The sequence below is a fragment of the Aulonocara sp. 'chitande type north' Nkhata Bay genome, linkage group LG20 (assembly GCF_057382095.1).
Source record: "Aulonocara sp. 'chitande type north' Nkhata Bay isolate Kocher_YH1m ecotype deep benthic linkage group LG20, A_spYH_male_GT1.1, whole genome shotgun sequence".
In the NCBI taxonomy this organism is placed as follows: Eukaryota; Metazoa; Chordata; class Actinopteri; order Cichliformes; family Cichlidae; genus Aulonocara; species Aulonocara sp. 'chitande type north' Nkhata Bay.
Window position 1 is genome coordinate 23557849 of NC_141363.1, and position 141907 is coordinate 23699755.

Sequence of the window (141907 nt, forward strand, 5' to 3'; positions counted from 1 at the left end):
ACAGTGAGTGCCTATAGCATCGCGTGGTTTAACTGCGCAGCCACAAGTTAGAAGTGATTAATCCCAGCAACAACTAGGACACACAGAAGTGGGACTGTGCGTGATCCAGGGGTTTACATAGCAGCGTATGTTGACGTTGTTCAGGGGGAAATCTCCCATAGCAGCGAGAACATCAAAGCAACAGAGAGTGTGTGAAAGAGATGGTTGACCCGCAATTTTCGGATCCTCTGTCGTGTTAATCTTTCTTGATTGGACAAAAACGCCATATATGTGTTTATCCTATCAGCTGAGGATGAGCTATTTGACAGAGGTAGGAGCTTAATGCATTTTTCTGCTAATCTGAAATAAAGTCTCTAACCAAAGCTTTTTAATTGACAAACACATAGATGGTCAGTAAATGTAATAGCAGGACCAAATCATTAGTGTTTGTGTGTTTTCGCAATAACGTTGAACAGAAATGGGAAAGATAAAGGAAGTGTATATCTTATGTCTTCCCTGAACTTTTTCTTTCTCAGAAAAAAAACAGACTATTTGGTTTTTCTCTGGTAGTGAAGAGGGGCAGATCATGGACACAAACGGAAAGTTTGCCCAATAAGAACTCACCTCGTTATCGCTCTGAAATACAAAGGTTACTCTCACTTCCTCGCCAGATGTGAAACTTTGATTAGAAAGACTTTAGTTGGTGTCTTTTTCCTTGTAATCTTTCGCACATAATAAGTGAAAAATGTGGTCATTGTGAATGATTTGATATTACACGATTAAAGCGACCCATAAAGGGGAAGACATGAACATTGTCAGACTGAATAACATTGTTGCTAACCTGGATTTTTTCTTTTGTCTTTCTTTCATTGTATTGTATACGGCGCGGGACATCTTGGGCTCTTTAGCGTCATGGTTTAAAGCCCACAGCCTGCCGACCCGAGTATTTTTGCTAACCGTGTACCCATCTTCTGATAGCTGATGGCAGCAGCCTTATCTGAAACATGACAGTGAGTTCACTGTACTCAAATGGCCTCCACAGCCACCAGATCTAAGTCGAGATTCGGGATGATGGAGAATCACATCGTGGTTAAGCAGCCGCAACAACTATTTGATGCTATCATGCCGATATGAACCACAATCTCTGATAAATGTCACCTTCATCTTGAGGTTTGACACGAAGAATTAAGACTGTGCTTAAGGCACACAACGGAGGGCTCAACCAGGTCTTGTGCCAAAGAGTGACAGTCTGCAAATAAAAATAAAAATGACGTTGTTGTCCTATAACCTGTCAAACAAATGCCAAACACATCTCTCATGAATGATATCAAGCCATTTTTAATCAAAAAGAACATTCCTATCACCAGCCAGTTAGTTTTACATATTGTTTTTATTTATCTGGTAAAAAGTGAAATTGATGTTAAAATACTTCTTTCAAGAGAGATCCTGCCAAGAGGGCGGCAATATGGAATTCATATAAAGATATTTTATGTGCCCAAAAAGGCTTGGTTGATCATAAACCTAAAAAGTAGGTATTGTACAACAACGCAGTCACAAATAGCTAAACTTGCAAAACAGGTAACTTCTTTATTTTATATATAACATATATATTTAACATATATACATGGCATTTATTAACATGAGCAAAGATATTAGAAACAACAAAATCGCAAATCACTTTCAGCAGGCACAAGGCTGGTACGAGTGAGGCGTCCCCAGTTAAGTGACCGGTGAATGCAGTTTTCCCTTTGAGGGTAACAGCATGACTGTGCCCCGATGTGAAACTTTGATTAGAAAATGTTTAAGCGAGTTGGCCTTTTTCGCTTGTAGCCTTATCACAAACAGTAAAGCATGAAACTGTGGTGGCGCTGACTAATTTCATATGATGTGTAATTAGAGCAACTCAATAATTAAAAAAGGGAAAGACGTGGATTTTGCAAGCCGACGAATATCATTGTTATGATCGGAGTTTCGCATTCTTCCAATGAATTCGACCTGAATTACCTAATGCGTTTCCTGTCTTCCTGTTGCGTAGTTAATTGGCTCACACCTGAGAGGGAAGCCCTTGGGAAACCCTGCATTGAGTCACAAGTTAAAAGCATCCCTCGCGCTCTCATTCTCAAATCACACTCAGACGGGGCGAGTTCTTTTTAACAGACGATATTTAAGGTCCCAGCACCTCTCTCACAGAAAGGATCTCACAGCAGGAGACAACTAACTAACCATGGCGCACTCTTTTACTTTTGCTGTTCTCTCTTTAATGTTTTTTTCCACCGCGTCTGCTGCTCCAGCCGGGCATCAAGAATCCTGCGTTGACGTACAGACCAGTTCGCTGGAACTTAATAAAATTGCTAGAAATGTATCTCTGGAGGTGAGTTGTTCAATTTTTTTCCCAAGCTATTTCTTAATTTCTCCTTTTTAACCACTAGTGGAGGGGAAAACAAACTTTTTACTGCGCATTTGGAATATGTTTTGCTCACTCAAACGCATGCTTAGACGATGCCAAAGCAATAAACACATTTAAAAAGTCTAGTTTTAAAGTATGAAAGGTTTTCTCACAGGAGATACATTACATTGTACCACGATGTGCTCATACCGACTGTTTCCAAATGTTCTGCAGGCACGAAAGGGATTAGTTACGAGGGAAGAGATACAATTTAGCACCTTACTTGTGTGGATGAACTCAAAAGACATGTGTGATCCTGGGACCCTCAAACAGGAATCTCTGGTAATATCACCTATAAGAATTATAAACTGTGACATGAATTTAATTGAACTGATATTGACATAAATCTGTGACTTCAAAATACGATATGTTATCTGATTAGGTGCGATTTCTAATCCTTTTTGTCTATTCTTCGTCCTTAGCCATGCTTTGGGAAGATCATCAAAGTCCTTGACCGTTACAGAAGTCTGGTGAGGAGGATTTCTGAATTTGAAAGGTGCTCAGAGTTTGCCAGCCAGGTGGTGCCAGTGATAAATAAGCTGCACACTGACGTGACGAAGTGCGCTGATTCGAAGGGAGAATGGGGAGCAGTGGTAAGTTTGGTCATCAAAGTATTTGCTTTTGACAACAGCACTGATACAGCATGCTTGATGATCGGTCTGATTCTGCAGGATCTAGCCGTCGGAGAAGTAACAATTCCGGAGTGGGAGAAGCCGTATCTGTGTCACTACATTCTGGACAGACTCTTCTCCTTCTCCATCTTCACCGCTCGCGTCCTTTCAGTTGGAGATCCGGCTCACCACACAGACGGAACGACTCAGAAATGCATGTAGAACCTCACAGTATTTTAAATACTCAATGTATTGAGCATCTTTTAAATTGATCACAGTGATCGCAGTTTGTAGTGCAGTTTTCTGTAGTTAATAATTTATCGATTTTAATGATCTTTCCGAAAGGTTTGATATATTTATTAAAGTTTTTATTTATTGTATTTATTGTTTTTATTCATAATAATCAATGAATACTTAATGTATTCACCACTGTATTTTTCATTCAAACTGTATACAATATTTATTATAATAAAAACTGCTACGCATGATAACGTGTTTTGACCCTTAAATTTATTTAGATATATATTATTTATCCTATGGCGATTGTTCTTTTTGCCCAAACGATCACAATAAATGCTTACTCATTCAGGAAATTTATGAAGTTACCTGCGCTGAGGTATCCCTCTTCTCATCGAATAATTTCGAATAATAATGTTATGGTGCTAAAAGGAAGCTGTGCTTTCCTAAAACATTCCTGCTGCACTACTTCCTGCATATTTCCTCCCAGTCAACGCCTCTGCTCAGACCTGTTTGTTTGCATTCAGATGATGCAACGCATGTACAGCGGTAATTCAAAGAAAGGGGAAAAGAGAGAGAATGTGACACGTTTTTAAGGGGAAGAGGAAGTATTAATGAGCGTAAAGGCACTATAGGCTGCTCAACAAGGAAGTCTCTCCTACTGTGAGTGGTTTGATATCCTGAAATTATTCCGCCTCCCTCGTGTCCCACCCACCTGCACTCTTTGTGAGTTCGAAACTCCATACTCTACAGTTTCCATCCACTGCTGGAGAGCACAACTTATTTTCCTGGCTCTCGGAGCACATGAGGAAATTATTTACCTATTGAGCACATTTGCAAAAACTGAAAAATGTTCAATAAGTAATCACGTCAAATATAACACACAAAGAAAAATAACAGATGTGAACCCACATACAGCATTTAAGGTGCTACACTAATCAGCAATGGATGCTTTTGATGTCTGTGGGTAGGATCAGTTTTTTTTTTTTTGTTTTTTTTTTAAATCACCTGCATGGTTTATTGTATGAGACGTGACGTGACGTTTACTCTGCAGAGGATTTGTGATGCAATCAGGAAGTTCAGAAATGTTACGATTAGTCACTCGAGAGATTTTGTAATTACGGTTATGATAATTTAAAAAAATCCTGGGCGGTGTATTGAAGGGATTAGGTCAAAATTATTTCCTTTAAAAAAATCTTGAACCAAATACGACACAATATACTCATGGCAATCAGATGTAATCACATGATTTATATACAATAATGCAAGCTTTTCCTTTTGATAAAGCTTACAGACTGGGGAACTTCCAGTGATGCACTGAGCATTTCTTTCCTTTTCCCCTCATTCATCATGCATATTATTAACTCCTGTCTTCTCTCCCCCTAAGTCCATTGCTTTATGATAAAAATCTAAAATGTAAATGTTAAAAATTTCAGTCTGGATTGAAGAGCTGCCAATGTGACTCAAAATGTTTTGTTTTGTTTTTGTTTTTTGCTTTTGCGCACCAGTATCAAAACAGCAACTGTTTGAGTCTGTTATTTTGCAGAAACTGAAGATTTTCAGTTATTCCTTCCCACCTTTGGAAAGGACAGCTCAAGTTAATCAATAGAATTACTGCTGAAAAACAAAACAAAAACAAAACAAAAAAACTAGATGGCTGTGTAAAGATGTTTGACCATACTGGAACATATTGTACAGTCTTTTTTTATTTATTTAAACTCAAACAGCAGCTGTCAAAACAGCAGCTCATGATCCACTTTTTTTCTTTTTTTGTCCATACTGTGAGTGTGCTCTATTATGTTGCAAACACTTAAGCTGTTCAGTGTCCCTGATTCTGAAACGCTCGTCGTTTATGACAGGGGTCCCCAATCCCAGTCCACGAGGGCCGGTGTCCCTGCAGGTTTTAGATGTGTCCTTGATCCATCACAGCTGATTTAAATGGATAAATTACCTTCTCAACATGTCTTGAAGTTCTTCAGAGGCCTGGTAATGAACTAATCATGTGATTCAGGTGTGTTGACCCAGGGTGAGATCTAAAACCTGCAGGGACACCGGCCCTCGCGGACTAGGATTGGGGACCCCTGGTTTATGATTATGTCGATTGGTCAATCAGAGGATTCTTAGATTAGCCTTTATTGTCTCCCTTGGGAGAAATTCACCTTGGTCAAATGAGGCAAACATGTCATCTAAGAGATCAGACACATAGAAATCCTCATTACCACATGCAGCCACCCATTGCCATTTAATAATATGATTGATAATGGCACTATAGAAAATGTGGTTTGGTCAGTGGTTGTTGATCAGTGGTCATGAGAATTTGCATAATCATGATGAAGGAACTGACCACCCAGCCCATTGTTCCTTCAGTGGGCTGGTTTCAGTCACTATGCGAATGTACTGTTTTTAAGATTTGGGGAAACCTGCAGTCAGCTGAGACTGAAGAAGTCACTTGGATGAGTGACGAAACATTTCTGCCACTGAAAACGTTACGTCCACATGAATCAACTTTTGGAGAGTGGGGTTTCAACAATCCATTCAAATTTGGCTTACATTCACTGAGAATTTCAAGGTCAGCTTAATTTATTTATTTGTCAAAGATTTGAAAACAAAATATATTGTAAGACTTTTTTGCCAATATATACAGATATATTAAAAAAACAAAATGAATTTGTGATCAAAAACTTTATTCACCTGATATTTACTAAAAATGTAAGCAAATTTTACTAAACATTAAAATTAATGCTACACATTTACTATATCCACAAAAATAACAAATAAATATACTCAAAATTATGTCAGGTATATTAAAATAGGTTTCAACAGAGCAAATAACAAAAGCTTCTACTGTGTGCTTCTTTTTACTGCACTACAAACTCCTTAAAGTATATGTAAAAAGAACAAAGAAAACAAAATGAACATGTCCATAATACAATAATTCATTTACTACTATAAAAGTAAATACTGCCCAGAAAGGGACCTGTGTTGGCGGATATTTGTGCTCTCAGAGTGCTTCTTGTTTAATTGTGTGAAAAAAGTGTGACGCTTAAATTCATCAGAACATAGTGTACGGTAATCGTGTGGTCAATAGCAATGACATCACTTCTCTTTTTATTTATTTATTTATTTAACAACATGCACATGCTACCGGGAAACAATATCCTCAGGATCCTCCAGCACTACCCCCCCCCCCCCCCTTTTACTGTTAGAGGGACAATAACCAGGTGAACTCAGGTGTAGATACCAAGTGAGAGACACAGCATAGGTCAAAATGATTTTTGCGAAGAGTAAGGGAAAATGACTAGGGATGGCCAACTCAGACTTGGCAAGGGAAAGCCAAGTCTGAGTTGGAAGGGGGAAGTGGTTTGAGTGCAGTGATGTAGTGAGTCAGAAGGAGATAAACACTGCAGCCAAAACAGAAAATCTCCAAGTGGTAATTGTTAGCATATATGTGAACAGTTTGGCCACACATTGCAGCAGAGACCATGATGTGGCCACCTGTAAATATAAGTAGTAGTAGTTTGTTTTTGTTTGTTTGTTTCTTGGGGGGGGGGTTTCTGCCTGTCCTAAATATGGTGTTTGACTTGGACAAACTCAGACACATTGACAGTGCTGGGAGGTAGTCAGATACATATTATATTTGACTGTGTTGACCTTTCCTACTCTTTTTTACTATGTTAATACAATAAGAATAAAAGAAAACTGAGGGGTTTTTTGTGGTCTCAAATGATAAAAGTCACTGGGATTCAGTAAAGATGCATGCACAGACTGACATACCTTGGAGGAGGTATGGAGCCATATCTGACAATTTGGCCAATTATGAAACAAACATTTCCCCCCTCTGTGTGAAACTGAAAAATAATTCTAGCAGAAAATGACAAAACCTCCATTTCTCAGTATATTTCTTGGTGCTTCATTTTCCTTTCAGTGCTTTCCATCATATTCAACAAAATCTGCCAAGTTTGTGACTTTCTGTTGACTTGTAATTTTCACCGATGGGCATAGCATTAGAGAGGCTAACCTTCATTTTACTGCAATAAAAATCCTTCCCTTCACAACCATTGGGTGGAAGCCAGACTTTAGAAAAGTGCATGGTCATCCAAATATGGGACACTTAGAGAAGGACATCTGGTCACCTTAGCTCTGGCTTCAGTATTCAAGCCAGCGCCGCTGTTAGTTATTTGATCCATATTTCTTTGAGGACAATAAATGTCTTTACAAAATTTCAGTCTAGACCAAAGAAGAGGTTCCTTAGAGCTGCTTGCTTTTGGATAGAAATTCTCTTATTCTGAGCCCCTCTATGACTTCTCATTTACATCATCCCCTAAAATATACTGATAAATATACATTTTCCACTCAAAAAAGTTTGTCAGAACACCCTGAACATTCAGTCAGTGGTCATTAGGAATAACATGATTTGTGCTTTTTAATTGTTTTCACACAATGCTGGGAAGCAACCACATCAGAGTGACATAACAGGTAACAGCACTTCTGCTTTATTTCTCTTCAATCATTCTACTCATTCCCGCTCTCCAAGACGCTTCCCTTACTGCACCATCAGACTCATCAAATCAAGGTTGAATTTCCACACTTGAGTTTACAGCTCATTGTTAAGTACTAAGTGATTATAACCCATCAACTGCTGCAGATGATCAGACAAATTCTGTGTGGACAATTCAACTATTGTTTAATAAGGGCAAATAAAAGACTCAGAGGTAAATATTAAATTTCCCTAAAGAAAAATGTCTGACGCAGCAAGCTTAAGTTTTTCAGAATATCCAAGACATTCAGCCAGTTCAGTAACGACATCACTTTCTTTTTCTCCTTTTTTACACAGCTCTCGTGCTACTGAAGAGGAGTCTCCTCAGTGTGACAGAATAGCAAACAGTACTTCTGACTTTGTTCACACTGGCATAGGCTTACTTATTTCCCTCCTAAGAGGTATTCCCATTTCCATAAAATCAAGCTTGTTAAATTAAGAATGAATTGCCACACTTATACTTAAACACTTTACTGCTCTGAGCATTCTGAAATCACAATGCATCAACAGCAGCTACAAAGAGATTCTCTGTTTACTTTACTTCAGCTTTATAATAGGACTGCACTGGAGTTTACCCAATGGCTAACTCAGTTTTCACAAAGTAAAAGAGATTAATAAATCATAATATAAGCCCATTTTATGAGTTCTGCATTCAATAAATAAAATCTTAATAGGCTATATCAACTGGAATCATCAGAAGTACTCATTATGCAAAATTATGTTTTTTGAAGCTTGGTGGGATTAATAAGTCACGGGGCTCTGGCACAAAAAATACGCTCCAACTGATCGACTCACCCAACTGTTTGCTTACTGTGGAAGGGGCATGCATTGAATCACAAAGCTTGACTAAAGGAAATGAAATAAAAAATATGCATCTATTAGAGACCTGAAACTGATGTTTATGTAAAAACAAAAATAAATGATTAAATAGAGAAAAGGATGGTCAGGTGACTGGCTTACTTCCAGAGCTTTTTTTGCAGCTGTGTTGTGTAAAAATAATACTAATAATAATACTAATAATAATTATCCTTTTATGTGTCAAGATGATTATGACTGCTTGCGCCTGTGAATCAAGCTCATGGTGAATCAACTGATGATTGTAAGACCGTCACTGCAGACAGTCTTACAATCAATCATCAGTTGTACAATCAGTGTTGTCTGGGTTCAGCTGATGAGCATATTTCTCTTTCTCACTATATTTATAATATAACATAAATGCTATAAGAGTCAAAGCATTTGCCCTTTTGACTGCTCAAACCAAAAATGCAGGTTAGTGATGACTGCTTCCCCTTGCTCTCCATTTAGCAAAAAGCCATTTCTTTATTTTTAAGCTAAGGAGTCTCTTATCAAAGAGAGAATACACACTGTTTGGAAAGGGAGTTGGCCAGTAACGTTGCACATAGAGACTCATTACAGAGTTGCAGTATAAAGAAGAACAAGGGGTGTCAAACTCCAGGCCTCGAGGGACGGTGTCCTGCAGGTTTTAGATAACACCCTGGGTCAATACACGTGAATCAAATGATTAGTTTATTACCAGGTCTCTGGAGAACTACAAGACATTTTGAGGAGGTAATTTAGCCATTTAAATCAGCTGTGTTGGATCAAAGACACATCTAAAACCTGCAGGACACCGGCCACTGAGGCCTGGAGTTCGACACCTGTGACTGTTAAACAAATTCACAAACTTGATACTAAGAAAACAAATGCAACTTAACAAGATGTCAAAGTGAAATAGATATCGAGTTTAACTCTCGATTTATCAGCATAAACTTGATGGTCTTAGGGAAAAAATACCACTTCCTTTCTCAAGTGAGTGCTGTGCATTCACAGCCGGACTGAAACTGAAGTATCTGCTCAGAAGGAACAGAGAATCAAAACAGGCCATTTGCATGACTCAACTGAGCAATTGCTCTTCACAGAATAAATTCAGATCCTCCAAGCGAAGACATCCTGTTTTCAAGGATTAAAAAACAATAAGTCTGTGAACTAAGAACATCAAAGTAGCTGGGACCTTCCTGTGAATTCACAAGGTTCCTTTCAGGTAGTCCAGTCTTCCTACACAGTCCATTCATGTGAGGCTAACTGGATGTGAGGTAAATAAAGTGCATAATGTGTAGAACAAAGTACGGTATAATCAAATGAATGTATGACTACATGGTTAAATGTGGCCACTTCATACTACAGTATAAAGCATTCTGGGTAGTCAGAAAGTCTAGAAAAGACTATGAATGTCAGTTCACTCCATTTATGTATTATTTTTAATTTCATGGCAAAATTAATCAATGCCCACGATACCATAGAAGCTAACAGTATAATTCTGTAGTTCACTGGTGGCTTTGTACAAAAAAATAGACAAAGATATAGCTCAGAGTTACAAATGGAAAACATACTGAGCTGCAAGACCCGTTTGTAGAAAACATGATTATATTATTCATCTCTATAGTAGAAAAGAGGAATACAAAGGTTACCTAGTCATAGTTTTAAAGTAATTTCCAATACTAGCTTCATAATACTTTTACACTAGACTAATATTTCATCTGCTGGCAGAGTGGTTTAGTTTTACTGCATAAAACACTGTCAGCTATGAATATTTAAAATTCAGTTTCACTGTGTTCCTAAACAGCACTAAAAGTAAATATTTATGTAAACCATAAATAAGAATTTGGGGTTAATTAAGGGTGATTTGGACAGATTTTAACGTCCTGCTATTACAACACAAAACAAAAATATATAAATGTATTAAAGAGGATGACTTATTTGAAGGAAGTCAAGTGAATTTTGATGACACCTGACGATTGCATTCAGTCGATGATTTCTTGAAAGGGAAAAAAGTTGTTTGTGTACCGACTATAGTTTCCCTTAAAAAATAAATAAACTGAATTACCGAGCACTGTTGATGAAAATATTACTGATTAAAAATTATATATTGGAAATACTTTACATATTGTTAGAATTAATATTTGAAGCCTTAGTATCAGAGCTAGCCTTCTTGCCTAGTAAACAAAAATCATTGGTTATAATTTAGGTCTTTTATCTTAAAATCTGTGAATTTTAGAAATGATATAATTTGTTATAATCTTTGGCTGCCATACATGAATTGTCTATTAAATATTATTCCCACACATACTAAATTATGATTTCTACAGGCATCCAAATCTACCTTCAAAGACCAAACATCCAAATATCTTAGGGACTTCCATCAATCATGCTGCAGTAACTTTAGCTACATTCCCAAGATTCCACATTAATAAAGCCAGGAAACCTTCCATTTTTTTCCTATTTCTTTTTGTTTATTTTGTTTTACAATTCATATTAAATGTACTTTTCCCCCCCTTTTTTTCAATATTTTGACAAGCTGTGAGGAGGGAATTTTTTTATTAAACACGATGAACTGAGATGGAATTACCCTCATCTATTTGATGTGAAAAGGTCATATCATGTCCTCCTGAGAACTGAGGAAATCTTTCGGTTTAACTCTTTTGTCCACTACAGAGGACATAATGAATAGACTGGGTCTCAGAAGGACATGATCATATCATATTCTGAACGTGTAACCTAAGCCAAAAACTTTTTTGGAAACATCTGGGTGGTTTGAACAGCAGATATTTATCATTGGCTTACACTAGGTTAAGTACTTTTTTGTACAGTTCCGTTCATACTTAGTTTATAGTTTTTTGGTCATAATAGTTCATGTAATCATGTTTTTATCATTATGAATTTGAACTCAACTTTCATTTCTTTACTGTAAAAACAACGCTCTTACCAATAGATGTGTGACTAGGTATTTGTCATGTCATGGCTTCCATCCTCACTTTAGAAAGACCCACTGTTATCATATGTGTCCTGTCCAACCCAGAATGGGGGAAAGATTATTACCTTATAAAACCACCTGAGAAATGGCCAATCAACATGCTAATAACTGAAGTTGCAATGGGCATGATGCATTATTTCAAAAATAAATAAATAAAATTAAACGAATAATAAAAGAAGGCTACTTCTTACAGATTTTCTGATATGCACTAGAAATTGAATTATATTCTCGTTGTTGTTTTAGAGGTTGTTTGGTGTTCCTTTTAAGATGCAGTGGGTCACATCGACATGGTCCTTTGGCTCGTATTTTGCCTGTATATTGTTTATTTGATAAATGAGAGAAGGTACTTTTGGCTGCTTTCTTGGCCCAGAAGCTAGCTTGTGACCCCCTGGGGATTTCTAGCAAATGTGTTATTCACTACACCAGCAAGTGTTATTATTTTATTGTAACGTTGGTCCAATATGGCTGTAGTTAGCATGAATCCTGAAAAGAGGGTTAGAATATCTCATCTGACAACATTCAACCAGTTCATGAACCTTTTGTTGTTGATCTGGTGTCGGCACATATGAAGACCCACTGATATAGAGTCTGTTGAATACTTTTCTATTGCACGGGTGATAATTACTTGGTTTGGATGATCTAATATCATGTTCCTAAGATAGAGATGATGATAAGAAGAAAATTTACTGGTTTCATCATGTTCACTATAATCACTTATGTAATATATTTGATTAAAACTAGCTTGTGTCATTTTCCTCTGCTTTTCAAAGTCAACTTCCTCTTTGATCCTTAACCACTACAACATGTCATGTCACACTGATGAGAACATTATAGTGACTCTAGTGGCTTAACAAAAACATTCCACTATCAATCATCGGACAAGAAAACCAAACCTAGTATTACTGTGCTTTTCAATCTTATGTTCCCTAAATTCACCCCATTTGTTGATTGTTAGTGTGAGAGTTATTGTTAATCTGCAGAGGATATTGTGCTGAATATTTAGATTAGTGCATACAAACTCACTACATACTTTATTAGTACACCTTGCTAGTACTGAGTCAGAGCCCCTTTTGCCTTCAGAGCTGCCGTCTTTGTGACTGAGATTCAAAAAGTTCCTGGAAACATTTACAGATTTTAATCCATAGTGACAGGATAGCTTAATGTAGTTGTTGCAGATTTATTGGCCGCATATCCATGATGTGAAACCCTTTTATTTCACCACATTCCAAAGATGCTCTACTGGCCTGAGTTCTGGTGACTGTGGAGGCAATTTCCATGCAGTGAATCCTGCTGGAAGCAGCCATCAGAAGATGGGTACACTATGGTGATAAAGGGGTGAACATGGTCAGCAACACTACTGATTCAGAGTGTGTTTAAATGATGCTCATCTTGTACTAAGGAGCCCAAAGTGTAACAACAAAATATCCCCCACACCATTACATTACCACCACCCTGAACTGCTCATAGGTTTAAGTTATTTACCCTATTTTTGACCCCTCCAATCCATCTGAAAACCTTTTCCAATCTTTCATCATCCAATTTTGGCAAGCCAGTGTCCAGCAGGCAGCAGGTAACAAGATCCCTAAACAAAAAGAAAAAGAGTCACGAGGGAAACTGACAAACAGTATGACATGAGAAGAAACTGAGACAAAAGTAAACACAAGGAAATCAAGGAAAGTGGATGCTGGAGAGCAACAAGATACGGCTAAAACTAATTACACAAGACAAGAAGGTCAAACTGAACACAAGGCACAAAAAAATCATGACTATCAAAGTTAAACAGGAAAATGGATACAGGGATCTTAACTATATACAGGGAACACAAGGGAGGCAGGATAAACTACAAGAAGGAATACAACACTAACAAACTGCTACCATGGGGGAAAAAAACAAGATGGCAAATCAAACTGCACGAGTATATAATTCACAAACTCAACTTACAAAAGAGAAAACAAATGCTCTCCGATAATAGGCAATAAAAGGCATAATAATAATTCAGAATAATTATAGGAAGGCAAACTTAAGAAACCAACTGAAGATATTTAATAACAAACAGAATGTGAAAGCTCAAAAACCACAAAACTGTGTAAGATGACAAAGTGGTTATTTGAGTCACTGTTACCTTCCTCTCAGCTTAAAGGAGCCTGACCGCTATCCTATAACTTCTGGCATCAAGAAGGAATTTACCCACAGAGCTGCTGCTCACTGGATACTTTCTGTTTTTCAGACCATTCTCTATAAACCCTTGAGATGCTTGTGTGTGATAATTCCAGTAGATCAGCAGCTCTGGAAATACACAAGCCTGTTTGGCACCACATCAAAGTCTGTTACCTTACCTTTTTTCTGAATTTTGGCGCTCTGGTCGTCTTGACCATTTCTACATGCTCAAATAACGCCGTTGCTGCCGTGATTCTTAATTACATTGATGTGTTAAGAAGCAGTGGAACAGTTGTACCTAATGAAGTGCCCAGCGAGTAAGTGTATAAAGGGTTTTTTTGTTTGTTTTTTGTTTGTTTTTTTGTCCATGTGCGTTCCTGAAAGATGATCTGAAAGCTTCTGCATGCCTGCAGCCACCCTGATATCTAGGTAGTTATATGGGAATTAACAGTAGCACTAAATTGTGGCCAACACATTTACTGGGGCATCTCGGGAATTTCTTGGACAGCTGATCTTTAGTGTACCTCTCACAGTTTTCCCCTTTCACCTGTTTACCTGCCGTTGTTAAAGACAGGCTGGAGTTTTGACAGAGGAACCAGTCCAGCTCAAGCGAAGGCGGGGTTAAGAAGACAAAACAAGGAATTTCCTGGTGAGCTACGACAACACAGGAAGGTAAAGTTTTCTCCGGTGAAATGTAGCGCTTTAAATCTAGAAATACCACACGAGCTAGATTTGTTACTCACCGCACGACGGAATCGGTTTACGTCCTCAGTGCTTACGTATCGTGTGAAACGATTAATTGTAATTAAAGTACATTTAAACTGGTGTTAGCTTGTCAACCTGTAGGTAGCGGCTGTTAGCTAGCCCGCGAACGTCACGTGACTCGTATTTAGTTAAATAATATACTCGAAAAGTCTGAGCATTTTCTGAAAGGTTGTCTGTGTTGTTCTTGTGGTATATTTAACACTGTTCGAGTCTAAGGAGTCTGAAAATTGCGGTGAGACGACTGAATGTTGGCCCACTGATGTTGGGGACGGCTAAAAGAGGAAGCGTGTGTTTTGGTAACCAGAAGAACTCAGTCGGGTGGAGTCATTTTTCCCATAACCTCAACATGCTAGTTATGTTGACCACATCTAGCATGATAAGGCTTTGGTGCATGTGCTTTGTTGCATCTACTTTGAGAGGAAGCGTGTATTTTGGCAGCGAAACAAAATTCATAATAAGTCATTTTTCCCCCCCAGCACTTTTTCCCAAAGCCTCATCATGCTGCTTACGTTGACCACATCTAGCACGATAAGCCTTTGGTGCATCTACTTGAGAGGAAGCGTGTATTTTGGCCACCAAAACAAAATTCGTATTAAGTGTTTTTTTTTTTCCCCCCCAGCGCTTTTTTTCCAAACCCTCATCATGCTAGTTGAGGTTTTGGGGATTGTGTGCATTTGAAACTGTCATGCCTGCATGACTTTGAGACATCTGCACCAACAAAGTGCTGTGTTTGCAATGTGACATATACTCTGAACTTCTTTAATTTAAATTTTAAATGCCCCTGCAGAGCATGTTTAAAAAAAAAAAAAGAAAAGAAAAAGAAAAGAAAAGAAAAGAAAAAAGATTAACGCGAAAGTTGCACAAGAAAGCCCACTCTGGAAACTAACTGGAAGTTAACGAGATTATAAACAAAAGGCAAATTGATACACTTGACTGAAATGTCAAAGTAGGGTTATTCCATCTCAAATCGTCACTTTTTTTGTAATATTTCTTTGTTAAATCAGCTCCGATTTGAGATTGAGATCTAAGGCAGTGTTTGAACATGGATATATATAAAAAATAAGACAAAGGTTTGAAATGCTCACTCGCCTCTGTTACCTTGAATTAAGATCTCTGATTTGATAAAATACATTTAAATATCAAGTAGTCCTGCAAAGTCCTACATGAATCAAAAATCACTTTGCAAAAATTAACTAGTGAGAACCTCTGAATGGTATGCAGTTGAATTTCGCAATAATGCAAAATAAAACTTTTTAGCATAAAAAAGGTCACAGAAATGAAGACAATGCTACTTTCATTCAACTGTCATTGTGGATTGAGCAGTTTTATTAGAATTCTTGCAGCACTTATTCTTGTACAAAAAATTACAATCAGTAATTACATTCAGTTTGATGGTAAAAGAGGCTAGTGAACATTTTTTACTTCTATCTTTAAAATTTTTGAGAGATTCATGTTCAAACATTGCTCAGGTTTGAAAGTCTGAATATGCTAGAAGCATGTTAACGAGCCATTTAGCTGGCTTTGTAGAAGATGGAAAGTTTTGGGGGTTTGTTTTTTTCCTACCAGAAAACATTGTATAGCAGGTTATTAATAATTTGTCACATCTGAACTTGAATTTGAGCCAGACATCAGCCAGGTTGGCTGATACTACAGGTCAGTGGAGAACAGTTTGAACTGTTAGGAAGGCAACAATAACTTAAAAAACAAGTTACTACATCCAGAAAAGCACCTCTGAATCCACAACACGCAGGAAAACAGACAAAGACACGCTGTGGAAGAGAGCAGGGGATTAATAATAACGAATAATTAAACACAGAGAGGTGTTGCTGGTGTTTTGGTGTGGGGGTGTTTTCATGCCACATTTCGGTTAATTTGTGCCAACTGATATGGTGGCTCTGACAGGTCAGATGCACTGCAACCTAAAAAACACCAGTGAATAGCAAAATGCTGCAAAAGCACACAAAAACACAAAGGTTGAATAAAGCACAACAGAAATTGAAACCAAAAAAAATCCAACTTGTAAAACACAAGTGTTTTGGGGAAGACAAAATGACAGAACAATTGCGAGATTGAATTCCAGTGCTTTTTCTGTGCTTGCGTAGAATTTCTCTATTTGCTGATCTTTTATTATGTTGTGTTGCATTCGACCTCTCAGGGTCGCTGTAACAGAGCATCATTTAAATGACATAAGCAAAAGAGAATGTACCCCTCCTCTGATAGCTGCTTCCAGAAAAGCTGAAAAGAATCTCCAACTGTTTTGTTTTTTGTTTTTTTTTGAACACGACAAAGTTCAAATGGCCTCCAGAGTCACCAGATCTCAATGCAAACACCAGCTTTGGGATGTGGTAAAAATGGAGATTAACATCATGGATATGCACCTGACAAATCTGCAGCAACTGCAGGAAGCATCACGTCGGTATGAACTCAGGTCTTTGAGGAATATTTTCTAGCACCATGCTGAAATTAAGCCACAAAGAATTAAGGCAGTTCTGAAGGTGAAAGGGGTCCAACCAGTATTCGAAAGGTGTGCCTAATAAAGTGAATGGTACATGAATAAAGTGAAACCAAGTGAAGGGTTTTTGTATGTGAATAGTTCATATAATGTGAGCATTTTCAGGACTTTTTACAGCTTAAACAAAGAGGAACATTTGGATGATGATGAATGTGTAATTTGTTTGTAGTGGTCTATCTTGTTTCAGATCAGATTGGGCTGTATAGGGGCCATAAACCACTGCTTGAAATTTAGACTTCAAGAAAGAGGGACTTCCCCCAATTAAATGCCTCCCACAGGGGGGATTTCTACACTTTGGTGGGTTATAGCCAGTTCTAGATATAATACAACCTGAAAAAGACTGATTTCAGAGGTTTCAACAGATAACCGATAACCTGAAGCTTGTGGATTTGAGTCATTGTTGAGATATTGGCTTCTCTGAGATGACCGAAAAACTTTTTTTTACCAGTGCTACTGTAAGTGAGTTAGCTTACTTCCAGTAAAAGGAAATAATTAATGAGTGTCCACTAAAACAAAATAATTTCACAGAGCATCTCTTCAAAGGCAGGGAGAAAAAAAGTGTTAATAAGATAAGCAGATAAGCTTCTTTACACATTATTAGGCTGTTCTTGTTCTTCGATGCCATAAGTAACTTCTAATTGAAAAGTTTATACTTGTTACCTGTATGTGACCACAGTTAGGGCTGTGCAATATGACCAAAATCTCATATCCCGATATAAGAATTCTATCGTCCGATAACGATATAAATCACAAAAATGTAACATTTTCTGTAAATTCTGTGAATCTCGGGCAGCTCGACTTGCGTGAAGTGTTTCCAGCTGCGCGTCATGTACCTGGAGTCGAGTGTTTTAACATATGCATGAAACGATATATTTTTAGACATAAGTTGTAACGGCCGCCGTTTTCTTTGTGAGTATTTATTACACAGCGTGCTGCGGGGAAAAGCCTGTTCTAACGTTTGAGTCTAAGGTTTATTTTTTAGCACCTGTCGGCTCTTTTTTACTTCTCATCCGTAAATAATCTGCTCTTTCACGTGATTCAGTTTATTTTGAAAAGTCTCAACAGGATCTTGAGCTTTATTGTGAAAGGTTTATGTGGAACATAAACAAGCGGACACGCGATGGTGTTACTGTCGTTGTTGCTAACCACAAGGCATAAAAACAGGCGCTTGTCCGTCTGTAGTGTGGTTATATTAAATATAAGAGAAAGAGAGAACTTTAAGAAATTAATATAGCCACTACAGGGACCATCAAAACGGTGAAAAAATATTGCCGTAAACAGTTTATTTTGCAATACCACGAAACAAACGATAGCGTAAAATGAAACATAGACGTTTGTATATCATCATCCGATATATATCGTTATATCAAACAGCCCTACTTGTTACCTGTATGAAGTTGACTGGGCTTAATATTATTAGATTCAGTTAATTGTGTGGGGGATTTTCCCACATTATAAGCGCTATATTTGCAAGATTACGTCACATACAGTTTGCACAGTCCTGCACTGATGAACTAAAATTAGTTTGATAGCCCTGCTTCTTTTTATATGAATGAAATGAGTAGCTAACATGACAGAAAACATTTTCATGAAAAAATATGGACCCACTCCTTACCTCCTCAAAATCAGCAAAATATCTTTCTAAAATAATCTAAGCATATTATGAAAGCATTTAAAACAGTCACAGACCCTTGGAGGTCATAGAGGACATAGTGGGAGGGTAAACATTTTGTACTTTTTAATTGGTGTGTAATTTTATCTCTTATATTGAAGAAGTTATAAAATATACAAAAATAATTTGAATTAAAATAAGGATTTCATCTCTCTCCCTACTTAGCATACTTCATGCTGCTGTAACTTGGAAAATGTTGATAGTATGAAAGTAACATTTTGCACGAAATGTACTAAAGTGATTGTACAAAATGAAGAAAAAAAACCAGCTGATTCTGACAGGTCACATGGGATTGTTGTTGGTTTTTTTTCATGGAATGGCCCAGAATAAATTAAAAGTATTATTCACTGATTTAACGTCCTTTTAGCTGCAGAGCAGATCAAGATCTTGACGTTATTGTTGTCTATATGAAAGGTACAGCAAGCAAAACTCAGGAACAAACAATGTACTGAGCTTGCGTGCAAAGGTTGTAGTCACTGCTGTAATGTAAAGCTTTTTGAAGCTTTTGTTGCATAAACAGATACCTTTGTTGCTAATAGGCATGTTGATGTGAAGATAAGATTTACATTAGGTATCCCAAATATCTGGAAATTCCTGTGTTACACAAGCCAAACCATTAAACAAAATCTATAATAAAATAGCATAAATAGACTAGCTGAAAAAAATAAATACAATATGATGAGCTCAAAAATATAAAAATGACCTAAGAGAAAAAAGTTCTGTAAAATATAATAAAGGAGATAAATGAATGAAAATTTAAATAAAATAATAAAACGCAACGTAAAAAGATGATTCGCAATACAGCAACAAAACAAAAAGCAACTGAAATTAGCCACTGTTATAAAATTACTACTGTTTAAATTGTCCAAGTTTCTGCTTGCTTACGTCTCGAAGCTGGAACTCTGTGGGGTCAAATGTTTACATTTGAGTGCTTCTGAAGCATGTGGGTTTTTGTTTGGTTTTTTTCCATTTACATTTTCTTTCCTTTTCTAGATGAATGTGGGCGTCGCTCACAGCGAGGTAAACCCCAACACACGGGTGATGAACAGCAGAGGGATATGGCTTACCTATCTGTTGCTCACTGTCGTCTTACACATCGTCCTGCTCAGCATCCCTTTCTTCACTGTCCCGCTGGTCTGGACACTAACTAACGTCATCCACAATCTGGTCAGTAAAGCCTAAACAGCTGTGCTGTGTAGAAATGAACATTTTCATGCAGTTCATCAGTTCATTTTTCTTTTTTTCATGAGCCTAGTTTCAGTTTTTATTTCAGTTAACTAAAATCTTTTTCCACACTTAGTTTCAGTTTTTACCTTTCAGCCGTAAAAGGTTGATGGGCTTCCGGATGGGCAGGCAGCGTGGACACAAGAGCTTCAAATTGATGGTGTAGCTACTAAAAATCTCTGACAAGTTCAGATCTCAGGGACCTCAACCTACAGGTCAGAGGTCAAGTTTTCTGAGAGTCTTCTGAACATGATGGTCGTGTCCAAATTCATGGGCTGCATCCTCCTGAGGACTCGCCCTTCGCGGTCTACGTGGGCGAGGTCGTCAGAAGGTTGGGTAGGCCGGAAGTAAACGGCTGTGAAATTGGACGGTCTAGCCTTCAGATTTGTGTCGCCGCTGTCTCGGTGGAGTTTAATAAACTCAGCCGTCTGCTCCTTGCTATCTAAAATATAACAGGACACTGGTGTAAATTCTCGACTATCTCACACTTCTGTTTAATCAGTTTTTGGTTTGACGTTTATTCAGCTGTGTGAAAACCAAGGAGGAACCCACCCGGGGGATTAATAAAGTTTTATTTTATGTAACCTAATAACTTTAATCTCAGCCAAACCGATTTACTCACGAACAAATAAAACACTGAAAAAAGCCAAACAAGAAAATTTTTAGGTTATCTAAGTGACTTATATATTACGTTTAACCTGAGTAGCGAAAGACCGCGATAATCTGAAAAATGATCTGCCGGGAGTTTGCTGCTCTCGGCGGCTCTAGTGACCCTCGAGCCCCCGGCTAGCTATCGAGCTGGTGGATAACAGACGTCTCCGAAAACGTCAGAGCACTTTTGCAAATATGCGATGTCTTGATAAACTGAGCAGATATTTGAAGTTTACAGACCCACATTCTCGCCTGAAAATATGTTAAACATTTATTTTGTGACCCAGAGTAATAAGAGTAATATTAAAAACTTAGTGGCCGCCATTGTTTTATAACTGGAATTGGCTGCGCAATGAATTCTGGGATATGATGGGCCACGAAGGATACACCTGACCCATCCTTTAAATTCAGGGAAAAGGAGGACGCATTTGTCGGTTGCATTCGGAGGAGTGTACGACTTTGGACAGCCTTCGTCGCGTCGCTGTGATGTAATCGGCCTACAAATGCAGCCCATGAATTTGGACACGACTGATAACTGTGGGACAAGTCGACATAGGATTTTTAAATTGATACAATAGTTGTGTACTAGGAGTCTGAGCGTTATCACTGGCAGTTGCTAGTATTTGTAGTCTAGCAGGTGACAGGTATAGATACAGATAATATCAGAATCTAATCTGATTAATTCATAATTTAGCTTCTATATTTTGTGAGATCATAAAAACATCAAATTATTAAACAATGCTATTACACTAAACTGACAAATAGATGACAGTAAAACCTTTTGGTATATGACGTCAAAGACAGTGGACACTTGCATATTTAATCAGCTTTTCTTCAGTTTTATCATGACTTGTGCTGACATGTTTTTGTGTGGCACCCCCGCCTAACAATATTGCGTGATCCTGGGATGTTATTCCATTTTACATGCTGAAAGGTGGCATTGTCTGTTTTACTGTAGGGTGCGTATGTGTCGTAAAATATCGGTTTATCTGTTTTCAGGTGAAAAGAAACTGAAATTGTGGTCACGCTTTCATTTGCATTTAATCTGCAGATCAGCACACAGCACTACTTTCCTTAACACCTCCCTCCCCCAATATCAGTAAAGCGTGCTGGTGTCCAGAGTTAATGAGAAAAGTACAACTTTGTGAAGTACCATGATCTTGGTTGTTCATAACAGTGCTAAACAGTTTATCAGAAGTCGTCTGCTTCAGAGATAAAATTTTTTTGATTTTGATATGCTAAATTCAAATCATGTACAGTTGTTTTTTTTTTTTTTAATTTTCACCAATTTGCTGCTTAGATGAGTTTTACTTATAAATTGTAAGCTTATGTCTTCTCATCTGTTTATAGTTTTATATATTAATACAGTTATGTCCATAATTTGTTGAGTTAAGACTCAGTTTTTGTAGTTTTCTCTGTACACCATCACAGTGGATTTGAACTCAAACAGTGATTGAAGTGCAGACTTTCTGGGGTTCCAGAAAACTGCATTAACTGTTTAGGAATTGTTGCAATTTTTATACATAGTTTGTGGATGTTTCCGCAACAAAACCAAATTATTTATCGCTGTAAAGCCCGAACCATTAAGTACTTGCCAGAATATTCAATCGTTTTGAAACTGGAGTCTTTATTGATTCTTCTGAGAATTTAAAACAAAGCTGAATAAAAATGTGCATTATGAGTTTTAATTTGGATATTTTTTTACTACACCTGGCATTTTCCGATCCCTGTAGGATTATCCATCACACTGATGATGTGTGATGGATAAAGAGATACGAAAGAATTCAAATGTGATGCACTCTGCATTACAGGGTTAAGAGTGAAGGGGATCAATAAAAGAAAGTATTTACTTAGTACTAAGTTTACATGCATTTCGCTGGTACAATTTCCATTATTTACAGTACTTTATACAGCATATTGTGAAAGAAAACTAAAAAAATTACTTGTGAGATATTTTATATCTAATATTTTAATATGCTTTAAGAAAACATGTAACTTTACTGTGTGGCATTAGATTTCCTGCTACTAGAAAGGTCAAATCTAAGGTCAGAGTGGAAGTTGAAGGGTCAAATTTCAATGTCACATTTGAAATCTGTATAAGAGCCCAACTTCATCAACTTTAGATGAATAGTTTAAGAATAATAATTTGGTCTAAGAGGCAAGCTGGTAACATATCATTTAAAACTGGAGCCAACCAATGTACAGCATCATTTTCAGTTCCAGTGACTAAAAATTAGCGAACATTGGCAATTGTTTCAGAATCATTTTGGCTTTACATCAGTATGATTGAAAATCTAAAAACCAGCTGAATTGCTGCTGTTGTTGAAAGTGTATTAGTTGTTGTTTTAATATCTCAGGGAAGCGCTGTTCTTTAAAAAACAAAACCAAAAAAACCACCAGTTTTGCAGTGCACATCAGACAAAATGTATGTTGTTTTTCTTTTCCCACGGTTTATACCTTCAGTGTGGTTTGCACCTGGGGGAGGTAATTTTGCTCTCCACAATACTGCTCTTACATGTCAGAGCTGGGAAAATTTGTTGGGTCACTTCCAGGGTTAATGAAAACATCAGCTCTCCGGGCAGTGACTGAAATGTCTCCTTGATTCGTCGTTGCACTTGAACTTGCATGGAGTATTACTTCTTCTTCCCCCTGATAATGTTTGTAGATGACTGTTGTTATGTCTCCTCTGCAGGTGATGTACCTGTTTCTGCACACAGTGAAGGGCACTCCCTTTGAAACACCAGACCAAGGCAAAGCCCGTCTGCTCACACACTGGGAACAGATGGATTACGGCGTCCAGTTCACATCTTCACGCAAATTTCTTACCATCTCACCAATTGTTCTGTAAGTACATACACTGTTCACAACAGAACGTCACAGATAGCTTACAGTTTCACTTTCATTAGGATGAGTAATTTAACATGTAAAGGTTGCATAACTGCTGTATGTTATTTGACAACAATTTAGGCTTTTAACCGCTTTTTAAAGGATTTGTTAACAGTGATCAGCCGACAGAAACAGAAATATCAGCCCAAATAGCGACTGGCTACCCCAAGAATTACCCGTTGCCCTTATCAGTGGATAGAAAGTTAAACTTTGCTATGTTCTTTAGCCAACATGAGTCCTACATGTGTTTGTGTAAAGTAATTAAATTAAAAAGTAGTCTGCTTTTATAATAAATAAAAGATTTGGCAGTTTAATAGTTCTCCAAAGAGTAAAAGTAAAAAAGTACACCAGTTTCAATATAATTTTGACTGCAGCTGAGCAAATTAGTAAGCCAGCAGGGATGGTAGTGAAAGCAAGTGAAAGCAAACAAATCTGTCAACTCACTGTTAAATCCCCTGTTTTATTCTGTGACTGTTTTTTTTGTTTTTGTTTTTTTTCCTTTTGGATTTCAAAACCATAGTTAGGGACGCTCGGGAAAAGCAATTTGCATGTATTCATTCATGCTAACCACCGCTACTGAGGTTCAGTGAAACTAAGAGGAAAAGGTCTGAGGTGATAGACGTAGGCCGGTGATTCCCAAAGTGTGGGCTGTGAAGGCATGGACGATGGGGCATGAGAGGTCATTTATAATAAATGCAGTTTTTTTTAAAACATATATATTAAATATATATATATATATTATATGATTTTTATAGTAGAGGTTAAACTTGTATGATCCCCTTTTATAGGTTGAATCCAATGATAATTCTTTTGGCTTTGGTTCCAGAAGTTTGTTAGAATTTTTTTCTTTTTGTTTTTAGATTTGTAATTTTGTTTAAAATTGTTGTGATGAATATGAGTTTCTGGGATTGAGGTTGGCCAAAAACTGAAAAGCTAAGGCCAAATATTCTCAGCCTGAACTTTCTGTGTGTCATGTACTTTTGTTTTATCATGTATTTGTGTGTGTGTTATAATCCTGAAGAATTCATGTTGATGCTGATGCTTTCTTTCTCTCACTCTCTTTCTTTACAGATATATTCTTGCAAGTTTCTACACAAAATACGATCCTACGCATTTCCTCATCAACACGTGCTCGCTCCTTAGCGTCCTCCTCCCAAAGCTGCCTCAGTTTCATGGAGTACGGATATTTGGGATCAACAAGTACTGACAGAACACTGGATTTTAAACTTCAACACTGGACTGTTTCAATTTTAGAGGCTGCAAAAGAAGAAAATCTGTTTAAATGGTCTGAACATGTACACATTGTTTGGAGTATTACATGAAAGTTGCTTGCAGCCTGGTGAAAGTAAATGCACTGCTGCTGTTTAATCAAAGTAAACGATGACATTCCCGATGTAAAGGCCAGACATGTTTGCTCTTGTCTTGGAGAAAGAGCATATTTATAACTGCACTGCTTTCACGTGTAGCTTTTCTACAGATGTTGGTTGTTGTCATGAATTTAAATGAATATTTTTGATTCATGTTGCAAATGGCACTTGAAAGTTTTCTTTTTCTTAATTTACTATGAAGGATTAACATGCAGCATGCATTTACATGCCCATAATAATAATAAACATTTTGCCATGATAAACATAATCATGTAATGTTTGATTCAACAGCAGGGTTATCTTTATTTCACAGAATCTAGTGGGAAAAGTGCAAAATCCCATTGTACAGAGGTGTGCAGGAATCAAATCCTGCCAAAATCTCTATTATAAATGCTCAATTGTAGGTCAGTGTACAAGCTCCGGGGAAATCCAGACACTTTACATGAAGCAGCCATGTGGGGGCCATCACAGAGATTGCAATATACTCGTATATCCAAGGGATTCTCCCCCTTCCACATGCACCGTGGTCGCGTTTGCATTGCAGCGAGGTTTCCCTGTTTGTGACGTTCTTTGGGGAAGTTAAAAAAGAGCGACGTGTGAATGTGATTACACTGCCAAACAGTGCCTGGGAAACACATGCAAATAACGCCAGCTGTTTCAAACAAGTTGTGTAATCGAGTGTAATCATTTGCAAAAGTGGTATTTGGGTTGTTCCCTGTCTCCAAATGTTGTGAGGGCAGACGTATAATGTAAAGAAGCCAGAGATGGAATGCACAGGGCAGTCGGGTTTAAATGTCAAAATGTCCCCAATACATCAGAAATGGCTCACTGAAACTAGAGAGTGGGAGAGAAAGAATGAATACAATGTTTTAGCTCTAACGTATACTTAAAGCTGCCTGATTGAAGATAACACTGTGTGGCTTTAACAGCAAGTTAGGTCCACTGCAGTTTTTCCCTGTTCTGTTTCCACTTTCAGTTTATTGTGAACTTAGTAAAACCTTGAAGATACGTACCGTATATTTAAACGCTTGACTCAACATTGCATATGTAATGCGAGTGTTTGCCAGTCATGACTGGATTACATAGAAGGTTGTGTGGCACGATATGTCGGAAGTAATGTGAAGATATGAGAAATGTCGCACATTCTTACTTTACAGCTGAGTGGTGGTTTCTTTGAAGTTAAGGTCATATTTTAACAGATTTAAAGATGCCCCTTTAAATGCGAACACCAGCGAAAATCATTTGAAAGATGCGTGTTTCAAACTGAAAATACTGTTTTGCTTGTTTTGTTTCTAGATAAGTGAGGAACAACAGAAGATATCGTGTCTAAAGTACATTTGAATCTGCATACTGGACAAATGAATCACTCGACAGAAACAACAAAAACAGTTTCTGCAAATGCTGTTTGATTCAAATCACTCCATTGTTGTCTGCAAAGTGGGTTTGCTGCTATGACAGGAGTTACCAAAAGAAGCATCAATGATTTACAGATAGAATCTACTTATCCAATTCAGGGTGACTGAGGGGCTGGAGCCCATTCCAGCTATCCACAGAGCAAAATATGCTACAACCTGGGCAGGTCACCAGCCTGCTGCGGGGCTAACAGCAGGCAGGTTAACTAGTGTTAACCCAACACCACTACATGTCTTTGGACTGTGGGAGGAAGCTGGAGTGCGGGGACAACATGCAAACTCTACACAGAAAAGCCCTGCCAGGTGCAATCCACCACCTGATTTTATTTTCAAAAAAAATGATCCGATCTTTAGTAAATCAGTTGTTAAACCTGTTGAAATGTGACCTGGTTGTCAAAAAGAAGCAGGACAGAATTGGGCTCCGACATCAAATTGGTGGAAAAGAAGTATTTTATTAAAACAAGCAGGTCCTCTTAAAAGATTCCCATGCTAATTTCATTCACCGAAGTCATGGCATTTTGACCAGACCACCAAACAAACCTGGCACCAACACAGCACCACAAAACTGCTGTGACCAAATTCAAACCGAAATGTGGGTTGCTTCCTAAAAGGCATCAAGGTAGAACTGGCTCTGTACCAGGACGGGGATAGAGCTGGTAGAAAGGCCACCTACTAAACAAAAGTGAATAGAAGTAAACCAAGAAAGACAGTAGCACAACCTAAATAATCAAGAATTATAATCCACACTCACACCATATAACCGAATGCTTACATTATGCCTGCTTTTTTTTTTTTTTAAAAAAGGCCGCTTTATTCCCCTGCGAGTGACCCCAAATCCTTGTAACATCTAGTCACTGCTAGATGACTAAAATTCAAATTTTACATTCACAGGTATCTGGCATTAGGGAATACACAATTTTCCCTTCTAGAGGCCTGTTTGACCGGGGGCTTTACCTACATATGGTAATATGTCATTAATGATGACACGTCATGTGTTGGTGTGATGGAAGGATTGTTCAAGCGCAACACAACAAAATGTTTTATATGATAAATAAGTATTGTTATTGCATTACTCATTTTCATCCAGCCCGAACTTGGCCCCTCGAAATCTTCCTCCCACTGATGCCAGATGCTGCTAATAAGAGTTCATTGCATCCTTGAACTTGTCTCTCTGATACTACAGAGTCTTTACTTAAAATAAAGGTGCTTGAAATGACAATTGTGTCAACCGGCACTAAACAAGAAAAATAACTTCTTTTCTTTGCATCAAAGGCATATGATAAAACCATGCTGACATTTACAAAACTTATAAATGTCATATATATATATATATCTTTATTCAAATTACTTGGGGACACTTCTACTGATGGTTTTTGTTTAAAATGAATGAAATAAGTCAAATTTAAAAAATGACATCTCTTTCTCTTCCCAAGCAGGAAACTAGAGTAATAACTGGTAATAGTGATCTACAAGCATAATCTCATTACATTCCACAGCAGAAAATCCAATTAGAGCCAAAGGCTGTAAACAAAATATGTTTAGAAAACTGAAAACTTATCTGGGCCACAACTGGGCACAAGGAAACCTGCAAGTCTCAGCTTTCACTGTCTTTAAACCTCTCAACAGAAATCTTAATTCCCTGAAATAAAGAAGTATTACACATTCTTTGACAGTACTTTGTTTACTTTGCCTGTGGTGATACAAAATGGCTCTTTATCCTGGAATTCAGGGATGCCGCTAATCCCGTCTCCAAAGAAGCCATTTAAAAGTCAGTCTGGACGGCCCTGGAGAGCTGGTCTCCCATCACCTTTCTGAAAGGCAGTAATAAGTGTTTTTGTTTCCAACACTGCGCCGTCTCACTCTGGTTTCATCACAGGTACAATATCGTCGTCATCTTCGTCGTCTGTATCAAAGAGTTCATCCTCAAAGAAAGATCCTCCAAAACCGTATTCCTGAGCATGGACGGACACCTCGTTAGGCATCAAGTGTGGGGAGCCTTCGACAAAATCAGCAAACCTGTGGGTAAGCATGACGACATCGTGGACCAAAACTGAACCAAAGCATGCTGCAATACTTAGTCTTTGTTATACATGTCTCTCTCTCTCTCTCTCACACACACACACACACGCACACGCACACACACGCTAGTTATCCCTTATTAATGTCAACCTCCTGTTTCTGACCTGTTGCCAATTAACCTAATTAGTTGCCAAATCCTAAAGTACCACTTACTTTTCCAGCCTTTTTTTGCCCCATCTCAACTTTCTTGAGACATGCATTTTATTTCACGAAATACTGAAATGTCCCAGACATTAAAATGTTTAAATACTTGATTTTTTCATGCTCTGTAAATACAATAATGGTTTATAATGACTGCATTCAGATCTTTATTCATTTATTTATTTACATTTTACACAGGACAGGCTACCAATGTACCTTGTATTTAAACCCTTGACTCAAAATTGCAAATGTAGTGTGAGTGTTTGCCAGTCATGACTGGATTACATAGAAAGTTTTGTGGCACGATATATCGGAAGTAATGTTAAGATATGAGAAATGTCGCACATTCTTACTGAAGTTTAGGTCATTTAATAGATTTAGTGACGCCCCTTTAGACAGGAAAACCAATGAAGATCATTTGACAGATAGGTGTTTCAAAGTGAAAATGCTGTTTTGCTTGCTTTTCTTCTAGATAAGTGAGGAAAAACAAAAGATATCATTCATAAAGTGCATTTGAATATGCATACTGGGAAAATGAATCACTCAGCAGAAACCATGAACTAAAGCAGTTTCTGCAAATGCTGTTTGATTCAAATCATTACTTTGGTGTCTGTAAAGTGGGTTTTTCAAATGTTCTTCCCCCAGGTTTGTTGTCTAAAACATTATTGCACAAGCAGTGCAGAAAAGGCTTACTGATAAATAAGCTAGATAGAAAGTTCTTATATGATTTTAGCAATATTTGTAATGTTTCTGGCATAAAGTAGTAATTTTGATGGTTGTCATTTATCCAGACAAGAAGCCTAATATTTGTGACACTAGCTGATTTATTGCAGTCTTTGTATTGCAGATATTTTTTTCCAGATTTTAGAAATGATCTTAAAAAAAACATGGTTACAGCAATTTACTGTGTGTAATTAAGGGGTGTTTGTATTATAAACCGTGTCTAAAGCAGTCAGCTATTGGTGATCAATATTGTTTCCCATTAGTTTTGTATAGATGATTTCAGAAAGTTGCAAGGCAATAATAAAAATGAAAACTTAAAATAAATTATTTTATAAGAAACATAACTGAATCAGAAAACAATTAGTAGATATAACACTCCTCTCTTTATTTTAGGATTAGGGGGAAGTTAAGCCAAAATTGGCATTGAATCATATCTGTTATTAACCTCTGTCTCTCTTCCACAGCATGTCTTTTATCCTGTTTTCCTTCTCTCACCCCAACCGGTTGCAGCAGATGGCCCCGCCCCTCCCTGAGCCTGGTTCTGCCGGAGGTTTCTTCCTGTTAAAAGGGAGTTTTTCCTTCCCACTGTCGCCAAAGTGCTTGCTCATAGGTCATATGATTGTTGGGTTTTTCTCTGTATCTATGAAGCGCCTTGAGGCGACTTTTGTTGTGATTTGGCGCTATATAAATAAAATTGAATTGAATTGAATTAGCAAATGACAAATGTACGAGCATAAACCCACCTTTTTGGAGACTGAATTCTAGAGACTGTCTTCCACGGGCTGAACTCTGGGCTGTTACAATATTTCCGCAGCTCCTCCAGAGCCCGCCGAGTCTCTTCCTCAGCTTCCTTCTGATACTCCTCCTCAGTCAGCAGGCGTCGTGGCTGTGGCTTCCAGTAGATGTACTGCTTGATTTTTCTGCAAAAAGAGTATTTTCATGGCTTAAATAAATCCATATTATATGAACTTAATATGACTATTGTTCTTTATTCTACAACAAGCACAGTATCACTACTTTTAAGTTCAGCAGTTCACATAAAATAATTTACCGTGTTAAGAACATGCAATAGAAAAGTGTTTTTCTTCATTTATTCTGTGAAACTAAGTGTGTGTTTACCACAGAAGTCAGATTATACTGCCTGTGGAACAATTATCCACAGTACACTGTGCTCTTACGCCACCTTGTGTCAGCATTTTAAAATGCATACCTCCATGCAGCAACCAGCAGATAGACTGGGTACCCCAGGTTTTTGGTAAACAAAGCAGCTACAATAAGAGCGAAGGCAACTTGCTGAATCTGAATTCCTAAATAAACCAGGAGCAGACCAAAGAGCTGCAGGGTCCACGACAGGATGTTAATGCTCTTCTCATCAACCAGAGGGCCATAACGGTAACACACAGCAAAGCTGATGAATCCCACAATTGCTACATAACCTGCCAAAAAAAAAAAACAAGCACACAAACAAAGAGAGAGAGAGTGAGATGTTTTTACACTGCATTAAAAATAGTTAAATCACTGCAAAGTTATGTACCAAATGCCCATATGCTTTACTTTTAGAACAAAGTTTTACAATTACAGCCATTTTTATACAATTTCCCATTTTCAAATGCTATGAAGTAATTGGATTATTGAGAAAGCAAACAGTTTCATGGCCAGGTCAAACCCATTTCCTCTGGTTCAATCTGGTTAACAACAAGGAGCAAACCGCAGGTTACCGTCCAGAAAAAGAAAGCCAGATGTCAGTGTGTCACAAAACATTTAAAAGTACTTGCAGAGGCTGCCAATGGAACTGGGTCACTAGTGTTTATTGATGCTGTGATTGTTGATAGATGTAGCAAGATGATTTCTGAATGTAAAGGGTTTTCCTTTTTGCTCAGAAACTGGTAAGACAGATCTTCACAGTTAAAATGATAGTGCCCCACAGAAAAAGTTTTTCAACACAAAGAAATTAGATATTCATCAGTCACCTGATTTCAAATTAAAAGACCATGCTTTTAGTTACTGAAGAAAAAACCTGACAAACAAGCAGCAACTGGAGACTGCTGCAGTAAAGATCGAACAGAACATCTTAAGGGAAGAAACACAGCATTTGGTGCCCCCATGGGTTCATGGAACATCCAAGTATTATACAAAATTGTTATATATTTTTTATTTTTGTTAGTTTGTCCAATTCTTTCTAAGCCTCTGAAAATGGAGAAATGCAAATAAAAATTGCTGTAATTTCTAAACAGTTAAAACAATAGTTTTCTTAAACTCCATGAATTAAAGTTTAAAGTCCCTACTTCAATCACATAGTGATCATTTGCTTTAAAATCAAACCGTCACTGATTTTGCAGCTGCAAAATGACAAAATACTGGTAGCCGCCAGTGCAACCCCTCAGCCTCATAGTAGATACAAATATTTCCCAATCCTACATCATCTTGTGCTCAAATTATTAACATTCACAAGATTTTCAGAAAACTTGACCTCTGACCTTGCCCTTGAGGTTGAAGTCACTGAGATTCAAACTTATCTGAGATTTTTGGTAGATACAGCTATCATATCCATGTTTACATTCGTATGTTGCCTTGTTCTCACATTCACCTACCCCACCCGCCCAGTGGGGTGATAACAATGACAAGTGCGTCACTACCAAAAGAACATATGGACCCAAGTGAAAACTCCTCCATGACCGACGAGCTGCTTTGTTGCTTAGGTTATATTTTTAACAGTCTAAAACCCTAAATAATTCAAAAATAATGCTTGATTTTTATAAGGTTAAGCGGACATGTAGAAAGTTATGGCTGATTAATTATCTATCACTTTAAGTTTTGATTAGCGGAATAATCAGAAGCTGTAAAAATATATGTATGTGTGTATATATACGTGGCAAATCTCTGTTAACGAGATTTGCCGCGGTGACTCTGTTAATGAGTCACCGTGGATCGCCCCTTTTAACATGTTGGCGCCGTCCAGCAATCGTTAACAGAGATTTGCCGCGTTAATGCAGTTATGGCGTTAACGTCATTTTAACTAGATTAACACTGACAACACAATTTTTTTTTTTTTTAAATATTAGGATATTTGCTTTGGTCCTCAGTTATCAGCTAGTCACAACCTGTCCATGAAGAGTCTGTACCTAATGCCACATGCCAGTGCTCTCGAAGAATAATGCTGAGGTTCCTGAACACAAGCTGGATTGCGTACACAGAGAATGACCAGCCTCCAACTATCAACACATAAAAGGGGCTTTTCTGTGTGAAGGAACAAACACAAATGGTATAAATATCAAACATATTAGAGATATTCAATATTTTTAAAAAACTTGGATTTTGGATAAAAATTAAAAACTTTACCTTTGGTAAAAAGCGTGCCAGAATGAAAAAGAGGATTATGAGAGAGGCAATCATGCCAGTGCTCATACCGGCAGAATAGAAGAAAGCCTGACTCCTTCATACAGGTGGTGAAAAAAATATATCAATTACTATGATAAACCCAACAAACCTGAAAAAGAAACTTTAGTCCATGAGAAAAAATTACCTGCTGAGTGAGTCTGCAAAGAAAAACAGCAATGCTCCAGCGAGGAATAACAAGAATAGATATATATCAAACTCTGCAAGGGAATGAAGAACAGTAAAACACCCATATTTTAACTGCCAATAACCAGCAAATTTGTTTTATTCCATACCCCCATCCCACTTACTGCGAATGGGTTTGACAGTGTATTGCGCATTGCCAATAGGATCAACCTTGAAGCACGTCTTCTTGCTGAACAGGCTGACGTTAATAACAGTCTCATTGTGCTTCTCTCGCAGCAGGCTCTGGAACCAGCCCCAAAAACTGAAGCGATCAAGCTCCTGCAGCTCCTCCTCACCTTCCACAGTGTCCACCTTAAACACCTTTGAACTCCACACTTTGACCTGTCAGATATTGGTAATATTATATCACTCACAAATTTAATCCAGAGGCTCTTTTTAGCTGACTGTCAAGCTGTAAATAAAATTTGAAGTATGTTAGAGTAGATTACATTAGACCACTAAAATACCCAAACTGAGGGATGATTTTAAAGAAAGAAAGGATTTCAGTATTTTACCAGTTGTGGGCTGGCAGATTCACCTACTTGAATTCTTGTCCATGTCTGCCTCCAGGTTGGCAATACGGTGTTTCTGTAACAGAACCGGTTGGATCCTGACATGACATACTCGTCACCATCCCGCAGATTAGTTATTTCATGTTCTTCACCTGGGATGCATGCCAATAAATAGTAAGACTGCAACTGCCATTGTACCTTATAAGCAATATTGTTTGTGCAAGAATAACCTTTGACCAGAACACATTTGAACTCTCATTGTTTACAGCATTTACAGTATAATACAAACATTATAAAAAAATTGTAGTGTCTGTAAATCCCAAGAAAAGACAAAAACCTGCAACTATATCAGTTCACACTTAATGTCTCTAATATTTCACAGTGCTATGGCCCACCGGGTGTCAGGGTACCCAACATAGTTGCCCTTTAATTTTCAAAAAAGTACTCAATTACCCATGTGTGGTTGAGACTTTTTATTTTATCATTATTATTAATGATTTTGTTTGCTGGTAGGGATGTTCTATATGTTTTCACACTGTTGCATTATCCGCTAGTTATGTTACAAAATATAGCAAATGGTAGTGTAATAATGGAAACAATGCTCATTATTTAAACGACACACGGCAAAAAATACTCAGTTTTTCTCAGGAAATATTTCAGTTTTGGGACAGAGTTAATAATAATTTGCATTTACTTTAAATTATAGGCTAAGCATTCAAGTTGTTTCCGTTAAGGAAAATATACAAGTGTTAACTGCAACCTCTTTTCGGGCAAGTTCATGCAGGTTTCTAGGGTTTCGGTTCGACAAATTTAAACCTAACAAATCTGAAAGAGCTGCATAAATAATGTTTAGTCTAATTTATTATTTATACGAACACACAACCGGAGCCAGGGAATAATCAAGATGTAGGAATCTTAGAAAATAGCCACCAATGTTCACCATACAATAACCTTTCTGCGGTCTCACTGACTCAAAGACTGAACACAAGCTAACAATAATTAGCCTGAGCAAAACCAGTTCGAAATATGCCCCCGTGTAACTCGCGGTGTATGTTTCTGCTTCACAAGACCGCTTCTTACCCGTATCCTGTTGTGAGATTTGAGGTAAACACATAAGGAGCACCGCAAGAACCATGAATCTAGCGTTTGCTGAAATAAAACCGTTTATGATTTTCATGCATCCCGCCATGATAATTCCACTGTACCCCGCCTCTAACGCCTTGTCCCGCCCCTTCCGTCTCCGGAGAACTCGGTTGAGTCGCAGGCCGATCAGCCAATCACCGCGTTACACTGGATCGTTCGTCATCGTTTTTAGAGTACGTCTCTTTATTTTCCCGAAATCCACTCCTATTTGCCCTGTATGTCTACTGTACAAACTGAACTGGAATGACTAACAGTTGACTTTACAATTTCAAATAAAGTTATAAAAAAATCTTCCTTAAATCCACAAGAAAAATTGTTTTGATAGTTAGAAGATGTTTTATTTTTTAGATAAATCATTTAAGTATTATGTTCCAACCCCCCCCCCCCCCACAATACTTAAATTACTTCACTGAAGATATCATTCAAGTTCATATGCATGTGAAATCAGATGAGCAAATACACAAAAATCTGAACTCCACAATGCCCTGCACAGCTCAGGGTAAAGAAGGCTTTGATTAAAAGATAGAATTGTGTTATTCCTACCCAGTATATTCTTAAGTCTATGGGAGAATTCACATTCATTGTTTCAGTATTAATATAATCCTTGCTGTGGTCAGTTAATGATTTGTAAGAACATGTACTGCTGTTTAGCCTTTTATGTGGTCTTGTCTGTTTTGTATTATTGCACAGGACCAACTGATCTCCAGAAAGAGGAATCTCAAAGTTTATGAAAGAGGTCCAGACAAAGAATTAAACATAAAGCAATCGCCACAATTCAATATCACATTGAATACATTAAATTATCTAATAGATTACATTAGTCTGATCAGGAAGGCTGGCTCTGTGGTCAGCATGAAGCTGGACACTCTGGTGACAGTGGCAGAGAAAAGGACATTAAAAAAATTGCTGGACATTATGGACAATGCTGGGCATCCTCTGCACACGGCCATAGACAACCAGAGGAGTCTGTTCAGTGGCAGGTTGCTTCTCCCAAAGACAAGGACCAACAGACTTAAAAACTCCTTTGTCCCACATGCCATCAGACTGTTTAACCCCTCTCTGGAGGGGAGAGGGAGAGGAAACAGGAGGACAAAGTAGGGGGGAACAACTAAGCTGTAGTGCCTCTTCACTGTGCAATACTTTTTGTTAATATCCAACGGTGCAATAGACTTCAATACTCTATTCTTATTCCTATTTATTCTATTTATCCCTTTTGTATATTTTATTTATATATGTCTCTGTATTTATATATGTGTATATAATGTCTCTGTAAAGCACTTTGAATCACCTTGTTGTTGAATTGTGCTATACAAATAAACTTGCCTTGCCTTGCCTTGCCTATATATAGTACTCTGCTCACATTCTGCAACTTCTGTCAGTTCTGTGCTATTTGAAACCGAATTTCCCACCCGAGGGATTAATAAAGTTTTATCTAATCTAATCTAATCTAATCTAATCTAGTCTTGATACAGCCTGTTGCGATGATGTTGTTTATTATATTGCTCTCTCTTTTTTTGCTTGTTTTCTCTTTTATCTTTCTCAACAGGTGATCCAGGTGATTGATATATGTTTTTTCTGTCTGTTTGTTTTGTTGGTTTTTGTTTTTATGCCTTTATCACCGTTCCTCTCCCCGCTGTTTTTCTTTCCCTGCCTCTCTTTCTTTCTCCCTTCTCTTTCCCCCAGTCATGTCTGTCCCGTGTGTAGCAAGTGAAAATAAAATAAAATAAACAATAAAAGCAAAGGTGAATCAAATAGACCAATAGAGCAAGGCCGGGATGGTCCATTTGGTAAAGTAAATCCGTTGGGCATTTTTCTTTGCCTTTAGACAATAATTCTGGTTGGCAAAAGAACCAAACGGGACAGGCAGAAAGAAAAAATAAAAAAATTAAAGCTTCAATATTAAAGTTCTGACCTCTTTGCGATCCTGAATAGAGTACGCTAAAACCACTCCATCTGCTCATTTTATTTGTTAAATTGTTGATAATATGCGTTAAGAAAAAAAATCAGGCCATTTTATTACATTTTATGGTCGTGTAACCAAGGGTGATATTTTTGTTTGTTTGTTTGTTTTGGCTGCTAAAGGGGAAAACTGCTGAGAAAAACTCAGCACTAACAGCACAGTGACAACTTCCACTGAACTTCTGTGAACTTCCACTTAAGTTCAGTAATGTCAAACAAGTGTTGCCCTCTTGTGGACATGTAAGTACTTAATCATTATCAAGAGCTTGAATACAAATGAAGTTGTTCTTATCTTCACACAGTGAAATGTCTGTGTAAGTTTTCAGTCATCCAGATCATAGTAGTCTTGAGGGCTTGAATAAGGTAACTCGACGTCTTTAGGAATTTTACCTCTCAAGAAGCCAACTGCATGAGAGCTGAAAGGTCTTGGGAAACGTAAAAATGTCCAGTTGTCTTCTTTTTTTCAAGCCCTCAAGACCACACACTGACATATTTAAATGTCACAAGCTGCAAAGGACAAGTGTAATTGATCATATTAATTCATGACTCATTTTTGTGCTCACCCAGTTTTAAGATCCTGGTCTCGCCTTGAAGACCAGGAGGTAGACTGTCATGTGAAGGGTGGTGCAACTGTTTGGGTTAAGCCATCATTACTTCTTTAGTATCACCCACGCCTTTCCTGTTATGAGGAGTGAAAATGACCACCACTTCAAAAGCTTGGCATTAAAGCACAAAGGACTTTTAGCATGTAATTTTAGCAACTAATTGGTGAAGTGTTCAAAGGATGTTGAAAGATACCGCCTTACCGACAACAAAAATAATGTGGACATACACTTACGAAATGCATAAATATATTTTTATGATATGTCTCTAGTGTGATTAGCAAAATTGAAAACATGGCAAACACAACACCTAAAAATGTTTTAAATATGCTGAAGCAAGCATTCAGCTCAAAGTAGTGCTACATAAACACAGTGAGTGTAGCTCTAGGCTCCGGTTACAAACTGAACAGCTGCCCTGACCTACTGGCATACGTGTCATTTAATATTGTCAAATGGCGGAACCACATGACGCTGCATTTCACAATGTTATCACTATGTTCCCGCAGCATGCAGAGAGTGTAGCAGCTTTGAAATGTGTTCGTGGAAGGAAGCAAAGTGCTGTTTAATATTTCGCAGTTAGACACTCAGTGAAGGTTAAACTAAAAGCTGCTGCTGTGCATACATCAAATTAGCCAACTGTGACACCATCTGTCACTTGTGTCACTTATTTTATTTTATTTTAAACTAGGTCACACGTATTATTACTACTTTATGGTCTATTCAGGAATGTAGGTTACTCGGGTGGTTTTTGTGTGTGATACATTTATGAACCAACTACACATTTATTACTTTGCAGGTAACAAGGAGAGCACCTAGGATTAGTGATTTAGTTTCCGCTGGAAAACACTGTAAAACATATTTAAAAGTAAGAGAAAAATAATCATATAACTGTTTGCAAATAGAGCACCATAAAAATATAAGTGTTCAGCATTTGAACTGTTTTATGATGACCTGAGGAATACCATAAGTTGAAATGTGTTGGTTAAATAATAAAGTTGTTGTATGAACTAAAGTGTTGCTGGAGGTTTATCTTTATCTGTACTGGATTTGTTCACATCATTCAGACTTTTACCACATGATCATAAATGATAATAATACTTTCTGATGTTATAAAAGCACAGCCTTACTGTAATTTATATGTCACAGGAAGTGACAGTGACTTGAGTGATCACAGCTCATTTGAATTCTTTGTAAATTTTGGTCAGTAAGACACTTAATCACCAGGATAAGAACGTTAGTGTGTAAAATGGGGAAATATATGAGGAGTTCACCTTTCACACATTGTGTTGTAACTTGTGTATTAAACATAACTTGTGTCACACTTTACATTTGCACCCTTTTTTTTAATGGAAGTGAGATAATTTAATAACAAATGGATGGAGATAATCATGGCTTTGTGCACATAGTATACTACTCGTTTGTTGTGAAATACAAACTGGTGCAATTAATGTAGATATTTTAAATCAGTAGCCCTTTATTGATGTATGTGTAAATTTTGAACAATAGCAGCATGTTAAGAGAATGTGAACCAAATTTACAAATAACAAGAAGAGAAAATACATTTTCCCTGACAACCCAAAATTGGTTGTTAATGCCTTACAACGAATTTATATTAATTAGCAGCTTATGACGCTGGTATTTACAACTTGCAAATATTTGTATGAGTGAATGAAGAGAAAGTATTAGCTTTACTCAAAAAATAAGCTATACATAATAAACATGCGCACACAGACAAACAGCTAACATGAAGTGACACTGGGATTATATGATGCTGTGGTCCTAGAGTTACCTCTATTTATACTAATTAAAGTGATCTCTAGGTGACTGATGGAGTTATTTTTATGGATTCAAACTTCCAGACTATGTAAACAAGTCAGGTCAGTTTCTAAATAGATGGATGTATGGGGCTCATTTAAAAATGGGAAAATGAAAGTCAAACTGATTGGTATGTATAAAGTTCTGGAATTACAGCTTTGCCATATTGGTTTTGCCACACCTCAACCTGACTCCAATTCTCCAATAACACCAACTAGTTAATCAACCGATATATCTTTACATATCCTAACATTAACCGACTACGCTAGAATATTACACAGCAGTAGGAGTTTGCATTTAACGACGGGGCCCTGAAGGCAGCATTGAAGGGTAGAGTTGCGCAGGACAGTAAAAAGGAGGGAGCAGGAGGTAGCAGAGAACGTGAAAGAAAGAGGAGGGAGTATAAACGGCAGAACGCATCAGAGTCCCCTACAGCTTCAACTTTGTCTTCGCCTTTCGTGGCAAGATTTTAAAAACTTCTTCTGAAAGGTAGGTGTTAAAATAGCACTGAAAAAGTTTTCTTTTTCTCCTAACCGTTTTCCGTCCGGTGTTTTTTTTGGGTCGCTTTCTAAACTGTGCATCTAGCGGTTCCGTTGTCTTTTCTTTTAGACAAAAGAAAAATGTCGCCTAATGTAGATAAGGGTGGTTTATCGTAATTCTTTTAACTTAATTTGTAGACTTATTTGTGTGTATTTAAGAATAATTCAGTTTTCAGACTAACAGCTGTCGGTAATTTGATCTTGGCTGTTTGTGTAAAAAGTTTGACTCGTTGACAAAGCTTGTTTTGTTGCTTGCTAGCAGTGATTAACGGTCAGAGAAGTGGGGCTGTGTGTTCCTCAGACTCTTCTCAATTTACTCCAATTATTAAGTGTTATCCAGATCTGCGTGTTTCCTTAATTTTATCGTGTCTATATATAATGACATTAAAGTACAGTCCTAACATTTTTTGAGACTCCTTCGTAACTTTTAATTAGTAAATCTAAATACAAATCTTTCAGCGAAATGTGTGACGCGTTGATCTAACTTTAAAAATATAAATCACCAAGCGTTTTCATAGCAATGAGAGTTAGTATCCTACTGAAAACGAGTCAGCTCTTCCACCCTTCAGCTGCTCGTATTACAGCTGATGTAATCAGTTAAGAATTAAACTTGCAATAAACTTGCTTTCTTTTTTTAATGTAGAAAACAGATCTTCGTCATTCATCATGAGCGTAACAGGAGGAATGAAATGTGTCAAGTATCTAGTTTTCTTTTTCAACTTCATCTTCTGGGTAAGTAGCAGCAATCACATTTCTTTTATAGTAAAACTGGGCTATGAAAAAAAGAAACAAAACACAGCAGAGTGGACATGGAAACCACCTAAAACTAACTGCAGGAAGGAAGACAACACTGTTGTCTAGTATACGTTTATGTTTTCGGCTTATCTTCTTGATCTTGATCTACACAATATTTTCATTTCAGGACCTTTTTGTCACATTTCTCCTTTTACTAGCACTGTGACTCTGGCTTAAAGGTTGAGCATATAGGGTGGAATCATTTGTAAAATCAGATGATGAACACACACACACACAGAAAGTCACATTACCCATTCTTCAGTTTTGTGTTTAAATCTAATGGGATAATTAGTGAACTTTTTCCAAGATTAGTTCGTTTTACATCACCTTCATGGTGACGATAAGAGAGAGGGTATAAGAGAGGCAGGAATGTGAATCTTATGACCAGATTTCCAAAGTGTTGCAGTACCATGTGACTCCAGATCATTTTTTCCTCCTGCTTAGTCACCCCATAAATTTCGGTAAGCTGGTGTTTGCACAGTTAACTCTAAATTAACAAACTGTTATTTATGATAGGGCAAGAGGAAGTAAAAATGACAAAGCTGTTTTGACGGGACTTCCCTTTAAGTCCCATTATTTAATACTTATACTCGGTAAACAGTTCAGTCTTTACAGCAGCATTTCCTTAAGTCCAGGTGTACCCTGGGATTTTGAGTCAACTGAGCAGTATTGTTTTAAGATGTCACCATAAAACCTAACTTAATCTAAAGAAAATGAAAATGAAATTGTTTTAAGAAAATAATACACAGTTTTTGTGAAGTCAATGGCCTTTAACTCGACAATACAGTCAAAGTTGTCATTGCCTTTATTTCAGATGTTTTTTTCACATTTGAACACTAGCATGCCTTTAAGTTTGACAAGTCTTGGGTAGAGCAGGGCGATGTGACCAAAAATATTTATCACGATATACATTTGAAAATTTGCTATAACAATATAACGGACGATATAATTGACACTAGACAAAGTACTTTACAACTCCACAACTTTATTAGTGCAAAAAAACAAACAAACCATCAATGTATTTTCACTTAAACAAGCAGCTGTTTTTTGTGTGCATTAAAGTTATATAAAAATTTAACAGTGCAAATGCAAATTCCTTGCTGACAGTTTAACCAAAAGGCATTTCCAGTGGAAATTGGCCGACATATCCTCAGCATAACCATGTATAATATCCACAAAACTTAAAAAGAGGTTATACACACACAATACAGTAATATTATGTTGAAGCACAGTACGTATCACTCCGCGAGGCTCCTGCCTACGATAGTCGTAATGCTCCGACAATCCATCAAGCGGTGCAGGTTCGTAGCTAAGCAAAGTTGTACTAAAACATTTGACAGATTTTCAAGCGCAGTGTACGACATAAAATCGTTTCAAGGTCAGTAAACACAACCAGAATTCATACATAAGGCACACGGGATTATAAGCGGCACTGTCGATTTTCAGAAAAATCAAAGGATTGATTTTAAGTGTGCCGTATTTTCCAAAAACAAGGTAATAACGACGGCCCGCTAGCATGCTCTAGCAAAAATAGTGCTTTGTTGTGTATCTGACAGACGAAAGCTAAACCAGTTCCACACCACTGAAGTTGCAGCATTTTTACAAACCAATTCTGGTTCATCCGTTTCATTCAACGATCCGCTTTCGCTCTTCTCATTCTCTGTCACCGCCATGCTTTTTCCGCCATGTTTGCATGAAAACAAAGGCACTGCGCGTGCATATTTTACCCATATTCTATTGCGATATTTCATTTTCTTATCGTTGCCCAACATTATACTGGTATTACCGTGAACGGTATGATATGGCCCAGCCCTAGTCTTGGGCACATAAAGTCTACAGTCTAAGGCAGAAATAAAAACTTTTTCTGTTTATTTGTTTTAGGTGGCAATTTTCTCAACTCCTATTAAGAGCTTTTTTGTTGGTCATGAGTGAGCGGAGAATAACAATAAACAGTTATAAACAATAAACTGTTACAGATGCACTTTGGTATTGTTAATTTTTTCCACTTTTTTAGAAGTGCTGTCATTATTTTCATTATTTATTGGGACACCTTATTTCACTCTTCTGGTCAGTATTTATAAACAGTATATAATAATTTAATGTGTGTAGCACACTGATGTAAGTGGAGGCATATATAAACATTATGCTGACGAATTCCGATCAATAATAATTGACTATTACTTTAATTGATTTAATTGATAGTTGTAAATAAATAAATTAGACAGTAGTAAGAAATGCCTCTCGACTCTATGGTGCCTTTCCATATATGAAAATTGTCTACTCAATGACCCACTCAAACATCACAACTCTACAAAGGTGTATTAGGGCCACATTAAGAAAACATATTATTGATCATTTTGAGAATGAGGTGAAAATTTTGAGATTAAAGTCGTAATTGCATTTCGAGAAAAAAGTCAAAATGTGCACACTACATATGTTCTTTCAAGATAAACTGTCACTGCTGCTATAACCTCAACAAAAAGCCTTGTGTAGATGAGTTAATGAAACAAATTGGCACCTTGTGAGCTCCTCCAGGTTTGTGTGGTTTTTCCATGTGACCAGATGCAGCTTTCTGAACCATCCTGAACCATCATACTTATCACCATGCTGTGTTTATGTGCTATATGAGACATCATTTCCTTCCTTGTTACTAGAAACGATTCTGAAGTGCGATTTTTAATGCAGTTGTCAGGAAACAACAACTGTAAATAATCTCCACATTTTGATCTTTTTCTCAAAAAAGGTCAAAATGTGTATTGACACTGGTTACTGACAATTTACTACTTAATAATAACTAAAATTGAGCCCTGCACGCTAAAGAAGAAAGTATAACAGAAAAATGAAGAAACATAAGATAAGATAAGATAAGATAAGATAGAACTTTATTAATCCCTCGGGTGGGTTCCTCTGGGAAATTCGACTTCCAAAAAAAGCACAGCAACGACCGAAGTTACAGTTACAGAACTGTTATATATATATATATATATATATATATACACACACACACACACACACACACACACACACACACACACACATATATATATAAATACAGAGACAAATATAAATAAAATATACGAAGGGGATAAATAGAATAAATAGGAATAAAAAATAAAAATACAAGTGAATTGCACATTTCAAGTATTGAGTCTATTGCACTGTTGACTATTTACAAAAAGTATTGCACAAGGTATTGTACAGTGAGGTGAAGAGGCACTACAGCTTAGTTGTTCCCCCCTCCTTTGTCCTCCTGTTTCCCCTCCCTCTCCCCTCCAGAGAGGAGTTAAACAGTCTGATGGCGTGTGGGACAAAGGAGTTTTTAAGTCTGTTAGTTCTTGTCTTGGGGAGAAGCAACCTGTCACTGAACAGACTCTTCTGGTTGTCTATGGCCGTGTGCAGAGGATGCCTAGCATTGTCCATAATGTCCATCAGTTTCTTTAATGTCCTTTTCTCTGCCACTGTCACCAGAGTGTCCAGCTTCATGCCGACCACAGAGCTAGCCTTCCTGATCAGTTTCTCCAGCCTGGATGAGTCCCTCTTTGCTGTGCTGCTCCCCCAGCACACCACAGCATAGAAAAGTACTCCAGCAACCACTGACTGGTAAAACATCCTCAGGAGCTTCCTGCAGATGTTAAAAGACCTCAGCCTCCTGAGGAAGTACAGTCGGCTTTGGGCTTTTTTATACAGGTGCTCTGTGTTGCATGACCAGTCCAGTTTATTGTCCACCCTGTCATGTCAGTGTTCACTCACTGATAACTCCCCATATAGGAAATACTCAGTGGATTTCGCAGTGTTGAGCAGTGGTTTGACATTAGGGGTGGGGGAAAAAATCGATACTGTGTAGTATCGTGATATTTTGTTTGCTAATAATGTATCGATACAGGGACAGCAGAAATCGATATTTTGTTACAAACAATTTTTTCGTGGACTGGAACATGCTCTGACTTCAGAGCATGTTGATCAGCTCCTTTTTCTGAGCAAGAATCCTGACATTCCTTCACTGTCCAAATGTGTTTAACTTTTTTTTTGGCAGCAATAAACATGACAGTTTATTTATTTTAATTTAAGACATGTTTTATTTTAATGAAGTTTAAAACTTTTTTATTTAATGTAAAATTATAGTTTGTTTTAATTTACTTTCAAATTCTTCAGTTGCTGAATGGGCTGCATAGTTTTCATAAATTGCATAGTTCAGAATAGCTATAATTGTACCAGATGGTTGCATTCAGTTAAGTTGGACTAGACTGTAATACAAACCGTTCAGTTTATAAAACTGACTGAAATGAGAGAAAGACTGAGTGTGAGACTTTGATATTAGATAAAATGAATATTGATAAAGTTTACCTTTATGTACAGAATTTGCATATCGCAAAATATTTTTAAAAATTGCAATAATATCGTATTGTGCGTTAAGTATTGTGATAATGTCATATCGTGAGTTGTATGGTGATTCCCACCTCTATTTGACATGTTGTGAAATTTCCTCAGCTGGTTGCACCATTATGTATTTTGACATCGCTTTGCCTTGTGGGAGTGTTAGTAAAAAAGGATGTTCGTAGCCATAGACTGACTGTTTTTCTAGCCCTTTGCCACTTTTTCTCTTTTTTTTTTGTAGATTGAAGTTTCATTCGCTCAGGCATAAAAGACATATAGGTTTTTGGATTTCAAATAAAACAACTTTTAAAATAATGCATACAGTTTCTTAAAATAAAGAAACAGCCACTCCCTTATCTGTTTGCGGAACGATCATGCTGACTGTGGTGACCGCAGTGAGTCGTGAAAAATTAATGCTGTGAAACTGTGTGTATTTGATTGGCTAGTTTCTGCGTCTGGTTCATACATTTGTCTTCTCCCTTTCAGTTCGAGTAAGATTTTAAAATTACTACCTGAATTCTTTTTACTATGGTTGCTGAGTTGTGATACTTCCTTGTAAAAGGACTTTGGTTACACCTGTAGACACTGTAAATAAGTAAACTGGAGCCTCATGGTGAGTGACCTGTGAGTTTCAGCCCTATTGTGTTGCTAGTTTGCGCAAGTTTTTCTTGATTTTCATATCAGAGTGGCAACACAACTAGTGCCTCTGGCTGAATAACAGACATTCGAATAGTTTCTGGAGAGAGCTATTGAAAATCTATTCAGTACAATCTTCTATATCTTTTCAATGATAACCAATTCTGATGAGTGTTGTGAACTCTTTTGATTGATTGATTGATTGAATCTTTATTTTGAACATGTTGAAAAAGTACAACAAAATAGAATTAAAAGAGACAAATGAACAAAGCAAAACAAAAGGAAAACGAGCAACCACAACTCCAAATAACGTTCATGTTCAAAAAGTCTTAACAGCACAGTTGTTTTGTACGTTAATCTCACAGTCTGATCTGCCTGTTGATTAGCTCTTCAGTTGTGAGAGCAAGAGAGCCACCAAATTTTGCCACAGCTTCCTTCTCAGGAAACATGAAGTATACTCTCTTCTGAATTTCTGTGACTTTCTGGGCTCTGCTTGGCTTCTCTGTTCACTCCTTTATATTTTGTCCTACACCAACCATTAGCTGTTTGTTTGACTCAGGCTCAAATATTTACATTGGTGGAGCCAACACAGAAGGATCTACAGTAGCAGCCAGGTCTTAATATGGATAGCATAGCAAACATGTGACTGACACTGAGGCTGGAGAGGTATCAGGTTGTCATACTGGTATGAAAACATTTATTTTCCCTTAAATGTTTCAAATATTAAACCCCTACAATAGTGAGCATACTGTTGGGAGCTGAAGTTGTTCTTCAGGGACTCCCAGTGGTATCTCCAGCCACAATATATTTGTTTTTGCCCTCGCCCATGTGTATCAAGAACAATAAAAACAGGTTAATGAATAATTTAATCTTACTCACACCTTATACAAAAGCTTTAAAATATCTAACATAGGTCTACATTTTACAGTTTAGCAATTTTTATACTGTTAGTCATTCGAAACATGATGTTTGATATGGCAAATAAATAACACCTGTTCTTTTATATATTTATATATATATATATATATATATATATATATATATATATATATATATATATATATATATATAAAATTTTCTTGAAAAAGTGCACAACTGAACAATTGTTTATCAGAAAAGTAGCAGGACTGAGTTAAAAGGGAATAAAAGTAAAAAGAATACAGTTTGCTCAAGGACACAGCTGATTGCGGTCAGACATTAGTGTTTGTAAAAGATCGAATGAATTGCTCTTATCACCCAAACCAGACGTATCATCTGATCGTTTTACATCCGCATTCAGGGACTGAAAAATGTTGCAACTTCCTCTTTTGTTTTAGACCTTTCTCATGTTGTTTGCTTACATGAAATGAAAAAGTACAATAATATAAAAATCAAATTGATTTAATGATACCATAATCAGATTATTTTTTTTTTCAATCTTTAAAATTTGTAGTAGCTATATTAAGATAAAAAAACTTGTCTTGGGAAATTTGTCCCCCCTTGAGGTGGCTGTAGGAGGCAGAGCAGGTCCCCTACTGATCGGAAGGTTAGTGATTTGATCCCAGGCTCCTCCAGTCTGAATGTCAAGTATCCTTGGGCAAGATATTAACCCCAAGTTGCTCTCCGATGCATCCATCTGAATATGAATGTGTATGAATGAAGCTAGGAAGCACTAAGTATAGAAAGAAAGTGCTTGTTTGAATGGGGGTGATTGGGTGACTGTGGCATGTTGTATAGAGCGCTTTGAGTACTCCAGGAGACTAGAAAAGCTCTATATAAGAATCAGTCCATTTACCATTACCCCTTGGCATTGCTGCCAACTGTCAGAGAAGGTTAACATACACCTATTAAAGTAGTGGTATTCACCCTCCATAACTGGCACACAGGTGTGACACTTTCTAGATTGATCCCTATCAAAGTCAAGTACCTGGGTGTATAAAAACACAAGTGTATTTGGTACAGTTTTATTGTTTAGCTGCTAATAAGAATCAAATTATTGTTGCTTTTCTTTGCTATCATACTTTTGTCAAATAGCCAAATAAAATATTACATTACAAATTATAAACCTTTCCCCATGAATTCACTCTAGCCTAACTTCTTATTCTTGCAGCTATGTGGCCTAGCACTGATTGTGGTAGGAATCATGGTTCAGGTGTCGCTTAACAAAACCCTCAAGATCACTGATCCCACTGCCTCGGCAGCTCCCATTATCCTGATCGGAGTTGGTGTGGTGATTTTCTTCATCAGCTTCTTTGGTTGCTGTGGAGCCTTCAAAGAAAACCACTGCATGGTCACCACGGTAATTCACACAGCACCATATGCAGTAACTTTGTTTTTGTTAACTTTTTTGCACGAGATTTCATTGTAAAAATTGCTGTTTATTTGTGTGACAACCACTCAGGTAGATCATTCAATTCCTCATTCGTTCCTTTTCTCCTCCCTCAGTTTGCTGTCCTTCTCTCACTGATTGTTATCGTTGAGATTGCAGCAGCAATTGTTGGATACGTCTTCAGAAACAAGGTAAGTGTTGAATACATCTGTTTTATGTGAGTCCCTGCAGAAGGTGTGGTTTTAATTTGAGCTGCAATGTTGTGTGTGTTGTGCCTCCCGTGTAGCTCTCAACTATCGTCCACGATAGCGTCACTGAAATGATCTCCAAGTACGAAAAGGGTACACCAGAATTCAAAGAGACCGTGGACAATCTTCAGCATAACGTAAGTTCACTGTAAATGTTCCTGTTCACTGTTTGGTTAGTATGGTACCACCCTGTCAAAACATTTTGCATCCTGTTGGTAAGTTTCGTGTGACAGGATATTGTTGCTGTTTGCACAATGTGTTCCATATCATTTTACTCTACATCTCAAGTTCATAGCTGTTGTTCATAGACTTGTTTGCATTTTCCAGCTGAAATGCTGCGGTGTGAACGGTTCTTCTGACTGGGAAAACTTCACTAGCAAAGGAAACTCTGTGCCTGACTCATGCTGCAAGAATGTCACTAAAGGCTGTGGAATAGGAACCATGACTGACTCTGACAAAGTGTATCAGCAGGTAAACAGGGGTCAATTTCTTTCTAAGTTTATTTAACCTGAAATTCACTTTCTTAATTCTTAAGTCCTGTTTATTTAGTAAAACATCTAAGTTATCAGCATGTTGCTTAAATAGGTAAAAAAATATATATATCTGGCAAGCTAAAGAGACATACAGTAAATAATTGTTACCAAACTGCAACTGGATGGCATGTAAATATTAGAAACAGGACTCCAGCTGCGTAACAGTCTTGCTTTGTGCCAAGCACAGAAAAGGATTAAAGGATTTGGAACTGCAAACTCATCTGCTAATGACTGATTGATATGTTGTTAGGCAATGAGTGCGCACTAGTTAATCATCCTTTGTGAATCCAGTAGTGAGCATAATTTACAAAATGGACTTTGTGCTATTAAATGAGTGTCTGAGGTCATAAACTCTTAAGGAAAGTGTTTGAGGCTACAAAGCAAAGAAGCCTAGTGCTGTTTTCTCACAGACTATACAACTGGCAAACAGAGTACCTCCAAAGTTAAATCTTTGAAACAAATTTTCCACCAGGAGATTAGTGACTAAAACAAACAAACAAAAAAAGATTTACTGCTTTACGTGCACGAGAAAATGGTTGAGCTAGCTGCTCTCATTGTCACACTATGTGATTTGTAGAACCTCAAATGTGGAAGGAGGAAAGAAAAACGAAACGGCAAAAAGCCCACAAGCATACAGAGTGTACTCTGAGTTAACCTTTCTCAGACACAGTGGAGATCAATTCTAACTTTTCTGTTTGTTCTCTTTAGGGTTGTAGTGCTGCTATGGAGACATTTCTAAAGAATAACATCTTATGGGTGATAGTAGCAGCGGTTGTCATTGCTATCCTGCAGGTATGTAACACCATTAAACAAAATTTGCTCTTAAACTCAAGAGTCTATCAGCTCATTTTAGTTTCCTTTGTTACTATGGTAATGTGTTGTTGCTCATCTTGCTTCTGGACTCTACAGACTTTTAGTTTTTAAAAAGTTGTAAACAAAAATGATGACCGTTTTCTCTCTTCCTTCCAGTTACTCGGTATTGTGTTTGCCTGCTGTTTGATCAAAGGCATTCGGGACGGCTACGAAGTTATGTGATCGACACCAGAAGAGGAGTTGACTGTTCGGGCTACTCACAAAGTTCTTCACTTGGATATTTTAAAATGTTCATCATACTTTCCACATATAACGCAGAATATAATTTTCTTCATACAGATAATATTTTCATAGTTAATGGCTCTGCTTTGATGCTGTACATGGAATGGAAATGGAGATTAATGTACAGTGTCATATTAGCATAAGTGAATGTTCTCTCTTAACTTTGCTTGCTTTGTTGTAAACATGAGTTTATTTTGGTGTTCCTGGATCTGTTCTAAGCTTTGAACTGCTTTGGTGTTTATACGTCGTACTGGGTTCCAGTTTTTAATTTTTTCATTAAAGACCTTTTTAATTTCATCTGAATTTTCTGTATAAAGTTATACAGGAGGAAAATGCACCTTTAAGATTTTTATTTCAGACACATTTCCAAGATATTGTATATAATATTGGCACAACACAACACTGAACATTTGCAGAGCAAGTAATAAAAAAAATCTTAAAAAACACAACATAATTTTTGCATCTTCTATTTCAGATAAACTCTGTGTGCTCTTGCAAAAGGCACAGGAAGCGATGACATGTTCAGTTTTACACTTACACAAGTCACCAGCAGATACAACAGGAATTTCCTCTTCGTAGGAGTAACCAGAAAGCAGGCGAAGGGCTTACAACAAATTTTGCACTTAAGTTAATGTCATTCCAGCCTTTCAAAAAAATAAGAAGGTAAACAATAAAGTGATATCTTGTCAGAAATGTGTGCTGTGCCACAAACCAAAAACTTTGAGAACGTGCAAGACGTTCAGCATCTCATCACACAAGCAAGCTTCAATGACTTTACAGCTGGGCCACCAGTGGGCTTTTTCTTTACATAGTTACTCTCAGGGACTTTCATATTGTCTACTGCTGTTTGACGTCAACCAAGTTATAACGCCTCTTCATCTCCACATTACCCACCACAAGTCCTGTTACCCACAACCTTGATCATGGTAAACAATATTCAAAGTATGTAAAAAAAAAAACACAAAGTGAGGTACTGGCATGAAAGAACACAGGACATGTTTGATGTGAAATGTAAAAACAAACATGCCCATCTTAATGTAATTCTTTTAAATAGAATGTGTCTGAGCATATCACCAAACAAAAAGAACTGCTGAACTTAAATAACATGTATCAGTTCACACATGCAAACAAGGTTCACATATAGCAATAGATAATCATTACATTACTTCCACATCACCAGTATAGCACTAATGTCTAATAGATGACAATGGATTCATCTTGTTTTTAAATGCTATTAACTGCAAAGGCTTCTTTTTTGTGGTAAATCCTTTGAATAGAAATGGTTTCTTGCCAAAAACACCCTTAAAATGTTGTTTACTTTCCAAAAAGGAGCTGTTGAAAACCTCTTGGAAAGTTTTGCTTTTCATTGCACGTAAGAGAGTATAATCACAACAGCAGATAGCATGTGGCTTCCTGTCAGTGATGGCTGGGACCACTTGGGTAGTTTGCAGAGAGAAACACAATGCTGTGCAAAAGCAGTGACACCTCTGAGTCTGCAAAAATGAAAGTAAAAAATACATGCTAATGTAATAGCTATAAAATAATCATGCAACATTTAGGAAATACTTAAAAGGTCTTTTAAAGCACCCCCCAAAATGCTTTAAATATAACTCAAAGCCTGATCTTTAAGTCACAAAAGGTAGTGGATATTTTGTCTTGACTATTGTACATAGAACAAGTAGTTCCTATATTGTTTAATGTGTGGAGACAATGTGCATTTATTACATTAGCTAGTTAGCAGATTTAGCCTCTAAACAGTTTTTCAAGCCTCCCGTTATAACCTAAAAGAGCCAAGATATTTGTGTCCGGCCGCTACTTAAGAATGCAGAATATCTTGATAAAGCTGATTAAAAAGATAGACAATAGCCTGATGGTTTCCAGATGCATTTTGGCAAATGCAATCCCTCTTGCTCTCATTCTGAATTGTACTTGGATTAAAAGCAAAGCCTGCTCAAATGTAATTGTCAGCAGATTCTGAATTATGAGAGAAACAAAAAATGCTGTTAGTGTAAAAAAAAATCTTATTCCTTGACTTGGCATAAATCTGTAGAGCAGCAGATTGTGCACTTATCAGGCTGTTCACACTGCTTTGTTAGGGCCATAAGCTGTGCACCAAACACCTCCTCTAGAAAGTTCACCGGCTCATCATCTAGGGTCATGTACTGAACAATAAATGCAACATGCACAGGTAATGCTGAATTATATTGAATTTTGGTTCCAATTAAATGCCCTTCCAGATTAAGTATTTTTTAAATGTTTAACTTTAGAGTAAAGTCCTGCATCAGTGAATGAACTGAGTATTAACATTCAAGTACAAACAGACACTTCATATTCAAATAAGAATTAACTTAAATAATTTTCTGTTCTGTCACTACACATGTTCTTGAGTGAGACCGTTTCTGGAGCTACTTTGATACTACTGCAGTACATAGAAGGAGAAAGACTTGGTTACTCTTCATAAAGATGATTTATATGTTAGATAAACATGCAGTATATTTCATCAGCCATTATCTGCAGGGTGTTTCATTTGTTTAGAGTGCAGGTGTTGAACTCCAGGCCCAGTGTCCGGTGTCCTGCAGGTTTTAGATGTGTCCTTAATCCAACACAGCTGATTCAAATGGCTAAATTATCTCCTCAACATGTCTTGAAGTTCTCCAGAGGCCTGGTAATGAACGAATCATTTGATTCAGGTGTGTTGACCCAGGGTGATATCTAAAACCTGCAGGACACCGGCCCTTGAGGCCTGGAGTTTGACACCCCTGGTTTACCGAAACAAAAAGTGGAGTGCCATCTGTTGGAATCATGTCAAATAGCAGTACAGACTCATTCCACTCATTTGGCTACAGATACACTGGAGTTTAGTAAAACTGGAACAGAGATGATTTGTGGGACAGTCTAAGCCTTATACACTGATCAAAAAATTAAAGGAACACCTTTTAGGAACACTTCTGGGATGTTGATCTGGTCAGTTAAGTAGCAGAGTGTGTTTATAACCATTTTCAGCTTTTTTGGTGCACTGGAGGGGCACCAATGAGACAACCATGAAAATAGGAATGATTTTACCTCATGGGGGCAAGTGACATTTTTACCCTTTTACCCTCATCTTTTCTGACAGATTTTTCACTCGATGGCTTGGGTCAGTCTCACTATTGGTAACATGAGGCAATACCTGGGCCCTATAGAGGCTGCACAGGTAGTCCCACTTCTACAGGATAGCACATTAATGTGTACAATTTCCAGAAGTTTTGCTGTGTCTTTCAGTGCAGTCTCAAGAACAGGTGGATTCCAGGGGACAGGCTGTAGAAGGTCGTTAACCCATCAGCAGCACCGGGATCGATTAAATTTTGGCAAAAAGGACGAGCCTGTTAAATAACTTTTTCACTTTAACTTTCAGGGTGTCATTAAATTTAGCCCTCTGTAGGTTGATACTTCCATGTCCATCACACAGTATGCCATTCTTTCATTCCTAACATATTACCCAGTCCACATCAATATCTAGCACGATTTCTTTTCGGATGTCCTTTCAAAGTGTTTTTAATGTTTTTGAGCAGTGTACATCCAACAGATGTGCTGCACTTCAGCTATCCACAGCATCCACAAAGCACATCAACTCTAAATTGTGCTCCACATACACATGCATAAAGCCAGAACTTTAGTTTAGGCTCATATTTACTTACATTTTGAACTATTATTTTGTTTTATTTTAATCCATGGTTTTTCTGACTCATTATGGACATTTTGGGGCTGACTATACAGGTAAGCACAGTAGAAGCAATCAAGTCTCAGCTACTTTATTAGGGAGAAATCTGTGCAATATTCTGTCTGGAAATTTCTCTTCACATAAATCCTCTTAAGGAAACAGGTAAAGTTATTTTTATTACAATTCTGGTCATTTTTCTTTGGCTCTCATCAAAATCTTTAGGGTAGGTGACAGAAAAAAAAGAATCTATACTGCAAATCCAAATAATAATAATACCTTTCAATGAGCTTGACACCTGTAGCCACTGGGACAACCATTCACGACACTGGTTAACACCAAGAACATCAGCATTGAGGCCCCTTAGATAACAAGCCTGAAAGGAGAAAAACATCAAGTATTTATAAAATGGCTTAAAGAGGAAGGCACTCAGTATATAAAGTCATGGAGAGTGATGGACCTGTCTGAGTTCAGAGTCATTCAGCTGGTGAACGCCCAGTCTGCTGAGGCCCCGGTCCAGTTGGAGCAACTCCAGCCCGTGGCTGCTTAGCCGCTGGCCAATCAAGAAGCCGGGGAGCCGTGGCGTCAAGAAGAGCAGCGGGCTGATGTGTCTCTGATTAGCCATAAAAACATGAATACGAAGGCTTTACTAAGCCTTTTGCATTCCTGTTAACTGAGACAGAAAATTGGAGGAGTTTTACTGACCATGTGATCAACGCTCATTCTCCTTATACCCAAAGGAGGTCCAGAAAACAGGCTTCGGATAGCAAGGATTTCAGACGCTTTGGGGTTTGCTCCACTTTGGACCTGAACAAATATCAAACATATATGTACTGGTTAGAAATGAACAGATCTGCAAATCTGTACTGTTTCACACAGTTCACAGCCAAACTTTGTGGCGTTTAGGCACCATCATGACTGACTCCTGCAATGTTTATTAAACTGAAGAATGAGAACTAGGGTGCACTTACTATTTGTGCATCCATAATGAACAGTTTAAAATTTAACAAATAAGTTGTAGTTTTCTAATGAAAAGAAATGACAGTTATCCTCGCAAACTGGCCAAGTATCCCAGCTATGTGTCCAAAGTTTGAAGTGAAAAACTGCGCGAAAGAATACTTAGCAGAGCAGAAAAACAATGCACTATTTTAAAACCACTGACAATTTAGAGTGAGGATTTCCATTGTCTTAATAAGAGGGGGGATACATTAAATAGCAAGTGAGGAGTCAGTTTTCACAGTCGACATGGAAGTGGGGAAAAAATTGGACAGCATAAGAATCTCTCAGACAGAACTGTAATGGCCAGATCACTTGCACAGATCATCTTCAAACCACAGGTATCAGGTGTTTCCCCAATAAGCATGGGTTAGTACTAGAAGCAGGCCAAGCACAGACAAGCAACAAGATTTCTTGGGTGCTTACAAGATTATAAGCACCCAAGAAAGCTGACAGGACACATGCATGGAGCACAATAACCACAGACAGGTCATAGTGCGCATGCTCTTGGCTCTCCACCACTAAAATCTACCCAAATCATCAGCTGGATAGCCTTTAGTGATTATGCAAGTGCAAAGCTGGGTTATTGAGCAAGGGAAGAAGATGGATCAGTTTGATGAGTCACATTTTCTCTTACATCATGTGCACGGCCAAGAGGATGTGTGTGCGTGTCCTTAACTTTGGAAGAGTGCTGGCAGGATATGCTACAGATTTAGTGCAAGACAGTAGAAGAAAAGTGATGTCTGGGCAATGTTCGGCTGAAAAATCTTTGGTTCTGACATTAATGAGGATGTTACTTTGAGACATAATATCTAGTTATTCCCTGATAACTCGTGCTACATTCAGGAAGATAACATTATAAGGGGCCACACTGTAAAAACTGTTTGTGAATGATTAGTGTACTTTGAAAGCAGAAAGCAGTACTGCTACACATTCCCGATACTTACTTTTGCACACAGGTCCTTAAGTTGTCTCTGTAAGTGACCATTTTTGACCTGCTGACTCGTGCACTCAAGTCCTTTGAGCACCGGCCAGTGGTGCCGAGCTCTGAGGGAGTGGTACACTCTCCGAAACTCCAGCTGCTGGCTGGGAGTCCAGAAGTGAGGGATCAGGAGCTGACGGGGGAAGAAATACCTGTCGATGCAGGAGGAGGTGTTGTTAGCAGAGTGAGGCACACTAAGTGACAGAAAATGATTAATGAACAGGGACAGCAACATAAATAAGCCTGCAAATCAAATGAGATGGTTATTTCAAGAGGACTCACATCAAGACAAAAACCAGGTAGTTGGCAAAGGGAGGGATGGATATGATCACCAGCGGGATGGCCTTGATCAAGTCTCTGCGAAACTGTCAAACACAAGTCAAGTGAGCCAAGTTACTGTGAGACATTACAGCCCTGAAACACTGACAATGCATAAACTAAAAATACTACACTGCCATAAACACAGGAATTGAAACTCTACCAAAATCTACACTAATTTATGAGAATGGGTGACTAAACGCTAATCCCTCCCCTTAAAGGATGCTCTGACAGTCCTCACGATTATGAAATTCTTTTTAAATACCATTAGTATTTACTCAGAGCGATAGCTCAGATTGAATACCTGACGTACAAAATCAGAGAGATGAATCGGCTGAGATGTATGGAGGGGAGAAAGTGGGATTATCGGGAAAAGGATGCAGAAGATGAGGCTGACAAGCAAGAAAAAAACAAAAGAAAAAGGAGCTTTACGGTTGTTTTGACAGGAAACGCTGATGGTTGGCATGAAAAGGGAAGATTTAGAAGACAAGAAGAGTTGGAAACAGACATTCCACTGAACTGATCAAAAAGAAGAAGCTGCCAAAAATAAATAAGAGCATTGCTTACATCAGCATTACACATTTTTCAATGCTGATAAAGTAGATGACCTCCTCTACCTCCTGAGGCATGCCATCCCACCCCTAATGAAGTGCTAGCATCTTGATAAATCCTCACGCCTGTTAACCTAATACCAGACAGAATTAACTCATTATGACCGGTTCAAACAGTAGGTGTTTGTTTTTTCTTTTTATGGTTGATTTAAGCCTTTTCATTTTAGGAGTTTAAATTAGAATATATTAATTTGTTATTTTGATCTTGAATTCTGTTTTTCTGTCTATTTATTCTTTTAATGAATACAAACTGATGGCTGCACTAAATAATATGATAGTTTATTTGCCTTTAAAATTTTATACAGTTTTGCCAATTAGTGTCAAAACAAAATAGAACTGGTTTTATTTGTGTGCATGGAGATGGTGTTAACCCGACATGAATTCCCATTGCCGGTATTACACTAATAATACTCCAATCGATAATCTAAATAAAATAGGATTATATTGGATTTTCTGTGACAAAATGCATCACATTTTGGTAGATAACGTGATAGAAAACGCAACTTTTTTTTGCTAAGAGTGAATGTATGAAGGAAAGGATTTTTAAAAAGATCCCAGATAAAAAAAAAAAAGCAGAGGGAATTTCTATACAAGGGAATTTCTTTTTGCAACCAGGGTTCGCCTCCTGCTGGCCATTAGATAGAATGCAGTCAAAAGAAAATTTTACACTCAGAAGCAATAGCATCATATTAACAATCAAAATCAAGTATATTCCAAACTTTTGCAATTTGAAAGATTAAAAAAATCAAATAATGTTTTTCTGACTTATTGCAGATTTAATAATAACAAAATAAATGTAATTATATTTAATACAAATTTAATAATAATAAAGAAATTACTCATTTTCACTGAGCTATAAGCAGTTTGATTCCCTCCATTTCTAATATGTGTGGAAAATTCTGATATTTCTGTGTGCAGTGTGGTAAACAGACCCACCTGTCTGAGTTTCTCCATGTCCCTGTAAGGCAAATCCTGGAACTTTACTCCATCAGACCACATTTTTCCTTTTATCCTCCTGATATCTTTGGCATCTCGGAACAGTAGCTTGAATCCTGGAATGAGTGACAGAAAAAATTGTTTTAAATATTACTGTAGATTTTAAAAAATTTATTTGACTCTTAGAACAAAGTGCTTTGTAGCATGCTGTTTATTTAGACACCAACTCCTTAGCCTGCTTGTACTCTGTAGATGTTCGCTTTAGATTGGGGCCACAAAATGATGTAATTGTATAATCATTTGTATATTACAAACAGTATGTAGTATGCAATGTTTGTTTGCTTGTTTAATGCAGTTTTAATAAAGTAAAATGAAAATTTGACTTGCAAGACCTGAAAAAAATAAGCTCGGGTAAGTGATGGACAAGAACAGTGTTTTCTGGATATAATGCTGCTGATGGGGTGATGTTTGAAAGAAGACAACTGGACTTCTTTAGGTTTTTGAAGACATTTCACCTACCATCCAAAAGGCTTTTCAATTCTAGAACAAAAGCAGACACACCTATACAGGAAGTAAAGACCCTGAGGACCCTGATGTTAGTAGACCAGGTGAAACGATCATATTAAGGCCATGGAAGGCCATGGAATATGAGAAATCTGGCTATTAAATGTCTTATTTTAACTCCAGATTCTGATCATGAGTTGGGTCTTGAATTCTCTCTCTCAGCAACTTTCATCTTCAAAAACCTTCATATATAAGGTGCCTATGTACTACAGCAGCCTGTTTCCTGGTCCCTAGTCAGGTTTCCCAACCTCATTGTTGGGCTAACAACACTCACAGGGCTCTCCTACAGTTTTTTGGAGACCTCAGGAGTGAGTAAACCGTGAGCTTACCTTCCACGAAAGTGTGATAGAGCAGAAAAAAGCGGGGAAATCGCTTTTTAAGGAAATCTTCATATTTGGTATTAGCCCACTGGAGTTTGGAGGCAACATAACGAGCAAAACCTCGTCTGACTTCGGACGATGAGTAGTGTCTACACAGGGGCAGTCTGTCAGAGAGGAAAGATATCTGTCATTAAAGGAATAAAATAATTGTTTGTACATTAAAGAATTAAACATGATTACTCTTTATCGTTGGGGTATGCACCGATCACGATATAATAATTGCTCTGATGAAAATATCAACAACGTACTTTATTTTTTATTTTAAATTTTATTTTCAATATCTCTTATCAGCCGGTAGGTATAGCTAGCTTAGCAAAGGTTTACGAAACACGAGTAAAACAAAAATGATAAATGATGGAAGCGACGATGTTAATCGGCTTCATATATACCTGAACTGACAGACCACGTAGGGAGAGTAAAGACCATGTGTTATCCTGTTTTTACCGAGACGACAGTGTCGGATTAAAGACAGTTGACTACACAGACTCGAACAGGACAGCGCCATGTTTGACAGGCAGCGCACTTACCGTAATGACGCTCATATACAGCAAAGATTAAAGTGAGTCAGTTACCGTAATGGAAAAAAATGGTGCCAGGGTAAATAAGAGTCACATGCTACTAAGTGTGTAAAATGATGGCAAAAAATAACCTTTTTTGTTTTATAAATGTAAATAAGCATTCTAAAAACATTGACTCTTTCATATTTTAATGAACCATCTATTCACAAAATAAAACGTCTGCTTTAATATAAGAAAAATATGATATGATGTGATACAAATAGGTCCAGTTACAAATAAGTATTTTATTATAAGTATATTACATTTTGTTGTTTTTCGCTGCTCTAATACAATAATTTCTAACCTTTTAAGATCACTAAAGAATTTCAGATTTTTTCTTATTCTTCATACTACTTCTTTGCCAGTAGCTGTGTACTTTTACGTTAGCATTTTACTTTGAGTACTGGAATTTTACATGTAATCAGTAGTGTCTACTGTATGTACTCTTACTTTTGCAGTTCATTTAATTTAGCAATCCTTCCAAAAGTCAGTGCAATTTAATTAGCATGTTTTATTGATGCTATTTATCATCTTTACTTAAAAATGAGTGGGTAGTTTTTGCACGGACAACTAATTTAATTAGCTGCTTCTTCCACCAAAAGCCAGAGATTCAGTTTGCACATTTTATTGATAGCATTCATAGTTCATATAAAAATATTTTTTAAAAAGAAAAAAGGTAAAATCGGCCCTGCGACAGACTGGCGACCTGTCCAGGGTGTACCCCGCCTCTCGCCCTATGACAGCTGGGATAGGCTCCAGCGCCCCCCGCGACCCTGAAAAGGATAAGCGGAAGCGAATGGATGGATGGAAAAAGGTAAAATCCCCGTAGAGCTAATAAAAAAAGTTTAACTGCCAAAAATCACGTGACTCTTCGCGAGATTTAAAGAAGTGGGGCGGCTCTGGTTGTTTGATGTCTTTTGAGAGAAACGGATCTCTTTCATGGTAATTTTAAACTGCTTCTAGGCTTTATTCGAACCATTTTCTATAAACGTTACAAAAGTTAAGTGCAGGTGTTTAAAATTCACGTGTTAGTGTCTCAGGCAATGTGCTGAGTAGCTAGGCAACTTTTTTGCTAACAGACTTTGGAAACCGGCCAGGTCTTCTTGCTGCATATTTTACGGTAACGTTTGATGAGCTAGGTACTGTGTAGCGTGTCCACGAGTTAGCTTTGCGACTTATTTTATCCATATAGAATGGCTTTATATCAGTCAAACGTGAATATTTGGTCATCATGGGATGTTTAATCAGGTCAAAGAAGAACTGGGGGTGTAGGAACCACCTGCACCTATACTGAGACACAAAGAGTTGGGGGGGGGGAGAGCTAGCTTCATTCACTAAGGTCACTCATGTTTCTGTCTTTGTACACACATTAGGAGTATTTTTTTCTTCTTCTCTATATTTAAAAATAATCCAAACCAGCAGGCTAAATTAAGCTCACTTTGGGGTAACAGAAAAATGTTGCACACCTGCAGAGCTGAAGGGTTAATGTGGTTATGCAGCTTGTGAATGCTGTGCCATGTGTTGGCATTACCAAAGTGCAAGCATTTAGCTTACACAATTCCTGCGTGTCTATTTGGGGGTGGGTGATTATATTTTAATTTAAACTGTTTGCCTGCCCACAGTAAATTCCAGCTACAGATGGCGAGCAATTTTGTAATTGGAAGCACCAGCAGTCCCTGCAGGACCTCTTCTGCAGAGCCAGCACAGCTGGTGGAGGAATATGGTGAAACTTTTTTTTTAACATTAAGGTGTTGTCAGTACTTTAAATCCTAAGTTAATGCATTTGCTTCTCTCCCCCCCCCCCCCCCCCCCCTTTAAAGATGGGAAAGGAAACACAGACCCAGAAAAACTTCTTCAGTGCCCTTTTGATAAAAACCACAAGATCCGGTCCAGCCGCTTTCCTTACCACATCATAAAGTGCAGGAAGGTGAGTCAAGTGCTAGTATCTTTAAAATTTTAGGTTTTAGTTGTATTTTCTTTCTATTTTACATTAGTCTGTCAAATTGAGTTTACTCATTTTAGTTTTGTTTTTTAGTTTCTGTAGTTCCAGTGATGGTTTTAATCTTATAAGAGACTTTGGCCTTGTTAGATGTTCACAGCAGCCATTACAATGCAAACATTAAATCTTGGAAGGGCCTCTGGATTTCATGCAGCTGAGTTAAACAGGATCCTATTGAATAATCTAACCACTGAACCAGTGCTTACAATTATTTTTATTCAGCAGAACATCAAAACGCTAAAGTAGCCAAATTTTCTCCACTGGTGGATGAGGGAGAATAAAAATTGCTAAGTGGCGAAGCTGGTACTGGTCTTGAGTAATTTCCTGGCTTGAATGAAACTTTAGCCATGATTGAAAGTTTGATTGTTTATACAAACTCTCTGCAGAACCATCCCAAACTGGCCCGTGAACTAAAAACCTGCCCTTTTAATGCTCGCCACCTGGTCCCCAAACATGAGCTGGCTCACCACACTGAGACCTGCGAGGACAGAGTTCCTGTGGACATGGAAGAAGGTAAGACTGCTTTTTTTTTTTTTTTTTTTCTTTAACTTAAATTTAATCATGTTTAACCTCGTGAATATTTCTTATTTTACACCCCTGTTACAGATGGAAGTTCAAGTTCAAATGGACCTTGTAACTGGCATGTCCCAGTCAGCACTTGGGTTAACCCAAACATGACTGAGGATTGGGATCAAGGTATGACTTATAACCTCATCATCTTGGTATTGGCACAAGGATGACTAACCCTTACCTGGCTGTGTGAATCAAGCGTTAAAGTGCTTTAGACTCGTTTTCCTTGTAATGGAAAGCTGAAGACAACTGCTCCTCCTGCTTGAAGCTTACGCTCACTTGATCTGTGACCTCTGTAAACGCTTCATCTGGGTTAATGGTCTTGGTTGCTAGTTTTAGTAATTATTACTGAATAAAACTCTTTAACTCTGGAAGATTGTTCAGGGCTGTTGTGATGAACTGCTACTGTGTAAAATGTGAAATATCCCATTTCTCACCTAGGTCAACCTTTTTCGAACCTTGTGTCTGAAAACTGCTTTTCCCCCTTCAGTTTCTGACTGTTAAACAATACTTTCCATTTTAAGAATGGGTCTGGGTCTAAATGCACCTGAAATATAAACTTTTTGTGCTGCACCCTGAGACATTGAGACAATACTTAGTGAAAGTATTAAGGTAACTGTCCCATCTTGCAGAGGCAGATAACACTGCTCCTCCATTTGTGTGGGGTGAAACCAAAACCATTGGGCCAAAGTAAGTCAGCTCTTCCATCAGTCTGAATCGGCTAACAGTAGTTTTTCTTTGTTCTCTAACTGTTGTCTCTCTCCCACCAGACAGGAAACAAGACCCACCAACAATCTTGGTCCAACGTTTAGATCACCCAGTGACATTCCATGGTCTGGTTTTTAAGCTATAATTTGTATTTACTGCATATGCAAGCATGTTTAGGCATTTCCCTTTTTAAATTTGTTCTTAACATTTTTTTTTTTTAAATCTCCCTCAATGTGACTCATGCCTTCTGCCAGATGCAGACTACGTTGATGTGATATGTCCACTTTTTTTTTTTTTTTTTTTTCTAGCATCCTCACTGTTTAGTCAGACTGCATTGTTGCTTAATAAAGCTGTTTACGTGAAGAAACTTGAGTAAATTCATTTTCAGTCACATGCTATGCAATGATTCAAGATGGTTTAAAGGCAAACTTTTCAAGTCCTATATTTGCAGCACATCCTATATTTGACATCAAGTCACAAGGTCTGATTAAACGCCAAAAACAGTTGGTGTAGAGCAGGGATGGGGGAACTGGAGGCCTCAAGGGCCTGTGTCCTGCAGGTTTTGGATGTCACCCTGGGTCGACACACCTGAATCAAATGGTTAGTTCATTACCAGGCCTCTGGAGAATTTCAAGACATTTTGAGGAGGTAATTCAGCCATTTTAAACAAACTGCTTGGTGTAACATGAGTTGTGTAGTGGCTATTCTAGTTGTGCAGCATGCATACGTACGCTTATAACAGCTTGGAACACTTTGACTTCAGTGTTGCTTTGATTGGTTAGCATTCAATATAACGCACCCTGAGGTAGCTGTGTTTTAGTACTATATAAAATTGAGTTGGAATGAGTTCTTGGCATAATTTCATCAAGGTGCTCCACGCATTCCTCAGATTTTGAGTGACATGATTGCATCACAGTTGCTACACATCCATGACTGGAATTTCATGTTCCGCCACATTGCAAACGTGCTCTATTGCAGCGGTCCCCAACCTTTTTTTGCGCCACGGGCCGGTTTATGCCCGACAATATTTTCATGGACCGGCCTAAGGTGTCGTGGATAACTACAACAAAATAAAACTAGTACCGGTACCGAAAAAAGAAAATTTATTCATAACACATGGTACCGGTCCGAGGCCCGGGGGTTAGGGACTGCTGCTCTATTGGATTGAGATCTGATGACGTGGAGGTCATTTGAGTACAGTGAACTTGCTATCAAGTTCAAGAAACCAGTTTGACATGACTTAAGAGGTTTGCAAAGTCCTGCTGGGCCTTTGTGTGGAGTGGTTGGATGTGGTTGTAATTTTTAATAGAGGTAAAATGTTTGGGTTTTTTAGCCCTTAAATATCCTGTGGATCAGGGCTCATAAACGCTTGAAAATAAAATTAACTGAAGTAAAAACCTAATTGTTTTTAGGTTTCAACTGGTCTAGCTGTTGGTTTGAGGTGAAGTTGAATTTGTAGGTACACGTCATCCTCTATTACTCTTTCCACTTTTCATAATGCACCAGTGACTGTAAACCATCCCCAGAGCCTCACCTTTACTCCGTCAATCATGCTTCTTGTCATTGTGGCTAGATAGTTCTGCCTTTGTCTAATCCAACCATAAAACTTTTCTCCAGAAGGCTAATCCACGTGGACAGCTGAAAATTTCAGTCGAGTTTGAAGGTGTCAGTTTTGGAGCAGGGGTGTCTTTCTTGGCCAGCACCTTCTTAGACCATGACAATGGTAAACTGTGATACTGGTTTCCAGTTCATGGCAGGCTTCACTCTGAGTGATTCCTGGGTTGTTCCTGAACTTGCATACAGTTGTCTGAACATGCTCAATCATCCAGGTAAGGAGATCCTGAGGACAAGTTTGAACTGTTTAGAAACGGCCTTCCCAACTCGTGTAAATCTACAATTGTCCTTAGATGTTAACTGAATTCCTTGGACTTTCACATTGTGCTGGGTATTGGTCAATCCAGTAAGTGCTGTCAAACAAATCCTTTTTATTCTGGCAAAAAGAAACTACCAGTTGTAGTCAATCATGATCAGTAACTAGAAGATAATGTGCTTTGGCCCTCATCATGTATTAAAAGATTAAAGTGAATATACGTAAATATTTGATCCTGTGTGGATTATGCAGAACCATTAAAAGGCCAGAGTAACATTCATACCCAAGATCAGTCTGAGCACAGCTGTGTATTAACTGTCATTTTCTGACCTCTGGATGGCGCTATTTGTCAACTTTCTACATTCATTCTTTCTCTTTACGTTCTGTCACTTTGACTTCATTATCACACATCGATTCAATGATCTTCTCTTGTCGGACATGTTTAACATGTGGCTTTTCCGGGTATAAAGAACATTTCTCTCTTGACATTAACTTTGTCATGCATCCAAAGCTGCCGCATAAGAGTGAGCTTAGTTGCAAGTGTCACGATAATCCAAGTGTGAGGGGCAGCATGCCAGCCCACTCTGTCATATCTAAGTGGCATTATTGATTTCATGTGATGACTGTCTATTTTAGTTGTGGCTATTATTAGAAATGTTCACGGGGGCGCTAAACTGCTCTGTGACCATCTGTAAGAACCGGTGACTGAGTAAAGAAAAAAACGTGAACCCTTCACCTCTAAGGCGAAGTGATCTCTCTATTAAACAGTGAGGGAACATTTTGTTCTAAGGTTTTCCGGTCCTATTAGAGGAAAGCATCTCTACAAAGCAATAAAAAGTTTATAGTATGTGACCAAATTTGTTATATTTCTGTATTTCTGGGATTGGTATCCTACAGAATGACATTAACTCCATCCATGGACATTCACCAATCATCTGATAAATATTAAATTGATGTTAACCATTTTAGCTAACATCAACTTAATTAAATATGATTGACCTTTTGATGACAACCGTCATCAAAATACCAAATACGGGAATTTCTTTTTTAGGATTGTTGTACAATCCCCAATCCCTACCAGTAATTTTCAGTTGTAGAATCCATGCCAAGGATCATTGAAGCTGATCAAGCAAGACACGGTGTCAACACCTGACTAAGAAACTTGATGCTGTTTTTTCCTTTTATTTTTCATGCATCTGTACCCAGTCTGCTGGACCTCTGTTCTATATATTAACACCCATATGTTTCAATGAGCTACAAGAGCTGCTTATAGTTGTGTTACTACTTGTATGACCACTTAAGGTGGAACATGAAGATGCTTGTATTGATATAGATCTTGCCACTAAGCAGGCTTAAATGTCACGGTGCCCTTTTTAAACCAGCCAATGATGTAATTGTGTATTATCAACGAATAACTGCTAGTAGGAGCCCATGCTGTCTATTTAAATAACACGTTATGTGACATAAAGGTACCGAAAACTAAGTATAAATTTAAAGGTGATCGTGCTTTTGCTGTAGCTGCTCCAAAGTTGTGGAATGATCTGCCCTTGCATGTTAGGCAGGCCTCTTCTGTCTCTGAATTTAAAAGTCTTCTTAAAACATATTTATTCGCTGAAGCCTTTGGCATTGATTAGAGGGGTTGACTCAATTTGTTTTAACATGTTTTAATTTATTGTATCTATTTATTTTATCGTATCTCATTTTAATTTTCTTTACGTATGCTATTAACATGTACAGCACTTTGTGAAACCCTGGTTTTATGTTAAAGTGCTTTAGAAATAAAGTTGGTATGGTATGGTATGGTATGGTATGGTATAAAGTGTCTTTAAAAAAAAAGGAGGTAAACTGAACTGAGCCAGTATTATAAATAGCTCTTCAGATGCTCTCTGATTTCTTAATACCGCGGGTGTTCGTATCTGAGATTTTATGAGTATTTTTAGAAAGTGATTTTATCTCAGCATGGAAGAAATCTTCAGATTTTTAGTAGTACCCTGTGCTCATTGTCGTGGTTGTGCATCAGATACATATGTGATTATTTCAAGGCTGCCAGTTTATTTAAAGACATCACAGGGAGGGAGGGTGTTATGTTATGTCAAAAAGTGGAAAAAGATCCGTTCCTTAGTTGAGAAGTTGGACTGTGTTAAAACTTTTGAACAAGAAGGGTCTTTATGTGAAGAATCAAAATGTATTAGATTTAAAAGTAGAATTAAAAACCGGAAAGTACCACAGTTGTAAATACTGAATTTAACTTAAACATCCTGAATGTTTATTTTTTCATCTGTAGCAACAAGTAAAATTAAATTTGTCATACAAAATTGTCATATGTATCACAATTTTTAATTTCACAATTACTGTAACCAACAGAACTGGCAAAGTAATCAATGCTATCAGTTAAAATCGTCTTTGTCTCTGGTTTTACTCTTTTCTTTTCTTTTTTTATGGTAGGTTGCAGTCACCAGCTCTATCAGCTACATGCTGACATGTTGGAGTGACAAGATCAGTTCATCTTGTGATACAGTCTTCGATGCACTGGCACCTGAAGTTACTTTTGGTTGCTGCCTTGTTTCTCACTGGGAGTTCACTGCTTCGTGTCTCCTTCCAGGCTTCAGACTGGGGAGCATACAACTAACCAGAGTCACTGTTTTAGGATTAATTGTGATGATGCTAATGAACAGAGTAAAAATGATCAGAAGTTGCAAAATAGCGAAAAAGAAAGGGGTACCATTAGGTTCAAAGTCACCATACAAGCCTCCATACAAAGAGGATGTAATTTGATGTGCAGGTGTTCAACCGTATTTAATTTCATTTTCAACTCTTTAGGAATTATTCATAAAGAAGTTAATATTCAGTTCCTTATATTAAGTTCCTCATTTTCAGAACCTCAAAAGTAATTCAGCAAGCTAATATAATTTTAAGTCATGGTTTTGAAGTCAATAACTGTCTGAAGACTGGAAAACCACCAATTCTTCTGTGTCCTCCTTTGAGATGCTTTGCCAGCCCTAAATTGTTTATGGGCCTCTCTGCCTTTAGGTTCATCTTCAGTAACTGAAAAGCAAACTCTGTTGGGTTGAGATCAGGTGACTGACTTGGCCACAGAAAAATATCTAAGTTCTCTGCTTTGAGAGAAATTAGATTGATCGCTCTTAGACTGCCTTTGCACTTTGCATTATCCATTTGCAGTTTAGAGCATTGGCTGAATCTGAGCAGAGAGGACTTTTCACAATTCATCCTTCCATGAACAGTCACATCATAAGTGGAGATATTATCTGAATTTCAGGAGCGGGATCACACCTCATTCACGCCCCTTCCGGCCTCAGGCTCTATAAGCCCCTTCACCAATACCTGCTGTTCTCATTTTCATGCCCCACCCTTCTCCCGCCCCTTTTTTCTTCTTTCTTCTAATATTTCTTTCATCCACTTCTCGTTAGTACATGGGGAATGGGTAAATGACTGGATGTAGTGTAAAGCGCTTTGGGGTCCTTAGGGACTAAGTAAAGCGCTATACAAATACAGGCCATTTACCATTTACCAGTGCACGGTTCCTCATCCATCGTCGATCATCGTCACTGAGGATGTGGTCCCAGCTAGTGAGATAAACACTAGTGACCCTGTTCTGCTCGCAGCTTTGCATGTCTGTGCTGGAATATTGCTTACACTGTGTTTGACAGATAATGTCAAACACTACTAAATATGACTTCACGTGGGCGGTATCAGCTTTTAGGACAACAAATGGGGTCAAACTCATTTTAAATTAGTGGCCACATGGAAACCAAGTTGATCTCATTCTGATCTCAGCTTGGTAAAATAGATGAATAATATTCTCTAAAAACAAATGTTTAAGTTTTTTCTGTTCTGTTTGTCTGACGAAGTTCAAGCCCATTGTTAACTAACTCTTGCTTCACTGTGGTTTGTCATAACAAGGGCTTTAAAACTGATAACGATTCAGACCTTTGGCTCAGATGAAGCTCAATCACTCTCCTGTTCTTAACGAATTGCACAATGTTTCCTAGTCAAACTACAATAAAAAGTCAAATTTTTACACTCTAGATGTCATTGAGTTGCAGAGATTGGAAGCTGTGGCTGTCTTGCTCTGGTTTGTCTGCTTATGTTTGAACATATCAGACTAAAGTCCAGGTTTCACCTGATCTACTGTCTTGTGGTTTTTATCCTTTTCTTCTCCTCCAATGGCTTTTTTGTGGCTCTTTGACTGCGAAAAACTTGTTTTGTAGCCCCCTTCAGAATCAGAAAGGGTTTTATTGCCAAATGTCGAGCAGGTTTACAACATTAGGAAATTGCTGCGGTACTTAGTGCAAAACATACTGTAAGACAACACTTAAATAAAAATGTAAATTAAAAGTGCTAAGCAGATAGATATATACATGAATGCAGGTGATGATCAGTGCAAAAATTGAACAGATGCAGAGAACACAGTATAGGGTCATGTGTTTGTGGTGCGAACAGTCATATGGCCATTGTTCACGAGTTCAACAGCAGAAGGGAAGAAACTGTTCTTATGGCGAGAGGTTTTGGTCCGAATGGGCATTCAGCACCAGGTTGTTGTGGCTGCACCAGGACACCAAATGTTCAACGTCCCTCCTGTAGGCAGACTCATCCCCGTCCGAGATGAGTCCAATAACGGTGGTGTCGTCTGCAAACTTGATTAGCTTGACAGACTGGTGGGTGGAGGTGCAGCAGTTAGTGTACAGCAGGGGTGGGCAATTCCAGGCCCAGAGGGCCGGTGTCCCTGCAGGTTTTAGATGTGTCCTTGAAGCAACACAGCTGATTTAAATGGCTAAATTAGCTCCTCAACATGTCCTGAAGTTCTCCAGAGGCCTGGTAATGAACTAATCATGTGATTCAGGTGTGTTGACCCAAGGTGAGATCTAAAACCTGCAGGACACCGGCTCCCGGGGCCTGGAATTGCCCACCCCTGGTGTACAGGGAGAAGAGCAGAGGAGAAAGAACACAGCCCTGAGGGGAGCCGGTGCTGATGGTCCGGGAATCCGAGACATTCTTTCCCAGCCTCACATGCTGCTTCCTGTCCAACAGTTGATGTCAAGATGTGTCTTGAGAAGCGCTGATATGAACTGTAGAGTGCATTTAATTGGTGATTTTTGAAGCTCTAATAAATCTTCTGTATTAGAGAGGATCTCTGGGTCCTCTTTTCAGTTGGTTCTCTTAGGAGACAATTTTATGGTTTTTTTGTGGCTGCAACAACTTCTGTTGTAATAAAAGCTTTATGCAACATCTGGAAAGAAACATGTATATATAACTTGCAATAATATGGATTTCTTCAGTAATTGGAAAAATCTATTACAAAAACATCTCTGATGGTTTTAATCCATTAACAAGGAATGCCCAGCTTGATTGATGACCCAAACAAGCTGGGCAAGGATCAAAGCCTCTGCAGGGCTGATATCAAGATTGTTCTACATTGTGCAAAATGAGTTTTGAGTGTTACTGTGAATTAATCACAATTCTTTAAAATGATTTAAACAAATTTAAATAATCTAAACACATTCAAGGACATATTTAAAACAATTATTTGCATGGGTAGATGAACCCCTTGATCACCATGTTCTCACTCGTGTTCATCTGTTACACAACAGATTTTATTTCACTCCTGGTCAGATGAGTCTCTTATGAAGCTCATCACTCTGCAAGCTTAAAGCATGTATTTGGAACAGAAACCTTTCAATTAGTCTTGTTTTGAATTTTTTTACACACATGAGGAACTCTGTCACAGCTTGTTCATCTATTATCACCTGAAATCTAACAAGACATGTTCAAGTTACTCTCACTTTCCCCAGTTTCAACCAAAGTGTAATGAGTAGATCATAAAAGAGTTGTCCTATCCACGCTATCTTTATCACTCACATGTTTGGTAATCAAAGCGATACTGGTTTTATATAGTAGCTCTTTTTGGACAAGTCTTCACTTTTCCAATTATATAATCTTCCAGCTTGTGTATTAAGATACATTACCTTACCAGACAGAGATCTGAGATTCTGTAACTGTCATGAAGAAACATGAGATGTGCACAGTAGAGAACAACACGTACTGAGGGTCTATCGTACAGTGCAGCTAAGGATAGAAAGCACTATCCTGAGCCACTCATAATGATGCAGTGTAGTGACTCTTAATAGTTCTGTGATCCCTGAACCTTAGTGTGGCATCATCTGTGCATCCAGACAGTCATTTCAACAATGGAAGAACAGCATTAAAATGTAACACATTTTTAGTTTGTTGTTGCCACATGATACTTTTTAGTGAAGGTTACTCTGACTTTTAAATACATTTTATGCTCAATCATGTCCTCCTCTGAATTTGATCTAATTTTGGTTTTGAACTCTCATCTTGCAACATCATCAGGTCAAAAAGGTCTCCATGCCTTCACTGTTACATCTCATCTTCTTTCTCCTGCTTGACTGTTAATATGATCCCATGTAAATACTGCTAAATGGGTCGCAGTGCCACATGCTTAACCCACACACACACAATTTTATTTATCTGTGTGTTTTTCATATTTATGTGTTAAATGTGTTTTGGCTCTACAAAAACAACAATGGAAAGCATTTTGAGTCACTTCCCATTGTTGTTTTTATGAGGTTCATGTGTGTGTTGACATACACTCACACATATATTCGTTATGCAATGATGAAGTAGTCTGGGTCACTTGAGACCGAACTGAGAAATCCACCAGCTTCTAAAAACAGATCAGCACATATCTGGGAGGGAAGAGGGTGGAGGGGATTCACTTTTGAGCGGTATGTACTGATCTGTCGCCAAAGGAAGAAACTCATCTTGACTGAGGTCAAAGGGTATTGAGGCAATCAATCAAGAATACCTTGACTCAGTTTAACAGGCTACATTCACAACAGTATACAGTGACTGAGAGAGAGCTCAGCACGCTGCAGCATATTAAAGCAGACAAAACACAAGTGATGTGATGACTCCAGCTGCAGCTGCCGTCAGGGTGAAAAAGTGTGCATCTTTATGTGGGACTGCACAGCATTTTTATCCCTTGTCCTCCTGTCCCGCTTATTACAACAAGATTCCTTATTTTCCTGCTTTTATTAAATGGCTTTAAAGAAAACCCTAATCATAGATTTCCTGCAGGTTGCCATGTTACAGTTTTTCAAGATGGTGAATTGCAGGTCACCAGACAGTCACAAGCAATGCAGATTTCTTTTTCTTTCTTTCTTTCTTTTTGTTTGTTTGATGGAATATGATGGAAACTACCATAAATAGAAATACATGCCGCTACATTGAAGAGGAAACTTTAACTAAATTGGTGAGTGGAAAAGTATTCTCCATGGGTTTTTTTTCCTCCTAGTTATCATAGACTGTATGTAAAAGATAGAGGTGGTTTCTGATGAGCCAATGTGGAAGTGCCTTAAGCCTGCATTCTTTCTAATAGCAGCGGGTGATGCCTCTGGTTGGAGAAAGTCCTACAAGTCACATACAAGTATATGGGAAAACAGCCCAAATGCTCTCTCGATCTTGATCTGTACTAAATCAGTAAATGATTTTTGGTGTTTTGGTGTCAGCTGCTAGCTTCATTTTATTGAGTGCAGTATGTTGATCGTTTCATAAGTGGTGGTAGCCATTAGAGTTACCAGAATGCTCAGTCCAGGTTAGCAGACCGTGACTCTGCAAACCAGTGGCTCCTACCACAGTGGCTTCCTTCTTTTAGTTACAGTATGTTGTGTTATTTCCATTTTTATGAGGTTTATAGCACCAGAACATCGTATATGAACAAACAGAATCTCATACATCTTAGTTAATTTTCCAACACTGGTGACAATCAACTTCAGAAGTCACAAAACATCAAGACGTGTGTCCAACTGACTTCAACACTTGTTTTTGTTTATCCTGATAAGTTTTACATTGTGTTGTGAGAATTTTTAGGCCATTGGTCGTAAGACTGATGAAGATGTTTTCTCATTTTGTAGTACACCGACCTTCATAGCTTGGTCAACAAGCATTTGCTGGGAACGACTTTTGATCTCCTCCATACCCGCTTCACACCCTGGAGGACGGGGCTGTGGCCCCCCCACACTCCCTAGCAGATCATTACATGGAGAAACCTTTGGAATGCAAGCATGCTGATCCACACAGGTATGCACACATGGGTATTCACAGACGTGGACTAAAGCTTTCTTGGCTGCTGCCTCAAAGCACACTGTGCGCTGTCTATCTTGCGTGCTGCACAATATCGTTTATTACTTAGTAAATACTGATATCTATGACTAGCTAGTTTATTGTGATGGTGCTTTGTTTTCTCTATTATTATGTTGCTCTTTGTTGTTTGCTGTCTCTTCTGTTTGTTTTTGTTTGTTTGCTTGTTTGTTTGTTTTTTTCTCCATACAGGTGACCCAGGAGTTTTTTTTTTTTTTTTTGTCTCTCTTCCCCCCCCTTCTCACCGTCTCTTCTCCCCTTTGGTTTTCTTTCTTTCTCTCCCCCTCTCTCTCTCATTCATTCCCCCTGTCCTATTTATTAAAAAAAAAAAAAAAAAAAAAAAATGACAAAGGATGAACTGAAGCTCTGCCATCACGTAATGTCGCATACTGCTGTTTCTGATGTCATTTAGAAAAAAGAAAAAAAAAAAAAAAAAAGGGAACGACTTTTAAATTCACAATGTACAGTTCAAGTGACACAAAACTGTAAGATGTAACAAATAATTCACACAACTCAGTTGGATTTATTGCAGCAAATTGTTCACTAGTTATGCATAAGAAGAACTACATTTAAAAAAATACTCACTATTTAAAGAAAAAGCACAGTTAATATCGAATTTGGCTTTATATTTATACAAAGACCATCAGACAGACACCTGATTCTATGGTGGGGGAATTGCACCACTCAGTCAACTTCCACCATGCAATAACTACCCTGAACCTTGGCTTATAAATACCAATGATTGATATTTTCAGGAAATTTATCCATGATTATGCTGTTGCAGTTTGAGACTTGAGTAACACCTTTTGCACATGCTCTAAGTGTGTGGTGGTGGCTGCCTGCCAAATGCACTGCCTGGGCATGACTTTGTAGTGGAAATTGGAGGCGGAGCTTGCAAAAGGGGCTTCAATTACAGTAAGACAGGCAGCGTGAGAAAAAAAAAACATTCCTTTCCTTTTATGGTTCTTTTCCTTTTTATAGTTTCGGTAGGAAGCTATATCAAAAATGACAACAACAAAAAAAGAAGCGAGTGAATGATCAAGATGTACGATCGGTTCATTACTCCCCAACGCTGCCTGAGCTAAACAATAAATAAATTAAGACATTTAAAATATCCTAAACATTCAGAGAGAAAACAACAAACGCACTCAAAACATGCAGTTCGACATTTTATTAAGTGTTTATCTGAAGTAGAAGAGAACATCTTTGTACATAAAAACAACTCATCCAAAACAAACTGTATAAAACAGTTCAAGTGGCACCAACACCAGACTTCATAACAGATATAAAATCATTTACAAACAAGACCAGTGTGTAAGACTGTACTGGAAAATACACAGTATGTTAGCTGCTCAGAGTCGATTCATGATACATGAACTGTACTGCTGAATAAATCTGTGGGTATTGACTATTTTAATACTGGAGCTGAAAATATCACATTAATGCTTTTTGCTTATATCATTCAAATGATGGTGCGGACCTTATTTGAATTCATTTGTAACTGTTTGGAAAAGTGCTGTCATTTCCCTCAGTTTAACAAAGTTTCCATTCACGGCACCTCGTATGTAAACAGTTACTGTTTGATCCATGAGATGACCTCTCTAATTCCATCTTGAGAGATTACAATTTCCTAACCAAATAAAGAATCATGTGATTGCTCCACAAAAAGGGACTTCTACAAGTTTTATTTCATTTTATAAGTCAGAAGTAGCACTTTACTTCTGATAATGCATAATCCCTAAGGATTGCTTTTTTTTATTTCTTAGCTGCATGCAGTTTTACTTTGCTACCTGGAGTATGAGCACTCAGTCTGTTTGCTTTGGCTCTCAGATCAGCTCCAGATTTCACATCACAGATGGCATATCTCCCATCTCACGCTCAAAATGGAAGCGTATCCAGAAAGATTTTTTCCACGATCGGTGGCGGAGGAACGAGGTCTTCTAGTTTAAGGTAAAAGATGCGCTGGAGGCCTTGAGTGCACAGAGTCCTGAGCTCAGGCAGCTTCCCGAGAAGTCTGGATAAATAATTGGGCCTCAAAGAGCCAGAGCCACAGCCAGAGACGTGATCTTTGAGGCAGGTGATGAGCTGATTCTGCAGGTCTTCCACACGTTTTGGTTCCTTAAGACCATGCCGATCTGAGAAAATATAAGAGTCATTAAGCAATCATTTATCTGACTTTAACAAAATAAAACTAAATACAGATGGGAAAGCATAGCATCGTGGCCACAGAGGGAGGAAACAAGCAAATAAAGACCAATATAAGGGTATCAAAGATGACCCCACTTTGAAATTGCGGACTATATTTTGAAATATAGCACAGTGTAGATTGCGTTTAGGTCAGCTGTGATATATAATGTGCTCCATGTTATATTTTGTCATACACCTGTCATGTCAGTATTTTGAAGCAGATTCCCTATATATAGTGCTGTAATCTGAACTCAGCATGATAGTTTCTTACCGGTGATTATGACGAGGGCTGTGAGGCAGGAGAAGGAGGAAACGTCGAGCTTCATGCGATGGAGATTTTGTGAAAACTCCAAGATGGACTCGATCCAGTCGCCAAAACCCCGTACGCACTGCGTTTTATGAAGTACGACTCCATTGCAGAAGATGAGCTTCTCCGTTTTAGGATCAGACCTGCACAAGAGAAACACAGTTTGTTAGCTGTATAAAATATCTCAAGAATGTCAAAAGTAAATGCTAAAGAGGTAGTTTAAATTTTTTTAAAGGAAGTTACACTCACCGAAATGCAAGACGCAGGATGTAGAGTTCAACAAATGCCGATTCGAGCAGCAGTTCCTGATCCTCAAGACAGAACTCAGAGAATCCCGGGATGCTATTTGCCCACTGCCTGATAACCTCCATGGAGGCTGTAAGCAAGTCGTAAAACTGTCTGATGTCACTGGCGTCCTCTTTCTGATTAGGGCTGGTATCCATCTCAACATACTGAAATTAAACACAGCGCAGACATTTAGGTAGCTATCTCAGTTTATTCATTTATTTTTTAGCAAAGATTACTCCAAAAGAACTGAAACAGCTGTAGAAAATGTATTTTTCTTACCTTGGAATAATCCAGTGTCCCAATGCTGGGGTTTGAGTCAATATGTGCCCTCACGAGTGCGGCGATCATGCTCACTGGAGACACAGCAGCTGTTACATCCTGAATAATTTTAGGCTTGGAAGGTAAGCGGCCTCTTCGCCCTTTCAGGCTATCAGTTCTGACAACTGTAACAAAACAAACAAAATAAGAAATGTGGTAAATCTGTTACTTCAGGTTCAGTGTTAGCATCCTTCTACACTATGAATCATGTGTGTTTGCACTGCGCTCACCTTCCCTGACCATGCCTACAGCTAGACACTTCTGGAAACGGCAGAACTGGCATCGATTCCTCCGCCTCTTGTCCACAGGACAGTCTTTGTTGGAAAGGCATACATACTTTGAATTTTTCTGCACAGTACGCTGTAAAACAGAAAGAAGAAATGCTCTTAACTCACATAGCACAAACAAACAATTCGATAACAACTGTTTTCAAATAGGTGATTCTGCAGGACAGAGATATCAGATGTTATTACCTTGAAAAACCCTTTGCATCCTTCACAAGTGCGAACTCCATAGTGATGGCAGGAGGCGTTATCCCCACACACAGCACAGCAGCCTTCGTTTCCACCTGGACTTTTCAGCTTGGGTGACAAGCTTCCAGCGTCCAGTTGGTCAGCACCATCAAAGCTGCGTGCATGCTCCATCTCCAAGGTGGGAAAGGTCAGCGTAGATGGGTGAGGATGGCTCAAGGCAAAAGCATCATGATCTCGTAAGTGTGGCTGACCCAAAGGGGACATATCCTCCATGGATCCTGCACCAAACGTGAAGAAAGATGGTGCATGGGGTGCTGATGTCTCCTCGGTTGCCCAGTACCCTGGACTGGGTGAATATGGCCCAAAGGCTGAATCCCAGGTGGATGTGTGCTGACTCTGAAACCCAGGGGTTGAAGGAGCCGAGGCTGATGCAGGGCTGCCATAATAATCTGACCCAGTGGGGGACACAGATTCATCGGGGTAACTCAACATGAAAGATCCAGGGTAGCAGCCGTAAACTTGGAGTTCATCGAGCTTGAAAGGAGTTTCCTGCGCTGAGGATGGAGCAACATGGGCAGGAGCCGTAGTAAACTGGCATGAATATGCATCGAAGTCTCCCGTGGGAGTGCCCACCAGGGAGCCGATGCTTGGCAAGGATGGTGCAGAGAGGTGCTGGTCCAGTGGGCTACTCATTCCCACAGCCAGCCTGGAGATAAAGTCTGTGTTCTGAAACTCTGAGCTGCCGAGGTTGTTCTCACTAGGCTGAGATCCGTGCTGGGAATATATGCAAGTCATGACTGCAAGACTGAAAAACACAAAAAATGAGAATATAAGAGAAGCCACAAAATCCTGTCATTATCTTTACCCAACCTTCAAGCTTTGGCAGGTTAACCAGCTATAACAGAGGTGGAAGACACTGTTTCTCCACAGCCTTAGACAACATAAGTGCAGGGCCACACGTTGGATAACCAATGGTTAAAAGTTAGAATAAAAGTATTATTATGGAAAGAAAAAGCTCACAATACTATAAACACTCAAATAAAAACGGACTAGAATCATCTGAAAAGTGGCCCAAAGTCATTGCAGTGATTCAGCTCAAAATTTCATAGCAAAATATTGCCTGTTTTTAATTTATGTTGCTGTAGATTTTTCATGAAAAATGTCTGGCTTTGCCCTGGATGTCTTAACTTCTCAAGCATTAGTTTGATACAACACTAATTAACATCAAGTATGCTTCTTTGCAGCATCTATAGATATGCAGAAAGTCTTAAAGGAAGACCATCATGCGCGACATTCTTGAACCCCTCTGCAAATCCACAACAAGGAACCGCCACATGGTGAATTTCGAAGAAATTAAAGAGCCCGGCTGGAGGCGCGTTAGGCATCATTCATTACTGGAGAAGGTTACCCGCTTTTTTATATCACTTAGTCGTGGGGTATATATATATAGTCACGCCTGCAAAGTTCATTGAGCTTGACTTTCAGACATGGGTCCAATGCCAACCCATGAATCACATGTTACATATTACGATACCGCGGAGAAGACTGATGAGGGAACCCACTTGACATACTTATTCCAATCGTAGCCTATATTAGTGTAGATGTAAATCTAGCAAACTTACAACATAATGTATTTCTGCAAGCACAACTTCAAACACGTTTTCGTGTATAAAGGTGTAAACAGATGGCTGCATTCGTTCCGATTTAAAGTTATTTTGCTGCCAGATTAAGTTTTAGTATCATTCAGCTGCAGCCGTACATCTGAGAACTGAAAAAACGACATCCTGCATTCAAGTCTATTGTATTAAAGATCATTAATCCTCATTCTCACCTGTTGGGTCCGTCTACAAGTGTTTTGAACGGTCCGTATTCCACAAACGACCGTGTGTCATCTTATGCGTCTCTCAGCTGAGAAGCAGTCCCTGAGCTCGGGACCCGGGAACAACTTTATACGATTGGCTTTACTCTACCCATGACGCAGGAAGGTTTCCATACATGGGCGGGGAGATTTCCAGTCTGCGGCCAATCACAGCGCTGTTCGAGAGAACAGTCACAGGATGACGCACTACGGGATTCCGTTGACGCGCATACGACCAAGAACCGCAGCATTGTCCTCCCTGAGCAGACACGCACGCACAGGCACGCTCTCACTCTCACACATGGCTAAATAAAACTCTACAAATACAAATAAAAGTAATTCTGCGCATGCAAACACTGATAGTCGACTCCCCACAAGAATGTCTTTGTTATAGGCTGCGAATGCTTTGCTGATTATTGGTGGAAAAACTGTGATTTTATCATTTACAAACAGGAAGTCACAGATGTTTTTCTATTCCTGTGAGAGAGACAGAGAAAAAAAAGAGCTATTTTCAAGCCTGGTGTCTTTGGGTAAGAATGGAGAAGAATACTGCTGAGACCTACATTTTACATATCTGCTGTGTACATATCCATCAGGTGTTCTACTTTGTATGGGACTGCACAGAAATCCTTCAATCTCCCATCTAGAGAGGGGTTATTGCAAGGACAAAGTAGGCACACACACAATGGTGGAAATATTATTTGATCCCCAGCTGAATTTGTAAGTTTGCACAGTTACAAAAATTGAATAGTCTATTTGTCTTATGATAGTTTCATTTTAATGTAGAGAGACAGTATATCAACCAAAATGTTGAAAAAAAAATACACTACATGAAAGTTATAAACTGATTTGCATGTCAGTTAGTGACCTTAATCCCTAAGTAAAACATGACTTAGTAGTACAAGGGTGGAGAAGCACTTGTTGGCAGCACAGCGATAAGATGTTTCTTGTACTCGGTCACCAGGTTTGTACACATCTCAGGAGGGATTTTGGCCCACTCCTCTTCACAGAAACAGTCTAAATCTGTTTCTTGGGTGGTACTTGCCAGCACGATGCATCATGCATTGAGGTCTGGAGACTAGCTATATTAATTACCTTAACTGCTCCTGCTATGGGCCGATCAATCACCTTTCTGATGGACCCAGGACCCAGGCAGGATCTTGCATAGCATTCTGAATGGTCGAACTAACAGGTGTTATGTTCTCTCACAAAGCTTCTTGCTTTGAAAGCTCTTTGGTCTTGTCCATGGTGGGGGAGAAGTTGAATGAAGAAAATGACTTTGTGGAGAGATGTGCTATATACACAAAATGAGTTGAGATCAGCAGTATCTGTAATTGATGTGTTATACTCTGTGTGCTACATGGACAAATCAGGCTGGGTTTTAAGGCCCTTTAGCTAATGAGGGCCAGTCAGATTTATTACTGTGGTTTTGATTCAAGCTTGTGTTTGCATCCTTAACGCGAATATATTGTCCTGCACCTAACATATAAAAAAGAAAGCCGCCTTGCATAATTGTTAGACTAAACACTGAGTGCTTAGGAAAGGCACACATAGCGAGCACTCTTTGCATGAGCAGGAGGGAGAGCCATCGTAATCCATTCATGCTCCTGTCTCACGAGACACTTCCCCACATTTTTTAGTTGCCTCTTCTTCAGCCACGTGTTTGTGCAGAAATCTGCATTCCCAGCCAGAGATGACTAACAGACAGAACAGCAGCTGAAATAACAGTTACTGCAACAGGAAAAGGTGAATAAAAGAGCATACAAAGACAAAGCCTTCCATTTATGCCTCAAAAAACTGGGCAGTAATGTTATTTTTAAAACAGCACACATTTTGTTCATATTCTTAATACCAAACTTTTAACCCGTATAGCTTATGTTTATTCAACGAGTTATATGTATCAGCTTTGCAGACTACCTCTCAATATTAGTAATGCTTCCCACATTTGCCCTACATTTACTTGCTAGCATCTGATCGCCTTAAGTGTGATTCACAGAGTAGTAATCGAGTAAAACAGAAATTAAAACTTGAGTTAAAATGAAAACTCAGTCCTTAGAGCTGAGGTCCTGATCTTTGCTATGTGTGAACTGGTTTTTACTGATTTAAATGAGAGCCCTTGACTGTGACACAAAGGCCTTTATGTGTGTGTGCCTTTTTGAGACCTAACTGTAAAGAGGATCACAGTCTCAGAGCCTAGTTTGAGATCATTGTTTCTGTTTCGCATATTGGCAAATTCTTTTGTGTTTTGTTGCAAAGATATTAATCAGTATAAAGTAGAGAAAAACTGTACACAATGAGATCAAGAGAGACTCTGGGTTGGACATTTGTACGTGATAATTGCTAGCGTATAGCCTTTACTCATATGAGGCTCTCCTGTCCACCTACACAAGTTCGTTAGAGGGCACCCCTACGAGGTGTTGCTGTCGTGCAGTAGTGTGTAGTGCACTTGCGTTTCTCTTTTTCTCACTCCTCCACTCAGAAACCTCTACTATTACCACTCAGAAACCAGTACTGTCTTGCGAGGCTTTACGTGAGACCCCACTGCGTCACATCTCTTCCCACCTCGACTCGTGTTTTCTCAAAGCGTTTGTCAACCTCCAGACTCTCATTAATGATGTGCTCACTGCCCCCGAATGTCAGTCATAGCGCTGTTGCCACATGGGAGGAAGAGCTTTTCACAAGCTGACAGCAGAGGAAGCAGGCCGCGCACACATTCACACATCAAGCAGAAATTGTGAGTACGGGTGATGGTGAATGATTGAGCTGCGTGCACCAAAGGCAACATGGTTACACAGTTGCTACTGGCTTCGAGACAAAATTCTCGGACAGTACACATTTTTGGCTTCTGAGCTACTGATGGCAGCCTCGGGTGGTGGAAACTAATCACCCTGGTGTTGCGCGTTTGTTTTCCTGTTAATCTGTGATGTCATGTGAGCACTGTCTGGGTCCTCCCTGCTGCACAGAAACAAATTTCGCTTGTTATCATATCTGTCTTATCAGACACAACGTCATTGCTTTGTGACATCCGCTCTTTGTATCTAATTTTGGGCGCTTACTCACAAAACGTGGAGGAAGTCGTCACTAAATCATAGCTGCTAGGAGGTTGCACTTTATTCTGTTTCCATTAGGCTAAAGCTGATGCAAGATCTTAGACCTTATAATGTGCAACTGTTCTCACTCACACATACACCAACCACCTGTTGCTCCTCCAGAGGCTATTTTAAGTGTTGAGAAGATGTTTGGGATTGTGGAGAAAATCCTCCAGTTCTTCTAGACAAACTTGTTGCAAACTGAAGACACGTTTGTGCACCTTTACCATTTACCATCTGATAAAAAATATCAAAGCTTCACGAAGAGCTGCAGGGAATCCTTGAGGGACTTCAGCATTGTAATGAAACTGATAATAGATAACAGAGAGCTCTGTACACAAATTACTCCCATCAGGGAGCTGGACTAAAGCTGCATCTGTTCGTTAGAGATGGAAAAAAGTGCTAAAGCTGTTGAAGCCAGATCCCAGGTAGTTTGCATACAGATGTAAATGAGGCAGATATGATATCCATATCACATCTTTTTCCAAACCTTAGGGAATTCCACTTCCTTGGTACAATTACAAATTGTTGATTTCAACATTTAATACACTACACCCTCTGACCGCCCCCTCCCCCCGATATGAAAATTTAACCACACCCATATAAACTAAAACACCCATATAAACTAAAAAAGAAAGTTATCATATCTAATAGTATAGTATAGTATTGTCAAATGCTATCTGTTGCTTGAATATCAGTCGGTGCACCAGAGATTTCTTTTTTTAACAGTGCAATGAAAATCATTTAACCTTGAACATAATGAAATAAAATATCAGCTAGTTAACTTTACTTTCTCTTTCAAAATGTGCCTCTGATAATACATTGGGGACTCTTTACTTCATGTGCGCAGTCTCTGTCCAAGCTCAGGTCCTCTACTAGAGGCCTGGGAGCTTGAGGGCCCTGCGCAGTATCTTAGCTGTTCCCAGGACTGAGCTCTGTCTGGACAGAGATCTCAGATGTTGCTGCTGGAGCCAGTTGCCTAGCTTGGGAGTCACCGCACCTAGTACTCAGATTACCACTGGGACATCCTCCACATCTTAGGCAGGGAGGCAGGCAGGCAGGCAGGCAGGCAGGCAGGCAGGCAGATAGATAGATAGATAGATAGATAGATAGATAGATAGATAGATAGATAGATAGATAGATAGATAGATAGATAGATAGATAGATAGATAGATAGATAGATAGATAGATAGATAGATAGATAGATAGATAGATAGATAGATAGATAGTTAGTTTATAATCTAACATCAAAATATATTTTAATATTTTTAAAAGAGAGATTGATTTCAAAGCTTTTGACACAAAGCAGTCAACTGTCAGGGAATTTCATAGCTACAGAGGATTAAACTATCATAAACTAAAGCATCTGGTAAATTATACACTAAGGTGCTCACAATAAGCTGTGTTACTGTTGGTGTTTTTTGCTGTTTTGTGAACTACAAAGCTAGTGTGCTCTGTGATGCCTTTGTTTGTTTGTTTTTATTAAATGTGCATTCAAAGGTATAAAACAATCCACTTATTTGATATTTGACATTTCCAATCACATTTTGTATAAATAAAAACAAATTATTATTTTATTTACGTTTTCATTTTTGTTAACTGTTCTGTGAAAAGAATTTTGAGATATGTGGGAAATCCTTCGTGCCACATTTAATGCCACAATGCTGAATAACTTGCAAGAAACACAAGTCAGACTCTGGAGTAGACGTATTTGCAGAAGCTGTTGGTCGCACCCATGACGAAAACATGATAGGCTTGGTTGCCACTCTTCCCCTTTCTTTTTTATACCGAACACGTGAGACACTTTTTATCACCCCCACATTCCTCCATGAAGCTTAAATCGCCACTGTCCTTATCAGGTTCCACTTTCCAGTCTCAAATGAAAAGAGGATCAGGCACCACACATAAAGTACAGCTCATGTTTTAAATTCAGATCACATAAATTAGCACTTCCTTCCCTTCATTTTCACATCTCCAAAAACGGTCATTTCTGGGGGGTTTTAAACTTTTTTTTCTTCTTGCTGCGTAAAATAACACATTGACTTTGTTTTTAATGGGTGTGAACAGCCACATTGGTGTGCACAGAGCTACAGGTCAGTCTAGGAACAAGTGACATCGAATCTGTTATGACTGTGGTGACTACAGAGTTCTCAATTTTTGCTTATGTTTGCAGAAAGGAGAGGATGCAGCACATACTGTTCATGCTCCCTCTGGTGGAAGAAGGGAAAAATACCAGACTAGTTACGGTTTTATTGTTGCCATTTCAAAAAATGAACTTTCCCTCTGAATAGTCAAACCAACATGTATGAGAAAGTTCTTAAAATATTGAAATATTTGTATAAGTAGGGGAGACCGGGGATAGTTGTAACGTGGGTCAGTTGTAACACTTCCAATTTCTCCAATCAGGGCTAAGTTTCAAATGATGTGACTCATCCTGTGCATGCCCAACTCAGTTCTGCAATCACATGTGAAAAATCAGCACATTTTGTCAAACACAGACAATTTAACATGAAAAAAAGTAATTTGTATGCCAAAAAGTAAGTTTTTCTACTTTATTTCAATGTTTAATAGCATTATCTGCTTTGCAGTTAAACTCATCAAATTTAAATTATGTTATTTGTATGTCTATGGGGATATATTCTGTGTAGGTCTTTAGTGCTAATGTTTTAGCCGTTGGCTGTAATGTTAGCTAGTTCATGGCTATAGGAGTCTGGGTCAGTTGTAACAGCAACAGTCTGGGTTAGTTGTAACAATAATGCAGATGTTACAACTTACCACACTATTACTTTAACTTATATTAAACAAGTTGGGGCAACGACATCAGCAGAGAGAGGTTCACTGGTCGCTTTTGTATATGCGGTTAATGCCATTGGCAACACAATTCCTCCACTGTTTGTGTTCCCCACACATACATTATGCAGACCACTGTGTCAGAGATGGACCAGTAGGAAGTACTGGTAGTGGAAATAAATCAGGATGGGTGCAAGAAACAGATTTCCTCATCTTTCTGAAGCACTTTGCAAACCACACCAAGGTAAGCCATGATAAAAAGTAATGGAATTGCGATGCTGGTGAACAACTACATTTTTTCAGCTTCATTGTTATGTTCAAAATTGGTGCAAGAGTTGTAGGTTATAATGCCCACTGAGCCAATGAGGCCAAACTCAAGGAAGACCAACCAAAATTAATGAAATATTCAGTTGCAGAAAATTCCATAATTTGTCTTTTTTGGGGGGTTGGAATATGTTCAAAAGCTAGATTTCTGCATTCTGTCACACACACACACACAGCTACATAAATGGCTCTAAGTGCATTCATGTGTTGAATAAACAAAGATTACATGTTAATGTTTTGTTAGTACCCTTATTTCATTGTGTTACATTTCACCCCAGGATATGTTACAACTAACCCAGACTATGGGGTTAATTGTAACATTTCACTCTTTGTGTTTGAGGCCATACCATGCAATGGGTAATTGTGCTGCAGAGAAAATAGCTGCACTATTTAATAGCAGAGACATGTAAATACTTTGCATTACATTTTGAATCCACTACCTTAAACGAGCTCCAATTTACAGACAGAAATGTCAAAAATGTTACAACTATCCCCGGTCTCCCCTACAGTGTAAAAAAAAATAAAACAGTACTCCATCACAGAGAAAACCTCACATTCAAAATGCAAAGCAAAAAATGTACTTAGAGTATCAACAGTGAAAGTATACATTTCTAAAAATGAATAAATAAAATAAAAAATGGTATAAAAAATACATATGATACAGATACATGTAATAAGATTTTAAACATACTTCAAACATTTTCTGACATTTTTTTAAATATAAAATTAGTTTATTTGTATATTATCATTATAAAATAGTGCAGCCAAAACTTTCCTTCTGTGTAATAAATTTAAAAGAAAATGCATTCACTGTTTTTAGTGAGAAATAAGAACGACTTAAATAACTTACGGGGAAAGTAAAAAAAAAGGCTGATCATAGCAGCTGCACGTGTACAATGTCTTTATGTCCCTTTAATTCTGTATTGTCAATCAGAGAGCAGTATCTTATAAGTCTAGTTTTGTAACTTTTCTGTAATGTTTGCAGTTTTCACTCCATTTAGAGGGGCTTACTCAATTCAAATGCCATGTAAATGCGTTAAGTAGCTGGCATGCAATTGGCTGATTAGAGAGTTATGTTGTTGAGCGTGTACCTAAGTGTACCTAATAAAATGACCAGAGATGACAGAAAGGAAAAGCAAATTAGGCACATAAGAGAACCCTTACCTGGAATCCAGGGTGGCACAGGAAGTGACATCAAAGATTTTTCTCAGTAAACTTGGTAATTCACATCAAAAGTACTGAACATCCTGAGAAGGGCCAAGGTCACAGACCAAAACGACGAGCAAAACCCCAACTAAAAAAAAGGGAAACACTAAGCTACAGGTTCAAACAAAAACTAGACGACACAGGTTCCCTGACAGGCCACAAAACAGGAAAAACATACTAAAAATAAAGCGTCAGAAAACCTTTTACCAAGCTTCATCGCCTTACAGGCAAATTTCAACAAAAAAGAACAGGAACTGAGAATGTATAGGTTTGCCACAAGTAACTCTCAAGAAACACATTTCAAGGTACATCAAAGGCTGAACTTAACATCCATCCAAGACAAGCTCAGTGCCCAAATGGCAAACAGCTGGGCCTCAATACGCAGCTTCACTAACAAGCAGATGCTGTCAGTGGCATTCAGGTGTGGCACACACACACACTCTCAGAGGCAAGAAGTCAAACAGTCAGTGGATGTGACAGCCCTGCATAAATGAAACCTTGTGAGAAGGTCAGAGTGAAAATGTCACTTTGGTAGAGCTGTTATCAGCTCAGAAACAACTGAAATGTCATGTCAAACCAAGGCAAAGCAAGGCTATTTGGATGTACGCTAAAGCTTTTAGTATACATCCATTTGGATTAAAAAAGGCAAATAAATAATTTAATAAAAACAACATTTAACTGATTTTTGATCTGCTTTCAACAACGACCACAACAAAATCTTAATCTGAGAGGATAAATGTGACTATAATATTGACTGTAGCTGTCAAAAGTGTAAAGATAAAGACTCAAAGTACATAAGAATATCTTATGTGAAATAAGTCAAATACTGTGAGTACTGACAGTTGCAGGCTCTATTACTACAGCAGACAAGTTAAGTGCTGTTCGTGTTTTTCTTGTCATGTTGGAGTTCTCCCTGTTCTGATCTTAATCTGTGTGGGTGAAAGTCTTTGATTCTTATCAATTTTCCGGCCTGAGTGACTCAGCGGGACCCTGATAGGTCCGAGAGTGCCTCTTTTCTCAGTGTTCAACAAAATATTTTTCCTCATCTTTCAACTTTTAAAAGAAGTAAATGAAATGCCCCTTTGCAGATTCTCACTCCAGCTTTCCAACATACAAACTAACATAACTCGCCACAGCAATCAGATCAGCTGTGAGTTATTAGTCACACATAAAGCGAACAGTTTTCTGTGCATTTTACCAGGAAGTTACTACCTGACATATTTTGTGTTGGTTTTCAGGTCATTCAGATGGAGGGCCATAAGATTCTGCTGACCCTCACTTAAATGTTACAAAGTGAGTGGTATGGATGTTGCTGGCCTCCTGCGGCTGCTTCCCTCACACTCACTGGCCACTTCATTAGGTACAAATGTTCAGCTGCTTGTTATGTAAATCTCTAATCAGCAAATCACGTGGGAGCCATTCAGTCCATTTACACATATAGATACGATCGAGGCGAGCTGCTGAAGTTCAGAATGTGGAAGAAATGTGATTTAATTGACTTTGATGTGGTACAGTTGTTGGTCCCAGGCGTGCCAGTCTGAGTAATTTCAGAAACTGCTGATCTACTGGTATTTTCCCCACGCAAAACTCTCTGCAATTTACAGAGACGTATAGAGACGAAAAGATGTCGGGGCAAAAATGCTTTGTTGATGTCTGAGGAGGTCAGAGGAGAATCGCCTGACTTTTTTGAGTTGATAGGAAGAAAATAGTAACTCAGATAATCACTCATTACAACCAAGTTATACACAAAAGCATGTCTGAATACACATTAGCAGATGGGTTACAGAAGCAAAAGACTGCGTTGAGTCAGCTAAGAACAGGAAACCTAAGACTATAAATTGCACAGAGTCACCAAAACTGGAAAGAAGAAAATAGTCTCCTTGCCTTCATTTCTGCAGTGACATTTGAATGTTTGACTCAGGATTTTGCAGTAACAACATAAAAGCCATCCATCCTGCCTTTTATCCTTGTTCAGGCTGCTGCTGTTATTGTAATGTTGTGGGGGATTTTTCTTGTCACACTTTGGGCCCCTTAGTACTAACTGAGGGTCATTTAAACATAGAGCGTGCAGACTGTTACTCACCAAGGCCATCTCCTTGTGACCACAGTGTACCCATGCTGCTTCAGGGAGGATAATTGGCCACGTCAAAAACCTCAAATCATCTCTCTTGAGAATGAGACTAGTGTCAGGAGAGATATGAAATAAATACAGTGTTTGGTGAGTGTATTTATTTAAGTTGAAAAGCTCAACCTGATTACATATCATATCTGTCAGTCAGTAAACAGCCAAAGCCTTAACTTAATACTTTGTGGAAGTATTTATGAATAATCTCCGTTCACATAAAGGGACAGATTGTTTTTTAATTGTTGAAATTAGTAACACTTTAGTCTTTGAGGTTATAATGAAACAATATCATTTCCAGCTGCTTATATTCATGTAAGTTGTGTCCCAGTGCTGTGGGACACAACTTACACTAGCTTGTGATCCACAAAGAAACAACAAAAAAATTGTTTTTTTTAAAAAAACTGTCATCTTTGAACTTAACCACTGGAGGGCAGCATCCTGACACAAGTGAGCAAACACTCGTGTCTTCACTGCAGAGCAGGACCTTTACAGCATGTCAGCAGCTTACTGTCCTCTTGCCTTTGGCTGAATAACGGGAGGCGGATTTAAGCAAAATTAAGTTAGTTAGTTTATTTGTGTATTGCACACTGAGGGTCCATCTTCTACATGACGCAATCTGAAGCAGAGAGGGAGGAAACAAATGAATACGTTCACTTTATTCATTGAAATAAAGTCATTTATTTCTACTCGAGAAGGCTTAAGCTGTTTAAAATGATGTATTCGGCATATTTGGTTGTAATTTATCTTCTTGTCATCAGTAAACACGAGGAAACACAAGGAAAAGCTTACATAAAAGTAATTTGCTGTGTTAAATGCAGCTATTTCCGCTCTATTTGGGGTTTTGAACTCAAAACAAGACACTTAAAGACTTCAATATGCATGCTTAGAATCTAGCAAGAACATTTTTGTTTACTATTTTCTGACATTTGAAAGGTAATGAGACACAAAAACACAAAGATTGTGCCAGTGAGATCTTATTTCTAAAAACAACACAATAATAACAAGTGAAATTAGAGTTTGTCAATAAGAGAGGAAGAAATTTACAACACACTATAAATAAACAGCAACCAATGTATTATTTGCCAACAATAGATCAAATAAAGCTTAAGTCAGCTGCTGGCTTGATCCAATAAATATTTCAATGGAAAAAGATGTGAGGATGGAGACCACATTGTACAAGATTCAAGTTGATTAAATAGGATTATGTTTCGGCATGATGGTACTTTTTCCACAGCTGAGAATCAAAAGAGAGATCTTAGTAAATGAAGATGATTTGCAGATGTAATGCTAAAGTTGTGGATTTCTAAATCTGTCTCCAAAGCCATGTGGCTGCCAGTGTTGCACAATGACTTTGGGTCCAGATTACATTAAGCGAAAGTGACGTAAGACCCGGCTGTGCTGCCATCAGAGACATTTCATCACGGCATAGTTTGAATAACGAGCTCTGTCTTCAAGCTTGTCTCTGTCACCCGGAGAGGACAAAATCTTTTCTGTCGTCCATTTGTAGGTCACAAGAATGCCCCCCACCTTCCCACTCTCACATTCCTCCAACTGCCCACATTCACTTAGCCACACACGCTGGGCCTCGTCCACTGTGTGTGGTTGACTCTCAGGGATACATGTGTGGCTGTCACTGGGGCACAACCAAGGCCATCAAAACCAAGAAAAATGGCGATGAATAAAAAACTTTATGGAAATGCTGCAGGATTTTAGCTAAGTATGATGGTTGCATCACAGTGGTGTAGCTGTTTGCACTTTTCCCTCAAAGCAAGAAGGTTATGGGTTCAAGTCCACCGTATTTTGCTTGGAGTATGCATGTTCTCCCCATGTCTGCACGGGTTCTCTCCTGTTTCCTCCCATAGTCCAAAGACATGCAGAAGGTGAGATTAACTGTTAGGTTTACTGGTCATTCTAAATTTGCCCAAAGGTGTGAATGTGAGTCCAAAGGATTGTGTGTGTCTCTCTGTCTCAGCCCTGCGATAGGATCCATCCATCCGTCTGTCCGTCCGTCCATGTTTTCAACGTGATGGGAAACTACTGACTAAAACCAGGAAAATGTTTATTGAGGGAACAGAGATTACCGCTGGAGTGGTTTCCCCCTGCTGGACCTTAGAATGAAACAGGTTTAAGGGACTGGAAGAAAGCAGTTATATATGGCTTGTATCTCGTTAAGAAACATCAAAACTTTCGCTGCCCATGAGGGCATGAGGATATTGTCATCCTTACAGAAACCACTGTTATCAGGATAAAAATGTTTTATCCAGGGATAAAAGGTGGACTTAGAGGAACTGTGAGTTAATTTAAGAAGACAAACCAGCCAGTAAGGCCATTCCACAACATAGCCCTCAATATAGACACGACTGCGTCTTTAATTTGTTACTGATCTGTATTTATGAGTAACAAATCAAAGGAACACAACAGACTTTGAAGTGTTCATCTGTAAAGCAATTCTTAAGTAGCATCAGTGCTACTTGAGTAAAGACTTAGCGCCTCTGTAGGAAAATAATACGAGGTCATGAGCTCAGAGGGGGAAGCACCTCTTCATAAAGTCACACCTTGGTTAGCTGTCTCCTTTATTCTGGATTTCTGGGTCGTCGTGGTTGCCTTCATTCTCGCTGTATCTCCGCAGAGGCGTGGACGAGGGTGGGGACTGTTTTCACAGGTCCCACAGGAAAACAGTCAGGAAGTATTACACGAGGCCCCAAACAGGGTGGTGGGGGGCAGCATAAAGGTCTTCCAGGAACTCCCCTTAACTAGCATCTCCTCATGAGCTGCTGTGGTGAGCTGTTGGTGCTTTTTGTTTTGATTCCTCTCCAGGTCTGGGACAGTCGCCATAAGTGACTCACTCTATTGGCTGTTGGCTGACTTTGGCCGCTTTTCATCTTAAACTTTTCCCTTTTTTTCCCTGCGAATTTCCTCTTGTTTTTCCAGATACAGTCCGTGGATGAAATAGTGGTGTTATTGTCTCAAAGTTTCCTGGACCTGCTCAAGGTCAGGATCTAGTTGTTTAAGCGTAAGCAGGGGACTTTATAAAGCGCTTGTATCACAGGGTTGATTGCACTGATGCAGGTGAAATCCCCCAACAATACAAAGGCTTGCTTCTCAGCATTAAACAGAGATTGAAGAAACTCGTAGAAGGCGGAAAAGAGACGTCAGCCGCAAGAACCACTGCTGCCATTCACCGAAATGGATAATAGCTGTGCCCCAGTGTGCTTTTGTTTGGTCTCTTTTCAAATCACAGTGAATTCCCCGATCTCATCAGCACACGGCGTATACAGTCATTATTTGTCTGGTGCTAAATCGAGCCCAACAAACTACTGTGGTACCAAACTGAAGAGCATAAAGGATATGAAAATTATAGATATGATTAACCAAGGGGAATCTTCTGGCTCTTAGAAATAGATTTTAATCATGGGATATGAACCAAAATGAAAAACAAAAGGAAGAAGTGGCAGCAGACGAAGCAGCCACAAAGTCAAAAGACAGACACGCAAACTTCTTCTTTTTCCAACAAAGATAATTCAGTTGTTTTAGGAATATGATATCACAGCCGCTGTAGTGTCTGCTTTCACAGTCGTCACTTTATTCGCAAAGAAGTGTTTGTGCATGTGTCATTACCACAGATGAGTCAGTTCTACCTTCTTGGATTGAGAGTGAAGGACTTTGAGGTGGAGAGTGTGTGGGCAAAAGTGAGAATGATCTAAACACCACCAGATGAAAGCGAGTCTGTGTAAAATCCGGACCCACACGTTTTATAAATACGACCTTGCTGAGCTTTAAAAATACCCAAGTAATGGTGTACCAAGTATTTTAAGTCCGATAATGAAGAATAAGATGCCCCACACTTCAATCATATGTTTATTGTTTTGTTTAGAATCCACTGAGGTGGTGTACTGAGGCAGACCCACATTATGTACAGTATGCATCCATTTATGTAGAAGTAACTCTTGACTTTTCTAAACACCCAGGTTCAGACAGTTTTTTCTGCTCAGTAAGAGGGGATATCTTAATATGGTATACTTCACTGCTGTTTAAACCTTATGTTTGTGAGGGACAACCAATCAGAAGAAGGCTGGCTAAAACAGAAGGCAAGTGTTTCAAACACTGGGTCCTCTATCAGGTAGAAAGGGATCATTATGAACTGTGAATCATGCAGGTACTCCAGTAAAGTACAGAAACAAAATTTGGGGTTGTTTGTGTAATTTCCTTTTGTTATCATACAAAGCACAAGGTTTTCTTCCTGTAAATTCCAGCTAACTACGCTCAAGGAACACACTACAGTATCTCTGAACGTCATCCCCTCTGTTTTCCTGAAGCTGGCTCTTAAAAAAATGGTGAGTCAACATCCTCTCTCCCAAACGCTTCAGCTTCCAGCATTCCTGAAGGCCAGACACTTCTGCTCTGCAGCTTTCAGGCGGCCATGCTGGTTTCATTTGCTCTGGAATGATGGGAGATGAAGACAATATGCTGTACAATATGCTGCTGTGCTGTTCCATCAGTGTGGACGTGGAGGTTATGTTTGTTCAGCATCTCCTGGGGAAAAAATGTCGTCCAGAACAAGTTGATCCCCAACACTTCCTGTCTTTGGAGGCAGGAAGAAGTTACAGTCACTATTCTGCGTCTTTGGATTCGAGTGTAGATATGTGGAGGGAGTCTTGATGTGGAAACTACAGTTATGAGAATCAGTTGGGGGTAAAACGGCAAAAAAATGTGATGGTTTGGGTAAATAATTTAGCTGAAATGTTTTTGTTGTTACAATTTGTGGGGAAAAGTTTGAAACTGAGGCCACTGTGTGTTTAAAGATATAACCTCATGACACTTCCTGCTATTGTGTTTGAGGACTTTCTCTGTCTTTGTGTGCACACTCACAGCTGTCAGGGGTTTTATATAACAGAGACTGAGTTTTTAACCCTTAAACATACAGTATGGGTCAAAAATGACTTTGTCAGTCAGGTTTATCACGTTCCTCTCATGCTTAAAAACACTATTTTATGTGTGGTTTTTAAAATGTTGTTCATTTTTTAAATTTCATCATTGTCTCCTCTCTGGTGTATTTTGGAGCACTTAATCTGTTGTCATCAATTAGCATCACATGCAACATGCCATTGACGTCTTCTTTCAAATGAAATAATAATAAAGCTTAGAATAAAAATAAAAATGCAAGAATTAAGTCGTTTGGGTTTTATGTCTTTAGCCAATGAGCATGCAGAAAAATAATATGACCAAGATTTACAAAATAGACTTGATTATTTAGTCTGTGTGACCCAAAATGAGTTGCTGAGGCCATAAACTCAGCAGGAAAGTGCTTACTGGGGTCCAAAGTAAAAGCTATTTTTGCACAGATTTCTATAGGATCGCAGGTATTTTTGCAGCCACGGGTATCACCGTCTGGTAGTCTTCAGAAACAATGAAGCTTTAAAGCACTTGTGTATTGACTGCATGTTTTATACTGTCAACTAAACTAAACTACTAGCTGTCTGCAAGGCCTTGCCTGCAGTAACTCAAGCCGGTTAACTGTACCTGTTAAATGTGATTGTGGTGTTGGTGCTTTGAAGATATATGACAAATATGCCTATATAATAAAATGGCTTCCTGAGTATCTGATTGTATTAATGGAAGACTGGTATTATATTTGCTGCACTGTATGGACGCAGTTTGCTAACAAAGCTTACTATCCTGTTTGACGACAGCAATACTTTAGTGCCACTGGGGTGACATCACAGTACACAGTGATTACTTAGTCTAGATTTTACTAGATTTTAACTTTCTTTGTATTTTTGCTGCATAGGATTTGATATAATTTTATTTCACTATAATTTGAGATGCCTTAAACTAAAGTAAAACATTTTTCAGGCTGAATGGTCAATAGTAGAGTAAAGTACAGAAAGAAACACGTGAAAAAAGTTACATATGGAGGTTTATTTTGATCTGAGCATTTGAAAACTTCACTTAAACAGAACCTGATTGGAAATCTGACCACTGAGCAAAGATACGTTCAGTCATTTTCGGTAAACCTCCATGTTCGTCGGTTACAGTGGAAGTGGCAGAGGATTAACAGGTGTTTCCTTATCTGACTTTTGTTCTCAAACACAATAAAACCATTATATTAAAAAAAGAGGAACCACTTTAAAACTGAACGTTCAGCCTGAGGCCCATCCTACACCATCTGGACACACACTATGCTTCACCATTCCAAAGATACAGAATCAAGAAAATAACCTGCATATTATTAGATCTAATCCAGACGATTTAGCCTTCCAGATGTAAAGATTTATTCCAGATCTGCTGCAGTAATGATGCTTTGAAAGCAGGACAAAAAAAAACAGAGATTCAGAGTTTAACCCAAACACAGTCACATGTGTATTGCATTAAAAGACAGCCTATGATTCATCACATCAGGATGTTTTTATATACACATTATGTACTGAGATAAGCTGCATGCAGCTGTTGTTCCCCAGAGTGGGCAGTGAAGCTAAACGGTCACGAGTGTCTGATACATGAGCGGCAGAGGGAAACAAAAGCATGTTCAATGACGCAGGCTTAACGCCTGCTACTCTTTTAACAGGAAATAAAAATATAGCTTAGAGTGTGGGATGGTGAGTTAAAGCTGAATTTATTTAACGCTGCGATATGAAGTGATGATGAAAAGGAAGTGTTGCTGTAGTAACCGTCTGTGTAGACAGTCTGGCACGTATGCAAACAGTTTCAACCTCAGTTACCTGCTTCCCTGCAATAAAACAAATATTGTCACTTCCAGAGCTTTGATATCCATCCTCTACCTAAAATGTATCTGTGTGTCAACCACATAACATGGAACTGGATTTTAACAGATCACAAAGTCCCTTTCTTCCACCCAAAAGCACATAAACAAAAACATTACCCTATAATAGGGCAGTTTATCACCTCATTTGGCATTGCCACTAAGTTAGATAAAAGAACTGCCCGATTTTATGCAGGAGAGCCACAGATACAATATCGCTTGTTGATCTTTAAAAACACTGGATCCATTATGCAGTATCTTTCATCACGCCTTCTCTGCCCGGTCCTTCAAACGTCTCTCAAAGTTTGTAATTTGTTTTCTAAATGGGAAGCAGACTAAAGGTTTCTGGCACAAGTTCACCTGTTTCTAAGAAGAAGATGTCTGAGTAGGTCAAAACTCCAGGGTCAGTAGTGTAAAGATGAACTTTGTTGTGAGACAAGTGTTTTGTGTGGCGCAGGTTTCTTTTGTGCACTAAAGGGCAGCTTCTTTTCCCATAAATTTAATGCAAATACGATACAATTGCAAGGCTTACATTACATGATATAACCACGTGTTTCCAATACACCATGCATGCAGAAAACAGAATTAATTTTCTGCCAGAAACGTCTGTACTTTGATTTGTATTGTCAGAGTTGCATGAAGCCTTTAAATCTTTCAACTGTTCTGTGTTACAGCCCTGAAAAATCAACAGTATAACAGCAGCTCACATGACATTCTTTTTGTTTTTCGCATACAGGTAGATGATAAAGTCTAGAACGTTTCCAGAGTGGGATAAAAAAGATTTTGTGAATTTCTTCTTGAATACTTATCTCATCTGCTTCCTCTGGCCTGCGTAGGTGTGTGTTTGATCAGATTTTTCACCAGCTGCTGCAACAAATGCAAACAAACACACCACTTTCATCAGATGTCTTGATTGACTGTCGTATGGAAACACATGATATTACATTTCTTGTTTTTTTTCCCAGCCGTGGTTCGCCTACTGCAAACCAGTGAGAGAACCACAGACAAGATATAAAAACATAAAAATATGAAAATCTCAGTAGCTGCAAATTCCCCACTTTTGAACACTCCCATCAGTCTATCAAACAAAAAGAGGCTTTAATATGTACTTCAAGTTGCTGTTTGCATATTTTCATTAATCTTTTATTCTAAGGAAACCGTTACTTTGGGATGAAATGTTTATTATTTTTAAATCTTTCAAACCGATGCAGCTACAGACCAAGTTTTACAAATTAAACATCTGCACACTTCCTTAATAGAGTTTCTGGGCTGTTCTTTAACAAGCTGTTGGGTTAAAATTGTGAACCGTACAGGAAAGGGGCAGATAAATCCACAAAGTGATGATAGAAGAGACGACTGAAGGTATCAGTACCCCGCTGCTGGGAAACCAAATGCAGGAGTTTTATCTGATATGCAGATTATGATGCGATTACAGCTCTTTGCATTTATTTAGCTGTTCCGTTGTTGAAGCTGACGGCCACTCAGGTTTGCAATAAAGTTGAGTCATCTTAGTCACGCTGGGCATGTTTCGCTCCTTTTTTATATTTTCTATGTAAAGGACAATTTCTGTCTTTATTTCAGACATCATTTCTCAATATTGCACGTTATCTACTCTCGCTCTCCCCATTAAACACACACGCAGACTGCCAGACAGATGGATATGTAGATGCATGCATACCTATAAAGCTGGGGGTTGGTTTTTTTGTTTTGTTTTTTTCAAACCCTGCCTTGAGTTTTATTCTCTTATCTTTAGGGTGGATTTCCGGCACATTTGTTACCCACATCCTTTGCCGTGACGGCCTACACAAGCTTCTGCCCTCGTAACACACACAACTTACCACCCCCAGTTTCTGAGATTAAAAACCTCCTCCTTTTTTTGATGATATTTGTGCTTCAGAGAGGCTGGTATCTTGCGTGAGAACAATATTAGTGGTTTTGTCTGGCGTCTCGTCTCTGCAAATAAGTAGCTGTGTAAGTGCTAAGCTAAACTGCTTCCTCATTATTAACCATCAGCACACTGATCCAGCATTTGAACCTGAGGGGACTAACGGCCAATCAGATGCCACAGCATGTAGCAGGATTGAGAAATAGCACTCTGGTCTGAACTGTTTCACCACAGAGGCTCAGTTCTGTCCTACAGGCCCTCCCGCTTCCCTTTCTCAAATGTTCATTTTCACAACTGACAGACGGGAAGAGGACTCGTCCCCCAGGCACATTTTGTTCTACTGTGTCTTGAGCTACTTTCAGCTGGTTTAAAAAGTCCAACTCTACAGCTGAACTTGCATGTAAAGGGACACAAAAGGAACGTGCATATGCATGAGGGGTCAGTGGAACTTTTTCCCCTCTGATCTCCAGTCTTAAAATTAAGATTCGCCAATTGATTAAACCCTGTCGAAACAAGGCTCTGGGACTTTGGATGAAAAGCTCAAAACTAAAATTAAGTAGATAAATAAGTACAGCAAGGCCAGAGACAGCATACTTTTTTTATTTAGGCATTTTTGTTTCGCGTGTGTTGTGATGGCTGTTTGTTATTGCTGGAGTAATGAGCAGTGTATGAGGAACTATTAGAGGCATTATTCAGAGCTAGTTCAGTGCTCGACTGGGGAGAGTGTAGTGCTGGTTTGTTTTTGTAGCAGCGGTTGCAGATGTCCATTAAAACTCCCGCATGCACGCAATAAGTAACAAAAGTTACATGTGGCTGTGCAGAAGAAGCATATTGTGGCTTTCAGCAAGTGACTGAACTCACAGGAAACCAAATACAAGACATAAATAAACCAGAATAAAAACATTTTATGCTATCTTTGTCAGAACCAGTTTCAGTTTGAAACTGTAAGAGTGCATAAAACGTTATCTTTTTTTTCACACCCCTTAAAGAGCCTGTTTGAAATTTAAGACTTGGCTTTAGGGTAAAAGTCAGAATTGCATTTAGATGAGAGTTTTTGAATGTCCACGCAAAGATAGCCAAGCAGCCATGTCTGTGTCTGTGTATGCATGCACATCCCTCCACACACAAAGTGGTGTAGGCAGAAAGTCTCTCAAGGGCAAGGGTGTCAGACCCACTGGGCTGTAAGTGGCCCACTGGATGGGCCACTTACAGCCCAATTTGATTTCAAGTGGGCCAGACCATTAAACCTATTGCGTGGCAGCCTACCTTTCTTTCAGTGTGAAGAAGTGCATCCATTTACAGTAATGATAAAAAAAAAAACACCTGACATGAAAAATATATAACTGTCATTCTAACAGTATTTCCTAATGCACATCCATTACAGTTTAACTTCCATCTACAAAGCCACAAAATCTTCTCAGGTAGAAGTTTTTGGAACTCTGCAGCAGATAAGAAGGGAGTCTCTGCTCTCAACAACAGATCACGCTGCCTGCTGAAAGTACACTGCATCCTAAAGGACTCATCTCCCCTGCCTATCTGCTGTTTGAATGTCAGCCCTCAGGCAAACATTTCAGGTCCATCAAAGCATGATGGACTGCACGATTAATCTCAGATCCATCACAGTGAGCTCTGCTCTGAAATCACCCACACTAAAATCAATAACACATCAAATCTACAAGCACCCAGGGCCACACTATTTATTGTTATTTCTTGTTTACTATATATACACAGTTTTCTTACACAAGTGCAATAAAACTGCTATGGGCATTTTTACCATCTTAAGCATACAAGAATATATGGAACTGTGTGTGTGTGTGTGTGTGTGTGTATGCACACCTGAGCTAAATGGACTGATTCTTATATAGCGCTTTTCTACTCTCCCGGAGTACTCAAAGTGCTCTACACAACATGCCTCATTCACCCATTCACACCCACTCATACAAGCACTCAAGTGCAACTAATAAACATTCACACTCCGATGAACGCAATTTGGGGTTAGTATCTTGCCCAAGGATATTTGGCATGCAAACTGGGGGAGCCAGGAATCAAACCACCAACCTTCCGATCAGTAGCGGATCTGCTCTACGACCTGAGCCACAGCCACCCAGGTAGTGTGCAGGATTTCTTTGTGCATTTTTTACACATTGACAATAAGTGAATCTAAACAAGCGCAGTATTTTACCCTTTCAGTCAAAGACATTCTCAAGACCTAGAAATACATTGCAGGCCAAGAGCTATAAAACTGAAGCTATTATTGACTTAGCATAATTATCATGCTTTCTGAGGTTATTAAGCAATTAGTATTTAGTAATCTAGATTCGGGGTCGGTTCTCACCTTCAGGCCACATGTCTGACATTCCTGGTCTGGAGGGAACTCACACTAAGTATGACATGAATAGGACAAACAGCTCACACATACACACACAACTGAAAGTTCTCAATAATGCTTTTAAAGGCATCTCACAAGAGCTGGCCCCAGAGGTCATTTCCAAATCTTGCAGTCTATAGAATCACCGGACTTCACCTCAGGTGACATCGTGCTACATACATTAGCGGGTAGACTGCTCCCAGGGGCCCATCATCTCACACGTCAGATGCAGTGAAGTGGAAATTTAAGCTAGAAAAGTCTCATGTTCCGCGTTGGATTTTTTATTTTAAATTGAGTAGAAACATCTTGAGACGAGGCGTGATATATATATAAAAACAAAACAAAACAAAAAAACCTGGAAAATATTCTGTTAATTTCCCTTTATTCATGTACCTGCATCACCTACTTCCAATTCTGAAGCTGCTTTTCCACTTAAACATTGTGAGAGAAGAAAGTTTATAATCCAGCTTACTAAGAATTGTCATAAACTATTGTGACAGTAGAGATGGCAGTTAAGTTTATTAGTAATTAGTTCACGAAGCACAAGAAGCAGAAACTGAAGCAAACCTGTCAAACCCACTTGTGCAAAGACTAAAACAAATTCTCCACTTAGTCTTTATGTCAACAGCAGTCTTTAAGCTTGTGGGTGTCATGCAAATATTTGCAACAGCAACCACACGCCTAGCCTAATCTCCTGTGGTGTTAATTGCTGAGCATCAACTGCACCCTGCTTGTTTGGGCCCCACATCTCCGTTATATAGCTCTTCCACACATTGTGCACTAATGACAATTATCTTGACTAATTAAACCCTCGTTACACATTTGGCCCATTCACTCCAACCCCATATTTTAAGCACCAATACACACGCATAACAATCCTTTATAACGACGTCCTTTCCTCTGCTTCTCACTAGAAAAACGAGGATGAGAGGGCCTGGCTTTGACACATGTCCACATACCATCGCTCACCAGCATCGTCACTCCTAATGCATCTGTGAACGAGCAGCAGAGGACAAAAGGGATCAACCCAACAGAGCCAATGAGAGAGTGACCACCATGACCTCATGGGTCAGCTGGGAGCCAGGAATGAAAAGACTCCAAGCGACCCCCGCCCAACAAACGCTCACACACCCCAACACCCAGCGAGCCTTTGGACAACTGAAGCCGCCATGGGAATATGGTAGTGTGGAAGAGTAGGGATCAGCATTCGCCTGCAGGAGCTGAAAGAAAGCGGTTGTGTTTGGAATTCTGGGTCATGCCTTTCTCTGCACATTCCTCACTATTCTCACAACAATAAACTGTGTCAGAGCAGATACAACAGCTTCCATTCTGGATATCTCACACCACAAAAAAGCCTAAAGCATCCCAAGCCGCACGCTAACCTCCAGAACTCGGCTGATAAGATTCTTAAACGGTGGAAGAGTTGTGAAATTATAAAAGCTTACTATATTTAAAAGCATCACATGGAGCAGAGCACATCTCCACCAGGGGAAATTACAGATTGTGTGTACACTCGGGGTCTTGGCACTAATTTAAGCTTGGCAGCTACAATTCCCACAAACAGTTGTGGCTTGGGGAGGAAAATAGCTTTTCAAGCAAGTTCTGCACAAAATAATACGCATATAATCATCAGCCACAAGTTTTATTTTTGGGAACCGTGACCTCGAGTAGAGAAGACAAAATATGATCAGCCTGAGTCATCTGAAGTCATTATCAAAGTTTTTTCTTACAAAATGTTCTGCAACGCAGTCACAATGATCATCGGTGTTTTATTCAGCTGTCAAAATTAAACTTGTGCATGCAGTACAAACTGGGACATCCTTCATTCTGAACATAAACTGAACATGCAAAAATAAATAAATAACTTAGAACAAACAAACAAAAAAAAAAAAAAACAACAACAACAACAACAACAACAACAACAACAACAACTTATGTACAGCCATAAAACACTGAATGCTACCGAATGTAGCTAAATGTCCATTGGTCTACCCATTTAAACAGGAAGAGGTGCAACTACAGAACCAATACACTTTGGTCTTAAATTCTTCACTCTTTGGGGCTGCTTGCTGTTTTCTTTGGCACTTTAGTTTGGCAGTAATTATTACTTTAAGTCTTTAGTTCTGCTGTCTGTGAACAGTTTGCCGCTCACAGTTTGCTCTCCTCCTCCTCCAGTGGTCGGTTTAAGCCGGGGATGAATTTGAGGAGGCGTCTGCGGAAGCTTTTCTGTTTGGGCTTCCTCTGCAGCGTGGCTCCCGGCTTCTCCCCCGGAACGGACGACGAAGATCCTTTGACGTAGCTGCGAGTGCTGGCGCTGCGGGTCAGCTGCGTCTTGGGCGTTGAAAAGAACTCGCTGGTCGGCCGGAGGCGCTGCAGCTTCGGTAACTGTTCTTTCTTTTTTTCTGCACTGTCAGAGTCCACGCTGCCATCCGCCTGATATATGCAGGTTTGGTAGAGAGGGTCATCCTCGGTGGCCGTGCTGAGAAAGCTGGCGCTGCTGCTGGTGCTGCCTGTGCAGTGCAGGGCTCTCTGAAGCGCAGGGCTAGGAGCGCCGAGGCTGCCATACACACCGGCTGACTCCAGGGACTCATACAAGGCGGCGTCACTCATTACTATACCTGCGGTGAAGAAGGGCAGCGTGAGGACATGGGAAACTGACCAATTGTAAAGAAAACATGAATAATAAATGAAAAAACACTGCTTTAATTTTCTGTGAGTCTTGTTTGCCTCATTTTGCACAAGCGACCACCCGACTATAGCAACGAGCTGTTTGTTTTCTACTATGTAATCAGGACTTCCTGCAAAGCAGCAGTCATACACATCCTGATTCTCTCCCCCTCAAGAAGGAGGTAATGTGATTGGTACAGTTTGTTATCAGGATGACATAAAATGTTCTGGATACATATACATGAACTTGTTTTTAATTAATTTATGGTTTGTTTTTTTACATTTGGGATTTAGTGTGACCTGGAATTTGACTACATTTTGGAATCTTGTCTGGATGTGGAAAAAGTACTAATAAAGTAGAATAGAAGAATGCAGACTCTGTATGCATGTACAAGTTGAGCTGCACAAGGCCAAAAAAAAAAATCACCTACCATGAACAAGGCGCTGCTCCTGCACCATCAGTGAGCGATATTCATCCCATTTCTCATGAAGCGTTTGCTAAAAGACAACACAAGATATTGGAATTGATTACAAGAGGAAAACAAAACAACACAACATACAGACAGGAAATCCACCACCCTCATGTGCAACCTTTAAAAGCAATAAAGCTAAATCATCTGAGCCCACACCACAGATGTACTAAACAAAAAAATAAAATAATAATAATATTAAAAATACGGTGCCAGTTTAGATCAGTGCTTGAGCAGGTAACCAACATGCCACGTGGCTAGAATTAGAAGCTACAGACTAAAACGGAGTTGAAGATGGTAAATCTACATGTCATAGACTGTTAACTGAAGTTTAGACTTGTCATCGTTGCATAAGCGGCCTTCACTCATTTCACTTTTTTTTTTTTTATCTTTTCATAAATGAGTCAACAACCACGTCACATTTATTTACACATTAACATTTACTTCATCTTGTGCGTCAAACGTGCCGTGTTCAGCAGCAGGTTTTAAAATGTTGGTTTATTCTCTCAGGCAGCTGTGTCGCTGAGGATTAGAAAAAGGACAGCTGCTGTAATCTTGGGGGAAAGCTCGCTCACTTAAGGCCACTTCACAGGCAGCTCGAGTCAAGAATGTGTGCAGCCATCAGTGGGCCTGCTGCACAAATTGCTAATGTAACAGGTGGCGGTGCTGCTGGAGGGACAGGTGTGGAGGGAGGGAGGTGTGGTGTCTATATCCAGCGTGTAACTTAATGTTTAAGCGGGTGTGCATGTGTGAGAGGCTGCTGGACGCTCATCCGTTCTGACTCACCACTGACAAACAGTGAACAACTCACCTTTAGATACTGCAGCCGGGCCTCTAGTTCAGCTTTTCGAATTGAGTCACTGTAAACCGTCTCCAGCCTTTAAACAAAAAACCAGAAGGCAGTAGAGTTAACAGGCGTAGCAGGAAGCGCATAAAAACTACAAGGGCAGAAAACAGCGATTTAAAAAATAAATAAATAAAACTTGACCATATGAAAGGCTCTTTTCATAAAGTTAGTAACAGGAACGGGTTTGGTTTACAAGCAAGGGGGGAGAACAAGAAACACAGTTTCCACTTAAGTGCCGCAAATCTGTTCAAATAACATGAGCGAGAGAACATACAGAGCTCGTTTTCACTCTAACAGCTTTTACTGACTTGAACTGTAAGTATAATTAGATGATGTCAGTCTGTAAAGTGTGTCTACACTGGCGCTCTGATGCGGTTCGCCTCACTTCTTCTGCATCAGCTCAGAGAATCTTACACCATGCTAACTTTCTTTTAATCTTTTACAAGCAGAGAAGGGGGTTGAAGAAGACTGTGTGGTTCAAATTAAAAACACCCACTCAGCACACCGACAGATAAGGACTCTAAACGGCGATGTGCCAGATAATAAAGCTGAGGCACACAAATTATTCTAAGAGAGTTAAACGAGTACAATACGGAAGGATTTTTAAAGTTAACCTCAATTATTTTTCACGTTTTTCCTGGACTCCAAAAACAGAAATAGCACCTTCTGATTGTTTTCCTATATGCAAGTGACAATAAAAGCAAACTGCCACGTTTCATGCCAGTGCAAATGTTTACCATCTGCATTGTTAATGAAAAACTGTAACTAACATCTTTCATGTTACCTTAACAGAATTCAGGATGTACCGCCTCTCTGACGTTAATCTCAAAACCAAAACGGCATTTTTATGAGAAATTATTCTCATCTTTCCTGATTTGGCCCTCTGTTACCTTTCAAACTTATTTGGTTTCTGTTCCCATGTGAAACACATTCACTTTTGTTAGAGTTAGAGAGGTGAACCATGAAGTGAGCATCCTGTCAGCTCTATCAACCGTTTAGCCACCGCGATGAACTGAGCATACTTATTAACAAATTCTGAGGAAAGTGTTTTGAAGCCACTGTTGTTGGGTTTTGTGAGTCTGTGTACCTAAGCGAGTTCCCACTGGCTCTGATGAGCTGAACGATTTCCTTGTGTCGAAACCCCTCCACGGTGGCTTCGTTCACACTTGCGATGGTATCCCCTGCACAAACACAAATATACAAACGTGTATGTTAGCCAGCCGCGCCTCACGAAGCAGCCAGATGAGGCACACTTCTGAAGGAAACCTCAACACATGTGCGAGACAAATGTGGGAAGACTAGTTCGCGTCTTCGTGGCATATGGCTCGTCACAGGACCGCAGAAAAGCGTTTATTTGCCATTAAACCGTTTACATCTGGGTAGCTGTAAAGTCGCGTATGTCACAAAGTTCTACTTCAGTTTCATCAAAGCAGGAAAAGATGCGGCGTGGATACTCATGTGACAGCATCTTTTGTGAGATTTTAGCCTACTTTGACCTTTCAAAAAAAAAAAAATCCCCACTGCGATGAAGTCATTGTGTTCACAGCAAGACTGAGAGTGGGGGGGACAATGGAGCGAGTATGCAAGGAATTTAGGAAGTGAAACTAAAGTGACAGACGCAGGTTGAAGAAAATGGGCAGTAAGAGCAGCAGCACATAATCTCCTTCCCTCTTTTTTTGACATAATGGAAACATAACACTGGGTGTGGACAGCTTGTGACTGACCAATCACAATTCACTTGATAAAATATTTTCTTGTCTTTCCCCAGTCTCTCAAAAACACAAAATATGAATGCACTTCCTGGTTTAATTAATTAGTTATAACACATTAGCTGTTTGTAATTTTGACTTCTTTTTCTCATTTTTTAAAATTCATTTTATTTTGTTTTTTTAAGAAGGAAGCCAGACATTAAAAAAATATCACTTCCTTCAAAGTTAATTTGCTTTTGTGTCATTTGCCACATTGGTGAGTAGTCGATCACCAGCTTGTTTGTTGACTGGGAAAAATGAGTAGGGATACAGTCTTCTTTGTGCTTCCCTAAACAACCAACAGAAACTCACAAGTGCTTATGTTGACGCACGTTACACAAGCGTCAGCTGGCAAACAACGACCTGAACCGAAGCCTCGTGTCACGCTCGCTTCCCCTCGAGTCTATTTCAAGTTTTTCTCCAGGTTATTTTAGGCTTAAATACAGCTCAGATAAAAAGAGGAAAACATACAGAAGGAGGAAGTTTGCTTACCAACTTTAAGTCCTGCTTGCTGAGCCGGGCTGTCATTGTGGACCTTACACACAAACGTACACATCTCTACAGAGTTTTGGTCCTGATGGTGAAGACCGTAAGTCTGAAGGAGACAGAAAAATCACACTGAATAAAAGGAACTCACACACACACAAAAAACTTTCCCAGCCTAGGTGCCGTCTTATACGTGTTGTAAATGAATGTGGCAACGCTGAAAAGCCACTGAATAACCGGCAGAGGAAGTCATGACAGACAATGCAGGAAAGAAGATATCACTGAACACGCAGAGATGAGATGTGACGCAAAGAAGCAAATGAGGTTTTCTTCCCCTCGTCTGATGAAACATGCCCGGTTGATGCGCCACACTGAAGTTATTTTAATGCCCCGCTCATCACAGTTCACAAATCAACTACTATACACCACTAAATGTCAAAAGGAAGTACTGTAACAATAATTTGGAAAGCTACAGCTATAAAGATAATAAAACACAAAAAGACAAATTACAGTTGTAATTACTCTTACTGTTCTATCATCACATGACCAATTTCATAACCAGTTGTTGGGTTTTATTAACTGCTGCAAGAGAAAAGTGACAAGATTGGTGGGGGGGGGGGGGGGGGGGGGGGGGGGGGGAAAGGAAAATCAACAAGAAATTGCTGTAAACTAATGGGTGAATGACTGAATGTAGTGTGAAGCGCTTTGGGGTCCTTAGGGACTAGAAAAGCGCTATACAAATGCAGGCCATTTACCATTTACTCAGGGGTAATAAATGTCCCCTATAACAAGTAGTATTTACTTTTGAAAACTTCAATCTGACTCCAGGATATTGGGTTGTATTTGCTACTTTAACCTAACCACATGACGTGAGCATTACTTAAACTCAAAGGCCAAATATTTTGTTGTTCTGGCAACCGTTTTTGTAACTTCCATACATATTTGCATGCTCTTCCTAGTTTCTGTCACCACAGCTCCTCTACAGAAGGTCAGACCACTGCAGAACATAGACTTCCCCTAGCAGCAAAACTGTTAGTCAGCATGCTGCTGCTGAAGGAGCTTCTACCTTACAAAGAAAACCAACTTCCAGCTGAGAGACAAAAAGAAAACCAAGTATCCCATAAAATAAAATTCAAGTTATAAAAGGCTATCTGCTCCCGAATTCAGCCTGACAGATTGTATCCTATTCAAATCAGCCTGATCCTGCTGCTCGTTTCCTTCTCACGCAACCATGCAAATATTGTTTCAAATGCAAATATCACATTGATGTGCTCGATCCTCGACTCCCAGTATTAACAGAGCAGACGGCGAGAGAAAAAAAAAAAAAAAAAAACACAAAAATTTGTCTTTCTCTGTCTCTTTCTCTGTGTAGCATCAAACTTGTCCTCATGATCTCACTTCCTTCTGGTCAGGAAGGGTGGGAACGTGCAGCAAAAATCCAGAAATAGAACAATATAGTTATATCGCTTCCTCAAAGAAGTACTTCAGTCCAAGAAGTCTAAAAAGACCGCCAAAGCACGATAATGTGAAGATGTACTAACTCGCACGCTTTAATCATTTAGCAAACTATTTAAAGAATGAGGTCTGAGCAACAGAGCCGATATTGTGAGGTAGGGAGCTTCAGGGCACACGAGTGAGATCAGAGACAAACTGAGGTCAGAAGTGAAAAGTTTCTGTCTGCTGAGCAGGGCAGAGCGGGGCAGGTATTACATGGAAGGCATGTGAATAAACCACACTGCTCAAAATACAGATGCTGGGAGAAAAAGTACAAATAAAAGCATCTCCACAGTCATGGGATTAACATCAACGGGTTTATTGATGTATTGACTGATGTGTGACCTTTCCTACACAGAACAGGATGTACAAGCTTCTGTCACTTAGGTTTTATCATGTGTGGACAGAGATAGTGGCGGATCGTGAAAGTGGCACTCGAGAAGTTCAGAAATCCACTCCAACCCCCCAAATATCACTCCCAAACTTACCTGAATCTCAAAACCAAATGCCTCCTCTTCTTTTTTCTCCAGGACCACCACCTTCCTAAAATAAAATGATAAAAGGAACATTTTGTCACTGTTAACTGGACAAACTCTCCTCTGGGTTTGCTGCAGCCAACGCTGCTTCTTTTACGTTTTTAAAGGTAGCAGTGCAAAGACCAAGTGATCGTGTAAGAGTCATGTCGGTCTAACAGTTGATGCCTAATTCTTTTTAGTCTTAAAGGAGGTATTCACCTTCTGATTCAGTTGTAGAATCAAGAAAAATAAGAAGGTTAACCGGTACAAACAATCTCAATAAACGATGGGTAAACAAGGGGGGGTTTGTCAAGGGTGTACCCAATTATAGCTGGAATCAACTCCAGCAACTCCACGACCCTGAATGGGACATTTAGTTACGACAATGGGCGGATGAATGGGTTTTATACTACGATTTGGACAAAATAGGACATTTATAGATGTCGCCTTGAACACTAGGATATAGTTAAGGAGAAGTTTTCACTGTTTCCAACACAGCAGAGGCATAAATGTCCTTTCCTTTTTTAAATTTGATGGGGGTTACATGAACCACAATCACGGCTTTTTAGTTTTATCTCTAAACTCGTAGTCTTCAAAGCCAGCAGAGTCTGTGTAGTTGCTTTAGTTTCTGTAATTTATGCAATGGTGTGTGCTTATATTAGACATGGTCAGTTTGAAATGATAAGGTCAGGGTGTGACACTGTAGGATGTTAAAGAGCGGGGATATCCTTTAGAGGCTTATATCACAGGGACCATGGAGTAGGCTGCCCAGAATGAGATAAACGATGGTGCAAATCTATTCTAGCACAGTCCAATAATAAAAGTATGGCTTATGGTTTTAGAGCTCGTTCGAACATAGCTTAATGATGTTTATTCTGACGCATCCATAAAACAGCCTTTTATGTACGTCAAACACAAAATTCAAGAGGAAGGATGAGTGAAAGTCAGTGAGAGGTTAATGTCTGTGTTTCTCTGCATCCTTAACTAAACTGCATAACAAAACTCCTCCACTGGCTGCACAGGACTTCCTCTGTATGCAGGAGCATGTGGACGTCACATGCAGACGTACAGTAACAGTACAGCGGTCTGTTGGAGTGAGGCTCAATGAATATTTATAACCTCCCTTAACAATGGCTTTAATCAGTGTTCCCCCTGTTTGAACAACTGCCAGTCACTCCGATATGAGGCTGCTCGCCCTGAATCATTTTTCTGAGGAAGATGCCATCGTGAAAAAATTCATGTGAAGGCACAGTGAGAGGGAAAAATTTAAAAAGTCCAAAAAAATATCAGAGAAAGATGAGGGATGTTGTACCTTTGTGGTTCTGGCGTCTGCGTAAGGGGTTTCCACTTCTGTAAGCCGCCACCCTGCAAGGAGAAAACGAAACAAGATGTGAAGCATGTCACACACCTGCGTAGCTTCAAGTTTACTCATGAGGATTTCCCCCCCTCCCCCTCCGGGCATTTCCTAGGCACACCTACTGAGCACTTCAGCGATCAGTGGCCAGTCCATCCAGTCGTCTCGAATAATGAGCCAAGAGTGTTTTGGTATTGTTAAGCTACTTAACCTGCATACCAGCATGGAGATATTGTTGACAAAACCAGAAATGCGTGACTGCTGCTCTGTTTACTCATTACATCAAAACAAGTTGCACGCATACCTACAAGCATAACAGCAAATTGGCTGCCTTCAGGCACAAACTGTCAACCAATCTAAAAACTGCAGCGCTGTTTACACCAAGTTCAGTCTATTAAAAGAAGCAAATAAGACACAGAGGTGAGCACAATAACAGCATTGAGAGAAAAGCCAACTCACCAGCAGGAGCAGTTCAGGTCCCCGCCCCACCTAACTGTGTAAATAAGGCAGGTATCTGTCCAGAAGGCTCCACTAAAATCACTTGAATCAATCCACCTCTGTTCCAGCTCAATCATTTTCAAATCCTGCTCCAATGAAAGGCTGCTTTGTGCTACAGTCTCTCTGGGTAGTAAAATGTTGCTTTCTTTATGTCCCAACACTTACAGAATTGACCCAGAGGAGTCTCAATGAGTGCATTTATTCCCAAATACCCAGAGAGACCAACAGGGGTGGCTCAAGCAGGATCTCCATCCCCGAGTGTACACAATGCTGTGTTGTAACCCGGCGCACTAGCGTATGTGTGTGGGTTTAACTATGCCTCAGTCACAACAGGGCACTGTGAAAGGAGTTTTTCCAACTCTGATGTGCTCTTTGGGCAGAAACTCCAAAGCAAGTTGAGCAACAGAATTCACTGAAATCAGCTTCATGAGAGGAAAATAAAAGCGACTGATGCAGTAGCCAAACAAATTTACAGTATAAACATTAAGCATTACGCAACATGGACTAAAGGATGAGGGCTGTCAGAAACCGTTCCTAAAATCCAGACTAATATGTAGGCCACGGGTTAAAATCATTTCCCCTGAAATAAGAAGACTCAGGGCCAATTTATAACCAATCAGATCACAATCAGCCACAACATTCAAACCACGGCAGGTGATGTGAATAACAATGATCACACTGATCCTCATGCTGACCCACCCCCACCTACCTGCCCCAAAGTCAACGGCTGTCCCTAACTGCAAAACAGCTCAGGGAAGGAAGAAGACAAACAGCCCGAAGCGAAAGATCCGGGCAGGTGATCTGCATGCTGTGACTAACTGCTGTAAGTTTTAAACAAATAAGCACGTCCCTCCGGACTCTGTAGCGCATCCTGTAGCTCTGATGCAACTTACTGTTAAAATGACAACAGTGACAAACTTTCTATGAATCATCAAATGCAAATTTGCTTTTGTTACAATCTACCTGTTCTCAACTAAAACTCTTATCAGTCATGAGTCATGTGTTTAATCTTAGAGATCACTTTCATCTAAATAAAGATGTTAAGGCATAAAGAACATGGGCGAAGTCTGTTTCATGCAACATAAGATTCAGAGTCTGGGTGGGCACCCTTGCCCCTAGATGGGCTGCTATAAGATGTCCTGTGTGGCGCCGACCAGCCACTCACTGGATACAATAACTTGATAACCCTTTTAATAAGCTTACAGTCTCTGCTTAAATAATAAAAGGACTAATAGGAAACATACAGAAATTACTGTGTAAATGGTTTTTGCCTTGTAAGTTAAAAAAAGCACTAAATAAATTTAATAAAACTTTAATTTATTAGTTTACCTGCCAAAAAAATAAACTTTTGCAGGTACATTCAGCTAATAAACTTTTAAAAGGAACAGTAGCAATACCTTTTTGTAGTTTCTGGGCAGCGTCCCCCCCGAGTAAGCCAGGGTCTTGTAGTTGTAAACCTCCGAGGAGTTGCTCGGTGTGTCCATAGTCCTGCAGCTGTCCGACTTTGACGAAGGGAAATAAATGTCGTCTTGAGATGCGGGACCGCTGTCCGGTCCATTGGAGTTCACCTTCTTCAGCCTCCTGAACGTCATTGTTGTTGAAAATGAAAACTGAAAAAAGTAAAAATAACTTTCTTGGTGTCCTCCCACAGAGTCTGAAACCTGCCGAGGGAGATGCTGATCGAATTTGGAGCTTCAGCGTGGAGCCAACTACAATTTCTCTTGTTTCCTTTGAATAGTTTGGAGGCGGGGACTGTTTTGAGGAACACAAATGAGTGCCAATAGCAACAGAGACTTGCCTCCTCCGCGGTGCCTTCAAGTGCACCTCGGATCTTTTCTGATTCGTATTGCAACAACAGCAAACAGTGTTTATCAAGACAAAATAAATAAATGCCGTTAGTTTCTTAGCTGAAAGAAAGAAAGTCGAAAGAAAATCAACCAGTAGGTAAAAATGTAATCCAAAAATTCCAGAAAAGAAGACGGAGTTTCCACTTATTTGCTAATATTTTCTAAATATTTTCACTATAGGGACAACTGATAGGACAAAACGATACTTCTGATTTTTAGAAGTATCAGACAAAATTATCAGCTGAAATACCTCAGCTTCTCATACTAATTGGTAGCAGTTTGAATGTTGGATCACCCACTTCAGCTTCCTTCTGTCTTTAGAAATCTTAATGAGTCTTTGCCAAAAGAGATTAAGCCTGCTGCAAATGAGTGCTGGATCTGAACCCAGGCAGCAGGACCATTTGGATAGATTTAAATCCTCTGATAAGGTGACGCAGGAAGGTTTTCATTTATGTTTATTACCAGCCCATGCATTATGAATCAGTCCAATATAATAAGTTGACTGATGATTTTCTATCCTTTTGTTAAAAGTTAAAAAAACGATTCTGCTTATTTTTCTTTAATAACATTGAAAAACTGCTTTGATTATTTGCTCATTCATCAATTTGGGTTATTTCAAATGAGGGAGAAGCTGCAAAAAAGCAAATGTGCCTTGCAGAAATAATCGTGTGTAAATTTCATTAGAAACCTGGGGTCTTACATAATGTTCTGTGTGGCCGACTGTTTGCATTACAGTTGTGTAAACCTTTGTGACCACCAGCCATTGACAGAGTTTCCACAAGTGTGTCATTGTGTTGTTAGTGCTCACACTGCTGTGACAGCAACATTTGTTGCTTTCAAACCAACCTTTAGTTGCAAATTTAGTGTTTTTATTACTTGTTAAAATTCAGCAGGGGGAAATCTGAACAGATTATTGATCCGTGACACTAAACAGATTAATCTCTAAGATAAAAAAAAAAAAGTCAAAAGTCTTTCCCAGAGAGAGACTTTGATGAGAGGATGACCCAGGACTAAAAAAGTTAGCAATGCCCCCTTGTGGTATGTAAAAATTATCGAATTGTAAGAAGTACAAAACAAAAACTGAAGTCCAGGTGATTTATTAAAATCTTTACACAGTCACTTATTACATCAACATCCTTCTGATATACTGGAATGATATGATTTATAAAGCATTTAAATAAAAATAAACATGTTTAAACATATCTTAACCAATAAGTTCGAATTGAACTCATCACAAATTACAAATTAAAATCAACATATCTCAGCTTTATGCCCTCACACTCATACTGATGCACACAAACACACACACGGGAACAGCAGGCAGTGAATCAACATGCAGCCTCTTTGCTATTCCCAAAAACACTTTCAAGTATCTTCAACATCACTGAAATATAGCTTTGTCTTTTCTTCTGTCTTGGTTCCAAATTCACACAAACATATTTCTGACTTTCTTTAAAACAACAACGAAACAGCAATACTACATGGTCTATGCTCAAAGTGCATGCCTGTATGTTCGTCTACCTAAGCCATAATGAAGAGAACAGCTAATAAAGGCACATGGAGCTGAATACTCTACTCTTCGCATGATATTCAGCTTGCTTTAAGTTTCTACAGAGCAGCACTTCCACTTAGCACTCACACAGCAAGTGTTGAGTATTGATAGAAAACACTGAGAAAATTTGGTCAGAGTCATTTTTGCCACAATGCGTACCATAACATTTGTATTTGTATCATGCCATGCTTAGTTTATGTGTTACAGTAATGCAGAACTTTTGAAATAGTTATCCTAACTTTGACTGTCACAATGCAGTTTTTCTACAGCATACACATCCAAACTGATTTTATGTTACAAAGAAAAAGAGTCAGTTGTCTATTTACAGCAAACACTTGCATGTCGTCAGTCTGTTTCATTTGAAAAAGCCAGATGGTTTGGCTGGAGGACCCATCAACATACAGGCTTGATTCTTGTGTGTGATTTGAATCTGTAAATTAAAAAAAATATATATAAAATCAGGCATTTCAGGCATGTGACTTCATTACATTAAGCAGCCACTGTGTTTCTGTGCCTGTGCAGTGTTTACCGTGCAGGGAGGTTGCATCCACGGTTCTCCATCTATCTGCATTGGTAATGCTTTCTTTGTCCTACGTGTAGAGAGGGATAAACAGAATGCATCAGGATGGTCATGTGTCATTAAAATGTAAATGTATCTTCTTATGTAAATTAACTAATGATGATCCCTAACTATGACCCACTGTTGAAGCTGAGAGCCCAGCCTTGTCATGTCTGAACATGTCCATGTGCCTTTTTTCCCCCCTCACCTGATGGTGATCTGAGACGTTTTCGCGAGCCGCACCGCGCTCTTGAGTCCAGTGTAAATCTGGCCCATCTCCATCGCTCCTTCAAGGCCGACCACCTCTAATCGCCGATCACTGAGGTCTGACAAGAAAGCAGAGGCTAATCAGTCCAGAGAAGGAAGACAAGATTGGGCCTGAGGCAGATGCCACTTCTCATATTTAATGTGCATCAGAGTGGAGATCGATAACAACAGCGGTTTGAAGCACACCAATGCATATCAATAATCATACATAATGTATAATCATCATGCACCTGCAAACAACTGCAGTTTACGTGCACAAGTTTCTCTGTGCATACAGTGGCAGGATGGTTGGACTCAGGTCTTGGCTGACAGCATAGAGATGAATAGTTAGGAGGAAACGGGTTTGAGAAGCAAACCATAACTAACCACCAGTGCAGAGAACCTCAAGAAAAAGAAAAAAAAACCAACATTTTTGCAGAAGCTGGTTTCTGCTTCTTAAGATTTCAGCTGAGATGTCAACAGCTTTCAGCCTGTATGCGTCATCGTTTCTGGGAAGTTGGCTAATGTTAGCATGGTGTCATTCAAGCACTGAAGAAGCACGTGGAAACTTAGCATCCCTTCTGTGAGAAATTAGGCCTACTTCAAATGAATGCTGAAATCTTCTGATAAGATGATGGAGGGACATTACAGTACAATCAAAAGAAGATAACACATAAACATTTTTTTTTGCAGATAAGAATACAGATGCATTGAAATTTTGGCTTGCTGTTCTGGTGGCTCGGTATCATAAAGTTCAATAACCAGATTACACAAATAGCACCAGGTACTTATTTGTATGTATGCACTAAAACCATGCATTTAAGTGTTAATATTTTGGCAAGTCAAAAAAAAGTTAAACACTTCATTCATTTCATTTCATTTATTTGTTCATTTTCAGGCACAACAAATACCTATATTGAACATAAAATGGACTATCGCTTTCAAAGAGAGAAGAGGGGCTGCTACAAATAAATAGGATAAATAGGGATTATCTTTAACTGTGAATTATGTAGTAAATATGTTTGTAGTAGAATCCAAGAATAAATATATGGAGATGGACAGAAGTACAGTATAGTACAGCATAGATGACCTTAAAGGGGTCAAATTCACGTACACAGGGTTATGCTGCCCTCAAGTGGCCGGAAAAATCAGTAACTCCACATTCAAAGTTAGAGCAAACATCATCATATGGGTTCCAGTTTCATTGGACTGTTATTATAATTTGTGTAATTTAGAAACAGAGGAAGTTTGGTTGGAATAAATCGATTTTTATTTTTTATTACACCCTCTAGTACTGTTGCTAGAGCACTAACTAGACTAGAGCACTAACCCCCTGTCTTTTGGAGAAAATTTGGAAATTAAAATGCAAATGACTACCGTGTATTTTGGGATTGTCTGGTTATTTAAAACTATCAAAGAGAGAGATATGGTGCCCGCAACACATTCTTAATGGTGAAATTCCTCTAGGAAGTAAGTTTATATACTCTGGATATATACCAACAGAATGGATGAAGAGAGATAAGTACTTAATGAACACACTGCTGGTGGCTCGTAAAAAGACTCATAAAGGAGTTGGTGACAGGTTAAACTTTGTGAAAAGTCTAATGTGTCTATGGTGAGTCGATGAGTCAGTGAACCTTACTTCTGTCCAATGACGCTGATGCTGATGTGAGTTTGAGGATAAGCTGAACTTTTCTATCAGTAAATGCTGCTGATAACATTCACATAGTGAATAAACTTCCCTATGTTGAAGGAAGGAATTTAACAAAGGGAAAATGTAATCTTTAGGACACTAAAGCAAACATAATGTTAGCTTATATCCGTCTGACGTTGTTTAGTTTTCGATGTTGCTGGTTGTCAGTTGTTGCATGTCTAATTTGCTGACAAGAAATCGTTACAATATCAGAAAGAAATAAACATATTATTGCACGTTTCTGTGTATTAGAGCCGTGACTTCAGGTCAGGAGATGAGGCTTGTGGTGAGGATGAATTTAGGTAAACTTTATACTTGCTGCTAATTATAATTTCATTAATTTCATTGTGTTCTCTCAGGACCACTGCTGTTAGATCAGACATCTGAATAATACAGGTCAACTGCAAAATACCTTGGGAAGTCACTTTCAGGATTTCTGGATTGACGATCACCTCCGGCTCTTCCTGCGCCGTCAGTCCCTTAGTGTCCACTTTTTTGGTCTCACCCCACAGGTTGGACCCACCATGCATGCTAGGAATGTTCAGGATAGCAACACCCTCAAGAGACACAGCACTGAGATCCAGGGGAGTACCGCAACACTGGAGACAGTACAGCGCACCGCAGCGTTAGAGTGAAATATCCGTGCGCTGTCTCTGATTGCTGTTTTGTATCGAGGCTACTTATTTCAAAGTAGCAAACTGCAAACTTGTGTGCTGCGCTCTCACCTCGATTGTTAAGTTTTCGCTCAGTTTTTTGCAGGAAGCAGAGATGGTTTCTGAAGTGGCAAATTCAAAATACCACAGCTTGTTCTTCATTCTGCCGTTAGAAAAAGCGTCTCCTTTAGGTTTATGTGATACTTCACTTTCACAGAACATTTTCTCCTTTTAGTGCACGCAGCGCTTTAGAAAGAGTAGGAGTCAAGCAGCAACACTTGGTGCCACAGACATCTGCTGTCACCTCGAGCATTCGTGCCTTTTACTGCTTTAAAAAAATCAGTAATTGCAAAGGCAAACAGGAAATATAGAAGTCATGTTGCGAAGAGAAAATTTGCTGTCTTTTAGCTCTGTTGTGTTTTTAAACTGTGCATCTGTTAAGCTATGAAACACTGTTGTATTGCTATAAGCAGGAATGCATTCGCTTTGTTTACTGTTCCTGACAATGTGCCCTAGAGACACATAATATTCAAACAAATATGCAAACCTGCTGTTGAATTTCTGAGGATGTTTTTCCCTCATTGTGTGAAACCGGTGGGCAATGGAGGCATCCTGCAAACACAAAACAATATAGCAATTATACGACCTACTAAACCGAAAATAAAACACTTCCTCTTGTATTACACATTTATGAGAAACTCACAACTCCAATAGAGAAGTAGTTGTTGATTATTTCATATGGCACTGGGTCACCCTCCTCTTGATTCTCATCAGTGATAACCTGCACGCTCCAGCGATCCATCAGCACCTGGGAGCTCCCCTCAATGTCTTTAAGAATACGGTTCAGATCTTCACCATCATACCCTTAAAGATGAAGACAAGAGAACTGTAATTTTGAGAACTTGCTGAAGCCCATTTAATTAGTGCAACCACTGTCTGAAAGCACACATAGACAGTGGCGCCATAACGTGAAAATAGTGACGTGCAAGTATTATCTTATTTACATAAGGGAACACTTCATCTCTTCGTTTCTCACCTCCTCCCCAGCGAAGGCATCGAGCAAGGTCATTTCCTGTGCCAAGAGGAAGTACAGCAACAGGTGGCCGCACCAGCAGATTGCCTTTGTCTGAATACAAAAAAAAGGGAAGGAAATACAAAGCGTGTAACAATCAATTTCACATGTGATGTTGTGAAGTTTATGCCAACAATCTCACCTATTGCATCGAGAATCCACCCAACTGTGCCGTCTCCACCGCACACCAAGATCCTGTACTCCTTAAGATTTCTGAAGAAACTCAAACTGAAAGAAATGTGAAAGATATTTTGGGGGGAAGTTATGGAGGTTTAAGTAAGTACTCAGGATAATGTGGTAAGAAATAATCTAATATTAAAATCAATTTGAACAAAAACTCTTGTATCACTTTACTTACCCTGGTCCAGGGCCACCATTTGAAAGGTTGTATACTTGTCGTGGATTCAGTAAAAACTGAAATTTGCGCAGCACTCTGAAATAAAGAAAACATAAAGAAAACCAAGTTGCACAATGTTCATGGATTTGAAATCTCTTTTTCCAGTAAAATATTCTTTTCCGAGCTCACCTTTCTCCCTGCTTACCACCACTTTTAGGGTTGACGAACACTAGAAGAGGATGGGCGTTCAGCACAGGGCAGATCTGATGATTAATAAACAAATGTTACAGGTATTATACTAAAGGAATATAAAAAGCAAACCCCACACTAATAGCATGGTGTACATTTTTGAGCTCTTGTTATTCAGCTTTAATGAAAAGCTTTTGCTTGCATGAATAATACCTGAAGCACTTGTCCGTCAGGAGTGGTATTGAGCTCGCTGTCATCTCCTGACCCAGAGCAGCCATTTTTTACATTATTTGGTCTCTCCTTTAGGGAGAACAATAAAGACAGAGAGTAAATAAATCATTAAAAATATCATAGCGTTCCTTGGATAAAAAATATCTACACTGTGTACCTAACAAAATGCCACACAGGTGAGAATGATTTACCAATGAAAAAAACAGCCTCTGGCCGATGTTATGCTTTGCGTTGGTGTGAGAGAGGCACTGTTTGCGTACTCTCTGAGCTGTGCATTTGCTTGAGATGTGCCTGAGGATAGTTGTGTACCTTTATAACAGGATATATGGCCCATGGAGGAAGAATATGGTCTCTGAGCAGCCCACACGTACACGGTGTTGACTCTTGGTCCACACATTGATCATGACGCTGTAGAATACAAATAAAATTACTCAGAAATACAGTGCAGATTTAGAGCATACAATAAAAAAAAACTGTATAGAAAGGAGGCTTCCTGGATTCAATAGATACAAATGCGCACAACAATTCCAGAATGCAACTAAATCAAATCTCCTCCTTGATTAGAAAATAATTTACTCAAATTTATTCCTCAGTGAGTCATGCACTGATATGTTTGCTCACCATCGTGTGGCACCACACACAGTGTTTGCCTGTTAGGCCTTGTAAGCTCTTGATCTTCTTCTGGCATTTGTCACACTTCCTAGAGTCACAGTTCCCACTCACCCAGTCGTGTGTTGAAACCTGAAAAGTGAGATGGATTTTAAATTGTCCATGTAAGAGCACTCAGACATAGCATGAAATCAAATTTAGACCGTGCATGTGACTGTAAAGGTTGTCATGGAGACATCAGCATACCCCTATTTCTTTCTTTGACTTCACGTATGTCCTGGCGCAAGGGGCCGGGTTCTTGTTTGCACAGCGACCGTGGACTGTGTATTTGCAGGCTGCACAAAACGACACACAAACCAGCTGTCACATAATTTGTAAATACATATAAATTACTGTGGTAAATGTCAAGGAGGCAGATGAGCATTGATTAATCCCAAAAAAAAAATTATGCAATTTTCAAATTAGACACTTCCTTGCGCCCTCTTCTGGTTAGTTCTTGTACTCACAGGTGCAACACAGTCCCTGCTTCCTCAAACCCAGCAGCATGCTGTGACACACGTTGCAGTAAACAGGCTTGTTAAAATTTTTCATCCTCCACAGGTGTTGGCCGTCTTTCTGGGTCATCTATTTGTTGAAACAACAGTCAATGAAGAAGTCAGTGCAAGAAAGGGAAGAATAAAACAGTTTATGATCTTTTATTTTGTGAATATGATTTTTGAACAGAAAAATATATGTTTGCAAGAACAGAAGCTGTTCTCTCTTCCAATTCTTAGATATTAGTTCCACAACAAGGCATGATTTTCATCTTTTGCACCCATTCATTATTAAACTTAATGAGATGGCTCATTATGTAGTATGGCGGTGACTCTACATATCATCACACAACGCACAACTTCATGGACATTCAAATCAAAACTATCTATAATCTCGCTTAACAGAAGATTATAAAATTGTTTCAATCTGTTTACTGAGTGGTCAGCGTTCTTATCCAGATTAGATACTGAAACATTTTTTTTTAAATGACAGGATGTATCACCCTTTCACTTGCTGCAAGAGGATCAGTAGACAGAATTGCGAATCAGCATACAGGAACTGTGAGGGGGCTGAATTCATGCACCCTAGGCTTCAAATGTCCACTGGTGGCTAGAAATAGCTGGAGGGGAAGTCCCTGGCATTGTTGCAGAGGCCAAACACACAATCTAGTTTGTGGGTTTAGGTCGCTGCAGCTAACTGTCAAACAGACTGTGCGTAGCTCTATATTGTTGGCAACACATTAAACATCGATAACACAAAGCGGATCTCATCAAACCCCTTTAAAGTATAGGGCCAATAATAAATGGATTCATTTTAAAGGGATGAAATGAAAAACTGAATTGTCAATGGAGAGTTCTGTTTAACTCTTGTGAATACTAGCCTCAGATTAATACAACCGGTCAATGCAAGCATGTGTAACTCCTTAAGTATTTATAATAAAATAAAATATACCAGACTTGTATACAAATTGTACAGATGGTGGTGGGAAACTGTTACTCTGTTTGGGATTAAAACATTTTAGGAAAAGGTCAGAGTGACACGTGAGAAAAGTCTCGCAAGAGAAATTCCATTAGACCCAAAGATGTTTCTGCTTGGTTTGTAGTCCCAAAAATAAAATTACAAAAATAACAAACAAATATGCTTGAGCTCTTTGGGTTTAAGTTTTTAAGTGCTGAAAAGCTGAGAGTCTAGCTCTGAGTGGAAGGGGAGGTGCAAGCATATGAAAATGTTTCTTTAATTACATGGATTGGCACATACCAACAAAGGGAAACCCTTTTTGTCATTTGTTTTCTTTTAATCTTAGGGTGCTTTCCTTTAATTATTTCCTTAGTTGTATATACACGGCCTTAGCGCTAAGCACTGCTATATCATTCCAGCATTCATATTGTGCAGAATAAACGGAAAACACAAAGGCATTCTGATGGTGCAGAGCATGGAAGGAATGAGATTACCACACCCTGTAACAGTGAGTTGGCAAAAAGGGCTTTAGGGAAAAGGAGGAGGAGGCGAAGGACAGAGGCGAGGCATGCGAGGCCAGGAATTTACAAGAGTAGTTACCACTTTGTGAGATATCTGCTATAAAAAAGAAATATATTTGAGCTTGGACTTTGGAGCCAACACACGCTCCTTTTAAAAGCACCTTTAGACCCAGCAAGACCAGCAAGGGAACGTTGTTCATGCCTCCTTGTACCCACTCATCCAGAGAAACTGTGCCGCTGCTGTCAGCATCAATTGCTGTCATCATGTCCTTCAGAACCTGATGAAATCACATTCAGTTGTTATTATCCAATCAGCACACACGTTTCTATTACTTAAAGGGCCATGTGGTTTCTGAAACTAGTCGAGCTGGAATCTGTAAATTGTATATGCAGAGAAGCTTATCACTTTATGAACCTCTGGCAAATGAGTAACAAGAAGTGCCATATAGTGTGTACCCGACACTGTTATGGATGTCTTGTGCAAATAAATCTGTCTTCACATACATTTACTATACGTTACCTAAGTGCAGTGCATGCAGAACATTTGCATTACATTTATATTCTGGGACTTACCGGCTTGAGCTCTGACACATCCCAGTCGAGATATTCTGCAGCGTGCATCATCTGTGCAATAATCCGATCCACTTCCTGTTCAAAATGTAGCAGGCTTGTTTTAGTGTTGCGGCTGTTTTGAAGATGTTTTAAATATACTTTAAAAGATTTTCTCAACAACTTACAGAGCTGTCCAAAACTCCATTCCCATCTCTGTCATAAAGCCTGAAAGCAACTGAAAAAAGAATGGAAATGAAAGTGGAGCTGCTAGATGAGTCATTACTATTTTGGGCACAAAAGAAAACAAAAACTCACACTCCAGTTTGTCCCTGGGCTGGCCATCTTCAAGTAGAGAGAAGTAACATGAGACATCTTTAAGGAAGACTTCCTCTACAGGAGAGATTGAGGAGAGAGAGGAGGCTGTGAATTCTCTAGTTAACATATGTATACAAACAGTACGATGCAGGGATGTGGTGATAACTGCACGCATGCCAAATCGGCCATGAGGCAAAAAGGGTCGGCTGAAAAGGCGGTAAGCTGTTTGTATGCACGGTGCGTATGTATAATCTCACTGGTACTGTCTTCTTGGCCGGGTTCAGAGTTTTGAAAGGAGCGGAAGAGTCTCTGGCAGAGATCCACAGGGAAGTCCTCCACTTCTAAATATGTCTTGAGAAACAGACGAAAGCCTTCTTCATTGATGCACTGGGAAAAAAACATGAATGGGAGAAGCATGTTCTGTTTACAGCGGTCTAGTGAAGCGCGAAATGAATGGGTTGAAGCTTATTTGTATATAATATGCTTGTTACTTCTGAAAATAAAAAAAGATAATACTATGAACAACTGTGTGAAAAACGTATATTTTACAAGCGTCACTTTATCAGCTGTTCTAAGCTCAAATAGGGATTGGCAAGATCTCAGAAGCCTCAAAAGCTTCTCAAATAGATTTAATCAATAATTGAAAAATGTACCAAAACAAAGTGTCTACAGGGTGTCATGTGACAATGACATAAAACAAAAAAATAAGCTCCTGCTTGAAGATTTCAGTCCATCTGTCTGGCATGGCATCTGTGTTTCTCACATGATATTATGCTGCAGGGCTAACAAGCTGTAGTCCCCTGATAATGGTGAACTACAAACCCATTTCTTGTTGCTTATGCATTTCCATACTTTTTACCCTGCAGAGCTGCCCGAGTAATAAATAACATAAATGCAAGGCAGCCGGATCACACAAAGAAAAAAAAAACAAGGGAGAGAGACTAACGGAGCTGCAGCACCAAAACACAACAACATTTCCAACAAATCATTTAAATGTAGTCTTGTAGCCGTATTTGTATTTTGACAGCAATTAACTTGTAACTTTATGGACGCAACTGTGTTCTCTCCCATTATGAAAAACAACATTTCATTCTTCTAATTAAACTCAAAGTGGCAAATAAACTTTCACTGCTGTAATAAATACTTAAGAAATTATTGTATTTGCTGTCTTCACAAATTACTAGTCAGCATCAGCCATTGATTTGAGCAGTCTTTTTTTTGCTGTTCAATCACATCTGAGCTTACACTGCATGAGGAAAGCCAGCACACTGTTAAACAAGGCCTTGCTGCGTGGGCAAATCTAAGGAGGTAATTTACATTTGCAGTCTCGCTTGAATACGCTGAGGATATTTCTCATGGACAGCTTAGTCAGCCTGATCGATACTGCAGGTTGAAATCTAATTCATCAGCGAAGGATAATTAATAACTGCCCAATACACGTAAATCTTATTCTCATTTTACAGCGAACAGCTACTCTCAGACCTATTATTCTGTTGAGCTATGAAGCTTTTAGATGGCATCTCTGTGAATTAGTTTTGGAGGGATGGATTTGACTGTGAACAGCAGGACACTCTGTCCCCTCACCTCTCCATGCCTGTGCCGGGCCAGACTGCCATCTGCATAGAATTCCCTCAGCACATCTTTCACCTTCAAGTTGTTGTCTGGAAGCAAAGACACGCAGGTCACACAGGGATACGCACGCATACTTCGTCCATTCGACTTTGTGTGCAAACGTTTTTAATCCACACTTCTAAATGTCATCTGTGTATATGATTACACCATAAATATAGATTTATCTGGAGTACAACAATATATATATATATATATATGCATGCTCAATTTGCAGAAAAAGAGAATGTGGTAGACTGCTACCTCCTCTAGATATGAGAAACCATGAGCGAGTGTAAATGAGTGTGTGTGGGTGGAAGTGGAAGTGGAGGGGGGGTGTTAAGCGCTGAGAAAGCTGCCTGCCTGCCCGCCTGTCTGTACTCACATTCAATGTACTGTTGTAGCTGGATAAAGTCGACAGGGTTCAGTTCCTTCACCTCTGGGTTTGTGGGGGAGGACATGGTGCCTGCTTCTGCACAAACTGCCTGCCTGTGAACAAGCAGGCAGCGAGAGAAACAGTGAGATGTAGACGGAGAGAAAAGAGAAGGTGGGTGCACGCTAGCCTGCCTCTTTGTAAAACATAAAAGCGTGGCTGCAAGCAAAAGATAGCATCTCTCATCTCGCTCTGTAAAAATCCATGATTATAGACAGGGAGAATCGCTCTTAACATCCAAACTTTCTTTGAAGCAGAAGCAAGAGTACACAGAACTGTGCACACATTAAAATGTCTTTAATCAGAAAACAACCACAACAGGGCGTTTTTAAATCAGAACGCAATATTGTCACTGTGGTCCAGGTGCATACGCCCACAGTTTTTCCTCAACATGATAACATTTTTCCTCGTATGATGCACTAAAATGCAACTTCACTGCCAAACACAGCAAACTTTAAGCACTTGTGCTTTTACACTGTTTGTTTTAGATCTCACACCACCAGAGTATGCGACTAGCCAATGGAAACTGGGCCGAAAGGCTTTCAAAAATAATTTGAGGCTAAATTTTCCCATGATGCCTTGTGTCTAGGGATTTTTTGCACCCAAAGTCTTTTTCCATGTACTCACTGGCCCACATTAGTTTTGCAAAGTACCAGCTACAGGGAGTATTTTGGTTTCATTTAGGACAAGAAGATGCACTGGTGTGTTAAAATGCACAGATAAACAATAAAACCTTGTGGAGAGGTTGCAAAAACCAAACTGGCTCGTCAAGGGGCCTCCCCGTTAAACAAAAGGAAGAGACTTAAATGTCACAGAAGGCTGAAAGACAGCGTGAATTTGAATCTGACACAGAAAAAGAGCTTGTAAGTTCAATAAAAACTGGCCCGGCAAGTCGTTCAGAAGCAAGGAAGCGTGAAGTGCGGATGAAGATTTGGTATGTTACTTTTAACGACTCCACATGATGGGGGATGAATTCTATAATGACAGGAAAGCATACAGCTCATAACTAATTAAAGAAAGAGGAGAAACTGGTTAATGGAAGGGAGCAAAGTGGCATCCTGACATCCTGTTTAATGTTGTTTTAGATGTGTGTGGATAAAAATGGTTCCTAAGGAAATGCACGGATAAAATCAATAGCAAATTTCTAGTATACCTAACATACTCGTGATCAATGTTCTACAATTAGGTGAGCCAGGAAATCTCTCCATCACGTCTGGCACCAAGAAATAGCACACGTGCTTTTCTGATTTAGTATCCATTTCTTTAATGTTAAGGCAAAAAACGTGCCATTTTTCTCCCATCTAGAAATGAAATATTGAATTAATAATCAAACAGAACCCTTGCTGTATTAAATAAAGGAGAGGATACGTAGGTACAGTGTTAAATATTGCTGTAAAACTGACAAGACTCAGGCTGTTCAAAGATTTTATGGCTCCTCTGAACTTGTCACGAATTCTTTCTTTTACACATTTTCTCATCTATTATTATCCTGTCATCCTTTTGCTAAATTTACTTGGCTTTTCTCAAAAGGATTACACCAGCACTGGTTTAACCCCTGAATACTCCACATGACAGAATATTTTGTATTTGTCATTCTGTGCTATAAATCACAGCGAGCTACATTAGGTTTTGTCTGAATTATATTACCATGATGAGGCAATGCAGGGAAGACTTTTTATAAATCGATCTGTTCTTCTTCAGCATTCTTGTGCAGCGGTAATGGGTACTTAAAACCATTAAATACCGTTTATATAACACTCTCTAAGAGTACAAGTACACTATGTGAAAGTTTGAATCGTCTCCTAATTGATTTTATTACTGTTTAGAAATGGAAACTGGAATGCAAAATAAGACTTCGAAGGCAAACAACAACAAAATAGATTCAGGTTTGAAAAACTGAGAACACTAATCTGATTATGAACAAACTTTAAAGCACCCACTAGAAATGATGGTGATTTCATGCTTAAAAATGTGTTCATTAATAAAATTATTACAAGAAAAATCATTTTTGTTTGTTTCTTATTAAAGACGAGTTTCATGCACACGCTGCAAATCCAGTCTTATGAATAACAGAATAAAAAAAATTCATGGTGGTGTTCCGTCCGGGCTGACGAACTGTAAATGTGCCGTTCACACAGCTGTCTACAGGTGTTTTCACACATCTATGTGCAGTCTGTTTAGGCATTAGTGAAGGCTGCCTGCACCAAACAGGAAAATCAGAGTACTTAAAGAACGTCCTGAGAAAATGAAATGAAATAATCTGAAATAACACCCACTCCCTTTGAATCCATTTGCTCTCTCTTTGGGCTCCGAAAGGTTCAGGCTGTCCTCACTTAATTCCCTCAAAAGGTCAGAGCCGTTGCCTAGCACTTTGTTTATGCAGCCGATCAGGTGGGCCAGGTTTTTATCGACAGCAAAGTGACACATGGAGGAATCATGAGAAGCCATCTGCTACTGATCACCAGATTACAGCCTGAACCTCTTTATTCTATAAATGTTCTCCTGTCTCCATCTCTTTAAAAACTGCCCCAGAAATAAACTAAAAACAAGCTTACGAGTGAGTTTTTATTTGCAGATAAAAAGACACCTCATTTTCGATACGTTTTAGGTGTTTTTTGTTCATGATGTCATGAACAGCGTCGTGCCTATTTTCTCTCCTTCCCAGAGCATCATGGTCATCATCATCACCATCATCATCATTATTGTCTGGTTCCACTCGATCTTGAGCCTATCTGAGTAATCTGATTCCACACTTCCTGATTAGATAATGATTTGCATGCACGATGCAGAGTGGGAAATCGGGACCAGTCAGGACAGGAAGAAGCATTCTATGTTCTCAGAGGACGGATGAAGAGTGTAATGCACACGAGCCAGTTGTTTACACTCAAAAGCATGGGATGGATTTCTTTGAAAAATTATGGCCTGGACTAAATGAGCTTACTAAAGTGGGCATACATATTTCAGGAGGTTTCACAAATGCCTGAAGCTCGGTAAGACCGAATACAGACCATGTGACTAAGTCAGGTCAATAAGGTCCCACTGATAACATTAAATGGCAGATACCTTATGAAGGAACTGTTTGTGTTCCTTTATATAAAGTTTATGTGGTAGAGTCTTGGCTATGTAAATTCATATTTGGCCTAAAAAGAGTACAGTTCTTCTACGTGATTTACTTTGATTTGCTCGACAGACAGACAGTTTGAGGTATAACTGTTTAAACAAAATGTTGCTCCATATAATCAGTACAGAATAAATGATGCAACCTATTCTGAGCAGCCGTGCACAGAAGCTACTGGCGCAGTAGTGGTTCTTCAAATAGCACTGAAGAACAATTTAAACGTTAAAGTGGTTAGCAACGACTCGTGACAGAAACATCGACTTCCCAAATAAACTTCTGAAAAAAACCACCTGTCTCAGGCCTGACAGCGGCTTTAACTTCTGACCACTTGCCCAAAAGAAAAAACACCAAAGCAACTGCTTTCACCACACGGACAAAAAAAACCCCCAACAACAACAAAAAAAACTACAAAAATAAAACTGGAGGATTAAAGCGACAGTTCCATTTACATTTTCCTTAACATATGGCAAGGGTTTAATTATGAGCTCTTAAAGTCTTCATTTAAAACTGTCAACGACCCTAAAACCACCATGTTTACAACAGGCACTTGAAGGTATACTTGGGGATGACCTTTTTCCACGCAGGCTAATGTTTGTGCAAGCTGTCATAACGCCTACGCCTTGTGTCAAGGAAATCTGCTGTTTTGCAACACTTGCAGGGTGTAAGTCACTGACTCCGTCATTCTGCGGTTGGAAAACACTGCGTAGGTTCTTTGAAGAAAGAGAAGTCAACATACAATGTTGGCCATTTGTTTTTCTCTCGAATCTACAACGAGTCTGCTCATTGAACCGTGTGCCGAATGCATCGGGCTAATACAAGTGGAAGGACAGACATGTTTGGTTGCTATGGAAAGTGTTTCCCTACATCAGCTGCTCTCTGTCAAAGTGCTGCCATGGGTGACTAACAGGTAGGAGGATCCAGAGGCAGAAAGGGGGGGGGTATCCATTAGAGGGAAGGGGAGCCCAGTCATAACTGTGAGTCTTCCCCCTTCATCGGTGCCTCCTCCCACACCACAGGTCTTGGTTGGCCTTCAAAACTAGAGGACACGCTCCAAATTGCGTTCTACATGCAGATGCTACTGTGACTCATTGCATGAAGAGGGAAACACTCCCCTAACTATAAAAGGACTGTTTGCTTAAGGGGTCAGTTTGCAGGTTAAGCCTGAAGTTACAAACCACTAACTGGTGGTGGTGGAAAAATGGTACTTCTGCACATTTATGTAGTGCTTCTACTTCTGTTTTGTTTTGTTTTTTGGGTTGTTGTTTTTTTTTTTTTGGGGGGGGGGGGGGGTCATCTTCAGTAAAACTTCATTATAACTTTCATCAATCAGGATAGATAGATAGATAGATAGATAGATAGATAGATAGATAGATAGATAGATAGATAGATAGATAGATAGATAGAGCGCACAAAGCTGGGCCAAAACAATTCCACAGTCAGAATTGAGCATGCTCTGTTAAACAGGGCTTTCCCTTGTCTACCACTGTTTGGTGATATTTGAAGAATGCAAACTGCAGGCTCCAGTTAGGAGGAATACTGGATAATGTGAACATAATAAACATGGCTTGTAAATCAAGACAAAAAAAGACTGAACAAAAAAACAACAAAAGCTATTCACTACAGCATGAATCACACATTTCTTGGAAATGTAGGCAGGGCTTTACATGCTCACAAGCTTCAAAGGGAAAGCAGCCCATCACTCTGAGTTCAGACTTGAATGTGACTTATATAATAGCTGTGTGTGCGTGTTTGTGTGTGTGGAGACAGCCCCGTAGAACACCATACTGCCTTCAGAAAAAAAACCCTCAAACCTGCCCAGACTAGTGAGAGTGCATGCTGTCATATAAGGGCCACATTGCTTTTATGGTGTGACTGTTTGCACTTATCAGGGAGTCTCGTCTGGTTCACCCACAGATCTCTCCACAACTAAAAATGAAACAAATGTTACATTTCTTTTAAAATGATCTCAAGTGCTGTTCAGCGGTATTTTCCACTATCATACCAGTAATTTAGTCTTTTCCATCCGAAAGAGCTATAATATACAGATTCGGGATTTCCTGCATTGAACATTTTTAAATGGTTCAGTCAGAGCCAGAAAAACCAGTTTTGTTGATTGAGGCTTTATTAATTCTTGCATAATACATATTTTTTATTTCAAAATGATCAGCACTAATGTGGAAATAACTGGACTTCTGTCAAATAAGATACCTAATCTTTGCTTTTAACTTATGTGATCTGATCATGCTTACTTGTGTAGTTACCGCCAACTAAAGACCAATTATGAACTGGGAAAAAACCTGTACTTTGAGGAATTTTCTTCACTGGAAAGGATCAGCGTTACAAGTCGCAGCATGCTACCATAGTGTGTTACTGAAAATTACTGATGTAGGACACTTCATGCCATATTCACAGGTAGTAGCTCATTCATTTTAGGCTGGTTTGCTAATATAATAAAGGAAGGGAAGCTCATCTTTTCTCATATCCTGCAAAACTATAGCTGGAACATTAAAAATGTGCAAGTTAAACCGAAAGTCACAGAATGGGCTGAATTCTACTTAATTTACATCCTCTAGCCTGTGATGCAAACGTGAACAATGGCACAATTGACCTGACTACACTATTGATTGTCTGTTCCTAAAAACCCTCTTGCAGCCGCAAACAAATGAGCACCTCGGAGCCTATTCAGCGTTAAAAATAACCTGCTCACAAGATGACAAAGGAAAAACTGCTCTGTAAATTAAATCACTTGGATGTAAAGCGCTTGCAAAACTGGAGAGTTTGGGACAAAAAGAGTGGTGATGGGGGGCACAAACCTGATATCTAGACTGTCCTGTATGCTTTCTTTTTCCACTTAACATGGGGACTCGTGTTTTGCAGACATATGCCAGTGAAAGGAGAGGTTTGAGTAAACAATGCAATAGTGCTATTCACCAACGTGCCCCATCACCTACTTCACACCAGGAAGGATTTTGCCTTCCCAGTAGTGACGAAAACTCATACAAAAGCCCTTATGGGGTGTACTTATTGTTTTTTCCCACTGGTGTAGCACCATACCCTGCAACACCTGTAATCTCAGATGGGGGTTACTCAGATAAAGTCCTATCAGGCAGTGTAATCACCCAATAACCTGTTTGTCGAGTATGCTGCTGACATGCTTGGACAAACAGAAAACAGTAAGTGTTTTACATGAAGTATCTTCAGGTGTTTAGCAGCCTACATGCTTACCATTTCCTACTCTGACACATGAAATAGGCTGACAAAGGTACCAAACTTATTGGCAAAGGGAACTGAAATTTTGCATGTTTGTGGGGATTTTTAAAAGGCTGATCTGCTGAGTGAATTACTCTGTTATTAGCAGCAAAAAAGCACCAAGCTGAAATTCATCGATATCCTCATGAATCTGCTCGGATCTTTTCATTCAATTCTTAATAGCAGCGCAAAACCAAGACGAAATTTTACTCTCTCTTATTTGACTGGGGCTCATCTGCAGCCGAAAGACGTATAGAGGTTTGCTAAAACTTCGATCAATGCGAACGGTGCAAGGTTTTGTTTTTTTGTCATTTACCTTTCCGCCGCCACTGTGTTGGTTGCCTTTACACAGTCCGTCTCGACGCTGTGCAGAAGAAAAAATCAAAACCAAAATCCTGCTCTCAGACGCGAAGCAAAGTGGTCGTTAACTTTAAACGGAGGCGGCGAGGTCTGCCGAGTGGAAGCGGTGAACTACTGCGCAGAGCAGCGACTGAGGATCCCTCCGGCGAAGCACCGCCTCAGCTGATCTGCGCCCTCCTTTGCTAGCCAATACACACCCGTTATTCCGGTCCCGTGCGTCCATCTGCAAAGTTAGAAAGTAATGCTTCGTTTAAATTATGCAGCTGTAAAAGCGCAGTTATCACTCTGCATCTTTCAGGAAGTATACGCTAAAAGCTGCACCGTAATGCTTTCAACAGTTTTATCATTTGCAGCGCTGTTGTTGTTTTTGGTGTTGCTGTCCATCGTGAGCCTTTTTAAAGTGATGAAGCTGACGTCACATGTTAAGGCGCAGAACAAAAAAAGCCACCGTGGTTACAATAAAGCAATATCACCGTCTAACCCCTTCAAATTGCTTGTAACAACATTAACAAAAAATAGATAAATAAATACTAAACTTATGGCTACTTAGACTACAGACCTCGAGCCACCTTGGTGTTGATAGAATTTGTTTATAGATAGTGACCAATAACGATAAATATTAATTGTATTTGCGTGGTTATAAGCCTTATAGAGGCTACGCTGCTATCCGATGTATGCTTTTAATCAAATAGTGAGTAAACAGTGAAATACTGTAAATACTGCGGCTATGAACTCATATCTTTAACAAACAGTGCGTATTGATATCGAACGTGAACAAAATCCGGGACTATACTATTGCTGGCGAGTTTTACGTTAACTTCATCCAATTAGAAACGAGTATTTTGTTATTAAATAATAAAAGTTTTGTTTTTTGTTCCTTTTTACTTCATTACATTTGTACACCACTAACGACGGATACGTTACAGATAAAATGAAAAATTGAACTTACCATGCAAGATGTCTGTTATGGGTGAACGCCGTACAGCTTCTGGTGTTATCGCACAGTATGTGAATGAGTTGCTCACGCAGTAGCCCATTAATATAACAGAGAAATTCAAACAGTTGCACTGCCTGTTTATTTCCTAACAAACACATATATAGCTGCAGTATAATGCAGCCACACTTTAAATTTTCTTAAATGAGGTGAATGCTTCCTCTGCGTCTCCATTAAACCAAGTTCTGTTTATTTAAATTATGCTTCTTGTGGAAAGGCTTAAGTACTTTATTATACATTTACACATATTCTGAGGTGTATTGTAATATTCTGGCCAGTGCGGTACTGCAGCATACCAGTCCTCAACCAACCACATGACATAATTATATGTGTGGACTTTAACAAGAACCACAATATTTGGTAAAGCACATGATTTCACATTCCACTGAGCACAATGGTGAGGGATTAAGCTGCACAATGAGGACGAGGCTGGCAGGAGAGGATAACAGACATGGAAAACATGTGGGTGTCTGGGTTAGAAAAGGAGAGTGAGTCAGGTCAGAGTAGTCAGACTTTTCCCCCCGTCTTTAGTTTTGTGGTTAAACTTTCCTCTTTTTTCGTAAACTGGGACAGCACCACCTCACACTCCATATTGTGACTTCTTACAGGCTGCAGCAGTTTTCTCTGGACTTAAATCTTTATATAAAGCAGTCAGCTGAAGTGAATTATGAAGTGTACATCCCAGCAGTTCTCTGATGACATGTTGTGGTAAAATAAGGAACTGCATTTTTTCCTAATTAGGAAGCCAAATAAAAACTCAGGCTTTTCCAATGACAAAAATCCACCCAGATTTTACATTTTATTACCTTGTCTGTACAACATGGTACATAACAGACACATAACAAAAACAATAACAAGGAAAATAGTAAAGGGAATTATCCACTTGTGTGGGTTTCTATAACAACAGCTTTTTTTGCTCGTCTTACTACAGCAATGAGTGACTAATGGCGAAGCATTTCTCCTCTTGAAAGCCTTAAAAGTGACTTTACAAATACTGGTACAATCTCCAAGCTGTGTCTGGTTTTAGTGGCATTTCAGCAACAATGTTAGCCAACTGTGAATAATGAAAAAGATGTCCATGATGTAAATGTCTATATTTAAATCAGAAATGAGCCACAACACTTTTTCAAAGCTCATTATACATAGTCATATCCCAAACTTTAAAACTTTCACTAGACCCAACATACAGACTATATGTACAACTGAGGCAACAAACAGATAGAACACAAAATCAATTTCTTTCTGCAGTGAACTTCAAATGCACCGATAAAGGCAGAGCTCCAAATGTCACATGATAACATCTTCAAGCATAATTGTGTGAAAGGCAACACAATAAATAAAACAAATGGCACGGAAGGTCTGAACAATCTAAACTGAGAAGCACAATGTCTCTGGGAATATTCACAGGAAACTAAATACTAAAGCAAGCACGTCCCTGTAGACAGTAAGAGAAGCTGACTAAAGAGAACTGAGATTAACAAAAACAGAAAAATCTAATTACAGTGAGGAGTATAACATTTATAATTCAATATAGTATTTCTATTTACAAGCATTTATACAACAGAGCACATTAAACTGGGGTTTGGGCTTATTACTCTATCAGGACATGGAGCAGAACAATCAGATCATATAATGCACTAAATATAAACCTTGTAAACATCACATCTCACCTTTTATCTTAGATATCAGTCAGTTTAAGTTTATATTTGCCAGGTTCAATAAGCATTTGTCCTTACTTTAAGGCATAGGTATCAAGCTTAGGAGTAAGCCTAAGAGTTTACTTTAAATAAGCCAGATTTATTCAAAAGGTTTCACTCCAAAGAGAGAAATCATACTCATCACAGCAAACCCCCAAAGCAAAACGTCCCTATTCGTCGCTGGATCAGTTCAGCTAGCTGCACAGTTATAAGATCTCCTCGACTCCGTGCGCAAAGATCATAACCAGGCCGGGTTCCAGGATCATATCCTCCCCCATATGCTGATTCTCACAGGCCATCACCACCACTGCCTGCTTGCCAGGGATACGCTTGGCAACGTAGTTCTCATAGTAGCGCCTGTTCATCTGCCGCGTCTCGAGAGTGGCCAGTCCCTGCGGCCAATTACGCTCGTGGGCGTTTTCGATCAGGTCGTTTACAATCGAGAGAGGACAGCCGCTGTCTATGAGGGATCGCTTGATGACTGCTTGGAGGACAGCATCAGGAGTGGAGATCATGCCACCCCAGCGTGTCACTCTAGCAGGCTGCATGGAGTTTACCCACCTGAAGATTAAAAAAAAAAAAAAGAAAAAAAAGAAAATTAGGAACTGAATTTATTTCAGATCAAATATTGGGAGAGGAAAGGAAAGCTTCACTTACTCAAGTATCTCATTGTACTCGATGCTCTCCTCAAGGTTTTGCAAGTTTGGGTTTGCACTGCGAATTGCTCTCATGTAGGCTTTTAGCAGCTGAATGTCTCGTTTCTGGAAATGAAAAGCAATACAGTGAATGAAAAACCTCTCAAAACTGCCTCAAGTACAAAATCTGTAACTGTCCATTTAAAAAACCCAAATAGATTCACATCCACACCAAAAAAAAAAAAAAAAGTGCAATAAGAATGAGGAGACCATTGTTATTGCACGTCCATCAAACACATATAATAGGCATGCATCTGTGTCTTATACCACAAAGACATGGCACTCGAATTATTTCTGCCAAATATCATACAGACAGACAACTGTTAATATTTTATCAAGACTAGACTGAATATTTTGTCAAAAATATACTATTGTGTAGGCAAAATACTCTTACTTGTTCCCCCAGCTGGTGTTTATGTTCGGCTACAGTTTTTTCCAGCTCTGAAATTTTAGTTTGCTGCTGCTGGACAACGCTCCGCAAGTGTTTAATACAGTTATGATTGGGCAGCTCATCTTTGGGCATTTCAAGCCTGCAAGAGTGAGAAAAACAGAATATTAAGAAAGAAAAGAAAATTTAATACTATAAAATACAAAGGAGGCTTGTAAGGATTTATTCTATGGAATCCACTTACCCACATCCCTCCTCACAGTTGACAGGCCTTTTGGGGTTGTGCTCACAGTCCTTGAGATGTGACTGCAGCTGGTCCAACCGCAGTGTGGCTGTGCAGCCAAAGCTCGCATTATCACAGCTGATCTGAAGTTTGGACAACATGTTGCGCATAATGCGGGGCACAGGACGGAGGTGAGCCAGCGTCACTACTGTGCGGTCAACAGGACAAATCTGCTGCTGGGCAAACCACTGCGTTATACAGGCATTGCAGAAAGCATGCTCACAGTGTGGAGCCTGAGGTGGAAAAATGCATATGCATATAAAACAAATGTAATGTCAGAAATACAGATAGAATTAAAAGGTGGGGGGTATTTTGATCAAAGACTTGCCTGCACTGGTTCTTCTAACACTCCACTACATATTGGACACAACAGGTCTTCATCCACCTCCCCTTGAAACCTCGTAACGTCGTACCCCATGGTACATTACCCACACCTCCTGAACAACACACAAAAAGGTTTTTAGCCATATTAACTTCTTAGAGACAACTGTAGACAGATGATACTAATCTGTACAAAGACTAAGTATTTTTAATTCTTATGCAACAGAGAGGCACTGACTAATCCTAAATTTATTTGGGTGCATGATAATGACCCCAAAGTGATTTAAAAAAAAACACTTTTAGTGACAAGAAAAACACCAGATGGTACTCAACTAGCCTTGAGGGGTGTACCACAAAGCGAGACTAATAGGTCAGCAGCGTATGTCAAGCTTAAAACTCAAGAGTTTTCAGTGTCACAAAAGTGGTCACCATGGTAACTCATGTTAAACTCTTAACCTGGTCCAGAGCAGGTGTGTTCAGAGTTCTGGTTTACAATTGTGAGCAACTGCCACAATTTAATTGGTACTCTTAAAGACAGCATGATCCAAGTGTGCTACAGATTCTCTGCTGAAGGAAACCATTTTATATATAGCACCAGCTGAACAACACTAATAAAAATAAATGAAGCCATTACAGTGCATACTGTGGACCACATGTCATATAAATGTACATGTATTCAGTTGTCATAATTCGTAGTAGACTGCTGAAAATACAGCAGATTAGAAATTAATCAGTCAATTTGCTGTATATCAGTCACAGAGTATATTTAACCAATAAAATCAATTTAGCTTTGATCTATTGACAATGTCTAGCAGCAACAATTGCCATTTGAGGTATGTATGTTCTTCATAGATCTCTATCACACAATCTGGCAATTTCATGCTGAGAAGCAGTCATGTGCATCAAATTCCCTTTTTTTATGCAAGCGTGAGAATGAATAAAAATCTTCGTTTTTTTAAAATAAAGTTTTAGGTTTGGTAAAGCCAGCTAATGCAAAAAAAAAAAACAAACAAACAAAAAAAACAAAACCCCTGGATATGTTGAACCTGCTTCATAATACAACTGTGCTCAACACCATCAGCTCAGTCTGAGTTTACATAAAGAATCAAAAGCAGTTCAGATTCAAAGAACAAGGGCAAGTTTACCAAGACATGTTGACAAATTACTTGCCAAGCAAAGCCAAATAATCTGCCTAAATCCTTCACACGTTCAAATATTTTAAGCCTACCTCACGCACAAAAGGCCTCAAATGTTTCCATTCAGGTCCTGATGTTTTGCTGATACGTCACATCTGGTAAAATGGCCTCCTTGCTAAAAGAGTTTAAAAAAAAAAGAAAAAGAAAAATTATAATATTCACAGTGATTGTTAGATTCATTACAGTTCTTGCATGGGACAAAATCCAAGATCGACGCAATTTATCTGGAGATATATTAAAAAAGACGTGAGCTCAGTCGTTTTCAAATTTTCTTGCAATAATCTATATTCTTTACCTAACAGCATCTCACACCTGTTTTATCCTTATGAACATCGTTTTCTGCTTTAACCAAAAAAATGTTTTAAAGGAACAATGACTCAAGACATTGAGCACACAGCCCTGTATCGATGCCCTTGACCTAACGTTGTGTAAATTAAACCCTACTATCACCTATGGCACCTAATGAGAACATCCTGTCATTCCAGCTGACTGGCTGATGACCCAATTTGACTGAAAGCGGCACATGTAGGCGATTTACAGACCCCCCATTTCTCCAGTTGCTCTCAACATGCCCTGCAAACATTAGCATCGCTAACGTTAGCTATATGGAAGATATTTCGTTGACAACGCTGTACTTTGCTCCAGTTATTTGGGGTTTATAATTAAAGCAACTGGGGTCAGCACACAAAAAGCACCTCAATGCTTGGATATAAGAACCCCTCTCTAGTCACGAATTACATGTAGCTATCGCTATTCCACTAACCATCCCTTTTAGCAAATACGGTACCGTTGGTTTTCCCTGGATATTAGCATCAAGCTAACCAGACAGAGCTCAGTCTAGGCGTATTACACAGAGAAATGTCCGCTTACAATTGCACACGCTAGAAGAAAATACAATAACTAACAGATATACTTACCTACGCGTGTATTAAACCAGTTCTTTATGACGAATTCTGTGGGGGGGGTTTTCAGACGTCCCAGTGTAGCTAGAAGCTTGATAGCCACGTCCTGTGCTACATCCTACACTTCAGCGTCGTTGAGACGCAAGCGAGCGGCGACGTCATGACGTACCGCTACAACGTTCGTTTGATTGGTCCTTTAACTTTTTTTTTCTCTCTATCCATCTTTCTATCTTCATTCATCTACAGACCACATTATAATACACGTTTACTCAAATCTGACTAGAACTACCAGTTAATTTTTTCCGTGATGGTTTCATTTGTAAAGACAAATATGGCACAAATACATACAGTAATCTGAAACAGACTTGAGCCACCTCTCATGTCTTTATAATTTGCTTCCAGGAAGCAAAATCTTGTATTTTGATCTTCTTGTATTTTTTAAAGTTCTCTTCAACAATACGTCTTTAGGTTTCCTGGATGATTTTTCAAAGATTTTCTTGGGACATTGGTTGCTTTTTTCATTCATTTTCAGTCTATCCCTATTACCCACCATATTCAGATAAAAACATTTTTGTCTCTGAAACTACTTACAGCATTGCCTGAACTCTATTAGACAAGCTTTTTGGTACTTGAATGAATCATTCAAGCATTAAATTAAATTAAATTTGTCTGATTTTAAATTGCATCTTTAGGTACTTTGTTATTAGCAGCCTGTTGGAAGACAAAAGAAGTGGAAGGCCTACAAAAAACTGTGTCTGAATGTTATGTCTGTAACAAACAGGAAAACAGCCAGCAAAGACTTGACACAGGACCTGAGTAATGCATCATTAGAAATGGTCTCAGTGGAAGAGTGGCAGTCAAGAAGACATTCTTAAAATATGAAAACAGAAAATGCTGAGGTATGCCAAATGACTGACAATGAGTTGCAACGTGTGATTCAGTTTAGTTAAATTAAATTGTATTTACAGTTCATTAACAGTCGCCTTAAGGTGTTTTATATTGTAAGGTATACACTTGGCAATAATAAAGAGAAAACCCCAACAGTCACCCCAACTCCCTGTGACCAAGCAGCTGGTGATAGCAGGAAGGAAAAACTCCCTTTACCAGGAAAAAAAACCTCTTGCAGGACCAGTCCCAGTGAGGGGGATCCATCTGTGACGACCTGTTTAGTGTGAGGATGATGAATCCAGATTTTACGTTTTTGTCTCAATGTTTGGAGGTGGTCAGGAGAGAATTAAACAATGAATGGCTTAATTTATAACCATCAAAATGACCACAAAAAGCATACTAAGTTAAAGAATACCCGGACTAACAAACAAAAAAAACATACACACACAATGGATCACGATCCGTCATGGACTCACCTTCCCAGAGCCTAGACGTCAACAGTGTGGGGGTGACTTTGACAGGGAACAGAACACAAATTAGCCAACATCCAAAGAAGAACTTTGAATCTCTTTCAAGATGCTTATAGAACTATTCCTGAAGACTACTTAAAGACTAAAATGTGTCTAAGAGAGTTCAGGCGTCCTTTAGGAATACCAAATATTGATTTTCAATCTTGTTGGAGTTGTGCAAACTGCCTAATATACCAAATTTCAAGATATGTCTGTGCATGTAACTGAATTGCTGAAACCATTTGCCATTTTCCTAGCAAAGCATAAAGAAACGGAGGGTTGCTCATTACTTTTCCACAGCACAGCCACACAAATATGACACGATTCTTTCTCAGCCGTGAAAGAACATGATGTTATATTTAGGACAGAAGGTAAACAGGAAGGGGGAAAAAAATAGGTAGAAATATCCAGACAGAAAATGCACTTTACGCAGAGTGGGTGGATCTGGTTTAGCAGAACAGGGCGCACACTGAAATGAATGACTCAGTCTATAACAGTGTGAGTGCATGCTCCTCCAACACTGACACTGTGTCATTGAACTGCACTGGTACTCTTATAAATATGTGAGGAAACTTAGAGCTAGTTACAGCAATATTCACATTACTTTTGCATGCAAGTCAGTCATTTTATTACATTCGTTTCTTATGAAACTAGTGGTTCAATCTCGTATAAACTCCAGCAGATCAATATTTTAATGTCGCTTGTTACTGTATTTTGCACAAAAACAAACACTTTAAGAAGTATATAAATTCCTTATGAGTAACACACAAAGGTCAAAGTCCAATACACTCCCATCATACTACTATAAAATGCGAGCTAACAGTGGTGGTAAAAACAGTCAAGTTCTTTGCTTTGTCAGTTCCTCATTTGAGTTGAGAAACCTCAAGCAGATTCTCACATACACACACATTAAAAGGTTTAAAATGTCTTCTCAGCTATATGTTTTTTTTCTTGGGTTCCTAGTTTGAAAGACAGAAAACACAACACACGAAAAACATAAATAACTCCAGACTCAAGAAATATTTAGCAATAGCACTTTATTGAACACAAACAACCCTAAGCCACAATACTGAATGACGAGACCAATTGGCTGCAGCAAACATTTTATAAAATAGATTCAGGTTTAATGTCACTAAATTGTTTTTTTTTTTTTTCCTTTTAACGTCAGAAAGACAGATGCAGGTTTTTCCAAAACAGTGAATGATCTTTTACATATTTAACATTTCTGTAACAAATTATCATTCACATGTTCACACAAAGGAATAACAAGGCAAAGTGCTTTCAGGATTGCATTGTCGAAAAAAATTAAAATAAAACAAAAACAGAAAAATGAATGGCTTGAGGTTAAAGGTGAGACGGTGGGTGAGAGGGGAAGGGTGGGGGAGTTGGGCTGGTCCTGTTTTAGAGTAGGCATGGGTGAGCTGTTGGGTGGGTGTGAGGGTGGTGGGATGGTGGGGCCTGGTCTGAAAAACCTCAAACCTTTCACCTTTGTCCCGTACCCCTTTGTAGTCAAAACTGGATGTAAAATGTTGGGGCAGTGCGGAAACAAGACGCCTGTGTAGCAGAATTTGGTACAGAGTGGACAGATGGATTCAAAGGCATACGGCTCGAGGGGCTCAAACTCATCCACATTTACAAATACACCTTACTATCATCCCTGTGACAACCTGTGATATCATTACAACTGTAGGGGGGAGAAAAAATAAAAATAATGAAATTAAATAAATAAATAAATGGCTGACCCAAAAGGAAGCTGTAAACGTTGAAATATTGTATAGCATAGGGCTAGATAGGGAAAGTATATGTATAAGAGGAAACCAAAGAAATAAATGCTGTTAAAATATAAAGCCAATGGTTATTCATTTTCTTAAAAAGATGATTCCTCTGACCATTCGCCACTGAATGTTAAAGGGGATAGACTATCATCATAATCTGCATCATAACGTTGTCTGGCTTCACATTCCAGTGGTATTTTGTCGTATAAATGCTTCTCATAAATATTTTTTTTCCAAACGTCAAATAGACAAGTACACATACAGCACAACCAAGCACACTTTATGTATAACTACCATTGCTTATGATAAATCTGTATTCCCGCACTGTGAATAAACTTTTTTTTTTTTGTAAGTCAGAACAGGTGGAGAGACGAACAATACTCAAGGCTGCAAAACAAGGAGGTAGGAGAAATGCTACTGAAAAAACAGCAAGTGACGCTAACGCAATCGTTCACTTAAACAATTGTGACACACCAGGCTTCCTGAACCATGCTAGTGCCAACAGCTGCTAGTCCAGTTGGAGTTTGACGAGCTGTGTTTTAACAAGTGTTTGATTTTAACTTTGAATATTGACTTGGCTATTTAAAAAAAAACAAAAGTGTATCTGCAGCTTTCTGACAGCTCCTGCATTGACTGGGGTAGCAGCTGTGGTGATGTACTAGTTAAAGAAATCTTAAGAGGCTCATTCATCTTTACACAAAAAAAGAAGAAGAAAAAAAAATGTCTGAATCGTGTCTTAACCCTATATTCCCAGACTGGTCATATTTCAAAATTGACTAATTTCAACTTCATTGGTCCTGTTGTCATCACAGGTCTCGAGACCGCGCTGCTGGTGATGGCATTGACTCCTTTACACACAGTAGAATAGTGTATTTGCAGATTTGTAAATGAGGTAATCAGCGTTAGGCTAAATAGGGAACCCTGTCGTTGACACACACGCCCACTTCATTCACCAGCAAAGAGAAAAAAAAATAAAAATTCTCAATCAGAGGGACAGGACTGTGGAAAATTAAATCAACTTTGGAATGTTGGGTGGACAAGCCAACTTTTTTTTTTTGTTTAACTTTCTATGAAGGTGCACTGTGAAACTCTTTGATTGTAATTCATCACATGACCTGATTCAAAGTCCTTCCACTCACGTGGAGATCCTTTGTCATTACCCCATAATAAGCCACTCAAAAAAAAAACAAAAAAACACAAAACAGGCAACCCATTAATCTAGCGTTTCCTTTTTAAAACTCGCAATGACTTAAGGCTGCATCAGCAGCAGATCAACGCCTGCTTTAAGTCCAGTTGTGAGAGGATTGTTAATAGCTCGTGAGTTGCAATGAGGTGGCAACATCTACAGTGAAGCAGACTAAACATAAAAACACGGAGAAACAAAAAAGAAAGAGGGACAACCACTACTAAAATGTCACAGAACATGCAGTATACATCCTTTCCTACAGTAAGCTATTCCTAATAGCACATTCAAGGGGGCTCCTAATGGGCAAATTCTTTGATATGGCTCTGCTTTAGAGTAATCAAGCTTGGTGAGAGACTACTTCTATTATGGGCTCACAGAAGGAGCATGTCGATAAGGTGCTCCGTCAGAAGATTGCTGCCTTGGTTCAACTGCACGAATGCGTTGTGTCATTCAGTTCGACGGTAAACACTGGAAAGTGTTTCGAACATTTGTTTTCCTTCGTGTAAATAAATGTTTCCCCCCAAAGACACATCTTTTGCTGGTGAAAACAAACGGCACTTTCAAGGGGAATGTTTCTCTAAAACCACAATCACAGGACCTCCAAGTAACAAATTCTGAAAACACACAGGCTATACAGTAGATATAAATCTCATGAGTTTCTTAACTGTACAAGCTTTAGGCTACACACTGAAAAGGGAGGGACACGTAAGAACCCTTAATGCTTAACATTGAAAACAAATATAAGGCATTTCATATTTCCATTTATCCGCATACATCGCCGACAGCAGGTCTAAATATATTTTTTGTGTTTTTTTTGAGAAAACATTTCATTCAAGGAGGAAGAAAGGATGCATATACACATCTACACATGCAAATGAACATGTCTACACCGGCTATTAAACCAGAAGTCCAAACTACAATACCATCAAAGTCCATCCATAAGAAAGAAGAAGAAAAAATGCTCCTACTCAAATTTATCAACTTGTGCAGGGTCCTTTGTCTGAGCAGGCAGCTGTTAAAGATGTATGTCGATCACAGTTTTAAGAATGGAATATCACACACTCCACAATCAAATGCCACCTCTCTGATCACAAACAAGAGGACCACTTGAAATCCTTCATTTGCTACAGATGAGTGACTTTTGGTGTTAACAAAAAAAAGGGCATATTAAATATTTTTCCCAACTGAGGAAGCAATGATAAACAAAAGGTTATTGCACTTTTATCTTCCATTTCAAACGAGGTCAGCTTGAGAGAAGATGATCCATGCCTTAATGTCGAAGTAAGACAACAAATGTTACGTCACTCCTATAATATGATCACACTGTTATTAACACTGCACACAGCTACTACTGCAACCCTACTTGTAGTCAGTCTAGCCTAAAAATAAAAGACAAAAAACAATCTCCACAATCAAATCGCAACACAGTCACAACAAACAGTTTACCTATGTCTGATGTTGAATTCAGGTACCGCATCGTTTCACAATCTGCACTGTGAAGTTACTAACCGTCAACGAATACCCAAGAGTTGAGAAGAACAATCAGAAGAAAGCTCTGAAATTCCAGGCAATGGCCTTTCTACAGTTAATGTGTTACTGACAATCAAACCTCATGTTTCCTGCACTAGAGTTAGATGTTTTTCCTCACTTCTTTGCCTCAATTTGGTCTATAGGCTCCTTCGCTTCTTATTGTTGAGAGAGCCAGCTGAGCCCCGAGGTGCCTTCTTTGGATTTGTGCTTTCGTACTATTGATCCTCATCCATCTGATGTTTGATGTGCCCTAAATCGCATCAGTACTGTGCAAGTTATTCAGCCTCCCGAAGGGAGCAAATAGTGAAATCCAGACTAAAACTGTAGGAGTTCTTTAGAGTGTTTTGTTTGTTTTCGTTGTTTTAACTTGGATCACACTAGATTGAAGTAATAATGCTCAGTGGGAGTATGAGCCCATCTACTGTAGTCATGTATGTTCAGTGTAATTTCTCTTTCCCAATATAAGGCTTCTGGGAAATACAAATGGAAGACCGTACCTTTCGGTAGTAACAAATAAAAGGCACCATGCCAACACTGTGTTCGATATTACACAGGTCTTATTGGTGGGGGAAATTAATGACCAAGTGTTCAGGCAGGGAAGGTGGTCAAACGAGCATTAGTCATAATGTAAAACTTGTATTGTTCTGACTTACAGAGGTAAAGTTTTATAGCTACCTTCATTTCCCACCTTAACTTAGACTCTACCCTTCGCTCCACATGACTTGCGTCAGATAACAGAGTCATTGGTTGATCGTAATGAAGAGAAACATGTCGCAACAGGGTTAACTAAGCTTTTCAGTTCAGTTTTCAATTCAAAAAGGAAAAAAAAGAAGAATAAAAGGGCTTGTGCATGTTTAGGTTCGACATGCATATGTTGAAAAGTCACTCACACTACAAGAGAAATCTTCACAACTGGCATCAGGAAGGAAAAAAAAAGAAAAAAAAGAAAAAAAAAAAAAGAAAAAAAAAAAAAGAACGCCCCGCCCCCCCAAAATCACAGAGGATAAATGTCAGCATTGTCACACAAAAGATCACTGATGAGGTAAAACTGCAGGTCCAATAAAAAGTACAAAGTGCAGTTGGCTGCCCCTTCGCAAGGTAGGAAACATGAGACATCTACTGACACTAATCAAACACTTCCGCGTAGATACA

General features: G+C 38.9%; 10 protein-coding genes and 1 long non-coding RNA gene across 16 annotated transcripts; 4 read left to right on the forward strand and 7 right to left on the reverse strand.

Annotated features, from left to right (window-relative positions):
- The first annotated feature begins 2078 nt into the window (after positions 1 to 2078).
- LOC147305631 (uncharacterized) lies at positions 2079 to 3513 on the forward strand. Its single transcript, XM_086277724.1, has 4 exons — positions 2079 to 2350; positions 2600 to 2707; positions 2848 to 3018; positions 3097 to 3513. Exons 1-4 carry the CDS (start codon positions 2204 to 2206, stop codon positions 3256 to 3258), a joined length of 588 nt encoding a protein of 195 aa, XP_086133850.1. The 5' UTR covers positions 2079 to 2203; the 3' UTR covers positions 3259 to 3513.
- Positions 3514 to 9068: 5555 nt separating this feature from the next.
- LOC147305632 (uncharacterized) lies at positions 9069 to 14805 on the reverse strand. The gene is made up of 3 exons (XR_015126609.1): positions 14522 to 14805; positions 13104 to 13203; positions 9069 to 12940 (listed from the first exon to the last, which is right to left on the reverse strand). It is a non-coding gene; the product is annotated as an uncharacterized LOC147305632 (long non-coding RNA).
- ormdl2 (ORMDL sphingolipid biosynthesis regulator 2) lies at positions 14349 to 25114 on the forward strand. The gene is made up of 4 exons (XM_086277284.1): positions 14349 to 14450; positions 19721 to 19894; positions 23295 to 23446; positions 24560 to 25114. The coding sequence occupies exons 2-4, from the start codon at positions 19721 to 19723 to the stop codon at positions 24693 to 24695; spliced, it is 462 nt and encodes a 153-aa protein (XP_086133410.1). The 5' UTR covers positions 14349 to 14450; the 3' UTR covers positions 24696 to 25114.
- Positions 25115 to 25221: 107 nt separating this feature from the next.
- nemp1 (nuclear envelope integral membrane protein 1) lies at positions 25222 to 34520 on the reverse strand. Of its 2 annotated transcripts, XM_086277789.1 has the most exons (9): positions 34364 to 34520; positions 33314 to 33435; positions 32897 to 33113; positions 32734 to 32806; positions 32550 to 32643; positions 32333 to 32447; positions 30421 to 30646; positions 29954 to 30130; positions 25234 to 28283 (listed from the first exon to the last, which is right to left on the reverse strand). In XM_086277789.1, the coding sequence occupies exons 1-9, from the start codon at positions 34470 to 34472 to the stop codon at positions 28124 to 28126; spliced, it is 1293 nt and encodes a 430-aa protein (XP_086133915.1). In that variant the 5' UTR covers positions 34473 to 34520; the 3' UTR covers positions 25234 to 28123. The 2 variants fall into 2 exon arrangements, with proteins under 2 accessions (XP_086133914.1, XP_086133915.1); XM_086277788.1 differs by having other exon boundaries at positions 25222 to 28283; positions 32333 to 32643.
- A 4612-nt stretch (positions 34521 to 39132) lies between these two features.
- cd63 (CD63 molecule) lies at positions 39133 to 49627 on the forward strand. The gene is made up of 8 exons (XM_086276673.1): positions 39133 to 39291; positions 39985 to 40073; positions 47236 to 47424; positions 47571 to 47645; positions 47741 to 47839; positions 48030 to 48173; positions 48944 to 49027; positions 49205 to 49627. The coding sequence occupies exons 2-8, from the start codon at positions 40008 to 40010 to the stop codon at positions 49268 to 49270; spliced, it is 723 nt and encodes a 240-aa protein (XP_086132799.1). The 5' UTR covers positions 39133 to 39291; positions 39985 to 40007; the 3' UTR covers positions 49271 to 49627.
- On the reverse strand, positions 49592 to 58337 carry letmd1 (LETM1 domain containing 1). The gene is made up of 9 exons (XM_086276672.1): positions 58204 to 58337; positions 57764 to 57918; positions 56871 to 56986; positions 55288 to 55370; positions 54971 to 55157; positions 53733 to 53834; positions 53488 to 53640; positions 53307 to 53403; positions 49592 to 50823 (listed from the first exon to the last, which is right to left on the reverse strand). Exons 1-9 carry the CDS (start codon positions 58317 to 58319, stop codon positions 50747 to 50749), a joined length of 1086 nt encoding a protein of 361 aa, XP_086132798.1. The 5' UTR covers positions 58320 to 58337; the 3' UTR covers positions 49592 to 50746.
- An 825-nt stretch (positions 58338 to 59162) lies between these two features.
- On the forward strand, positions 59163 to 62015 carry gtsf1 (gametocyte specific factor 1). Of its 5 annotated transcripts, none has more exons than XM_086277370.1 (7): positions 59163 to 59185; positions 59994 to 60094; positions 60192 to 60298; positions 60757 to 60883; positions 60977 to 61066; positions 61573 to 61630; positions 61711 to 62015. In XM_086277370.1, exons 1-7 carry the CDS (start codon positions 59172 to 59174, stop codon positions 61784 to 61786), a joined length of 573 nt encoding a protein of 190 aa, XP_086133496.1. In that variant the 5' UTR covers positions 59163 to 59171; the 3' UTR covers positions 61787 to 62015. The 5 variants fall into 5 exon arrangements, with proteins under 5 accessions (XP_086133496.1, XP_086133499.1, XP_086133495.1 ...); XM_086277373.1 differs by having other exon boundaries at positions 59180 to 59313; positions 61553 to 61630; XM_086277369.1 differs by having other exon boundaries at positions 59180 to 59313.
- Positions 62016 to 71958: 9943 nt separating this feature from the next.
- On the reverse strand, positions 71959 to 77238 carry nr4a1 (nuclear receptor subfamily 4, group A, member 1). The gene is made up of 7 exons (XM_086277972.1): positions 77104 to 77238; positions 75273 to 76077; positions 75030 to 75159; positions 74761 to 74924; positions 74443 to 74645; positions 74158 to 74336; positions 71959 to 73834 (listed from the first exon to the last, which is right to left on the reverse strand). The coding sequence occupies exons 2-7, from the start codon at positions 76065 to 76067 to the stop codon at positions 73578 to 73580; spliced, it is 1728 nt and encodes a 575-aa protein (XP_086134098.1). The 5' UTR covers positions 76068 to 76077; positions 77104 to 77238; the 3' UTR covers positions 71959 to 73577.
- A 22191-nt stretch (positions 77239 to 99429) lies between these two features.
- tamalin (trafficking regulator and scaffold protein tamalin) lies at positions 99430 to 109526 on the reverse strand. Its single transcript, XM_086278019.1, has 8 exons — positions 109154 to 109526; positions 107217 to 107269; positions 105878 to 105932; positions 103902 to 104004; positions 102749 to 102842; positions 101626 to 101692; positions 100776 to 100842; positions 99430 to 100295 (listed from the first exon to the last, which is right to left on the reverse strand). The coding sequence occupies exons 1-8, from the start codon at positions 109346 to 109348 to the stop codon at positions 99826 to 99828; spliced, it is 1104 nt and encodes a 367-aa protein (XP_086134145.1). The 5' UTR covers positions 109349 to 109526; the 3' UTR covers positions 99430 to 99825.
- Positions 109527 to 110684: 1158 nt separating this feature from the next.
- dgkaa (diacylglycerol kinase, alpha a) lies at positions 110685 to 128749 on the reverse strand. Its single transcript, XM_086277500.1, has 24 exons — positions 128348 to 128749; positions 121617 to 121720; positions 121208 to 121284; positions 119881 to 120010; positions 119624 to 119698; positions 119494 to 119543; positions 119330 to 119404; positions 118918 to 119034; positions 117251 to 117368; positions 116991 to 117079; positions 116757 to 116876; positions 116445 to 116543; positions 116118 to 116204; positions 115905 to 115978; positions 115737 to 115811; positions 115521 to 115606; positions 115343 to 115432; positions 115010 to 115170; positions 114854 to 114918; positions 114379 to 114469; positions 114066 to 114252; positions 111923 to 112040; positions 111685 to 111745; positions 110685 to 111585 (listed from the first exon to the last, which is right to left on the reverse strand). The coding sequence occupies exons 2-24, from the start codon at positions 121690 to 121692 to the stop codon at positions 111511 to 111513; spliced, it is 2196 nt and encodes a 731-aa protein (XP_086133626.1). The 5' UTR covers positions 121693 to 121720; positions 128348 to 128749; the 3' UTR covers positions 110685 to 111510.
- A 1422-nt stretch (positions 128750 to 130171) lies between these two features.
- On the reverse strand, positions 130172 to 135019 carry rnf41 (ring finger protein 41). The gene is made up of 7 exons (XM_086278378.1): positions 134883 to 135019; positions 133998 to 134080; positions 132777 to 132885; positions 132410 to 132681; positions 132172 to 132307; positions 131740 to 131843; positions 130172 to 131643 (listed from the first exon to the last, which is right to left on the reverse strand). The coding sequence occupies exons 3-7, from the start codon at positions 132864 to 132866 to the stop codon at positions 131289 to 131291; spliced, it is 957 nt and encodes a 318-aa protein (XP_086134504.1). The 5' UTR covers positions 132867 to 132885; positions 133998 to 134080; positions 134883 to 135019; the 3' UTR covers positions 130172 to 131288.
- Positions 135020 to 141907: the final 6888 nt, after the last annotated feature.

Excerpts from the sequence above, each read along its gene's own strand:
- LOC147305631 (XM_086277724.1), top strand. The coding sequence starts at position 2,204 with ATGGCGCACTCTTTTACTTTTGCTGTTCTCTCTTTAATGTTTTTTTCC. Across the intron at positions 2,708-2,847 it reads CCCTCAAACAGGAATCTCTG|CCATGCTTTGGGAAGATCAT; the intron begins GTAATATCACCT and ends CTTCGTCCTTAG. Across the intron at positions 3,019-3,096 it reads AGGGAGAATGGGGAGCAGTG|GATCTAGCCGTCGGAGAAGT; the intron begins GTAAGTTTGGTC and ends CTGATTCTGCAG.
- ormdl2 (XM_086277284.1), top strand. The coding sequence starts at position 19,721 with ATGAATGTGGGCGTCGCTCACAGCGAGGTAAACCCCAACACACGGGTG. Across the intron at positions 19,895-23,294 it reads CTAACGTCATCCACAATCTG|GTGATGTACCTGTTTCTGCA; the intron begins GTCAGTAAAGCC and ends TCTCCTCTGCAG. Across the intron at positions 23,447-24,559 it reads ACCATCTCACCAATTGTTCT|ATATATTCTTGCAAGTTTCT; the intron begins GTAAGTACATAC and ends CTTTCTTTACAG.
- nemp1 (XM_086277788.1), bottom strand. The coding sequence starts at position 34,472 with ATGGCGGGATGCATGAAAATCATAAACGGTTTTATTTCAGCAAACGCT. Across the intron at positions 33,436-34,363 it reads AATCTCACAACAGGATACGG|GTGAAGAACATGAAATAACT; the intron begins GTAAGAAGCGGT and ends CATGCATCCCAG. Across the intron at positions 28,284-29,953 it reads AGAATTCAGTCTCCAAAAAG|GTTTGCTGATTTTGTCGAAG; the intron begins GTGGGTTTATGC and ends GCTTACCCACAG.
- cd63 (XM_086276673.1), top strand. The coding sequence starts at position 40,008 with ATGAGCGTAACAGGAGGAATGAAATGTGTCAAGTATCTAGTTTTCTTT. Across the intron at positions 40,074-47,235 it reads TTTTCAACTTCATCTTCTGG|CTATGTGGCCTAGCACTGAT; the intron begins GTAAGTAGCAGC and ends TTATTCTTGCAG. Across the intron at positions 47,425-47,570 it reads ACCACTGCATGGTCACCACG|TTTGCTGTCCTTCTCTCACT; the intron begins GTAATTCACACA and ends CTCCTCCCTCAG.
- letmd1 (XM_086276672.1), bottom strand. The coding sequence starts at position 58,319 with ATGGCGCTGTCCTGTTCGAGTCTGTGTAGTCAACTGTCTTTAATCCGA. Across the intron at positions 57,919-58,203 it reads TACGTGGTCTGTCAGTTCAG|ACTGCCCCTGTGTAGACACT; the intron begins GTATATATGAAG and ends CCTCTCTGACAG. Across the intron at positions 55,371-56,870 it reads ACATGGAGAAACTCAGACAG|TTTCGCAGAGACTTGATCAA; the intron begins GTGGGTCTGTTT and ends TGTGTTTGACAG.
- gtsf1 (XM_086277373.1), top strand. The coding sequence starts at position 59,282 with ATGTCTTTTGAGAGAAACGGATCTCTTTCATG. Across the intron at positions 60,299-60,756 it reads ACATCATAAAGTGCAGGAAG|AACCATCCCAAACTGGCCCG; the intron begins GTGAGTCAAGTG and ends AACTCTCTGCAG. Across the intron at positions 61,631-61,710 it reads ACCAAAACCATTGGGCCAAA|ACAGGAAACAAGACCCACCA; the intron begins GTAAGTCAGCTC and ends CTCTCCCACCAG.
- nr4a1 (XM_086277972.1), bottom strand. The coding sequence starts at position 76,067 with ATGACTTGCATATATTCCCAGCACGGATCTCAGCCTAGTGAGAACAAC. Across the intron at positions 74,646-74,760 it reads GGACACTGGATTATTCCAAG|TATGTTGAGATGGATACCAG; the intron begins GTAAGAAAAATA and ends GTTTAATTTCAG. Across the intron at positions 74,337-74,442 it reads ATCCTGCGTCTTGCATTTCG|GTCTGATCCTAAAACGGAGA; the intron begins GTGAGTGTAACT and ends TCTCTTGTGCAG.
- tamalin (XM_086278019.1), bottom strand. The coding sequence starts at position 109,348 with ATGACGTTCAGGAGGCTGAAGAAGGTGAACTCCAATGGACCGGACAGC. Across the intron at positions 105,933-107,216 it reads CAGACGCCAGAACCACAAAG|GAAGGTGGTGGTCCTGGAGA; the intron begins GTACAACATCCC and ends ATTTTATTTTAG. Across the intron at positions 100,843-101,625 it reads CCCGGCTGCAGTATCTAAAG|CAAACGCTTCATGAGAAATG; the intron begins GTGAGTTGTTCA and ends GTTGTCTTTTAG.
- dgkaa (XM_086277500.1), bottom strand. The coding sequence starts at position 121,692 with ATGTCCTCCCCCACAAACCCAGAGGTGAAGGAACTGAACCCTGTCGAC. Across the intron at positions 121,285-121,616 it reads GCTACAACAGTACATTGAAT|ACAACAACTTGAAGGTGAAA; the intron begins GTGAGTACAGAC and ends CTTTGCTTCCAG. Across the intron at positions 119,405-119,493 it reads ATGGAGTTTTGGACAGCTCT|GAAGTGGATCGGATTATTGC; the intron begins GTAAGTTGTTGA and ends CATTTTGAACAG.
- rnf41 (XM_086278378.1), bottom strand. The coding sequence starts at position 132,866 with ATGGGGTACGACGTTACGAGGTTTCAAGGGGAGGTGGATGAAGACCTG. Across the intron at positions 132,682-132,776 it reads TGTTAGAAGAACCAGTGCAG|GCTCCACACTGTGAGCATGC; the intron begins GCAAGTCTTTGA and ends TTTCCACCTCAG. Across the intron at positions 132,308-132,409 it reads AACTGTGAGGAGGGATGTGG|GCTTGAAATGCCCAAAGATG; the intron begins GTAAGTGGATTC and ends TCACTCTTGCAG.